General features: G+C 41.4%; 2 protein-coding genes across 7 annotated transcripts; one reads left to right on the forward strand and one right to left on the reverse strand.

Moving 5' to 3' along the window:
- The first annotated feature begins 20223 nt into the window (after positions 1–20223).
- On the forward strand, positions 20224–73083 carry LOC136147976 (conserved oligomeric Golgi complex subunit 2-like). 5 transcript variants are annotated; one of them, XM_065907389.1, is made up of 7 exons: positions 20224–20402; positions 29619–29780; positions 30895–30960; positions 42522–42600; positions 61985–63819; positions 64734–67537; positions 72603–73083. In XM_065907389.1, exons 1-4 carry the CDS (start codon positions 20346–20348, stop codon positions 42561–42563), a joined length of 327 nt encoding a protein of 108 aa, XP_065763461.1. In that variant the 5' UTR covers positions 20224–20345; the 3' UTR covers positions 42564–42600; positions 61985–63819; positions 64734–67537; positions 72603–73083. The 5 variants fall into 5 exon arrangements, with proteins under 5 accessions (XP_065763461.1, XP_065763462.1, XP_065763464.1 ...); XM_065907392.1 differs by having other exon boundaries at positions 20260–20532; XM_065907391.1 differs by lacking the exons at positions 20224–20402; positions 29619–29780; positions 30895–30960; positions 42522–42600; positions 72603–73083 and adding exons at positions 55025–55246; positions 59057–59196; positions 69949–70742 and having other exon boundaries at positions 61985–63000; positions 63688–63819; positions 64734–64885; positions 67465–67537.
- Positions 73084–91424: 18341 nt separating this feature from the next.
- APELA (apelin receptor early endogenous ligand) lies at positions 91425–116941 on the reverse strand. Of its 2 annotated transcripts, none has more exons than XM_065907432.1 (3): positions 116665–116941; positions 115290–115379; positions 91425–93383 (listed from the first exon to the last, which is right to left on the reverse strand). In XM_065907432.1, the coding sequence occupies exons 1-2, from the start codon at positions 116738–116740 to the stop codon at positions 115291–115293; spliced, it is 165 nt and encodes a 54-aa protein (XP_065763504.1). In that variant the 5' UTR covers positions 116741–116941; the 3' UTR covers positions 91425–93383; position 115290. The 2 variants fall into 2 exon arrangements, with proteins under 2 accessions (XP_065763504.1, XP_065763503.1); XM_065907431.1 differs by having other exon boundaries at positions 91425–93378; positions 116665–116940.
- Between the last annotated feature and the right edge of the window lie 27238 nt (positions 116942–144179).

The following is a 144179-nucleotide window of genomic DNA, read 5'->3' on the forward strand; positions in this document are numbered from 1 at the left end:
TACTTGGATTCCTGTCAATTTTCAAGAGGAGTCAGTCATCGTCTCCTTTTGGAGCATTGAACTCCGCGTTCCATTTTGCTGTCAAAGGGATGTGAGGCGTCCTGTCTAGATGAGGCAGGGAATGATGGCTTTCTCTAGGGTCTTCACAGGGGATTCAGACATCCCTTCATCTTGTGAGATGAAAGACGAGCCTGCATTCAAGTCACTGCAGGGAAATCCGGCCTTACTTCGAGTCAGGGCATCTTGGTGTCCATTCCACTTGAGGCAGCAAACTCAGGGTCCCTCTCACATACCTAGAGCTGAGAAAAGCCTCTGCTTAAGCTGCTTGTGGGAAGTTGGCATTCCTCTTGAGTTGAAGCCAGGGAATCAGCTCTCATTTCCAAATGATTTTGGGTACATGGAGCTTTTCTCGAGTTGCTATGTTGAACTTCGTGTTCCTTTAGACTTGGGACGGTGTTCTCGGGGAATCACTGAAGTTGTCTAAATGAAGTCAAGCCACTTGTCCTGTTATATGAGGAATGCAAGATTGCTCTGGAACCAATGCAGGGGAATCAGGCCTCATCTCGAGTTAATTTGTGGTACACGGGGCTCTTTCGTGTTGCTGCATTGACCTCAGAGTCCCTCTAGACTTGTGACAGAGTTCTTGGGGACTATGTGGAGTTTCATCTAGGAAGTCAAGGCTCCTGTCGTGTTTGATGGGGAACACGGACTTGCTCTGCATGCAATGCCAGAGAATCGGGCCTCATCACGCGGCGATGGGGAGTTCTCATAGTTTTCTCGAGTTGTGGCTGGATCCTGGGGTATGTTCTCGAGTTACGGCGGGTTGGCCCTTCAAAACTCGTGTTGTTTCAGCGACGTCAGTACTCCTGTCTAGTTGCGAGGGACACATTGGCATTCTCCTCGAGGCTTGGCAGGACAATAGGAATACCTCTCGAGATGATGGGGGAGACCCAGGGTCCTTTCCAGTTGCCACAGGAATTTTGAGATTTGCGGGGAGCCGGCCTGACTGCTCAGGCCCCTCTCGGCCCTGGCAGAGATCAAAGGGTCCCTCTCTGTCCCGCCACCCCTGATTTATTAAAGTGCAAATTGGCCTTTCTCATCTCCCTCAAGGAAATTGCTGCAGCTGCCATTTGCCCATTCTCCTGACTCTGACAAGATTATCAAGCTCCTGTGAATCTTTAACTGATTGTAAGACGCCAGTGCCATCCTCTGCTAGTCTTAAAGAGTTGAGATAAAATTCATGAGCTAAAACTAGTGTCTGCAGTTCTGCACGTATGCATGTCTTTGATCTAAAATTTGATGAGTCCTGTTAGCATATGTAAGTATGTTACCCCTCAATAAAGTCGTCGGAATCAGTCACAATCTGACTCCGTCCCTCTCAACCCCATCTTTCCTAGTCTTTCATTTCTCAGGTGCTCTGGTGATTGTGTCTTTGACCTGTTCCTTAGCTGGCAAGCCTGGCAGAGATTCCTATCAATTTTCAAGAGGTGGCAGCCATCCTCTCCTTTGTAGCATTTAACTCCGCATGCCTCTCGAGGTTTCAGAAGAATGTGAGGCCTCCTGTCGAGAAAAGGCAGGGAACTAGGGCTTTCTCTAGGGTCTCCACAGGGGATTCAGACATCCCTTCATCTTGTGTCATGAAAGACGAGTCTGCATTCAAGTCACTGCAGGGAATCTGGCCTTATTTCGAGTCACGGAATCTCGGTGACCATTCCACTTGAAGCAGCAAACTCAGGGTCCTTCTCACATACTTATAGCTGAGAGAAGCCTCCTCTAGAGAGGCTTGTGGAAAGTTGGCATTCCTCTTGAGTCGAAGCCAGGGAATCAGCTCTCATCTCCAAATGATTTGGGGTACACGGAGCCTTTCTCGAGGTTCTGTGCTGAACTTCGTGTTCCTCTAGACTTGGGACAGTGTTCTCGGGGAATCAGTGGAGTTGCCTAAATGAAATCAAGCCCCTTGTCCTGTTTGATGAGGAATGCAAGATTGCTCTGGAGCCAATGCAGGGAAATCAGTATTCAGACACTAGGCAAAGAAAATTATCAACTTCTACCTTCCCCCAAGTCACTCTGGTTTGGAGGCAGCAAAGAGGGTCTCTCCCCAGTAGGGGAGCAAGGCAACCAGGGATGTATAAGAAGGGTTGGGTTCCTTGCAATTTTCCCACCTTACAATGGAGGGGCTTAGTAAAATTCCGGCTTTGGGGTTTTCCATCTACCGCATCACCATTTTAGTCTGGGAGTCTAAAGGTCCTAATCGGAAAGGAAGAACGGAGAAGGCAGCCCCTGTGTCTAAAAGAAAGTTCACATCCTTACCTTCTATTTGTCGAGTTACCCAAGGGTCGAGAGGAGTGATCTGGATCTCACCATTCGCGGGGGTTTCTTGAGCCGCTGGGCACCCTCAGTCTCGGTCGCCCAGGACTAACACAGAGGGACCAGGTGTAGGGGTCACCATACGCCTTCCCTTAGGGTGATATGGACACTCCCTTTTCCAATGCCCATCCTCTCTGCAGTAGGCACACTGGGTGTGGCTCAGCCGCGGTGGATTGTTAAGATCTTTTTTTCTTCCTTGCTCTCCCCGGGACTCTCACATAGTGGCAGGATGAATCAAGGGCAGGATTTTAGCCTGTTGTTGGGCCAAGGCCTGGGTCTGCCTCTCTATTCTCTCTTTTTGGACTTCTTTTTGCTCCCTTCTTGCTTCCTCCTCCCGGTCCCTGTTCAAAAACACCCTATTTGTCTCCTCCACCAAATCAGAAATTGGGGTCTCTGATCCTTTTCCTAGTTTTTTGTAATTTTCTCCTTATGTCTGGGGCTGCCTGGGTTATGAAGGAATGGGCCAACAGGACTCGTCCTTCCATACTTTTTAAATCTGTCTTGGTAAAGTTTTTAAAAGCTTCTGTGATTCTGCCCAAAGAAAGAGCTGGATTTTCATTCTCTTCCTGTGTAACCTCTTTTATCTTATTATAATTAACAACTTTTGCACACCCTGGGTCATTCCCTGTAGTAGGCAGGTAATCAGGTGTCTTAAGGATTCCTTTCCTGCCCTTGTATTAGGATCCCAGTCTGGCTCTGTCGAGGGAATTGCCTCTTCGGCAGAGCCCAGACTGACATCTACCCGCTGCCTTTCATCAGCCACTTTTCTAGCCTCATCTAGGATTCGAGCTTTTTCCTCATCATTACAACACCGGGTGAGGATGACCATTATATCTCTCCAGGTGAGGGAGAAGTTAAGGCTAAGATGCTCAAATTCATCCTTAAATTTTTGGGGGTTCTCAGAATATGAGCCCAATTGCTCCTTGCATTGGGTAATGTCTTGCATAAAGAACAGAACATGAACGTGCATAGTTCCCCCCTCCCCATCTGGTACCTCTCTTAGGGGACAGATTTCGTCTGAGGATGACCTTTCCTTCTGTGGAGGACAAAGCTTACTTCCTGATTGTAACCCCATGGGGGAGGGGACATATGGAGAAGGAGCCGAGGCGATTGGGAGTGACTCCCCTTCGGATCCCATGACTTCCGGCCCAGCCTCGTGACTTCTGGGCCTAGCCTCCTAACTTCCGTGCCCCGGGCTCATGACTTCCGGGCGTGTCTGACCCTCCTTTCCTCGTGGCCTCTCTGCTGAAGCAGAGGAGGTCAAGAGAAGGTCAAGGGGATCTTCTGTTTCAGACCTTGCTAAAAGGATTTTGGAAGAGCATTTATCAAAGTCCTCAAGCTTATATTTTCCCTTTTTTTCAGAATCCTGGTAGAGGGCCATAAAGGCCTGGACATAGGGAACTTCCTTGTATTTATCCTCACGTCTGCAGTATAGACTGAGCTGTAAAATGGTGTTGTGTCCAAGTGATCCTGACTGGGGCCATTTTTCCCCTCCTCCCAGGGAGTAAGTAGGCCAGTATTGCGTACAGTATTTGATAAGTTTTTTCTTTTTTAGCCCTCCCAGTTGGTATCCCTCCCAGTTGGCCAAAAGACAACCGAGTGGGGTGTCTAGAGGGAAGCTAGGCTTATTTCCCATTTTAGCGACGGTATAGCTTATATCTCGTTCCCAAGGGACCAGTATTGGAGCGGATGCCTCTATATCTGACTCTAGAGAGATTGTAAGCTCTCTCCTGGTCCCAAAGGGCCTGATTGTATATGCGCCAAAGGAAATGTTCAGTAGTAAGCACAATCAACGGGACTGTAGGGCTGGTCCCAAAAGGTAAACTAACCCCTAAGGATGTATCTAGGGTGTTAATTTTCACCCAAGGCCAGGTGCGACTATACTGAACCCCGTCAATCACTTCCACGTGGAAGCATTCAGCCAAATGCTCAATTAAATGGCTGAATTTATAGAAACAGGGCACCCGATGGAGGGCTTCTAACGCCCAATTGTCTCCCCAAGAACAGAAAGCACAGTTGATGGGGAGCAGAGGGCGTAGCCTCTCTGAAAATCTCTTACAAAGACCCAGAACTTCAGGTCCAAGTATTGACAGACAGTAAGCGGAAATAACTTGGGTCTTCAAAGAGAGGGGAAAGGGCCAGGTTGAGAGTAAAGGAGTGGGAAGAAACAGAAGGTCTAGGAGTGGGGGGAGAGGAAGAGAAAAAAAAGGGGGTGGCCTTACAGACGTCTCCTGCTACCTGCAGACACCCAGGCATTATGGGACTTTTCCCTGGGCTTCCAGAGAAGGGAGGACTGGAACTCGGCCCTACCAGAACCAGAATTCGAGTTCTCTGCCAAGAGGAGGTGATCAGTCTCCAAACCTCAGCTCAAGCTGAGGCCCTTCGACCAGATTCCTGCGTCCAAGACCAGGGGACTAGAAAAATAGGATAGGTTGAAAAGAGGGGTGAGAAAAAAGGGGTCAACAAAATCTCTTGTTCCTTACCCAGTCGGGGCACCCTGGCCAATTGTCCGTGTCAGGAGGAGACCAGGGAAAAACGAGTCCCAGTTGCAGCCACTGGGTCAGATACGTCAGCAGGCGAGCTGGTCCTGGAGTACCATAAGCGGTCTGGATGTCAGCCCCAGTAGACATGGGGGCGTCCCTTCGTGGTCGCCAGTTGTTGTAGGAAGGGGGACCACTTCCAGGGCCCAAAGTTGGGCTCTTGTCTAATTCTCGGAAAAGAATTGTCCGAGGAGACACGTGCTGACAAAGCAAGAGATTTTATTGGGAAGGGCACCCAGGTGGAGAGCAGGAGGGTAAGGGAACCCAGGAGAACTGCTCTGCCTCGTGGCTGGAAGTCTTGGGTTTTATGGTGATGGGATTAGTTTCCAGGTGTTCTTTGGCCATTATTCTAATTCAGAGTCTTTCCTGGTGGTGCACGCATTGCTCAGCCAAGATGGATGCTAGCGAGAGGGATTCTGGGAAGAGGACGGACAGGCAGGGTCTCCTCTCGACCTTTCCAAACTCTTCCGGCTGGTGGTGGCTTATTAGATCCCGTATTCAGGATCTCCTGTCATAAAACAGCTCATGCAAATGGTTACTATGGTGCCTGGCCAGGGTGGGCGGTTTCAATCAGTGTGCTTTCCCTAACACTTTGGTCTGGTGATGAGTTCTAACACACAACAAAAAAAGCCAACTTTTCCAAATTGTGAATATAAGTTATTTCACACATTGACTTTTACAATTTTAGGCATTTACTCTGCGAAGGACCTTATTCAAGAGAAGCAAAGGACAAACTGGTAAATGAACCACTGACCACCCACCCTGGCCAGGCAGCAGAGAAGGGAAGTCATCTTGCAACAGGAGGTCCTGGTCAGAATCAAGAAACTCACAAGCTACCAGCAACCAGGATTCTGGAGAGGTCGAAAAGAGATGGGAGACTCCAATGCAGAGGTCCTACTGACTTCCCAGGATCCTCCTCGCTGGAATCCATCTCGGCTGAGTGGTGCGTGTGCCCCCAGGAAGGATGCCAATTCAGAATGACTGGCAAGAGACAAGCCAGAAAGGAACCCAATGACCATAAACCCTGAGACTGTGAGCTTCCCTCCGTTTCCCTCTGGCAAGAGCAGTTTCTTTCCCATTTCCCTCACGCTCCTGCGCCCCCGGACAAATGCGCTCCCGCTGCTGCTTCTGGCTCTGCCCCGCCCCAGGCCACTCCCGCCGCTTCTGACTGCACCCCACCCCCGGCCGGCAGAGCTCACAGGTGAGGCGCCTAGGCCTGGGAGCGGCCCGCCCCTCAGGCGCTCTCGGCGCGCCCCGCCCACCCACACACCCACTTCCAGCATGGACCCGCGAGCCTTGTTCTTGCCGAGACTGCCGAAACAGTCTGGATCTGCTGACTGCTGAACAGACGGCTGAAACACCAGCAGATCCATCCCACAGAGACAATCCAAGCTGTTTATCCGCTGATCTGTCTATAATTCGGCAATCAAACTAAGTCTACAGAAAGGAAAGTTGACCTGACCTAGGACGTCCTTGATATTCTACAGAACCAGAGACAACTGGTTACAGTGAAAACTGTTTTCCTCCTGGAAATGGTAAAGCTGGTTCTTTTGCATATGCAATTATTCAAAACAATTGCTTCTTACAAAGGCCTGCCTAGGGCCACGCATGAAGGGAACCCTTTCCAGGGCCTTGGGAGAAGTCCCTCGCAGCTCACGTGGTAAAGCTTCCCACCTACAGTGCAGGAGATCTGGGTTCGATCTTTGGCTCAGGAAGATCTCCTTCAGAAGGGAATGGCAACCCAATCTGGTATTCTTGCCCAACCCAACCCCCTCCAAAAAAAGGGGCTCAATGGTACATTTTAAATCTCAGGTAGAAAACTAGAAGATCTCTGTCTGTCTGCATTTACGTATGTCTCCGTGTGAGTCTTCTATTTCCCATAATTGCTGAAGTTGTGAGTTCTTATCGAAATGGTCTAAAGAAAAGGAAGCCCTTACAAATCAAACAGCTCTAACTACAAGAAAAAATTGGCCTAAATGATTTTCAGAGTCACGGGAACTGGAGAATATTCAATATTAAGTATCTAGTATTTTTTTCCTGCTACTCTTCTATAGACATATTTAAGAGCCATTAACATGAAGCCCAAAATTGTCATTGTGCCTAGGTTTATTATAAGTTAAAAATTGCTATATTTTTATATCTGTCACAAGCTTGTCAACAAAGAAAGTACCTCTAAAATAATAACAAAGAAAACTCCTAAAAATGGAAATGTGATGTCAGCATTTAGATAAACTCTTAACAATAATTATACTATAAAATCCCTGTCTATAATAGTCTCGGTTGAAGGCAGAGGAGAAGGGGACGACAGAGGATAAGATGGCTGGATGGCATCGCTGACTCGATGGACATGAGTTTGAGCAAGCCCCTGGAGTGGTTGATGGACAGGGAAGCCTGGCGTCCTGCAGTTCACTGGGTCACAAATAGTCAGACACAACTGAGCAACTGAACTGAACTGAACTGACAATAGTCTTTCCAGATTTTGGTCACCTGAGTTTCTATCATTTTTCTAAACTAAGTGATGACAGTGTATTGAATAACTAGGTCATTTCCACATAAATTAAGGTTCTGAAACATTCACTACTTTACAGGACCTTCCTCTTACACAGAAATGAGAGATTTTTGACTATCCATGAATAGCGTCTGGTGTCATCCTGAAACTAAACAATTTTATGGAATCACATTGCTGTGCTCCCCTACAGTCCAATGGACTTTCACAAGGACATGATTTCCTGAATGTTTATTTCAAAAAGTTAGAATTGGATGACTGCAAACAATAAAACTAATAATATTTTAATACATAATATTAATAATACAGAGTTGGTCATTCTTTTTCCTATTCTACCACAGCCTACTGACTGGAAGTCAGTTTTAGTAACTACTAGTATAATAAGACCCTCATCAGTAAGTGAAGATATATAGGAAAACCCATAATATATCTTAAAAAAATCAAAGATACAATGATGATTTAAAAAAAAAATACAGTGACATCTTAGTTGGTATAGATACAGGATGATTATGAAAGCACAGCCCATGATCAAGTATTGGCCATGGAAGCCTGTGACTGTCACAAGTGCTGACTTCTCCTTCATCTGAGGTTGTCAGAAGTGCTTTGTAAAATCCTCAGGTTTGCAGCACTTGTAACCTCCTGAAGAGACTGCAATCAAAAGGGTTTCTAGAATACCCTGACGATTTGAATCTACCAGGCTGTGGTGAGCTCAAGTAATACATTCTCCAGAGGACAGAAGACAGACATGTTGGGAAGTGGGAATGACTTCTACTGCACTTAGGGAGGAAGGGCATGTTGCTACTTGCCGGGAGCCAACACATGGGACCCCGCCCTTGGAAAGGCCATAGGGGAGAAAAACCTTACGGGCAAGGCGAAAACCTTAACGGCAAGGCGAATCAGGTTGTCAGGGGTTTTTCGAAAAGGCCAGCTCACGAGATCCCACCCATGACAAGGTCATGAGGAGAAAGCCTGATAGGCAAGGCAGATCAGGTTTTCAGGGGTTTTGGAAAGCTGCCCCCGGCTCTCACCTTAAAGATGATATCTGTCTTTCTGATGCCTGCCTCAATGGACTACTCCCTAATTTCTCTGACACAGGCAGGAAGGCCTTCCCCGATCTCTTCCCAAATAAGAATCAATTTAGAATTTTAATCAATAAGTTTCCCAGGTGGTGGTATTTTATGAAATTATTTAGGGTGAAAGGAGTGTTTTAATTCAAACTCCTTTGCTGGTAGTTTTGTTAGCCAAATGCCTTTATGCCCTTGGTACTAATATGCATGATTGCTTATAATATCCTAATTATAAAACAGCATAAAGAACCTGATCACCTAAAGTCTTTAGTAGGCACAGAGCCCTTCGGGGGTGAGGAAGCCCTATGAGAGAACATAAAAATATTATTCTAAAAGTGGTTATAGTTAAAGATTTAGAAAAATAAGAGTTTAAATTTGTTAATTTTAACCAGGAATGCTAAACAGGGGCTGCCTCACTGGAGCTGCAGAGTCTTTGTGTGGTAAACCTTTTAGATAAATTTAACTGATAACTTCTGCAAAAGGACTGACCTTTGTGTTCATTAAAGAATAGATTACGGAAAACAGCTTTGCATTCACCTAGGTCATAAAATGTCAATAGGCCCCAAGGCCAGAAGATAATGTACAAGACCCTCATTAGCAAAGAAGTATGCAGAAAACACCCTGGTTTCCTGAAGGACAAGCTGACGTAATGTTAAACTATCTTCCCCTTAGAAATGTACTAACTTAGGATATATAAGCTATGGTAAAAAAAAAATAAAGCATTGCCAGACTCTTCCAGACCCTCTGCACCCCCGTCTGGTCATTCTCTCTCTCTCTCTCTCTCTCTTTCTCTCTCTCCCTCGCAGACTTGGCCCTATCAAGGCTAGTCTCACGTCTCTCTCTCTCGCCGACGCCGTTCATCCTGAGGGTACCCCCTGGATCCTGCCGAGGCTGGACCCCGGCAGCTACTCAGCCTCGTTCAAGTATAGAAGCATCACCTCAGTGATGAAACCTTTAAAGGCTCGATAAAAATGACAATGACTGGTAGGAATAAACCTTCAGAAGTGCCTTCTCAGACCTCCCATCATAAGCACAAGCGTAATAAAGACACTGAGTTTTCATGGTCTCACACAAAATTAGACTCACTTATGACAATGGCCAGAGAGGCTCCTATAAGACATCGGGCCTGGGCTTTACTGGAGGGTGCACATCGGTTGAGTGCATTGCTATGTGTTATGGAAATATGTGTTACTGGCAGGGTGAAGGCCTATTCTTGAATAACACAGTAAATAACACTACAAATTCAAGGAACTTGAATGACAATAGCTGATTTCATGATGGCTACTGCTTGGTAGAGCTAGGATTGCCTCTCCCATTAAGTACCTCAATGGCCAGCTGTGATAGTAGCCATTAGTTTCTCACTGCAACTCTCACTTAGAAACTGAACCTAATACTTGTTATGTTGACTAGCTCAAGAACAGTGAAAGCTCCTTGGAGAAGCAAGTCAGACAGACATGCTTCTGTTTTCTCACAGAAGCTGCTTCTGGCCGGTCCTGCTCACAGACAGATTGCTAATTCCAAATTTATAGACAGTGATGCAGATATTCTTTACCAACTGAGCCACCAGGGAAGCCCTAATAGCTCAGCTGGTAAAGAAACTATAAATAGAGAAGAGTGGGAAGGAAAAATGGGAACCTGTCATGAGGCCCCTGAAAATAGGGAACTAAAAACTTTCCAGAGATTTGAAGTCAAAGGGGGCTAATATGATTTAGAAATGGAGCAGCAGGCACAAGCTCTAAAATGAAATGAAGGGCAGAAGAATGAAATTAGGGAATATAAGATAGAGACTTGAAGATCGAACAATGTCAAAGTGAAGTCCAACTCTTGGAGAGGGAATTCACAGGGCCTGGACCCCGTCTCAGGTCTGTCCATGCTGGTCGTGCATGACTGCCTCTCCAGTGGATGCAGAGCTCTGTGCTTAGTGCCTGTGGGAACGACAAGGGAAGGATAGGACCCCCTCTGCACAGGGGGACCTTGAAGAGCGTGTCCAGGTTACTCATTGCCTAAGAGAAAACAGACACTCATCACCCCTGTCTCTGGACCTGTCTCTGGACAGGTCATAAATTTTTCTGTATCTATCAGAGTGTAACATCGGGCTTATTGATTATTGGCCAATTGTTTAACTTTTTGAACACATAACACATGAATGATGGGATTATTGTGACTGTATTTACCCTTCCTTTGTTTATGTAAGTCTCAAGGAATTTGGAGTAGTGAGTTCAGACACAGATACATAGGGTATAAAAGATTTTCACAAATGCTGGTCGGGATCCTTGGCTAAGAGAAGGCCCTGCCTTGGGCCTGCCACTGTAATAAACTGCACTCCACTATCTGCATTGTCCTTCTGAGCGAATTTGTTTCCCAGAACTCATGGCTACAACACTCTTACAAAAAGTATAGATCAAAGAATTAGGGAAGAAAATTAAGATATACTGACTGCTTATTTTGCCTTGCACTGATTAGGAACTTTATAACTACTTTTAATTTAATCTTCCAGGCTCCCCTGGTGGCTCAGTGGTAAAGAATCCACCTGCCAATGCAGGGAACATAGATTAAGTCCCTGATCCAAGAAGATCCTACACGGCAGGAAACAACTAAGCCTGTGTGCCACAACTATGGAGCCCAGAAGCTACAACTATTGAGCGCATGTGCTGCAGCTGCTGAACCCCTGGAGCCTGTGCTCCACAAGAGAAGACACGACAACGGGACGTCCACACACTGCACTTAAAGAGTAGCCCTCACTATCCACAACTAGAGAAAAGCCCGTGCAGGAACAAAGACTCAGCACAGCGAAAAATAGATAAATAAAATGACTTTATAGTTTAATCTTCCAGTTTCTATTTTCTATGAAATAGCTATCTCACTAACGGTGATATTCAAATATTTAACAATAGACAAATATTTAACAGCATAGACAATGAACCAGTCAGAAGCTGGCCAGAGCACCCCTGCTGAGCCAGGTATTAATCTCTAATGACTGGCTCCCAAGGCCACAGTAGGGATCTTGGGAGGGGTCAGGGCAGGCCAGCAAGCACACAGAAAACAGGCTCTAGACAAAGGCCATGCACTGTTCTTAAGAGTGAAATGATATGTACCAACAGAATATCAGCTCTCAGTGGAAATGTCCTCTGGGCAGGTTTAGACTTAATCTCCATCTTTATCGTCTCCTTGATGCTTCACTAGCAACTGGGGTCTTCCCTGCTGCTCTTGCCTTCGAGGGGCAGTACCACTGCTACAGACGGCGGCTCCAAGGAGAGCAGGCAGCAGAGACTCTTGTTATCATTTGCCTCCTAATCCCTTCAGCATCCCCAAGATTAGCACACTAGCCTGTATAAATTTAGGTACATTTCTTTACTAAAGGCCTGGGAGCAATTACAGAAGAAAATTATAATGAAGGAAAGAAAGAGTTCAAGTTCTAGTTCATTTAGAGTTCTAGAGAAGACAGGGTTTCCTAGACATTTTTACTTGGTCTGCCCAGGTGCCTTGGTTAAAGGTGTAGATGTGCAACCTGTGCTGTGGGGTTTGCAGCTATCACTCAGTAACACTGTAGCATTTGGCTACACCTCTCAGAATCACACCTCTCAGAGCCAATATGGATTGGTTATTAAGGCTGCTAGTTTTATTAGGTGGGACATTGGCAATTTCTAAGAAAAAAATTCTTCTTTTTTTTTTTTTTTTTTGCTTTGACTTGTAAATGGAGGTATTTGGGGGGCAGGAAATGATGTGGTGCTTGGAATTTGTCTTTAAACACACTCCAGGCCAAAAAAGGGAGTGTTAGTGCAGTGGTAGGAGAGGACAGATGATTGCTGAAGCAAGGCGAGGGCTACATAGAGTGGGGTGGGGTTTCTGTGCTCTCCAGAGTTGTGTGTATGTTTGAAACTTTTCACTAAGAGTGAATGAACCAAAAACAAGAGCAGGATGTACATTTCATAGTTGCAATTTATTTGATTTTCCAGATAGATTCCAGCTCTCATCCTATCCGTTAGCTTCCCTAGACATTAGCAGGGATATTCCCTTTGACAAGACTTGCCAGGTCCAATGCTAGTGAGCACACTGGTTTGGATTCTATCAGTTCACTTCAGTCGCTCAGTTGTGTCTGACTGTTTGTGGCCCCATGGATAGCAGCAAGCCAGGCTTCCCTGTCAATCACCAACTACCAGAGCTTGCTCCAATTCAAGTCCATTGAGTCAGTGATGCCATCCAACCATCTTATATTCTGAGATCAACTTCTCCTCCTGCCTTCAATCTTTCCCAACATCAGGGTCTTTTCAATTGAGTCAGTTCTTTGCATCAGGTGGCCAAAGGATTGAAGTTTCAGCTTCAGCGTCAGTCCTTCCAGTGAATATTCAGGATGCTTTCCTTTAGGATGGACTGCTTTGATCTCCTTGCAGTCTAAGGGACTCTCAAGAACCTTCTTCAACACCACAGTTCAAAAGTATCAATTCTTCAGCGCTCAGCCTTCTTTACAGGCCAACTCTCACATCCATACATGACTACTGGAAAAATCACAGCTTTGACTATATCAATCTTTGTTGGTAAAGTAAAGTCTCTATTTTTTAGTATGCTGTCTATGTTGGTAAAGCTTTTCTTCCAAGGAGCAAGCATCTTTTTTTTTTTTTTTAGGAGCAAGCATCTTTACATTTCATGACTGCAGTCATCATTTGCAGTGATTTTGGAGCCAAAAATAATAAAGCCTGTCACTGTTTGCATTGTTTCCCCATCTATTTGGGGACCAGATGCCATGATCTTAGTTTTTTGAATGTTGAGTTTTAAGCCAGCTTTTTCATTCTCCTCTCTCAGTTTCATCAAGAGGCTCTTTAGTTCTTCTTCACTTCCTGCCATAAGGGTGGTGTCATCTGCATATCTGAGGTTGTTGATATTTCTCCCGGCAATCTTGATTCCATCTTGCACTTCATCCAGCCCAGCATTTCACATGATGTATTCTGCATATAAGTTAAATAAGCAAGGTGACAAGATACAGCCTTGACATACTCCTTTCCCAATTTGGAACCAGTCCATTGTTCCATGTCCGGTTCTAACTGTTGCTTCTTGACCTGCATACGGATTTCTCAGGAGGCAGATCAGGTGGTCTGGTATTCTCATTTCATGAAGAATTTTTCAGTTTGTTGTGATCCACACAAAGGCTTTAGTGTAGTCAATGAAGCAGAATTCTCTTGCTTTCCCTATGGTCCAGCAGATGTTGGCAATTTGATCTCTTGTCCCTCTGCCTTTTCTAAATCAGCTTGAACATCTGGAAATTCTTGGTGCATGTACTGTTGAAGCTTGGCTTGGAGAATTTTGAGCATTACTTTGTTAATGTGAGATGAGGGCAATTGTATGGTAGTTTGAACATATTTTAGCATTGCCTTTCTTTGGGATTAGAATGAAGAGTGACCTTTCCCAGCCCTGTGTGGCCACTGCTGAGTTTTCCAAATTTTCTGGAATATTGAGTGCAGCACTTTCACAGCATTATCTCTAAGGATTTGAGATAGCTCAGCTGGAATTCCATCACCTCCAATAGCTTTGTTTGCAGTGATGTTTCATAAAACCGTTTGATTCACACTCCAGGTTGTCTGACTCTAGGCGAGTGATCACACCATTATGTCTATCTGGGTCATTAAGATCTCTTTTGTATAGTTCTTCTGTGTATTCTTGCCACTTCTTATTGTCTTCTGCTTCTGTTAGGTCTATACTGTTTCTGTTCTTTGTTGTGCCCATTTTTGCATGAAATATTCCCTTGGCATCTCTAATTTTCTTGAAGGGATCTCTAGTCTTTCCTGTTGTATTGTTTTCCTCTGTTCATTTTCACTGGAAAGGATTCCAATGATTCCAATTCCTTTCCTGAGGAAGGCTTTCTTCTCTCTCCTTGCTATTCTTTGGAACTCTGCATTCAGATGGGCATAGCTTTCCTTTTTTCCTTTGCCTTTCACTTCTCTCCTTTTCTCAACTCTTTGTAAGGCCTCCTCAGACAACTATTTTTCCTTTTTGCATTTCTTCTTCTTGGGGACGGTCTTGCTCCCTGTCTCCTGTACCATGTTACAAACCTCCGTCCATACTTTCTCAGGCACTCTGTCTATCAGGTCTAATTCCTTGAATCTATTTGTCACTTACACTGTATAATCCTCCCTGGAGAGGGGAAAGGCTACCCACTCCAATATTCTGGCCTGGAGAATTCCATGGACTGTATAGTCTAGAGGGTTGCAAAGAGTTGGACATGACTGAGCAGCATTCACTTTCACTTTTCATTGTATAATTGAGAGGGATTTGATTTAGGTCATACCTGAATGGTCTAGTGGTTTTCCCTCTTTCTTCAATTTAAGTCTGAATTTTGCAAAGAGGAGTTGACAATCTGAGCCATAGTCAGCTACAGGTCTTGTTTTGCTGACTGTATAGAGCTTCTTCATCTTCGGCTGCAAAAAATATAATCAGTCTGATTTCAGTATTGACCATCTCGTGATGTTCATGTGTAGAGTCATCCCTTGTGCTGTGGGAAGAGGATGTTTACTATGACCGGTGCATTCTCATGGGAAAGGCTAACTCTGTTAGCCTTTGCCCTGCTTCATTTTATAGTCCAAGGCCCAAACTTGCCTGTTACTCTATGTATCTCTTACTTCTTACTTTTTCATTCCAGTCCCTGAGAATGAAAAGACACCTTTTTTGTTGTTGTGAGTTCTGAAGGTCTTGGAGGTCTTCATAGAACGATTCAGTTCAGCTTCTTCAGCATTAGTGTTTGGGCATAGACTTGGATTACTGTGATAGTGAATGGTTTGCTTGAAAATGACCAGAAATCACTTTGTCATTGCTGAGATTGCACCCAAGTACTGCACTTTGCACTCTTTTGTTGACTATGAGGGCCACTCCATTTCTTCTAAGGTATTCTTGCCCATAGTAGTAGATATAATGGTCCTCTGAATTAAATTTGCCCATTCCAGTCCATTTTAGTTCACTGATTCCTAAAATGTTGATGTTCACTCTTGCCATATCCTGTTTGACCACTTCCAATTTACCTTGATTCATGGACCTAACATTCCAGTTTTCTATGCAATATTATTCTTTTCAGTATCAGAATTTACTTCCATCACCAGTCACATCCATGATTGGGCATTGTTTTTGCTTTGGCTCAGCCTCTTCATTCTTTCTGGAACTACTTCTCCACCCTTCTCCAGTAGCATATTGGGCACTTACCGACCTGGGGAATTCATCTTTCAAGGTCATATCTTTTTGCCTTTTTTTTTTTTAAATGTTTATGGGATTCTTAAGGCAAGAATACTGAAGTGGTTTGCCATTCCCTACTACAGTGAACCACGTTTTGTCAGAAATCTCTACCATGACCCATCCATCATATGTGGCCCTACATGGCATGTTCATAGTCTAACTGAGTTAGATAGGGTTGTGATCTAAGTGATCAGTTTGGTTAATTTTCTGTAATTTTGGTTTTCATTCTGTCTGCACTCTGATGGATGAGGAAAAGAGACTTGTGGAAGCTTCCTGATTGGAGGGATTGGCTGTGAGAGAATCTGGGTCTTGCTCTGACATGCTTAGTAAATCTGTAATCTAATTTTCTATTGATGGGTATGGCTGTGTTCCCTCCCTATAGTTGGCTTGAGGCCAAGCTATGGTAGGGGTAATGGAACCTCTTTCCAAATGGTTTATGCCAGGACTGTTGTATTCAGTGAGACCAAGCTATGGTAGGGGTATTGGCAACCTCCTTCCAAATGGTTTATGCCAGGACTGTTGTATTCAGTGTCCCTGACCCCACAATAGCCATGTTGACCCATGCCTCCCCTGGGGACTCTTGGACACTCACAGGCAAGTCTGCCTCAGTCTCTTGTGAGGGTCACTGTTCCTTTCTCCTGGTTCCTAGTAGGCACAAGGTTTTGTTTGTGCCCTCTAAGAGTCTCTTTCACCAGTCCCATCGAAGTTCTGTAATCAAATCCCACTGGCCTTCAAGGTCAAATTCCCTGAGGGTTCTCAGTCCCTTTGCTGGACCCCACGTTGGGAAATCTATTGTGGGCCTTAGAACTTTCATAAAAGTGTGAGAGCTTCTTTGGTATAATTGGTCTTCAGTTTGTGGGTTGTCTACTCGGTGGCTCTATGATGGGGCTCACACACGTGCTTCCTCAGTCTGCTGAAGTCACAGCCCCTGTCCCCACAGCAGGCCACTGCTGACCCATGCATCTGCAGGAGACACTCAAACACTGAAAAGCAGGTCTGACCCAGACCTGTAACCATGTTTTTAAAATGTGACCAGTTTGCTGTTTGCACTAACTTGAATGCAAGAATCTCATTTTGAGGTGTTATCGTCCTCTGTCCCACTCTTTCTTAAGGACTGTTAAGGGTTAATGTTATCTCCAAGGTGAAAACAGCCTTGGGAGGAGCAGACTACACCTGATGCATAAAGGCAAAGTCTGCAGGAAGAAGAGTTTCAGGGTGAAGAGGGTCAAGAGAGGTTTGTAGTTTGAGTTATCAGTCTCAAGGAGAAAAAAAGAAAAGTGAATCCTCATCATTTGATCATGGTATTCGGAGCCAGAGGCAGGGACCTTGGGAAAGTGAAGAAGAGAAAAAGAAAGAAAAATGTCAAAATAAAATAGGGATGTATGGGGGCAAGAGGAGGGAGAAAGTCTGAGAAAATCAGGTTGGGTGTATGATCACATTGATTTGCTGTTGTTGTTTCGTCTCTAAGGCGTGTCCAACTCTTTTGCAACCCCATGGACTCTAGCCCACCAGGCTCCTCTGTTCATGTGATGACCCAGGTGAGAATACTGGAGTGGGTTGCCATTTCCTTCTCCAGGGGAATCTTTCCAACCCAAGGATCAAATCTACCTCTCCTTCATTAGCAGGTGGATTCTTTATTACTGAGCCACCAGGGAAGCCCAATGACCTGGATACTGGCCTCAAACACAAAAATTTGCTATTCCTAGTGAAAAATGGAATCAGCTCAGTTCAGTCACTCAGTCATGCCTGACTCTTTGCGACCCCATGGACTGCAGCATGCCAGGCCTCCCTGTCCATCACCAACCCCTGGAGTTTATTCAAACTCATGTCCATTGAGTGGGTGATGCCATCCAACCATCTCATCCTCTATCGTCCCCTTCTCCTCCTGCCTTCAATCTTTTCCAGCATCAGGGTCTTTTCCAATGAGTCAGTTCTTTGCATCAGGTGGCCAAAGTATTGGAGTTTCAGTTTCAGCATCAGTCCTTCCAATGAGTAATCAGGACTGATTTCCTTTAGGATGGATTGGTTTGATCGTGCTGTCCAAGGGACTCTCCAGAGTCTTCTCCAACACCATAGTTCAAAAGCATAAACTCTTTGGCTCTCAACTTTCATCATAGTCCAATTCTCACATCCATACCTGACTACTAGAAAAACCATAGCTTTGACTAGATGGACATTCGTTGGCAAAGTAATGTCTCTGCTTTTTAATATGCTGTCTTATTTGGTCATAACTTTTCTTCCAAGGAGCAAGCATCTTCTAATTTCATGGCTGCAATCACCATATGTAGTGATTTTGGAGCCCCCCAAAATAAAGTCTGTCACTGTTTCCATTGCTTCCCCATCTATTTGCCATGAAGTCATGGGACCAGATGCCATGATGTTAGTTTTCTGATTGTTGAGTTTTAAGCCAAGTTTTTCACTCTCCTCTTTCACTTTCATCAATAGGCTCTTTAATTCTTCACTTTCCACCATAAGGCTGGTGTCATCTGCATATCTGAGGTTATTGATATTTCTCCCGGCAATCTTGATTCCAGCTTGTGCTTCTTCCAGCCAGCGTTTCTCATGATGTACTCTGCATATTAGTTAAATAAACTGGATGACAATATACAGCCTTGACATACTCCTTTGCTGATTTGGAACCAGTCTGTTGTTCCATGTCCAGTTCTAACTGTTGTTTCCTGACCTGCATACAGATTTCTCAAGAGGCAGGTCAGGTGGTCTGGCATTCCCATCTCTTTCAAAATTTTCCACAGTTTATTGTGACCCACACAGTCAAAGGCTTTGGCATAGTCAATATGCAGAAATAGATGTTTTTCTGGAACTCTCTTGCTTTTTCGATGATCCAGCGGATGTCGGCAATTTGATCTCTGGTTCCTCTGCCTCTTCTAACACCAGCTTGAACATCTGGAACTTCACAGTTCATGCATCGCTGAAGCCTGGCTTGGAGAATTTTGAGCATTAATTTACTAGCGTGTGAGATTAGTGCAATTGTGCGGTAGTTTGAGCATTCTTTGGGATTGCCTTTCTTAGTGGTTGGAATGAAAATGAAATTTTCCAGTCCTGTGGCCACTGCTAAGTTTTCCAAATTTGCTGGCGTATTGAGTGCAGCACTTTCATAGCATCATCTTTCAGGATTTGAAATAGCTCAACTGGAATCCCATCACCTCCACTAGCTTTGTTTGTAGTGATGCTTCCTAACGCCCACTTGACTTTGCATTCCAGGATGTCTGGCTCTAGGTGAGTGATCACACACACCATCGTGATTATCTGGGTCGTGAAGATCTTTTTTGTATAGTTCTGTGTATTCTTGCCACCTCTTCTTAATATCTTCTGCATCTGTTAGGTCCATACTATTTCTGTCCTTTGTTGTGCCCATCGTTGCATGAAATATTCCCTTGGTATCTCTAATTTTTTTCAAGAGATCTCTAGTCTTTCCCATTGTATTGTTTCCCTCTATTTCTTTGCATTGATCACTAAGGAAGGCTTTCTTTTCTTTGAACTGATCACTGAGGAAGGAGATATGGAATAGTTTCTGCCATATCAATAAACAAAGGATATCACAGTTGTCAGCAATTGCAGACACCATGTAAGGTGAGCTAGTGAGCCCTGAGGGTATTTTTCAGGATGGAAATAGTGCCTGCCATCTAGTAGCCATCAAACTGCAGCCATTCCCTATGGTGAGCCCTGAGGAAGCTCAGGATGTTAAAACAGATTACTAACCCCATATAGTTGAGGGGCATATCAAAGGAATAATTTCAGTAAGCCTAGTCTCTCGCATCTTTCTTTACCTAGAAAAGCACTAAATTTCTCAACTTGGGATATCTGGTTTTCTTTCAGTTACAAAACATTTTTTACATTCAGACTACCTACACTTTGTTGCAAAACTTCTATATAACCTGTCCCCCTGCTCCCTGCCTTCTCAGGACAGTTCTCTCAGGGTTACTTGAGCTGCTGTCTCCCGGACTTGAAGTCCCAAAAATTCTCACCAAATAAAACATAACTCTCAACTTCTAGGTTGTGAATGGTTTTTAAGGAGATTACAAATAAATATGTATGCACATGTATTTGTGTGTGCTATGTTCTGACTAGCTGGGTGATGAGGTGCTCTTTAAGAAGAGTGAAGACCAGAATTACTCAAAGGTGCTCCGTTAAGAAGAGTGAAGACCCAAGGTTATTCCGAACTCCCACCTGGATCTGAGCCAGAACCTGGAGCAAGATCAGGGAGGAGATCCTGGAAGAATGCTGCAGGTAGATTTTTCCCAGTGGAAACGGTGGCTGGAGAGGAAGCCCCAGACTCCTCCAGCCCCTGCTCTTCAGCCTCAGACCTACCTCACTGGGAGCAAGACTGCCCCGCTCAGCTTGCCTGAGCTGCAGTGCCGCCCTCCGCCGCGTGGAGGCAGCATGACCTACAGCGCGGTGTCAGTTGCTATCCCCACGCCCCTCTTGGCGGCCGCGGGCGGAGGCCTGCCGGCAGAGGCCGGCTCGCGGAGCCCTCGCTGATTGGCCGCGGTGCGGCTGCTGCCATGTTAGCCGAAGTGGCTGCTCCCTGCGGGGGCAACTGGCTCTGGCTGCGGCTGCCGGGTCTGTACGCACAGGGTCATCTTTATTCCCCTCGCCCGTGGTTGGCGCTGAGAGGCGGCGTCCGGCGGGATGGAGAAAAGTAGGATGAACCTGCCCAAGGGGCCGGACACGCTGTGCTTCGACCAGGTACGCCCGGGGGGCTGTGCTCCCCGAGCCGAGGCGGGTAGCCTGTCTTCCTTTCCCTCCGGCGCCTCCTCGGGCTGCTGGGCCGCGCATGCCCCGGATCTGCCCCCTGCTGGACCTCGCTGCCTTCACAGTGAGTCTTTTGGCCTCAGGTTGGGCCGGGGCAGCATGCTGTGAGAAGGCACTTCTGTGAAATGGTGCATAGTGACGAAAAGGCCTGAAGTTGTGGGCAAGTGGTTTTGAGCTAGGTGTAAAAGCTCGTGTTACTCCCGAGCCCATTCCCATGCAATGCAGTCGGAATTGCCAGATCCTGGGCAGACAGAAGTTTGTCGATCGCCGCCTTGCACCTAGAAGCTCAGTACGAATGTATTGACCAAATCTCTGGACCCACGTCTCTACCCAATCGAAAGTTTTTCCTTAACGTTTGCCTAAAGTTTCTGAATGGGATGTTTAAAAGATCAGAATCTTATTACTGATTTTGTTGCAGTACAACAAAGCAAACCATTGTGCTTCTCTAAAGTTACTCTACTTTTTATAAGGTGAACTTGAGGTTGGTCTGAAGGTAGAGAGTTGAAATATGATGGATATTAAAGGTTTATCCGGCACAGCCTTGAAAGTGTCCAAGATTTGAATCGGAGCTGGGAGAAATTTTGCATGTTCTTTTGGGGGTAATGTTCTGGAACTGTATACATACACCATCAAGAAATACAGTGATGCTTTATTTCTAAAGATTGGGGTTTTTGATACCACTTAGTGGCTGTTTTCAGTGTTAAAAAGTTAAATCTTTTGGCTCAGTAGACACTTAAACTTTTGAGCAACTGAATTTAAGTCTTTTTTTTTTTTTTTTTTGATGACTTCAAGTCTTAGTATGTCTTTTGCTTTTTAGCTTCATTAGTTTATCTTTTTGATGCTTGCGTTTCAGTTCACAGTCTCTGGTTTTAAACAGTATTTACATCTGTTCTTTTTTATAGCTGAGTAGTATGTACCACATGGACTTGAACTTGGGCAAACTTGGGGAGGTGGTGAGGACCGGGGAAGCTGGGTGTGCTGCAGTCCACGGGGTCGCAAAGAGACTGAACAACACCACATCTTCTTTATCCATTCCTGTGAACTTTTAGATTGTTTCCATGTCTTGGCCATTGCAGATAGTTATGCAGTGAATACTAGGGTGCGTGCATCTTTTCACAGGATGATTTTCTTCAGATATATGCCCAGGAGTGGGACTGCTGAATGATATGGTAGTTCTATATTTAGTTTTTAAAGGAACTTCCATATTGCTCATCAAAAAGAGCCAAATAATGCCATTTGCAGCTACATGGATGGACCTGAAGATTATCATACTAAGTGAAGTAAGTCAGACAGAGAAAGACAAATATATCATTCACATGTGGACTCTAACAAAAATGATACATGCATGCATGTATGCTCAGTCTTAAGCAACTCTTTGAAACCTCATGGACTGTAGCCTGCCAGCCTCCTCTGTCCATGGGATTCTCCAGGAAAGAATCCTGGAGTAGTTTGCCATTTCCTTATCCAGGGGATATTCTTAACCCAGGGGTGAAACTCACATCTCCCATGTTTCTTTAAATTGGCAGGTAGGTTGTTTACCACAGAGCCACCTGGGAAGCCTGAAAAGTGATAACAGATGAACTTATTTACAAAACAGACTCACAGATCTCAAAATTAAATTTATGGTTCAATTGATTAGCCGTGTCTGACTCTTTGCAACCCCACGGACTGCAGCACGCCAGGCCTCCCTGTCCCATCGCCAACTCCCAGAGTTTACTCAAACTCATGTCCATTGAGTTGGTGATGCCATCCAACCATTTCATCCTTTGTCGTCCCCTTCTCCTCCCACCTGCAGTCTTTCCCAGCATCAGGGTGTTTTCCAATGAGTTAGTTCCTTGCAACAGGTGGTCAAAGTATTGGAGTTTCAGTTTCAGCATCAGTCCTTCCAGTGAATACTAAGGACCAGTCTCCTTTAGGATGGACTGGTTGGATCTTCTTGCAGTTCAAGGGACTCTCTAGAGTCTTCTCCAACACCACAGTTCAAAGGCATCAATTCTTCGGTGCTCAGCTTTACTTATGGTCCAACTCTCACATCCGTACATGACTACTGGAGAAACCATAGTCTTGACTAGCCGGACCTGTATGGTTACCGAAGGGGAGGCATGGGGAGAGGTGATAAGTTAGGAGACTGGGCTTAACATAGACACACTACCATATGTAAAACAGATCAGCAGAGGTTCACCGTGCAGCACAGGGAGCTCTGCCCAGCACTTCAGTGACCCACGTGGGAGAGGAGCCCAGGGCAGCGTGGGTCCCCACGTGCACACAGACGGGCTGCTCTGCAGCACACCCGGGACTGGCACGGCAGTGCATGTCAGCTGTAGCAAAAAAGTTAAGTGGTGCAGTTTCAGAAAAAAGCAGGTACATCTGGATCTTCTCCAGTGTGGCCATTCATTTTTATTATGCAGGCCATCTAGACCCAGGAATAATGCACTCTTGTCCTTGTACAGTGATGTTTCTGCTAAACCTTTGTGATGAAGGGCGTCATTTGAAAGGGAGTACCACGTGAGCTTGCCGATCCAGAAACGCTTTGTTCCATCCACTGGCTGAGACCTGTCCTGGAGCAAGGGTAGAAAGAAAGAGCGTGATGAGGCGAGGTGTGCTGAAGGAAGCCAAGGCACAAGCAGAGATGAGAGGCTTTGTTCTGTTCAAGAATCTCAGAATACAGAGAGCTTAGCTTGACCAACTTTGCCTTCTTCAAGGCTTCCTTCAGGCTCAACACCAGCATTCTTTGTGACTTGCTAGCCCCACCATATTTCTTGCTCTGAACTGATAGAAAACCTTTGGGAAAAGAGGCTTCAGAAAGTAGAAACCTCAAAATAAGTTCTAAAGTAGAACTTGATGAAGGGGAGAGCAAACTGGGGAGGTGGCTGAAATGGCAGCAGTTTCATATTCTTTCATGCCTCCTAAGCCTCTGAATGTGCTCTGTAATTTGTAGTGCTAATAAATGTGATGACTTCACATGTAAAAGCAAAATACATAGGACAGCCACCCTGTGTTAAATGTTGCTTTTCTGAGACTTGGAGATAAAGGTTACTTGCAATTTATGTTTCCTTCAGAGAGACATTTTAAAAGTTTTGGTCTCATGGCAGAAATGATAGGTAGAGAGTTTGCCTTTGGGGTTCTATTTCTTAAGTCTGTCTGATTCGATGCATATTGTAATTTGTGTAATTAGAGAATGTCTGGTTTGCATTAGGAGAGTGAAGTTTACTCAAAAAATCCAGTCATTAGCAAATTTGTTTCCAGTCAAAGGAAACTGTGTCACACACATGATGAGGCCCTATTAGGACAATGGTGACAATCATTCATTTAATAAACAGGCAGTCATTGATCACCTTGGAGGAGGAAATGGCAACCCACTCCAGTATTCTTGCTTGCAGAATCCCATGGACTGAGAAGCCTGGTGGGCTACAGTCCATGGGGTTGCAGAGAGTTGGACATGACTTGAGTGTCTATCACTTCACTTCACTGATCACCTGCTTTGTGTCCACCAGCCGTCTAGACTGGTTAGTACAAGGTAGATAAGATTTAGGTTTTTGAGTATGGTTACAGAAAGACCACAGTGTGTGCTGAGAAACTGGACTTAGTCCAGAGAGGCTGGGAGGATGACCAGAATGGAAACTAGAAAAGTAGAAAGACAGCTGGGTGTGACTGCAAGTTGTTCTCCTGTACTGCACTGAGGGGTTTGCGCTTGATGAGTTACAGTCAGGTGGAAAGCAGGAAATGACCTAGTCATGTCTGTTGCATTGAACCGGTGTTAGAGCATGCTGTGCCACTGGTTACTTCAAGTTAATATAGGGTTCTGTTTCAAGGGGAAATTATGTTGCATTTGAACTGATGAGCTAATATTTTGATTTGGGCCATTCTTGCACGTGTATTTCAGTCCTAACTCAATGTCGTAGTGGTATTTCATACTTTTAGGAAGTTATTTAATAAATGCTTAAGAAACAACCAACTACCTTTCTGAACATAGAGAAAAAAATGCTTCAGTGGTTCTTGTAAAATCTAATGAGAAATACAGAGCAGAGGACAGATTTGTGAAGGATGTAGATGATCAGAAGACAAGAGTGGCAGATGGCAGTAGAGGTATCATCACTTGGGGACCTCTGTCACTTGGTAGTAGAGGTGGTGATGACATCATATCGTTAGTTTTGTCAGCTTAAAAAATACAAAAGTCCTTAGCGAGGGTTGATGGTCAACTAATACATGAAATAGGACATGAGATACTAGTAGTATGGGAGAGAAGAGGCCGCTAACAAAGATAACTTAGACCAATTCACCTAGGTGTGCTGTTGAAATCTGTCCTTCTATCTCAGCATATGACTTCTATTTTATAGAAAAAATAGTGCCATCAGATGGGAACTTCTTCATCTTGACTGATGACAGCTCCATTCTTGTATATGTACCCATCCCCTTTCTCCACCTCGCCTGCTTGGAAAAGGGGTTTTCCTTCCTGAGGTTGGTCCTTCCTACCCCACTCCTCCCTGTGCTTGGAGCCCAGACCCCCTGGTACTCTTCCCACCCTCTGATTCCTCTCTCCTCTGACCTCATCCCCAGTGGCTTTCAAACACGCTCCTGCTTTGGTCTCTTCCTCTTGACCCTCCTGCCTGTAGTCATTTTCATATCATTCTCTTCCACATTCTAGCCAAGCTCTTGAGTTGTTTTTACTTTCTTATATGCTGATTGGCTATTTGTATATCTTCTTTGGAGAAATGTCTATTCAGATCCTTTGCTAATTTTTTACTTGGTTTATTTGTCTTTTAACTGTTGAGTTGTGAGAGTTTTTATACTCTGGATGTTAGACCCTTGTCAGATACATGATTTGCAAATATTTTCTCCCATTCACTGGGTTGTCTTCTCACTTTGTAAATAATGTGTTTTAACACACAAGTTTTAATTTTGATTGAGTTCAGTCTATCTGTTATCTTGATGCTTTTTGTGTCAATGACTGCTAATTCAAAGGCACACAGATTTTCACCTGTTTTCTTCTTAGAGTTTGATTGTTTTAGATCTTCTATTTGTCTTTTAATCTATCTTGAGTTAAATTTCTGTGTATAGTGTGAGGTTGGTATCTAAATTCATTCTCTTCCATGTGGATATTTTCTAGATAATAATATCAATTGCTGGATGTTTAGTAAATCTACAGTGTAAAGTGAAACCCTCTGGGAAGTGAAATGTGGCAGTTATTACATCCCACTGTGAGTCTGAAGTCGTTTGCTGTCAGAGCAAAAGCTCTGATATTCACAGGTGTTCTCAGTCATCTTCTCTTGTGTGGGGCAACATTTGTTTATCCAAGAGCAAATATATAAATGGCAAACTGAGCACTAATATTGCCTAATAGCATTTGTTAGAGCTCAAGTTGTATGATTTAGAATGCCATCATGAAGTTCAGCTCTGAACTTCATCCACTTGAAGTTCATACTTTCAAAGTAACCAGCCGAGTGCTCTGCATAGAGTCGTAGGGCTGGTCAGTACCAAGGCCAAGATGTCAGGCTGAGTCCTGCCCCCACATTCTTTCTGTGATTGTTGTGTAACTGTGAGTCTAAGGTGTTATCTTAGGTAGTCTCAAGAAGTAAAATAAACATGGTTTTTCACTAGGTGGCTGTGAAATTATAGTTGGGTAAGAAATCTCTTATCTGACAGTATTATAGCAAGTGTTTGGATGATTAATTAAGAAAGTCAGTTTTTATAATACTCTTATGGAATGGTGCATGTTGTCCTTAACATATGTGTACATTTGTTCTACATTGATGTGGCTTGAAACTCTTTTCTCTGAAAATCTGTCTGTGAATTCGATTTTGTTGTTGTTGTTGTACTTTAAGTTGAATGAGAACCCCAAGGCATTTGCAGAGAATCTGGTATAGAATCCTTCAAGATTTGTATGATCCTCCTTCCCACAGCACTACCTGGTTCATGGTCATCTCATACATTTAATATAATTCAGCAAAATCTGTCTTATCGGTTTCTCAGTATCAGGTCTTTGCAAAGCATCTGCCTTAGTTTTCATGAAAAGAGTTATCACTGTGTACTTATATTTTGTTGGTTTATACAATGTTTAATAAAATTATGTAATTTTGGTGGCAAGTATAAGTGGCCTTAACAAGTTTGGGAATCATTGTACCTGATGCTTGATAACTAAATAGCTCAGTTAGTGCTGAAGTCATAAGTAGACAGTAATTTGCTATCTGTATGCCTGTGTGCCTACCAGGGGCATCAGAATGTTATAAAGGGAAACAGGGCATAATGATTCTGTGAACAATGCTTGGAAGTTGGTTTTGAAAGATTTTGAACGTCTATTCAGTTGAATACTCAACATCCATATAAAATGTCAATACCAATTAATATGTATTATGAAAACACATTGAAGCTATATGTAAAAGGAGGAAAAGAGCTTAGAAAAGGTTTATTAAGATTTTGTGTATGTGTATGTGTTTGTGCATGTGTGTGTGAACATAGAAAAAGGTCAAGGGTTTCATTCAAGGAGGATCCTACAACACTTAGCTCCTCCCATGGACACATGAAATCAGTAGCTACTCATGGAATAGTTTCCTCCTCTGAGCAACTCCTGCACATCTGGCCAACAACCCACATCAAGGTGGATAGGAGAGGCTGAGACATGGTCTCACCATCCAGCCCACTCCCAGCATGGTGACCCACAATTGGAAGGAAGCTACCATCCCCAGCTGCTCCCTGAGAAGTGAAGGGTCTGAACCCTAAACTTGACACCCCTCCTTTAAAGACTTGCACCTGGGAGATGAGCCCCCCAAACATCTACCTTTGAAAGTCAGTGGAATTGGCATCTGCAAGACCCACCAGGCTCATGATGTGAGAAACAGCTTTTGAAGGGCAGCATGAACTTGGTCACCCTCCTGGGGCCTGGCACAGGGACAGTGGCTGAAAAGGGCCCAGACTTTCTGTGAAAGAGGATTGTTTATCTTAAAGCATCAGCCTGAGGGGCCAGCCTCTCATTTAACACTCTCTGGGGGCTTGGAGGCTGGCAGGAGCCGTCTTTGCCCTCTCTGCCTCATTCCAGCTGGACAATATCTCCTAGAAAGGAACTTGGGTACTTGTCATGTGCCCCAATGTTTGCAGTTGCTGCCCAGAGACAACTCTAGGTCACTTGGCTTTGGTGGCCAGTGAGGCTTACACCTGTAGGTCCCCAGTGTTCACTGCAGTATTATTTGCAATAGTCAAGACATGGAAGCAGGCTTAGTATCCATTGATAGATGAATAGATAAAGAAACCATGATATACACATACCACACACAGAGAGAAGAATATTATTCATCCATGAAAAGGAACTAAATCTGAACTCCCCTGCTGGTACTGAAAAGAAAAAGTTAAAATTTGACATAACCTCCTGCCCGTTCTGCCTGTGTAACTCAGCTTGCTCCTTGCAAAGTCTGGATCAGGTAGGTCACATAGTCTCAGAAAGTGGGGATTTAAGAAATGAGGAACTGGAGCTTATCTCACCACCCTTGTCCTGCTCTTTGCAATTCCCCAGCCCCTATAAACTTGCTTAATCATGCTTTCCATATAAAGGTCAGGCATTCCCCTCCCCATCTTGACTGCTGTTCCCGTGCACACGGAACTGCTTCGTTTAAACCAGCCTATTAGCAGCTAGTGTTGCCCACCCTAGTCTGTCTGTGAAAACTCTGTAACCCCTCTGTTTGGGGCTCAGAGCTTAGAGTGTTAACTGCTCTGGGCCTGCTGGCGTAGTAAACGTGAGTTCTCCAACTCTCCGAGTGTGGTGCTTGGTTTCTCGAGTACTGGTTTCTACAACAGTACAGTGGCTAAGAATCTGCTTGCCAACTCAGGGGACACAGATTTGATCCCTGGTCCTGGCAGATTCAACATGCCACAGACAAGCTAAACCTCTGAGCCACAGCTACTCTGCCTGTGCTCTAGATTCCATAGCCCACAACAAGAGAAACCAGCACAATGAGAAGTCTGAAAACTGCAACACAGAGTAGCCCCTGCTTGCCACAACTAGAGAAAGCCCGCATTCAGCAATGAAGATGCAGCACAACCAAAAATAATAAATCAAAATTTTTTTAAAAAGAAATCTCGCCATTTGTGGCAACGTGGATGGACCTTGAGGGCATTAATGCACATGACATAAGTTAGAGAAAGATGCTCATGATCTCATTTTTATGTGAAATCTAAAAACCAAACAAAAATTAATTCAAAGGTACTGAGAACAGTTTGGTGGTTGCCAGAGCAGGGGGTGGGGAATGGATGAAATGAGTGAAGGGATCAAATGGTACAGACTTATAGTTAATCAGTTAAATAAGTCATTGGGATGTGATGTATAGCATGGTGACTATAGTTAATAATACTGTACTGTATATTTGAAAGTTTAAGAGAGTAAATCTTAAAATTTGCCATAGCAAGAAAAGGAAATTTGTAACTGTGTGATGGATGTTACCTCATCCATCCTCACAGTGAAAATATTTGGGAACAAATTCCAGAAAGTTTCAAAACACAAAATTTGAATTTGCTGCGATAAATAGTTGGCAACTCTTTACATAGTATTTCCAATGATCTATGTAACATTTACATTTTATTAGGTGTTATGTAATCTAGAGATGACTTAAAGTGTATGTAAGTACTGTGCCATTTTATTTTACAGACTAGGACATACCTAGATTTTGGTGTCCTTGGGGGTCCTGAAAACAGGCCCCTATGGATGCTGAGGGATGGCTTTATTTATAGATTGAATTTGTCACAGTGAATATTTGTTACTTTTAAAACTTAAGGGAAAAGGAACTACTTCTGTTCTAAGAAGAGCGTATTGAATGTGTGTAGTGTGTAACTCTATGGCTGATTCATATCAATGTATGACAAAACCCACTGAAAAAAAAATAACTAAATAAAAAAAAAAAAAAAAAAAAAAACAAAAAACAAGTGAAATCCCTTTTGGGACTTAGGCAGCGGGAGAAAATGCTCTTGGTCAGGGGCCTCCCTCTTGGCACCTTGATAGTGTGCAAGCACCTTTCTGTCCTGTGTGTTTTAAAGTGCTTTATCCTGACAGCAGTTAACCTTTCAAATGAATAGAATGGCATTTCTCTGTGGTTCTCTCTCCTTTTATTTGTATATGTAAAATGTTATATTGTTGCAATAATTCTTTTTTTCTGGTTTTATTTTCAGGAAGACTTTGATGTCGATCACTTTGTATCTGACTGTTGGAAGCGAGTCCAGCTGGAAGCACTTAGAGATGACCTGGAGCTCTACTATAAGCTGCTTAAAACAGCCATGGTTGAGCTCATCAACAAGGACTACGCAGACTTTGTCAACCTGTCAACAAACCTGGTAAACTTGAAATCCACAGTTCCTACCTGTCAGTGTATTTACACATGTACTGCACACTTTTTTTTCTCACTCATGTTTATTCTTAATAGCTCTGAGTCTTTTTAGAAACCTTTTAGTTATTTTTTCCCCAGAAACTTGAAAGGATTGCTAATCTTGATTAATAAAGGAACTAAACTTTCTTGATACACATGTTTTGTGTTTAGTTTGATTATTTTTTGAATGACTTATTAAGAAGTGGTGATAAGTAAGGGTAGCAATACCAAGAGTGTTTTTGTTAGTTGCTAATTGATTCCCATGAAATCTCACCAGCTTAGACTAATTTCCAAGAGCAGATATCAACTCTTCCTAAGGAAATGTTTCATTTACTTTCAGGTACATGTGCTAGCCAGAGATAGATTGAGAAAACATTGGCCAATATTGATCATTAAGAAGTCTATTTTTATACATTTTTATAAAAATGTAGGAATTGTTTATAAGAAGCATATCAATTACCTGGAAAAGTTGTTTAGAAATACTTGAGTTTTCATACTTGCAAAAGTCTTGTTCATATTTTGTTTTTAAGTCTGTTTGTCAAAAGAGGTATGGAAAATAGACATCTCTTTGGGAATTTCAAGAAGCATTGAGAATAATGAGCCATATTTGCTTTTGGGAAATACACCACTAAGATACATGTTCCAGTAGGATTAGAGACCCTGAAAATTTTATTTCCATCCTATTTAATTTGGATTTTTCTGAAGGGTTGTAATAATGCTTAGGAGAGATGTAGTCCATCAGACCTTCATATCAGCTGGTTGAATATCATAAACAATAGAGATAGCTATTTTTCCTGTTAGTTTTTTAAGTCATTTAAAATTTTACCCAAAGGCAAATTGTGCATAGGAATTTTTCATTTATTATGACTTTCCTTACTTTTATAGTTCTTGTATATCAACAGGTTTTTCACATTGAGTGAGCAGTATTTATGGCCAAATAACATTTTTGATACATAGTTACTAGCAGCATATAATTGTACAGAAAGAATAACCTAAGTCTAATACTGCTTTGATCATTAAGCATAGGCTTCACTGTTAATCCTGGCTCTGATGTGTCTGTGCCAACATGATTTTGCCTTTAGGTTGGTATGGACAAGGCCCTCAATCAGCTTTCCATGCCTTTGAGACAGCTACGAGAAGAGGTTCTGGTACGTCCCCAAATAACAGCCAGCAATCTACAATAAAGCATATTACACTTGTTTGCCTTCTCCAAGAATTCTTTTATTAATCTGTTAGATTGTTGTGATTGTTGTGGTTGGTGTTTTTCAATGTTCCATGATTATAGTATAATACTTTCAAAATGTAAATGATTTTCATGTGGTATTACAACCTAAGAAACATGCTTGGTTTGAAGATGGCAAATTCTCAAAAGTAGACACTTTTAAATGTTGGGGAGGAGGAGAAGGGTATTTCAAAATTTAAATTTGTTAATACCACCTCACCCATGTATAAATGGTCTCCAGCTTAGAACTGGCTTACTTATATTTTAAAATTTGTCATTTTACACATATTTTCCCAGACAGTATTTTATATGTAGTTAGATTCGTGGACCAGTTTATACCAGCTATTTAACCTCTGATGTAACTGAAGGGTTATATAAATGTCATGTAATACCTAGTTTCTCTGAGAAAATCTCTCCCTTGGGAATGGAACTGTCTGCCCCTAAGCTATGAGAACAGGGACTTCATCCGGGTGAACAGTGGAGAGGGAGTTTTGGTATCACCTCCAACGGAAAACTGCCGCCCTTTCCTCCCCTCACCCTCTAGGTTGTGCTAGGCACCTTGACCTCCATCCTCCCTTCATTGTGAAGCACCGCACTGTCACTTCCTGTGTGTGTCAGCACTGGACCACGCCAGACCACGTGGCCTTATGCTCCTTGCCTCGAGACAGTACCTGGAACATGCAGGGTTCTCAGTAGATAATGTAGTAAAGAGGTTCTGCTTGGATAAAGCTGTAGGAAATGCAGGACAATGGGAACGTCAGGGCTGAGAAGTCCCGAGGACGGTAGGCAAGAAAAAATTCGTAAAAAAGTTAAGTTGTGGGGGAGGAGCCAAGATGGCGGAGGAATAGCACGGGGAGACCACTTTCTCCCCTACAAATTCTTTGAAAGAACATTAGAACGCTGAGCAGACTTCACAAAACAACATCTGACCGCTAGCAGAAGACATCAGGTACCCAGAAAAGCAGCCCATCATCTTCGAAAGGAGGTAGGACAAAATATACAAGATAAAAAGAGAGACAAAAGAGCTAGGGACGGAGACCTGTCCCAGAAAGGGAGTCATAATTGAGGAAGTTTCCAAACACCAGGAAACCCTCCCACGGGCAGGTCTGGGGGAAGTTTTTGAATCTCGGAGGGCAACCTGTTGGGAGGAAAGATAAATAAAACCCACAGATTACATGCCTAAAAGCAACTCCCAGCAGAGAAGTACCCCAGACGCCCGCATCAACCACCAGCAAGTGGGGGCGTAATAGAGAGGAACAGGCAGCATTGCTTAGGGTAAGGACCGGGCCCGAATGCCCTGACGGCAATTGGAGGGAGCTAACATGAGATAGCAACTTAAACTATGGGATAGCAAGAGAGAGAGAGAAAATTAACCAGCCTGAACACACTGCCGGCCATTCCCAGAACAAAGGGACTGAGCACTTCCAGAGAAGAGCTAGCTGGCTGCGGACTGGCCCATCCCTGCCAGAGGCAGGAGGCAGTGTGGAGGGGAAAGGGGCAAACTCGGCCCCAGAGATGGCACCCCTTACCAAACTGCAAACAGGCCTCCAGTTTCTAACCAAAGACTTCCTGAGATTCTGTATGGTCGACATCCGCCAGGAGGGTCGCAGCTAGAGGCCAGCTCCCAAGAATAGACACAAGGCACATGCACCTGACTGGCACGTGGAAACTGAGGCTGGGACCGTGGAGGGGAGAAGGCGCACCACACCCAGGGAGAGTGCGCCCGTCAAGCTCCTGCCTGCCTGAGCTGCTCGGGCGGAGAAGGCACAAAACCCAGGCCCAACCAAGTCCACGCTTTTGTGGAATACCCGAAAACTGGAACCGCACTAAACGCAGGGCCCACTCCATATAGAGCAGCCGGGAGCCTGAGAAGTGTAGACAGGGAGAGCACACACCCGTGAGCGGGGCAAACCCAGTGTGGCGGGAACACTGCGAGTGCTCCCCACACACAACTCCCCACACACAGCGCTGCCTACAGCGCCCCACCCTCCCCGCAGCAGGACTGAACCAGCGAACCTAAACAGGAGACCACCTCTGCCTGCCTGTGTCAGTGAGGAAATTAGACACTGAAGAGACTGGCAAGCAGAACCCAAATAAAGGGAACCGCTTCAGAAGGGACCAGTGCAACAGATTAAAATCCATGTAAATAACACCGGAAGGTGCTTATAGATATCGAGAAGTGTAAGCTGGAACGAGCTATCTGAAACTGAATCGAACCCACACTGACAGCAACAGCTCCAGAGAAATTCCTAGATGTATTTTCACTTCTTTTTTTAATTAAATTTTTTTTTCCTTTCTTTCTTATTTTCTTTTTTCTCTTTTGTTTTCTATTAAAATTCCCATTACTCCCCCATTACTCCTTAACTTTCATTTTCTTATACTTTTACTATTTTTTTTAATTAGAAAAAAAAATTTTTTTTCTGTTTTATTTTTTCTCTTATTTTCTTTTAAAGTCCTCTATTACTCCTTAATTTTCATTTTCATTTCACTATAACCTTGCAAAAAAAAAGAGAAGCCATATTTTAAACCAAACTTCATATATATTTCTAAAATTGTGTGTGTTTTTGTTTTTCATATTGTATTTTTAAGAGTCTAACCTCTTCTCTAGATTTTTAATCTTTGTTTTTCAGTATTTGATATCAATTTTGGACATTTAAGAATCCAATATTCAGTACCCATTATTACTCAGGAGTGTGCTGATTACTGTCTCCCACTTTTGACTCTCTGTTTTCTGCCTCAGAACACCTCTATTTCCTCCCTTCCCCTTCTCTTCCCAATCCAATTCTGTGAATCTTTGTGGGTATCTGGGCTACGGAGAACACTGGGAACAGATAACTGCATAGATCTGTCTCTTGCCTCTTGAGTGCCCCTTTTTCTCCTCCTGCTCATCTCTATCTCCCTCCTCCCTCTCCTCTTCTTCATGTAACTCTGTGAACCTTTCTGGGTGTCCCTCATGGTGGAGAATCTTTTCACCATTAACCTAGAAGTTTTATTATCAGTGCTGTTTAGTTGGAGAAGTCTTGAGACTACTGGAAGAATAAAACTGAAATCCAGAGGCAGGAGACTTAAGCCCAAAACCTGAGAACACCAGAAAACTCCTGACTACATGGAACATTAAGTAATAAGAGACCATCCAAAAGCCTCCATACCTACACTGAAACCAACCACCACCCAAGAACCAATAAGTTCCAGAGCAAGACATACCATGCAAATTCTCCAGCAATGCAGGAACATAGCCCTGAGTGTCAACTTACAGGCTTCCCAAAGTCACACATAACACATAGACCCATCTCAAAACTCATTACTGGACACTCCATTGCACTCCAGAGAGAAGAAATCCAATTCCACGCACCAGAACACTGACGCAAGCTTCCCTAACCAGGAGACCTTGACAAGCCTATCATCCAACCCCACCCACTGGGTGAAACCTCCACATTAAAAAGGAACCACAGACCACCAGAATACAGAAAGGCCACTCCAGACACAGCAATCTAAACAAGATGAAGAGGCAGAGAAATACCCAACAGGTAAAGGAACATGAAAAAATGCCCACCGAGTCAAACAAAAGAGGAGGAGATAGGGAATGTACCTGAAAAAGAATTTAGAATAATGATAGTAAAAATGATCCAAAATCTTGAAAGCAGAATGGAGTTACAGATAAATAGCCTGGGGGCAAAGATTGAGAAGATGCAAGAAATGTTTAATAAGGACCTAGAAGAAATAAAAATGTCAATTAAAAATGAATAATGCAATAAATGAGATCAAAAACACTCTGGAGGGAACCAACAGTAGAATAATGGAGACGGAAGATAGGATAAGTGAGGTAGAAGATAAAATGGTGGAAATAAATGAAGAAGAGAGGAAAAAAGAAAAAAGAATCAAAAGAAATGAGGACAACCTCAGGGACCTCTGGGACAATGTGAAACGCCCCAACATTCGAATCATAGGAGTCCCAGCAGAAGAAGACAAAAAGAAAGGCCATGAGAAAATACTCGAGGAGATAATAGCTGAAAACTTCCCTAAAATGGGGAAGGAAATAGCCACCCAAGTCCAAGAAACCCAGAGAGTCCCAAACAGGATAAACCCAAGGCAAAACACCCCAAGACACATATTAATCAAATTAACAAAGATCAAACATGAAGAACACATATTAAAAGCAACAAGGGAGAAACAACAAATAACACACAAGGGGATAGCCATAAGGATAACAGCTGATCTATCAATAGAAACCCTTCAGGCCAGAAGGGAATGGCAGGACATACTTCAAGTAATGAAAGAGAATAACCTACAACCTAGATTACTGTACCCAGCAAGAATCTCATTCAGATATGAAGGAGAATTGAAAAGCTTTACAGACAAGCAAAAGCTGAGAGAATTCAGCACCACCAAACCAGCTCTTTAACAAATGCTAAAGGATCTTCTCTAGACAGGAAACACAGAAAGGTTGTATAAACGCAAATCCAGAACAACAAAACAAATGGCAACGGGACCATACCCATCAGTAATTACCTTAAATGTAAGTGGGTTTAATGCCTGAACCAAAAGACAAAGACTGGCTGAATGGATACAAAAACAAGACCCCTATATATGCTGTCTACAAGAGACCCACCTCAAAACAGGGGAGACATACAGACTAAAAGTGAAGGGATTGAAAATAATATTTCACGCAAACGGAGACTAAAACAAAGCAGGAGTCGCAATAATCATATCAGATAAAATAGACTTTAAAATAAAGGCTGTGAAAAGAGACAAAGAAGGACACTACATAATGATCAAAGGATCAATCCAAGAAGAAGATATAACAATTATATATGCACCCAACATAGGAGCACCACAATATGTAAGGCAAATGCTAACGAGTATGAAAGAGGAAATTAGTAGTAACACAATAATAGTGGGAGACTTTAATACCCCACTCACAACTTTGGATAGATCAACTAAACAGGAAATTAACAAAAACACAAACTTTAAATGACACAATGGAACAGCTAGACCTAATTGATATCTATAGGACATTTCACCCCAAAACAATCAACTTCACCTTTTTCTCAAGTGCACACGGAACCTTCTCCAGAATAGATCACATCTTTGGCCATAAATCTAGCCTTAGTAAATTCAAAAAAATTGAAATCATTCCAGTCATCTTTTCTGACCACAGTACAGTCAGATTAGATCTCAATTACAGGAAAAAAAAGTTTTAAAAATTCCAACATATGGAGGCTAAAGAACACGCTTCTGAATAACCAACAAATCATAAAAGAAATCAAAAAAGAAATCAAAATATGCATAGAAACGAATGAAATTCAAAGCACAACAACCCAAAACCTATGGGACACTGTAAAAGCAGTGCTCAGGGGAAGGTTCATAGCATTACAGGCTTACCTCAAGAAACAAGTCAAATAACCTAATTCTACACCTAAAGCAACTAGAGAAGGGAGAAATGAAGAACCCCAGGGTTAGTAGAAGGAAAGAAATCCTAAAAATTAGTGCAGAAATAAATGCAAAAGAAACTAAAGAGACCATCGCACAAATAAACAAAGCTAAAAGCTGGTTTTTTGAAAAAATAAACAAAATTGACAAACCGTTAGCAAGACTCATCAAGAAACAAAGGGAGAAGAACCAAATTAACAAAACTAGAATTGAAAATGGAGAGATCACAACAGACAACACTGAAATGCCAAGGATCATAAGAGACTACTACCAGCAGCTCTATGCCAATAAAATGCACAACTTGGATGAAATGGACAAATTCTTAGAAAAGTATAACTTTCCAAAACTGAACCAGGAAGAAATAGAAGATCTTAACAGAACCATCACAAGCAAGGAAATCGAAACTGTAATCAAAAATCTTCCAGCAAACAAAAGCTCAGGACCAGATGGCTTCTCAGCTGAATTCTACCAAAAATTTAGAGAAGAGCTAACACCTCTCTTACTCAAACTCTTCCAGAAAATTGCAGAAGGTAAAGTTCCAAACTCATTCTATGAGGCCACCATCACCCTAGTTCCAAAACCAGACAAAGATGCCACAAAAAAAAGAAAACTACATGCCAATATCACTGATGAACATAGATGCAAAAATCCTTAACAAAATTCTAGCAAACAGAACCCAACAACATATTTAAAAAATTGTACATCTTGACCAAGCGGGCTTTATCCCAGGAATGCACGGATTCTTTAATATCCACAAATCAATCAGTGTAATACACCACATTAACAAATTGAAAGATAAAAATTATATGATTATCTCAATAGATGCAGAGAAACCTTTAACAAAATTCAACATCAATTTATAATTAAAACTCTCCAGAAAGCAGGACTAGAAAGAACATACCTCAACATAATAAAAGCTATATATGACAAACCCACAGCAAGCATCACCCTCAATGGTGAAAAATTGAAAGCATTTCCCCTGAAATCAGGAACAAGACAAGGGTGACCACTCTCACCACTACTATTCAACATAGTTTTGGAAGTTTTGGCCACATCAATCAGAGCAGAAAAAGAAGTTAAAGGAATCCAGATAGGAAAAGAAGAAGTGAAACTCTCGCTGTTTGAAGATGACATGATCCTCTATATAGAAAACGCTAAAAACTCTACCAGAAAATTACTAGAGCTAATCAATGAATATAGTAAAGTTTCAGGATGTAAAATTAACACACAGAAATCCCTTGCATTCCTATATACTAACAATGAGAAAACCGAAAGAGAAATTAAGGAAACAATACCATTCACCATTGAAACAAAAAGAATAAAATACTTAGGAGTATATCTACCTAAAGAAACAAAAGACCTATACATAGAAAACTATAAAACACTGATGAAAGAAATCAAAGAGGACACAAACAGATGGAGAAATATACCGTGTTCATGGATTGGAAGAATCAATATTGTCAAAATGGCTATACTACCCAAAGCAATCTATACATTCAATGCAATCCCTATCAAGCTACCAACGGTATTTTTCACAGATCTAGAACAAATAATTTCACAATTTGTATGGATATGGAAATGCAAAAAAACCTCGAAAAACCAAAGTAATCTTGAGAAAGAAGAATGGAACTGCAGGAATCAACTTGCCTGACTTCAGACTCTACTACAAAGCCACAGTCATCAAGAGAGTATGGTACTGGCACAAAGACAGAAATATAGATCAATGGAACAGAATAGAAAGCCCAGAGATAAATCCACGAACCTATGGACACCTTATCTTCGACAAAGGAGGCAAAATATACAATATCTTCTCTTTAACAAGTGGTGCTGGGAAAACTGGTCAACCACTTGTAAAAGAATGAAACTAGAACACTTTCTAACACCATACACAAAAATAAATTCAAAATGGATTAAAGATCTAAATGAAAGACCAGAAACTATAAAACTCCTAGAGGAGAACATAGGCAAAACACTCTCCGACATAAATCACAGCAGGATCCTCCATAACCCACCTCCCAGAATATTGGAAATAAAAGCAAAAATAAACAAATGGGACCTAATGAAACTTAAAAGCTTTTGCACAACAAAGGAAACTATAAGCAAGGTGAAAAGACAGCCCTCAGATTGGGAGAAATTAATAGCCAAGGAAGCAACAGACAAAGGATTAATCTCAAAAATATACAAGCAACTCCTGCAACTCAGTTCCAGAAAAATAAATGACCCAATCAAAAAATGGGCCAAAGAACTAAGCAGACATTTCTACAAAGAAGACATGCAGATGGCTAACAAACACATGAAAAGATGCTCAACATCACTCATTATCAGAGAAATGCAAATCAAAACCACAATGAGATACCATTACACGCCAGTCAGGATGGCTGCTATCCAAAAGTCTACAAGCAATAAATGCTGGAGAGGGTGTGGAGAAAAGGGAACCTTCTTACACTGTTGGTGGGAATGCAAACTAGTACAGCCACTATGGAAAACAGTGTGGAGATTTCTTAAAAAACTGGAAATAGAATTGCCATATGACCCAGCAATCCCACTCCTGGGCATACACACCCAGGAAACCGGATCTGAAAGAGACACGTGCACCCCAATGATCATGGCAGCACTATTTATAATAGTCAAGACATGGAAGCAACCTAGATGCCCATCAGCAGACGAATGGATAAGGAAGCTGTGGTACATATACACCATGGAATATTACTCAGTTGTTAAAAAGAATTCATTTGAATCAGTTCTAATGAGATGGATGAAACTGGAGCCCATTATACAGAGTGAAGTAAGCCAGAAAGCTAAAGACCAATACAGTATACTCATGCATATATATGGAATTTAGAAAGATGGTAACAATAACCCTATATGCAAAACAGAAAAAAAGACACAGATGTACAGAACAGACTTTTGGACTCTGTGGGAGAAGGTGAGGGTGGGATATTTTGAGAGAACAGCATGGAAACATGTGTATTATCTAGGGAGAAACAGATCACTAGCCCAGGCTGGATACATGAGACAAGTGCTCGGGCCTGGTGCACCGGGAAGACCCAGAGGAATTGGTTGGAGAGGAAGGTGGGAGGGGGGATCGGGATGGGGAATACATGTAAATCCATGCCTGATTCATGTCAATGTATGACAAAAATCACTACAATATTGTAAAGTAATTAGCCTCCAACTAATAAAAATAAATGAGAAAAAAATATAAAATAAACAAACAAAAAAGTTAAGTTGGGAGCTGTGCCTTGAACTAGTAGATTGTTTGAAAATTTGTGTCTTGTTTGAATTTTACAAAGCTTATTAAAGTGCCTTTTTTTGAAATGGAAGAGAAAGAAGGTTTTGGTCTGCTGCTGGATTCCACACCAGCCTCTGTGTGGCCTTCCTGCCTCTTTTTCAGGACTCCTCTTCCTTCTCCCAACCTGTAGCCATGACATTTCCCGAACCCTATCCTTTGTTAACCTTCCACTCCTCTCTGAACTCTCTCCACTCTGCTCACCTGTGCTTGAACTTCCTCGACTGCCCTCATGCCTTCAGGCTCTTGTCCTACACTGCCAGCTGCCAGTACCACCTACTGTCCCTTACTCTGCAGCTGTCTTTATCACCACCCTTCTCCTCATCAACCAAGACCTCACCTGCCTTTTTAATCTCAACTCAAGAAACTTCTCTGAGATTCTAAGATCATGGAGGGATAAGACTGTTTCTATCTAATCCATCATTGTATCCTCATTGGCTGACTGTTAGTAGACATTTCATGTTTATTGAATGAATGAATTCACTTTTCTATAAAATTTTTGTGATTTGTCTAGTGGTGGTGCTTTAGTCGCTAAGTCGTGTCTGACTCTTGTGGCCCCATGGCCTGTAGCCTGCCAGGCTCCTCCATCCATGGAATTCTCCAGTCAAGAGTACTGGAGTGGGTTGCAATGTCTAGTTTATTCTAATCGTTTATTTTACCTTTGTTTTGGCCTGATTCTTCATATTTTGTTTAACTTATTAGCTTCTGGACATGTTTCTCCACCTATGACCTGCCTTTTCCTGGCCATTCTTTTCCTTACTCCTTGATTCATAGTATCCTTAGAACAAAATGGCATCATGAAGTATCAGTGCTTAAGGATTGTTTAGTTCCTGATAGAATCTAGTCTAAAATTCTCCTAAGTCTCCTCCACCCCCCGTTTATTTCTACTTCTCTCCAAAATGAAGGCTGCCGTGCACCCGGGTGCACCCTGCAACCCTGAGTGCGCCTTGTCAGTTGTACCTTTCCACCCTCTGTCTTCCAGTGACTGCTCTCCTCCACCGTTGGCCTCCACAGGCTCTCCAAGTCAGACTCGAGTTCCATCCCCTGCGCCAGATTTTCCTAGTGTTTGATTCAGATGGTTCTTTCTGTACTCTGACCACGTATGACGGTGATTGTATATGTATTGGGTTGGCCAGCAAGTTCCACTGGTTTTTAAGTAAAAATAAGAAATACAGTTTTCATTTTCACAAAGAACTTTATTGAACAGTGTATTCACAGTTTTGATCCAGTACCTTCTGCTATTTCAGGCAGCTTCATAATTCCATCTTCCCATAACTTTTTATATTTTTGAGCAAAGAACTGTTGCAGGTGTCTTTTATGGTCTTCCAGGAAATTGAAATTTTTCCATTAAGAGAATTTTGTAAAGACCAAAATAAGTGAAAATCTGAAGGTGCAACATCTGGTGTCTCTGGTGGGTGAATCAGAACTTCCCAGCCAAATTGTAACAGTTTTTGCCTGGTCATCAAAGAAGCGTGGTCTTCAGTTATCCTGATGCAAGATTATGCGTTTTCTCTTGACTAATTCCAGATGCTTTTCGTCTAGTGCTGCCTTCAGTTTGTCTAATTGGGAGCAAGTACTTGTTAGAATTAGTCATTTGGTTTCCCAGAAAGAGCTTATTATAGAGAATCACCTTCCAATCGCACCGTATACATAGCATCACTTGTGGATGAATAGCAGCCTTATGTATTATTGTGGTACTTGCCCCACGAGCTCTTCCATTGCACATAATTGCACAGTACCCACAGAGGATGAGATGGTTGGATGGCATCATCAACTCAATGGACATGAGTTTGAGCAAACTCTGGGAGATAGTGAAGGACAGGGAAGCCTGGTGTGCTGCAGTCCACAGGGACAACTGAGCAACTGAACAACAACAGCATTCCACTTTTCTCTCTCCTGTCACAATTTGCTTTAAAAATTAAACATTTTTGTTACGTTTCAGTAGAAAATTACCTGTGGAAATATGGTCAAGAAGGTTCTTTTTTCGCTTCACTTATGTGGAACCCAAACATCAAAACGATTCACATAACCAGGCTGGTGCAAATGGTGTTCAACAGTCGATTTGGATATTTTGAGTATGTTGGGCATGTCCTGCATGGTATAACATTGGAAGGGATTGTTCTCAGTTAAGGTCTCAGTTTAATTGCTATCAATTTCAACTGCTCTTTTCAACCGTGACAAAATCTATCCAGTGAGAAGTCTCCAGCACAGAACTTTACAAGCCATTTTGACACTTCAGTCAGTCACAGCACCTTCTCCATACACTGCACAAATCTTACTTTACATTTCAGTTGTATTTTTACCTTTCTTGAAATAATAAAGCATAATACACAGAAAATGTTGCTTTTTTTCTTTTTTTTCTCCTTTAATATTAAAATGACTACACAAAAATTCAATAGTCTTGATTTTTTTTAATGCATGCTGATATGACAGCTGTCACAATACAGTCTTACAAAATTATTTCTAATGAAATTAAAGACAGCCAAGCACTACTAGAGCCATCTTATGGTAAAAAAGTAAACTAACTTTTTTGCCAACCCAATATTATTATTCTTTTGGCCATTAATCCTCTGTGATCTTGGCTTTATATGTCATTTTGCCCTTGAATCATGAGTACACTCAACAGCAGTTGTATTTGATATTATGTATTTTTGTCAATATCTACATAATACTGGCCCAAACATAATTAAGTTATGTGGAATTTAATGTACAAGTTTTGTAATGCCACAAAACAATTTCTGCAATACATTTTCTTTATTCTTTTACAGAGTCTTCGGTCATCTGTCAGTGAAGGAATGGACAGTAGGTGAACGAATGTCTAAATAAGAGGACATTAGGGAAAAAAAGGTATCCTTGAGTGTCATACTGTTAAACACGGGTTTATGGTAGCACCTTGGAGCTAACGGCACTTTCATGGATGCAGTGTGATACACTTCTCTTGGCATCTCTGCAGAGAGGAGTGTGGGATCTTCCTTTCTCTTTAGGCGTCAGCATTCAGCCAGGCTCCTGAGGGGTTCAGCCAGAGCTGGAGCCCAGGTTTTCTCACTCCTTGGCTGATTAAAGTCCTATTAATAAGAAGGGTGTAGTACATGAAAAGATGCTCAACATCACTCATTATCAGAGAAATGCAAATCAAAACCACAATGAGTTACCATTACATGCCAGTCAGAATGGCTGCTATCCAAAAGTCTACAAGCAATAAATGCTGGAGAGGGTGTGGAGAAAAGGGAACCTTCTTACACTGTTGGTGGGAATGCAAACTAGTAGAGTCACTATGGAGAACAGTGTGGAGATTTCTTAAAAAACTGGAAATAGAACTGCCATATGACCCAGCAATACCACTCCTGGGCATACACACCCAGGAAACCAGATCTGAAAGAGACACGTGCACCCCAATGTTCATCGCAGCACTGGTTATAATAGTCAGGACATGGAAGCAACCTAGATGCCCATCAGCAGACGAATGGATAAGGAAGCTGTGGTACATATACACCATGGAATATTACTCAGCCATTAAAAAGAATTCATTTGAATCAGTTCTAATGAGATGGATGAAACTGGAGCCCATTATACAGAGTGAAGTAAGCCAGAAAGCTAAAGACCAATACAGTATACTAACAAATTTAGAAAGATGGTAACAATAACCCTATATGCAAAACAGAAAGAGACACAGATGTACAGAACAGACTTTGGGACTCTGTGGGAGAAGGTGAGGGTGGGATGTTCAGAGAGAACAGCATTGAAACAAGAATACTATCAAGAGTGAAACAGATCACCAGCCCAGGTTGGATGCATGAGACAAGTGCTCAGGCCTGGTGCACTGGGAAGACCCAGAGGGATGGGATGGGGAGGGAGGCAGGAGGGGGGATCAGGATGGGGAACACATGTAAATCCATGGCTGATTCATGTCAATGTATGGCAAAAGCCACTACAATATTGTAAAGTAATTAGCCTCCAACTAATAAAAATAAATGAAAAAAAGAGAGAAGGGTGTGGTAAAGTAACTAATTGAAGAAAAAGACAAAGAATATTGCATATACTTCTTGTGCTTTATTAATGATAGCATTAAAAAATTTTAATGTAGATTTGTTATGCTACATGCCAGCTCAAAGCCTCATGTCTTCTCAACTTCTCACCATATGAAGCTTTTTTTTTCCCTCCCAAAACTGTTTCTATGCTTATAATGTCATGTTAACTATTTGAAATAAAGGAGAATTTTAGAGGTACCCAAATGAATACAAAATTAACATTCCTCAATTTTTCCAGAATAAGACACAGTAATAACGGGTATCAGTGAAGCATTTTACAGTTTAACAGGCATAAAACTAATTTCTCAGCACCCTTGTAAAGAAGATTTTCAAATTTTAGTGATTCGGGAGCAAGTAGGCCTTCTAAGGCCAACTCTTCCAGTGTTCTGCTGCAGGTGGTAAAACTAGTGTGCTGCTCTCTCATTCTGCCAGATTTACTTCTTTTGTTTCCACTTCTTAACTGTACCTCTGCATGCACTGCTTTTAATTTTTAGCAGTCTCATGTTTTGATTTTATTTTCTGACTTTAATGGATATAATATTACATTATCATATAATATTATATATCCATTGTATATATTATAGTAATGTAATATATAATATGTTTTATACATATATATATATATATATATATATATATTATTGGATATAATGGGACTAGAATTTGAGACAGTTATCAGCTTTTGTCCAGAGATTTCAAGAATGTAGTGCCTTTCTAGGAAAGATTGTAAGCCTTGTGAGAGCAGGGACTTTGTGCCTGTTCTATTCTCTCGTGTCCTCCCTGCCTGGATCAATGTCTGGTGCACAGTGGGTGCTCAGTAACTGTTTACATATTTTATTTTGTCTTTTTTTAGAGTGATTTTTATTGGACTCCAGTTGCTTTACCGCTCTTTAGTCTCTGCTGTACAGCAAAGTGAATCTGTCACACACACAGACGTGTCCCCTCGTGTTTAGATTCCTTCCCATTCAGGTCACCACAGAGCACTGGATAGAATTCCCTGTGCTATACTACTGTATAATTCTGGGAACTGTTTGTTTAATGAGTGCTTTATGTCTTTCTGTTCTTTCAAGGGTGGATTTTTTTATAATGCTCAACTTCTTTGATAAGGTTGTATAATAATGGCTTTAATGAACTGATGCTTAAGCATATAATTGTGTCATATACATGTAAATAGGATAAAGATGATCAGAAGCTACAGTTATAACATGAAAAAGGGTCATAAGAAAATAAATGTAATACCTATAGAGAGGTTCATTTAAGATAGGAAAAGAAAGGAATAAAAGTGTGCTAAATGAGAAAACAAAAAGTCTAGTTTTCTCTTTTTTTAACTATAAACTTGCAGTAGAATATTGAAAATGTGCTTCTTCTTGACACCTAAAATTAAGATTTGCATTCTTGGGAATTCAGTTTTATGTCGAAGTATTCCAAATATAGAATGCCCTACATACTCTAAGTTGACTTTTTGCTTTGTATGTCCCTGTATTTAGAATGGGGAAAAAAGATGACTAAGATGAAATATCGTGATAACTTTGTTTTTTGCTTAATTATTATTTTATAGATATGTGTGTTGTGGCTTATACAGGTTATTCCATCAATTGAGAAAATGAAAAAATCTTAAATTGTCAACATTCTAGAGAAACATCTGCACTAGAAGCAAGCAGGTATTTTCTTTACTAAATATTACATAAATTAATACTTTACATCTAGCCTAAATGTTTTATTTTTTATTTTTTTTAGTTAAAATTCGTTTCTGAAAAAGAAGAAAAGCCAAGTTTATGGTTCAGTGTTTTTGAATGTAGCTTGTGGAAAGTGGAGGGTGTGAGATGGTAAAGTTTATAACACATCCTTATAAAGGCTTTATGGTTATGGGCCACAGTTCCAATACACCACTTCACAGGGAATCAGAGTGTGCTTTTATTGGAAGAATTTTAGTCTTTGGAATTGCCTTAGAGAAGCACTGGCAAAATTTTGTTAATCTTCAAGATATGAAATAGCTTTCATCTTTCCTAAATTCATTTAGACCAGAGTAATGGCCAGAGTATTGCCACTTATGTATCTTACCCTAGCATTACATCATTAAGAGACAGGATAGGCACATTTAGTTAACATTTGTCAACAAGAAAAAAAAAATAACTTGCGAAATTAGAAAAAGATGACCATTTTCTTTGTTACATACTGCAGCTGTCTTCTTATCTTTCTACTCTGAATTTTAAATCAGCCAGGTAAGTGAGTGACTCAGAAAATGAGTAGTTCTTACCAGCACCATGGGAAGCACCACGGTGCCGTGGACAGATTTGTGCTGTATATTCCACTGTGCAGCCTGAGCCATGGAACTCAACTCCTGGTGTCATTGGCAGTGGAAGGCTAACGGGAACTCCTCTGGCAGGGTTGTCTGACACTAAGGTGCCGTCAGCCCATACCTGGCATGTAGTAGGCCCTCAGTTCAGTTGAGTTGCTCAGTCATGTTTGACTGTTTGTGACCCCATTTGATGGGTCATCCCTTCTGACCCATCTAGGGGAGCTGTTTGTCTCAAACTGTTCCAAGTCTCTTGCCCTCAGCTGCCTTGGCAGCCCCTGCCAGCTTATCCTCACTCGACAACCACCATACCTGCCTTCCTGTTTTCTTTCCATTTTTGTCCATTCCTCCTCTTCCTTTGATAGAAATGCATCACAATGTCTTTTTCTATAATACTGTTGCCTTGTGATATTCCATCTTTAATGTAATAGATATTATGCTGTTTCTTGCTCAGAATCACCTTCAAGGACTTTTTAAAAATTCAGATCAACAACTTTGAGTTGTAGAGGAAGGAAAGCCAGGGCAATGTAATGTAAGTAACCAGGTAGAGCTAGAGAGAGGGAAGGGAAGTTAACAATGAAGAAAGCCCTGAGTGGGAGAGACTGGGGGAGGAAATGGAAACACCCACAATGGCCTGGGCCAGCTCTTGCTTCTCAGCTGGACCCTGTGGTCAGAGCCTGGCAGTGTCAGGGGCTTATACTTAACTATTCTAGTTTTCCACTGTCCTAGAACATACTGTAAAAGCTCATGGCACAAAGGATGCTATAGCTTCTACCTTATAACAAGGGGGCTATGGAAAAGCACAAAGAAAACATCAGGATTGCTGATCATGTGATATATTCTTGGAAATTAAAAACCTTTAGGAATTAACTCTTTTTAATTGTCTCCACTAGCCAGACACTTTTGACTGGACAAATGTCGGAGAGAACTGCCACAGAATTTAATCAGTTACAGTTTAATGCTGTTCAAAGGCTTGTCTCTTTTGGACAAAATAAGACTAGTAACTGTTGTTTTTGATTTTTCACACTTTAGTATTTAGGAATTTGCTGAATAATTTTGATTTTACCTGGTACAGGCAGACCTTGTTTTATTGCCCTTAGATTTATTGTGTTTCACAGATATTGCACTTTTTTTTTTAAATTGAAGGTTTATTGCAGCTCTGCATCAAGCAGGTCTATCACCATGCTAGTAACCCTTTTAACAGTACTTGCTCACTTCAAGTGATGTTATCTGTATATCTCATTCTGGTAGTTTTCACAGTATTTCAAACCTCTACCAGCAAAATGATGATAGCTTACTGAAGGTTCACATGATGGTTGCATTTTTTAGCAATAAAGCATGTTTTAATTAAAGTAATTAAGGTCTATATCTTGGTTTTTTTTACACATAATGCTTTTGCAAAGTCAATATACTGTATCTAGTACAGTATAAACATACCCTTTATATCTGCTGAGAATCCAAGAAACCCCGTAACTGGCTTTATTGTGCTAGTAGTCAATTTATTGTGGTGGCCTAGAACCACACCTGCAGTATCGCCAAGATATGCCTGTATTGTTCTGACAGTGGTTGATCTGCAGGATTTTGAAACTAGCCTTGAATTTTCTCTTTCAGTTTTTGTTTTTTAGGCCCCTGCCTCCTAAGTGTCGCACATTATAGATTTTGTGTAAAGACACAGGCATATTCTCTGAGTTATAAGGGTAAAATTAATTCTAAATTTCATGTAACTTGACACACTATGATTTAGTCAGAAGTAATTTATCCAAAACTCTTGACTGGACTTTAGAAGAACCTCATTTTGAAGTGATATCTAAATCCTCCTTTGATATAGCAAAGATTAACTTACAAAGAGATGTGAGGAGGAGGAGAGATTCATTGTTCATCTCCAGAAAATGTTAACGTTTAATTTTACATATCTTCTGTTGGAATAAGAAATTTGTTATGACTTTAGAAATGATTACAACTGGAGCTGTTTAACCTGTCTTTCTTGCAGCATATAGCTGGTATTACAGCCATGTTACAACAGTCACTGGAAGGCCTCCTATTAGAAGTCTTCAGACTTCCAGTGTCGATATTATTTGGCACTGCTTATGGACTTAACGCCACAATTGACAAGACATGGGATGCAGGGGTGTTAGTTGGTCAAGTCCTCGTGAAACCATACGTAGATGAGGTTTGTGTACTGTTCAATAAGGCCTTCATTCAGCAGATGTTCATAGAGCATCTGCTCTGTCTTGGATGCTTTACTGGGTGTAAGGGGGTAGTTTAGAGGGCTTTCTGTAAAGATTGTAAAGATTCTCAGTTACTGTAGTACCATCAGTTGGAAGAAAAGGTTGGTCCCTGGTGGTGACAACCAACATGCAGGAGTCAAGCACCTTCTCAGTGTTTTTTAGTGATGCTGTAGCCCAGGGATCATGTTAATTTTGTGGGAGGAGGGTCTTGCCTAGGGAGAAGGAATGTATCAAAACATTTTTAGGTCAGTTTTATGGTATGTAAATTATTTGCCACTAAATTCTTTAAATGATTTTTTAACTATCAGTCTAGTGGGTAAAATGGAACAAGTAAGCAGATACCAAAACTGCAGTGTAAGTTCCTGGTGAGGGAGCCTGCTGAATCCCTGACCATGGAAAGTCTGTGCTGAAGGTTGTCTTCACAGAGATGTGGCCTAAGTCTTGAATACTGAGGAGTCTCTTAGCCAGGAAGGTGGGAGGGAGGAAATAGTCACTGATGCAGGACTTTCATAGGCAAATTAGCAGCGTAATACCCTAAGTCCAGAACTTGACTATCCAGTGTCCTTCATCTCCAAGGATGCAGTTAAACTTTGGAAAATAAGCATATTCTGCCTTTGAGCAGCCAGGATGTAGACTGTACCATATGAAGTTGCCAATACTCAACGTTTTCTGACACACAAAAGCGGTAGCTTCATCTGGTTCAAACTGATAAAAGTCACAAGCCCATTCTCAGTGTTTGCAGACTCTCTTCAGTCCTCTGCCAGTGTGGATGCTCTTTCTGTCCAGTAAGTACAAAGCCCTGTTCACCATGACTTTGGGATGAAAGCCTCCCATTTATAAATGGGGGAAATGGAATCCCATTGATAAAAATGAAATGTAAGGATTAACTTCAGTAATCCTTTCAGCTTTTATTAGAGTTACTAAAAATAAATGATCTGTCAGTTTCCTCTCTTCCTATCCTGTTATATTTCTTATCTAACTTGATAAGAATGAAAAAGACAAATTACCTACATAATTTCTTTCTCAGTAAGTGAAAATCGTTACTAACTTATGCCTTTGTTTTTCATTGAACTGAACCTAATGTGCTAAATGAGAGAAACATTTGATGTTTCAGTGGCATATTAAATAAACCAAGGCCACATTTTAATTTTTTTTAAATTCATATGCTTATCTTGTCATTAACCTCTTGAATCTCAACCTTAACACCAAAGACAAAATAATAAAGCAAAATAAAATATATATTTTCATTTTTCTCTGTCTCATGCCTTCCCCTGATCTCAATAATGGTAGAAGAAAAGGCTGAGGTCAGTACAGGGAGGGGCTGTTGTTATGGGAAATTGTCATTTTATTTTGTTTTCAATCTCGGGAGGGGAGGAGGCAAATGTGTTTGGCTTTCCAACTTCGGGCCAGTCTCTGTCACCCAGCCTGTGTCTCTCCTGGGTCAGAGCTGTGCTTCCAAATCCTTAAATTAGTTCTGAGTATAGCTGTTATTATTAGAAAACATGTTAGCTGAGGAGGAGGGGGAATGAGGAAGCATACTTTTGAGGTTTTCTCTATTTTTCCTGTAGTGTGTAATTCATACCTCTCTTTGAGACGCTTTTTAAAAATACTATTCGTTTAATAGGTAATTCTAGAGCATATTGTTGATAGTCATCTGAGTGATCTCCAGCTCATGTATGATAAACTCTTGGAGTTCGTTCCCCATCACTGCCGCCTTCTTCGAGAGGTCACAGGAGGAGCCATCTCAAGGTAGTTTAAGCAGCTGTACTCAGAACTTGTGCCTGCTGGTTATTGCTGCCTCATTTGGGTCGGGTTCATATGCGCTCCCCTGGTGAATTGTTTGCATGGCGCTATGAGGTGGGTTGTGGGTCATCGCCTCAGAAGGAAACTGTAATGAGTAGGGCAGAGGTAAAGGGTACATCTTTGTGAATTCACAACCCATACTTTCCCCTTTTGTGTACTTTTTCCTCAATTACATGTGAAATAAAAGTTGGTTTCCTTCCATTACTTTAATGTTATAATCTGTTTATAAATATGAATTCAGTGTAACTCAACAAGTTTTATATTAATTGTGGTTAAAGTCATCTTCAGTTTTCCCTCCTCTTGCCTGATTTCCATACTTTTCGCTTTGTTTCATAAATACCCGGCTGCCTTTCACCATCACAACTGGCCTGATCCGGGACTTTATCATAGTTTTATCCAGAATAATAGGATCTGCCCACCTCCTCTCCATGCCTCCACCCTCTCCCTTCTCACCCTTCCCCTCTGCCCTTTGACTGTTACACTGACCCACGATTCTGATGTTTAGGCACTGCCTTCTTCCTAAGTCTTCAGTGGCTTCTTGTTGCGTGTGGAGTAAAGTCTAGGCGTCTTGATGCGGCGTACGAGGCCCTGCGCACTCCGGCCTCAGTGGTCCTTGTGTGTGGCACTCTGTGGGCTTCCCTCGCTCCGCTGGCCCCCGGCACACATTTGGTGGGTCTGTGTTTTTCCTCAGAGTCCTCTGCCTTTCCCTTTCTTTTGGTTGATCTGTCACCCCGTGTGAAGCCCAACGCAGATGCTTCGAGAGACCTCCCACCTCCATCCTGAAGTCTGGCTTTCGTCCTGTTCTCTGCAGGCGATTGTGTGTTGCTCTCACTTCTGTTGAGGACTAGTTTCCATCTTAACAGCTTGCTCCCATCCTGCACAACCCATACTCCCCACCCCTGGCACAGTGTCCTAAGACAGCAACTATCCAATGTTTGTGAAATGGAAGACTCAGTCAATTTGCAGCACTAGAAAGGCAAATCAAGTCCCTTTCTTCATGGAGTGAAATTATTTTTAGTCTTGAAATTTTTTTCTTTGGAAAGAGAAACCTAGGGAAACCTAGGTTTCTAGTAGAAACCGAGAGGGTACTTCGGAAGTACCCTCTCGGTTTCTACTAGATGATTTCAGATGAAGCTTTGTTTTGCCACTTTTGTGTAATAATAGTCAAGATCTAGTTGGATTTGGATTTGGGGTAAGAATTTAGTAGAAGTCATCATGTGAAATTAAAGAGGCCACAGTAATGAAACAACCGATCCTTAGATTTGACAAGCCTAGTCTTGGTCCTGAAATGTCACGTTTTATGCCTCACATGTTTGTTCTTTTCCACAGTTTTCAGAGTGGCAGAGCTCATGTAGAAAGCTCAGAAATTTGAGTATCTAGACTGTACCTTGGTAGATCATCTGCCTTTGCTTCACGCTGCATCGTTTTGTTGCCCTGGACACTCCCTGGCTCAGCATCTGCCTTTGGGTGCTCTGTATACCCAGCAATAGCAATGATGTTCAGGAGTTATTTTCCAGAGGACGTAAATTAGCTTTTCTAACTGTTGATCTTGCAGAGTTAAATTTTCCTTTTCAGGCTTTAATTGTATATTTAGTTTGGAAATGAGGTGATCTTGTCATTCATTTGCTCATATTGTGTGCATTTGTATTCTAAAATCTTCAATTTTGTTCTCTCTTCCTATATCTTATTAGAGCTAGTTCTTATTGGGATTAAAAGTATATGATATGATACGTGGAATTGGGTATGTGGGACATAGGCATCTCCTTTCCCTCATCGAATATAAAAAAAAAAAAAAATTACCTTAACATAGAGCATGTTAACAATGCAGCAAAGTGGGTAGGTCAGTGAGATGCTATTGCCTAAAGATATTTACAGATTTTTAAGTAGAGAGAAACTTAAGGAACCCACCTTTTTTATTTATGTACTGTGTATTTAACACTATTAACATAGCACTTACTATGTGCCAGTAAGTGCTAAATGCTTTACAAAGCGTACACCATCCTAAATGCTTTACAAACCTTATTCCATATAATGATCCTATGATTTTAAAGATGAGGAAACCAAAACACAGAGAAGTTAAATGACCCGAGATTTGAACTCAGGTTCTGTGGCTCCTGAGAGCTTGATTTTATCTCAGTGTTCTCTCTCACCTAAGTGTGTGAATTAGAAACTCAGAATTTGGCCTTTTTGCTTACAATGCAAAATAAAGCATGTGCATGTGAAAACCATGAATGTTACCAGTTTTTTTGTTTTAAGATTTGTAACCCAGATTTTACATGAAATAGTCATAGAACATGAGATGTGAAGGTAATCAGAGATAGCTGAGTCACAAAGCTGTTAGTAATTGGTAAATTAGAGTGTTTTAGAGTTGACTGGTGTTAAGGTTGAATACAAAGATTGTTTTTCTTGTGGTATTAGATTGCTGCTTTTTCAAGATAGTGTATAAACATGGTAGCCCATTTTAGGGGAGACAGCTGCCACAGCAAGTTGGCCATAGTTGTCCATTATCCTTGACCCCAGCTGTCTGCTATGTGATAATTGTAGGAGTCAGGACACAGAGGATGTGTCAGGTTCTAGGTGAGAATGAGATCAAGGAGTGAAATAGAAGTTTGGGCCTAAAAACAAAATAATTGATAGACATAATTGTTTTTAAAAGTTTGAAGTAAATTTTAGGCTAAGGAACTTTTATTTTAATAAAACATCACAATGGAATTTTGCTTTTTGTAAGTAGATGTTTCTGGTGTATTTGACTGAAATTTTTCTCTTATCTTACAGTGAAAAGGGCAATACTGTTCCTGGCTGTGATTTTTTGGTGAATTCTGTCTGGCCAGAAATAGTATGAGGATTAGAAGAAAAGTTACCCTTGCTTTTTAATCCTGGGAATCCTGATGGACTTCACTAGGTACCTTTCCCTCTGTTGTCTTGATTCTTGCAGTTGTTAACCTGAGATAGTCATGTCTTTTTTGCACAGTCTTGGTTCTGTGGTTTATTAGAAAATCACAATCTGAGTTGCAGAGCCAGCATTTACCTTAAAAATACACATATTATTTTATTCAAGTAATAGTCTCTGATACTTTGGGGACTAAGAATATTTTTTAGAATGTAAGGTAGAATTCAGTCGAGAAGCAATTATGACTAGATATGGATGTTTTTATCTAAGTTTTAAAAAAGATTTTAAGGACCGCTGAAAACAAATCTCTTTACAGTTGTTTTCGATGAAAAATTAAGGTTGCAGATCTCTGCCATATCGCTTTGAAGGAAAACAAGAAATAGTAATTAGATTGTAGTATATATTATATAACTAATATTATAATTATTAATGTAGTATAAAAATGTCCTATATAATTTGAAAGATTAGGAGGCCTTGATATTTCTTTTTTAAAAAAAAATCATGTTTTTTATTTAAAGGACTTCGTGGTTGATATATCAGAAGTAAACCCATATGTTAATTGTCCATTTTTTAAAGATATTATGTAGTGTCCTGGAGAAGAACGAAGACTCTAGGCCAAATGGCCTGAGTCTGCACCCCGCTCTCCTGCTCAGTACCCTGTTGCTCAGCCTCTTGGTGCCTCTCCTCCTCTTCCTGCTCTGGATTTTGATTTTTGTTTTTTTATTTTTTTATTCAATATGACAATCTTTGTCTTATAATTAGATAATTTATTAAATTTACAATGATCATAGTGATTGATATATTTGCGGTTTTTTTAGTTCTTCCTATTTGTCCCATTTTTCTTCTTTTCCTTTCTCTCGTCTTTTTTTTTTTTTTTTTTCTTTCCCCTTCTTTGTATTGTGCACTTTCAGGAATTTGTTTTTCTCATTTATTCTCTTTTACCACTCTACTAATTTGGAAGTTCTGCCCTCTGTTTATTTGTGTATTAAGTAACCTTAGTGTTTACTTAACAGAATTTAAAGTTACTGGTGTTCTTCAGCCACCCATACAGCACAAGGATCTTAGATGCCAATCATGCCATTCCATAGTATATTATTAGTTACCAGGGTCTTATTTCTATTTTGATTTTTTTATGCCCCCCAATTGGGCATTATTTTTATTGCTTTAACATGGCCATCCTCCTCCTCTCAAAAATATTCCACATTTTATCATTTCCTTAGCTTATTGTTCCTTCTTGGATGTTATACCTTTTCTCTTAGGTCATTTTCCTTCCTCCAAAAATTCATCTGTTATGAATTTCTGTTGATAATAAATTTCACTTTTTTATGATAAACCCTCAGTCAATATTTGTTTGAAAATAACTTTATACCTTTTATGTTTGAAAGGTAGTTTTGCTGGACGTAGAATTCTGTGCACTTTGAACTTTGTCACTTGAAAGTAGTTGTTGCTGTTGTTGCTTGGTAGTTATAATGGCTTTTTCCCCTGGCTCCTTTTAAAATTTTCCCAGTGACTTTGGTGTGCTATTTCATTATGATATATCTAGTGTGGACTTCTTTTTATTTGCTGAATTTAAGATTTGTTGGGTTTTCTGAATCTGAGAATTGGTGGTTTTTTTAAATCATTTCTGTATCATTTTTATTCATTAACTCAATTGTGCTTCTGTCTCATTCCTTTATTATTTGCTTTTAGAACTCTTAATTAATTATCCTCACTTTATCTTTCATGTTTCCTTAATTTACTTTTTTTATTTTTCATCTCTTTGTGCTACATTCTGGGTAATTTCTTGGGACTTTTCTTCTAGTTCAAGAATTCCTTCTTCAGTTGTGTCTAAATTCCTTTTCACCTGTTTCAAATTTATCATTATTTTCATTTCTAGAAGCTCTATTTGCCTCTTTTTCTAATTGTGCTTGGTCGCTTTGCTTACTAATTTATAAAGTGTAGAGAGGCACATGGAGAAGGCAATGGCACCCCACTCCAGTGCTCTTGCCTGGAAAACCCCATGGATGGAGGAGCCTGGTGGACTGCAGTCCATGGGGTCACGAAGAGTCGGACATGACTGAGCGACTTCACTCTCACTTTTCACTTTTATGCATTGGAGAAGGAAATGGCAATCCACTCCAGTGTTCTTGCCTGGAGAATCCCAGGGATGGGATCGCACAGAGTCAGACACGACTGAAGTGACTTAGCAGTAGCAGTAGAGAGGCGCAAATTGAGTGTGGTGAGCCTGGGCCGAATAACTTCACAACAGGTAAGACACCAAATTTGAAACTTTATTATCCCAGAAATACCACTTATCTGTTCTCTTGGTCCTCGGTACAGTATGTTGAACCATATAATAAAGTAATATGATTTTCAACAAGTTGTGTGACACTGAGTTTTGTGACTTTATAAAATAGATCTCTGTAAATAAATAACGTAGGGCTTTTAAAAATAGGTACCATAAGCAGAATGAGGTAATGGTCTTAAGCATTAGCAATTTAGACTCTTTACATCCCTCTTTAGAGAATCATATTGATCATGTTAGGCTCAGGAGATTTTTCAGCTCAGAAATGAAGCTTTCTGATGAAATATTGACTTTAGAATTCTAAATCAATACTTAATGGCTGTGGTTACATTTCTTGCAAGAAATGCTTTCAGTTTTCAGTGTTAATGGGACTTACTTTTGAGAAGAGAGAAGTATTTTTGCATTCCTTTAACATCCATTATGTGCAGGGGTGTAGTTTTATCCCAAAGGGGATGAGTAATACTTTTCTTTCTCTCAGCTCCTCACATCTAGACCACACTTAGGGAATTCAGTAAGTGTAGCTAAGAGTCGGATGCGACCGAGCGACTTCGCTTTCACTTTTCACTTTCATGCACTGGGAAAGGAAATGGCAACCCACTCCAGTTCTCACCTGGAGAATCCCAGGGAAGGGGGAACCTGCTGGGCTGCTGTCTGTGGGATCGCACAGAGTCGGACATGCCTGAAGTGACTTAGCAACAGCAGCAGCAGCTCAAAACCAGCTGAAAGTATATTGATTTACAATATTGTGTTAATTTCTGCTGTGAAGTTACATACACACACACACACACACGTATACGTTCTTTTTAATATTCTTTCCCATTATGGTTTATCCCAGAACATTGAATATAGTTTCCTGTGCTATACACCAGGACCTTGTTGTCCATCCATTCTGTATGCAATAGTTTGTGTCTGCTAACCCCAAATCCCCAGTCCATCCCCCCTACCTCCCCTTGACAGCCACAAGTCTGTTCTCTATGTCTGTGAGCTTGTTTCAGCTTCATAGATAGGTTTATTTGTGTCATGTTTTAGATTCCACGTCTAAGTAATATCATATTGTATCATATTGTATCTCTTGCTTTTTGACATACTTCACTTAGTATGATAATCTCTAGTTGCATCCATATTGCTGCCAGTGGCATTATTTTGTTCTTTTTTATGGCTCAGTAGTATTTCATTATATGTATGTACCACATCTTCTTTATTCATTTATCTGTGAAAGACATTTGCATTGTTTCCGTGTCTTGACTATTGTGAATAGTGCTGCTCTGACCATAGGGGTGCATGAGTATTTTCGAGTTATAGTTTTGCTCAGACATATGCCCAGGAGTAGAATTGCTGGGTCATATGGCAACTCTATTTTTAGCCTTTTGAGGAACTTCCATACTGTTTTCTGTAGTGGCTTGTACCTACTTACGTTTCAACCAACAATGTAGCAGGGTTTCCTTTTCTCCACATCCTCTCAAATTGTTTGTAGAATTTTTTAGTGATGGCCATTCGGACTGGTGTGAAGTAATACCTCATTGTAGCTTTGATTTGCATTTCTTTAATAACTAGTGATGTTGAGCATTTTTTCATGTGCCCCTTGATAGCCTCTAATTTTTTTTTCCTTTAGATTCCTCTTCTCTCTGTACCATATCCATTTGCAGTCAGTCTCCACTTCCCCACTCCCATTTTCTTAATATATCTTTTGAAGTAGAGTTTAAAAAAAAAAAAAAAAAAAATATATATATATATATATATATATATAATATTAGGTCATTGTGGTTATCTTTTAATTTTGATGTACAATTTATACTTTTTTTTTAATGGCTTGTGTTTTTGGTGTCAATACTTAAGAAGTCCTTACCTAACCAAAGGCCAGTCTGTTTTCTCTTTAGAGTTACAATTTTAAGCCTTATGTTGAGACCAATTATCCGTTAATATACTTAAAAGTTTTAAAAATAAATAAAAATTAGAGGCCATAAAACCGAAACAAAGATGAAAAAACACCATTAACCTGAAAATAATCTTTCAAACAGACTAAAGGAGAATAAAAGGAGGAAATTATGAAATGGGTAGTTTGACTTTAGGTAATTTAAGCAGTTTAGAAACCCTTCCTTCTAAATGAACCAAGTCAATGAACAAATGAGAAACAGAATTACCCTAACACATTGCTCAGTTTTATGTTTAAATATAAATACTTAAAATTTTGGGAGACCGGGATGGGGAATTTGTGTAACTCTATGGCTGATTCACATCAATGTATGACAAAACCCACTGAAAAAAAAATAAAAATTAAAAAAAAAATAAATAAATAAAGTGAACATGTTTGTCACCCAAAAAAAATATATATATATATATAAATACTTAAAATTTAATAAAGACACGGAGAATAATATAAACAATCTGTCAAATAGCAGAAGGTTTCTGGATGAAAACCTGAAAGGATCCATCTGGTATATTCTGGTATTCTGGCTAGTATTCAACATAAAAGCATTCCTTAAAATACCTGAGAGCCATGGATTTAGTAAAAAGAAATGGTATTTGTCTAAAAAAAAATCATTCCCTGAAATACATTGTTCTACTTCAACAATGTAGTCCTGTGTAAATACTCAGAAAAAGGAAACAAACAAATAAAACAACAACAACAACAAAAAAAACCTGGCACTCTTTTTATAAATAGTAATACCCAATGGAAAAAGTGTCCCAGCATTCAGTTCTGGCAGATTAGCAGAGTAATTTTCAGAGTAAGGCGGTCATAAGGACATCCAAGATTTGCAAAACCAACTAGGTAATTCTAGATTATGGAGGCTAACAGAGTAAGAGGAAACCTAATGTTCACTAAGTATCAGCTTTTAAAAGAAAGTTATTTTATATTAAAAAAAAAAAACAGCTGAAAGGAATTTAACACTGTATGGTGTTTACTGTACTACACTTCCCATGTAATCACAGACATCGTATTTAGGCGATTGGTTTGGTGACCCAGAATGGAGTTTCTCTTCAGTGAGAAGTACGTGGGAAATCCTGCAGTGTTCTCCCGAGAGCCTGGGGAGGAGAGCCCTTGCCAAAGGACGTGCAGCTGCAGTTTTGCACTGCTGACTGTCTGGGCTTCTGGTTCCTCCCTTTCCTTGCTTTGTTTCTGAGTCAGTTCTCTCTAAGCCTGAGCAGAAGAGGAAGTGTCATCTCTATGGGAGATGATGATAAAAGCAGTTAACCTAGTAGTGTAGTTTTCTGGGTTAAATTAAATAGCACAATTGTAAACACTGTGTCCAGATGATATATGTTCAGTAAGTGTTACCTGCTGCTCTTAGTGAGGTTGCTAGATTCCCCTTGTCAGTCTTCATGCTGTCCCATCTATAAAAATGATGTAATTACTCACATGGTTTGAGTAATTGCTTTCCTTTTCTTCCCTCCTCTCTTCCCTTTCCTTAAATTTTGTACTTCTTCTCGAAAGGCAGTGAAAATTATACCACTTAATCTGTGATCTCTCATGGTTCCAGTGGACAGTTAGGCGTGCCCTAGAAGATGAGTGAGAGCTGTCACTTAAAGACCACTGGACTTAGAATACCTGGGTCTCTTGATGGGCTTGCCACGTAAGACTTTGAGCAAGTCATAGAGCCACTTTGGGCATTACTCAGTGTGGGGATCTTCAGAGGAAGATCCTGTAAGGGCATAATGAGATCTTAAACCTGTGATTATGTGTGTTGATCTTTATCTTGATTTCCATTTTTCAGTATATGATCCCGATTCTGGTTAGTTTCCTTAAAATGAAAATTCCACCTGTTCTTATTTTAGAAATATACCACAAGTATGGATTTTGTAAGAACATTTGAATGGCAGTGTGGATCACAGTCCAGTGTAAAAAGATTAGGAGCACATCCTGCCTATCACAGCTTCAATAATAAGTGGAACTTGCCTGTTTATTTTCAAATAAGGTCAGTAATTTATTCCCATCACCTCCACCCTTCTGAAATAGGATTTGAACACCAGTTCATATGGACTGAACTCCATCTGACAGCCCCTTCTTGAAGACCATCATATTATTCCTTGGGAAACAGTTTAGAGCAGAAATGCACAAGAAGTATCATGATTGCCAAAGTTCTGCCCTGTATGACAAAAGGATTAAGTTTTACTTTCTTGTCATTAGCAAGCTGAGAATGCTGGACTCCAAAGGAGCTAGACCAGGCCCAGCTTCATTCCCAGGTGCTATGCCTTCATTCACCATGAAGAGACAGAGAGAGCTGGTCACCTAGCAGCTTTTCCTCTCCATTTTCCTCTTTCATCACTTGCTTCAAATAGCAGACCTATCCTTCATCTGTAGTTTTGCTCACCTGTAACATTTTTATCCTCAGAGGTAATCAGGAAAAGTATTCTTTCTTGAAATATTCTTTGTAGCTGATTCCATCCATCAATTTATAAGAATTGTAGTTATTCTTTTGGCTTCCTTTGTAATCTTGGTGAGTGTTCTGGAAAATGGTGACACTTCCCTTCCAGATAGCATAATGATATCACCAGTGTCAGTAAGTGGTCCTGTAGACAATTTGGGGACAATTTAGGATAAATTCTTAACAATGTATGTTCCCCTAGAAAAAGAGATGATAATATAGCCATTTTTGTAGATTCTCTTGAGTGAGATCACAGTAAGTTCCTCCATAGAATAATGTTAACTCGAGCATTTTAGTTAGAATGGTTTTTAAAGACTTGCAAGCTTTTTGTTTAAATTGCTGGATGCTTTCCTTAATTATGATGCAGTCCTTCCCTGGAGGTCTGAGGAATAATTACAGAGAGGGAAATACATTAAATCCCTTGACTTGTAATTACTTGCCATGATTCAGAATGTATATAATCATCTTTTGATGATGAAATCTAAGCTGTCAGACCATTAGTATGGTGCTCTTTTATATACAATACTGAGCTTTAATTTTTCAAGGTTATATTATAATGTAGGTAAGAAATTAAGGATCTGTTTGTCTGAGATACTCATGGACTGCATGGGACCTAATCGTTACGTGATGATCAAGATGTAGCCAGGGCAAGAAGCCCTTTTGGTTTGTGAGAAAATTTTAAAATGGTGAAGCATCATTTTATAGTTTAAGAGTTTAGTAGAAAAATAAAATGTAAACTTTCCGTGTCTCCTGTAGTCTATGTTTTGGCTTAGATTGCTTTAGATATCTAAAAACCATCACAGCCCATACTCCTGTTTACTGCCTCCAGACACATTTTATCTAGTCATTTCCCCAGACCCCAGACCCCACACTTGGGAATCTTGCACTGTCATGTCCTTCTGCCTTCTGGAGTGCTGGGCCCTGCAGGATAGCACAGCCTGGCCTCAGCCCGTTCTCTTCTCCTCATAGGTTCTCTCAAAGCTGGTAATTGAGTCTTAAACTATGCTGAAACTCAGCTCGTCCCATGAAAGACATTTTTCATCTTCACCAGAGTTTAGTCATAAGCATTCAAAGGAATTGCTTAACTTTTCTTTGTGAATAGTTTTATTTAAAATTGATGAAATTTAAAAAGTTACGTTTGAGTTATGACGTGTGGAACCTGTTCTCAGTGGATTTGCTCTTCCACTTAAAAAGAAATTCAGGTACTACTTTATAGAACACCATTCTGTTGATTTTTGTCAGTGGTTGGATTATTTATTCTCTGGGATAACAGAATGTTCTGCAGACATGGCTGGTGTCAAAGCTGTATTGCTATCTGATTCACTTCAGGGTCATTTAAAGTAAGCCTAAACACCAGTAGGGTGGTGATGTTTCAACAAATTTCTAGGAAGGAATATCGGTACTAATATTGCACTCTCAGTAGCAATCAGATAGTCCCGGGTCTGACTCTGTGCCGACATCCCCGTCATCTTCAGGAAAAAATGCACCCCTCCCACCACCTCCATTCTGTGAGCACACAGGCACTCCTTCTGTCTCTGGTCCCCTATTGTGTCAACACTTCATTTGTTCTTCCAGGAGTTTTGGAAAGTAGGGTTAGGCATTAGTTTTCATAGAAAGAGATTAAATACACATGGGCCCCCAACAGTCTCAAATGGTAGTAAATCAGTGGCTGCCTGGCAGCTGGGTTTTAGCGCCTTAAATGCTACAGGTAGTGGCATGTCTTTTTTAATTGAACTCTTGGTAGAATGGTGTATGCCCCCAGGATGGTCACATGTGTATTCTCTGTCTGCTCCATTCAGCACATGCTTAGCATGGTAGCTCCTCTACAGCATGAAATCTGTGTGGTACTGATGTGCCTTCCTTCCCCTCCACCCTCCTCAAGTTGTGTCCATGCGTCAGTAGAGCCGTGCGTGGGGTAGGGGGTGTGTGTCTCTAGATCATCCCCATACCCAAATGGAAGAGTTTAGGAGTGTTTGTATTTGGGGTTGCCTTTCTTTACAAATCCTCTATCAAGAGTAGAATGGCATCCCATATACCTGAAAACTACAGCATAACTTTTCAAATTTCACCAAAGTAACATCTCACTTTGTTTATCTTCTAAGAAGTACGACCTAACACCTCAATCCTGGAAGTTACTGGCCAGCAAAGCTACTTGAGGGGCTGGTGCTGGACTCCTGGAGGGTAGGGAGAGGGGACAGCTGGGTCACACGACATAGACAGTTCTAGTCTTAGGGATCTCACACTGGCCACACATCATCTGCACGTCTGTTTAAAAGGCATTAATGTTAGGGGTCTGCTGCATTTGTGTCTTGCACTTTCTCGTTTGTATGTTTTTCAGATTGTTGTGGCATACATACAGTTTTATCCTGTGTCCTTACTTACACTGAATGACACCTGTTCCTCTGATGGCCGCAGAACTTCCAGCTGACCTCTCTTCACGCTGCATTCAGTAGGAACTGTGCCGCATGTTACGGAAACCTTCCCTTCCTTGGGTTTGTGAAGGTTGTTTCTGGTTCTCTGCGTTCTGAACAATGCTGTGTTGGTGTCAGGTCTTTTCTGTGCTGAAGCTTCCCTCCTGTGTTTCATGTGTTAACAGATGTGGGCAAATGGTGGGATTCGGGGTCTGAGGCGAATGCAGGAGCTGGTCTGCTCTCTTCACTGCAGGGCAGCCCCTGCCCTCTCCTCCCCAGTGTGCTCAGGAGCACTGCCTTCTTTGCGGTTCTCCAGTGCTCCCTTCTCTTCCTCCACTGTGCTTCTGCCACTTGTTCCCTCCGTGCCTCTCCCTGCTGCTTGGAGAGACGCCTTCCGCAGGCTTCACGGGGCAGTCGCTGAGCTCTTTCCTCCCTGTGGCACAGGGAAGCTGTGGGGAGAGGCCAGCTCCAGCAGGCAGGGTGGGCCAGAGTCCTCTGCTCTCAGCCACTCGTGCCTTTGAGGGCAGGGCTGCTGCTCTTTCTATGAAGTGCTGCTGCGTTTACTCTCCAGTTTCCTGAAGATCAGTCTCTGAACTGCTTTTTAAAAGCATATAAATGCTATCCAAAAAACCAAGATTGTGGATTAGGTAAACTGATGTTAAGTATGTGTCAGAATTTATTGGTAGCAAGGGAACTAGTGGGTGACAGAAGAATGTATGGTAAAGAAAGTATGAACATGGAAGGGTTATATAGGTGGGAAGGAGCATGCTACATAGGCAGCTAATTAAGGAAATGAATACACACATGGTTTCATTTCACAGTCATAAAAATGTGTCCACATCAGGTATTAAAACAGAAGGCTGTGAGAAGACGGTATGAAATGACAAATGGTGCATCAGAGAAAACAGAAAACCCATCCAGAAAGCAGATCCTGAGCCTCAAGGTGGGCATGCAGTTACCAATAGCAGCACAGGAGACAGGCAGCAGACATTTGATGAGCGCCTGGCAGAGACTTGTTCTAGTTTAACTGCCTACTTTCAGTGATACGTCTCACAGAATATAGCTTCTCCATTTCTTAGTTTGAGGGACATTTGCTTTCTTCTGATAATGTGGAGGTAAGAGGACTGGAAAAACCAGTCTTAATAGCCCTGAAGTGATTACATGATTATAGGTGGTGGGACTTGCCAGAAATGGCTTCTTGGTCAAGTAATTCAGATAAGTTTATTTCCTGCTCAGTAAGAGAAAAAGTCTGGAGGCCAGCCATCAGGGCTGCTGGGGCATCTCTGAGGCACTGGCCCTACGAGCAAGCAGGAAAATGGTCCTATTGCCTGGGGAGGGAGAGGTTGGGGGGACAGGTACCTGAAGCAGAGAAAACAGCCATTTACACTCTTGTATTTCTCTCAGATTTAGAGAAATAGCAGGATCCATAGAAGCAGCAATTATAGATGTCCTGGAAGATGAACCAGGTAGCATCTTCAGAGTGACACATGCTATCATTAAGTGGGTTAATTCCATTCACCAAGTCTTCTTGATGGCCTTAGCGACCTGGGAGCACTTTGACCTTTTGCTGTCTTTCAGTAATGTTACTTGCTCAGTCGTGTCCAACTCTTTGCAACCCCATGGATTGTAGCCTACCAGGCTCCTCTGTCCATGAAATTCTCCAAGCAAGATTACTGGAGTGGGTAGCCATTCCTGACCCAGGGATCAAACCCAGTTCTCCTGCATTGCATGCAGATGATTTACCATCAGAGCCACCAGGGAAGTAAGTTAGACCCTGAAGATATAGTTTAAGTTCTTTTTTTAAAAAAGGTTTCTAGAGCTTCTGGCTATATAGAGATAATGTAAAGGATGCTTTAAGAACACGGGACGGAGACCACATTTTTTGTTTCTGAATATCATGTGTCAAGGGGATATAACCCCTGCTGTGCTTAAGTGACAGCCTTTTTTTGTAGCGTTGTGGCTACCCTCCACTTCTCTCTCAAGCTGAGGGAAAGGATCAGAATGTCCCTTCCCTCCAGAGGATGACTCTCAGCTCGGACTGCTGCCTCAGGCCTCCAGAGCCCTTGGCCCAGTCCTGGGACAGTGGGCGGGTGGCTGGGGTCAGCCTACGCTTTCCAGACGTATTTGCATCTCGTCATGCTTTAGGCGTCCCTGGTGTCTGCTCACCTAGGTGGCTGTTCCTGTAGCCACAAAGCCCCACTCCACTGTGCTCCCCTTTGTGCGGCCAAGTTCCATCTAAACCGCACTCTTCTAGCCTCAAAAGTTCATTTTCAACTGTCTTTGCAAAAGTAGCCATGTGTAATTGACTTCCTATATTTAAATAGCATTTTCAGGAGTGGAAGAGAAGACAGGACAAATTCAAAACCAAAGGTTAAACCCTTGCAAGTGACTGCCACTCCAATTCGCATGTGTTGCTTTATTATAAAGTACCTGTTAACTGATTATTTCTGATTGTTATATATGTTTAATATGTTTCAAATACCTGGGAGAAGGAGTCATGTAAAATTAGAAAACAGCGTTACAGGCCTCTTGGCTGTCCCTGCCGCCTCCCTAAAGCTTCACTGACCTCATAAGATTCTTCAGAATGTCATTGGCTTCACTCTTGGCTTGTCCATTGAAAATTTTAGCCATTAGCCCTTCTGCTGCGACTCCTTAACTGCGTGTTTTTACCTATAGCTGGGAGCTCTCATCGCCTTTTGGCCTCTCATAGGACGTGGAGCAGACTTCAGAGGTGCTGGTCTGACAAGATGTTCTTGCCGCTGCTGGCACATCGTCTGTGGAGACTGACGCTGCAGATTCTGGCACGGTACTCCATATTTGTCAAGGAGGTAAGGGCTGGCTGGTGCTCATCCCTGATCAAGACTGAAATGAATTAAAGATAGGTTAAGTTAAACGTGCCAAGATTTTTAAAGCCCATGTGGTCATGAGAGGTTGATACAAGGGCTATAGCCCAACTTCCCAAGTTTCTATCCTTTTCACTGGATTTCCTTTTCACTCTTGTTTATATGACCTTTAGGGGCATCAGATGTCACATATTCATTGCTTTGTCTTTTTGAAAAGCACCACATTGTCCTCATTTTCCCTTAGGAAAAGCAGAATCTTTGGATGGTGCCTCCAATACAGAGACACCATAAAACAGATGATCATTTTAATGAAGATGATAAAAATATGCATATTTTTTCCTTAATACTTGGAAATTGAAAAACACCAAATGGCTGAGATTAGAAGGTGGTAAAATTGATTAACCTTCCCTTCATTTCAGAAACCCTTTTCAGCTTGGCTGTATTAGGTATTCACATGCCTATGATGATTGATTAGTTTTTGTGCATAAAGCCACAGTGGTCCAGTGCTGAGCACCTGGCCCTACCAGGTCCGCTTCAGGTCTCAGAGATGCCTGCTGCACAGACAGCTCAGTGATAGACACACACCCCGGCCAGTGCAAGGTGATAAGTATAAGGGAGCATGAGCGGAAGTGTAGGAAAGATGACATGGAGAAGCCATCATCCACGGACATGGAAGCACTCTGTCAACTGGAGGAGAGTGTTTCAGTGGAAAAAGCACAGACTTCAAGTCAAAGTCAGACCTTGGCCCTGCTGCTCTTTAATTTTGTGGTCTTAAGGAAATTGGCTGAATCTCAGACTCTTCATCTGTAAAATAGGAACACAGCTTCTCCAGGTGCTTGTTGTGAGGAGTAAAGAGATTTCTTGCCCGACAAGCTGATAACGAAGGTGCCCAGCAGATAATGGTGCTCCATCCAAGTTCCTCTCCTCTTCCTCCTTTGCCTCCCTCTACTCAGAGGAGTCTCAGTAGAGCACCATGCCTTATGAAACTGTTCATGAATAGTGTGCAGTTCTTGGGACACCATGGACTTGATATGATTCTGTGAGGCCTGGGCTTGCTTCATCATCCCCAGCAAGATGCCAGCCAGTGATTTTCTTACACCTAGAATATTTCCATTCTTTTCTCAATGCAAGTGCTCTTCTCTTAGGGTTTTTCCCTTGTAGCAATCCATTATGCAGAGAACACTTATGTCGTTTGTATGATTTGAAGCATAATTGAGGTTGAGACTTTTATTTTTTACCCTTATGATAATAATTTATTAAGTAAATACAGTAAATTGTTTACCTTAAGCAGTTAATTAACTTTTTAAAACCTATGATGTTCCGGATCTTAATTTTCCTTTAGTTTCGGGAAATCTTGCTTTCTTTCTGACTGTTACTTAAGTCAAGGAGAGGAAATGCACATAGGGTCAAAGTTTGTCCTGTTTCTGTTTTTCACACCTACCTGGAGAGACAGGATGTGGTATCCTTTCTTGAGTTAACTTCACTTAATACTTTGTAGACAGCTGGCATTTTGTGTTGAGTTACATGCTCATGTATCTTGCAGGTGGAAACATTTTATCACTGAAATCCTTTTTCAGCTTTTACTGGGGCCCATCTCTAATGAAAGTGCTAAGGATATTAAAAAGCCTTTGGTAAACTGGCAGCAAAGATCTTTCTATCACCCAAGGAAATTGCAAAGACCAAGCAAGTGGCCCTTCTAAAACAAAGTCCATTGTCTCCATTTCCAGCACTAAGCTTGTCTGTGTGGTCACAGACCTGGACAGGCTTCAGGAGCAGGCGAGCCTGTGTCGCAGAGGATTCTAAGTGTGGGGTTCAGTGTTCTCACTGTCTGGCCTCGTGGGGTTTAGACTTGTGGGCCCAGGGCCCCTGAGAGAGAGCATCCTTTTCCCTCCCTCTGGTGTTGCCTCCACCCCCTGACTGGCACGCTCTCCTCCTTGGGCAGCAGCCTGTCTATCGCGTGCCTGCCTGGAGCCCTGGCTTCCCCTGAGCAGTGACGCCACAGGCCATGGCAAGCCAGGCCCTCATTAGCTCAGCTCACCCTGTGGAGCCACCGTCTTTAATGGGTTGGATTCTAATTACCTCTAGTCTACTTACCCAGTACTTATATTTTAAAAGTGCTGAACTATTAAAACGTCTTCCTGTGTCCTCCACGTAGGTTTCATGTTCTTGCTTTTACCATTAACAGAACTTTAAGAACAGAATGTGTTTAAATGCTGTGATACATAATTCTGCTTTTTTCAGGTTTAATTGTTTTGTGGTGCTTGGACAAATACTGTATGTGTTGAGCAAAAACATGGTCTTTATCATAAGGTTTTTTTGGTATTGAGGGGAGCTACAGAATAGTGTTAATAGCCATGAAAATATGATTTTCCATGTTGTTGAATTATTTTCTACTGAAAGCATTAATGAAGAATTTTGTTTTCTTGTGATGAAAGTTACTGAAAGTTCTGAGTTTAGTTTTATCATTAATTAATAACAGTCTAGAGTTGTAGATCCATATAGAATTGTCTCTTCCTTTGATTAATAAAAAGTAACTGAATATATAAAGTGCATATTTATTTCAGCTTCCAGACCTCTTAGAAACAATCAAGCCAAAACTTGAAGTGATGGGCTTTAAGAATTTTTCTTCCATCTCAGGTAAAAATGAATCTTTAAGTTTCAACAAATCTTTGAATAAGAAATAACTTAAAATAGAATTTTAAAGACTAGGATATATATAATTAACAGTTTTTTCTAGTTGTAAATCCTTGGTTGTTTCTGTATTCTGTTCTGTGATTTTTAACTTCTCTGAATGAGATATTTTAATTCTAATAATTTGATTTGGTTTGGTTTATTATATATATTGAGCCTGTGCCCCACAATGAGAGGAGCCACTACAGTGAGAAGCCCACACACCACTAGTTATGGCCCACGCTCACCCAGCGTGGGAAAAGCCAAACTAGGGAAAAGCACACACATGAACCCAACAGAGCCAAAAATAAATACAATCGTTTTCCAGAAAATGCATATCGGACAAAGAATTTTTACTCAAATTGTTCAAGAACACTAGAGCAAACAAGCCCACTCATAACTGGTAAAGGTTGAAATAGACACCTGGCCACGGAGGGTATACTGATAGTAAACTCTCCTACAGAAACATACTCAAGATACTGGTGGGATGCATGCACAGCCCCCTTTGGAAGACAGTCTGACAGTTTTTTCAGTAACCACATGGGGCAGGCACTGAATTCTATACATCACAAGTGGTGGAAGCCAGGTATCTTACCACTGGTGTGGGAAGTTATGGATAAACAAAAGGAAAGGTTACAAGATCCATGGAGACAGCATCACAAATTATCTTTAACTGAATATGTTCAAAGGTAAGGTAGAATACATGTATGTATCTCCAAGTATTGTCAGGTGAGCATATTTAGCTCCTACATGTATGTTTTAAATATGATTCTCTAGTGAAAGGGAACAGGAAATGTCCCTGGTGGTCCGGTGGTAAAGGATCTGCCTACCAATGTAGGGAACACGCGTTCAGTCCCTGGTCCTAGAAGATTCTACATGCCCAGGGGCAACAAAGCCCCCATACAACTACTGAAGTACTTGCATGCTCCAGAGCCCAAGTTCTGCAACCAGAGGAAGTGCTGCAATGAGAAGCTGGGCTCCTCTGTCCATGGGAATTTTCCAGGAAAGAGCATTGGAGTGGGTTGCCGTGCCCTCCTCCAGGGGATCTTCCCAACCCAGGGATAGGATTCCTGCATTGGCAGGTAAGTTCCTTACCACTAGCACCACCTGGGGCAAAAGTGCCTAAGTGGAGATCAGGGAAACCCAGTTAGGAGAAGGGACTCAGAGGGAAGGAGACTCTTAGTCACACTCAGAGAAGCCTGGCAGGTAATTCAGCAGGTGGAAGAGGAGGAGGAAGCAGACTGGAGCTGTGTAGAAGATGAAAGAGGGAACTAAAGCAGGGGCCCCCAACCTCTAGGATCTAATGCCTGATGATCAGAGGTGGAACTGATGAAATAATACTAGAAATAAGTGTTCAGTCACTGAGCTGTGTCCAACCCTTTATAGCCCACCAGGCTGCTCAGTTCATTGAATTCTTCAGGCAAGAATACTGGAGTGGGCTGTCATTTCCTTCTCCAGGAGATCTTGCCAACCCAGGGATTGAACCCGGGTCTCCTGCGTTGCAGGCAGACTCTTTACCAACTGAGCCATCAGGGAACAGAAAGGAAATAGAGTGCACAATAAATGGCCTGCACTTGACACATCCCAAAACCTACCCCAACCACTGTCTGTCAAAAAATTGTCTTCCAAAAAAAACTCCCGAGATCAAGGAAGGAACTTCAAGTGTACTCAGCTGTCCCAGATTGCTGGCTTAGGGAGATGCTGAAGCAGGGGTGTCCCAAGAGATAGAACCTCCCTTGCGTGGGGTCCTCAACAGACCTCCTTGGTGATGAGCAGAGAGATTTGTGTCATTTTAAAAAAAATATCCTTGTGGGATACACTTAAAACTTAGCAATTCTCTTACAGTCTTCCTAATAAAAAGTTTTCTTTCTTCACTGATCTGTGAAGTACCAACTGTGACAACCACTGTTCTAATATACCTCATAGTGTTGCTGACACTACAGATATAATTATGTGTAATTGAACTTATTCAATAAAAACTATGAAGCATCTACCCTGTGCCCAGCACTTTCCAAGGGTTGGGGAGTACAATGAAAATACTCCATAAGATGCACAGCTGGTAGGCACATTCTTTAAAAAAGCCTTTTACATTTCCACAAATAGTTTATTCTCAATGTCAACACTTGCCAGTTAATGACCATGCTGGGTAGGAAGCTGATTAAAAACCCAAGAGCCAGGGTTCCTGGAAGGATATCCCATTCTCCCTTGGACAGCCCTCCACCCTCTCTGGCTCTCAGTTTCCTCATCTGCAAAATTATGGACAACTGACTATAATTCATCCCTGGAACCCAAGCCTATTGAGGGGGAGGGGAAATATTACTCCAAGGCCTGGATGATAGACCAGATTGAAAGAAAAATATGTCATTGCTGGTTTTCAGTCAAACAGACAAATACAATGAAGGAAGGAGCCCCTGGCCCTGCGGGATTTGCCTAGGGATACAGTCTGGGGGATTCTTACACATCAGGAGATGGCTCTGAGCTGGATTTCCACAAACAAGAACAGCCATGCAAAGGACAAGCCTGCAGAGCTCTGTGCCCATCGGTCACAAGAGACTGCCTCCCGATGGCCAGCAGCATTTACAAGTGACCTCCTAAGGCCTTCACCAAACTACAGGGGCACCTCTGGCTTTTCTGCTTCCCTCACATTTCTGCCTCTTTAAAAAACAACAACAACAACAACAAAAAACCGCACATTTCTTCATAGAATGCCACAGTGGAAGGAAAATAGGCCTTCAAGTTTGAGACCTCAATTTGCAAAAGACTTGGAGCTTGTTTGTTTTTTTGTTTTGTTTTGTTTTTGGTTTTTTTTAATTAAATCACCACATAATTAAAAATTTTTACATGTTCTAATTATTCAGTTCCAAAACACCAAACTTATCGCACAGGGTCCCCATGGAAAGGCCCTCTCTCAGCAGTACAGCCACAGATTCCCCCCAAAAAGGGCAGCAGGGTGCCCTCCTCCCCTCTTTTCCACCTGGGTAGCTGCCAGGTTTTTTAAATCCATGCGCCTTACTAAGTTTCTAGGGTGCAGTTCGTGGACCCTTCCCTTTCCCATCCCAGCATGTGATCAACAGCCCGCTGGCCTACAAAGTGCTGGAAGCAGGGCTGGGCCAGACGGCCAGACTAAGGGTTGTGGAGTCTCAGCAGGTGAAATCACCAGGCAGGATAAATCACGTGGACTTCCAGCAGGCACTAGGCTGCTTGGGAAAAGCGCCAGGGTCTGAGCTTTATGCGTAGGGGTAAAGCGGTAAAGGCCTTGACTCCAAGGCGAGGCCTTTCTGCCAAGGCCAGGTTAGGGGGCTCCAAGACTGTGCCAACAGAGAGGGCGGAATATGAGGTTCCCTGCTCCACTGAGCCCCAGTTCCCTCACCTGTGGTCCACACCCCTGCCCTCCGCTCACAGGCTGCCCATCTATGGGGACCCAGGAGCCCACGAAATGGGCGTTCCCAGCTGCAATGGTGAACCCTGAGAGCACAACTGGGACTCCCCCCGCCCAGCCCAGCTCCCGGGTGGCGACCTGCCCCCACGCCCACTTCCAGGAGAGGCCCGCGGGGGGTACTGCTGCCAGGTGAAACACAATGAGGAGCAAATCCACCCCACAGAGACAATTCAAGCTTTTTATCAGCTGATCTGTCTATAATTTAGGGACAAAACTATGACTACGGAAAGCTAAGATGACCTGACCTAGGAACCTTTTTTTCTCCCCCTTGGAAACCCTAAAGCTGGTTCTTTTGCATATCCAATTAAAAGCAATTAACTTGTTACAAAGGTCTGCCTAGGGCAAAGCTTGAAGTTAACCTTTTCCATGGATGGCCCTGCAGGACTTCCCTGGTGGCTCAGGTAGTAAAGCGTCTGCTTACAATGTGCGAGACGTAGGTCCGATTCCTAGGTCGGGAAGATCTCCTGGAGAAGGGAATGGCAACTCACTCCAGTATTCTTGCCCCACGCCAAAGAAAAAAATGGGCTCAAAGAAATATTTTTTTAATTTCTTTCTTTATTTTACTGTACAACATTGTGTTGGTTTTGCCATACATTGGCTTGAATTCACCATGGGTGTACATGTGTTCCCCATCCTGAACCCCCCTCGCACCTCCCTCCCCATCCCATCCCCCTGGGTCGTCCCAGTGCACCAGCCCTGAGCGGCCTGTATCATGCATCGAGCCTGGACTGGCGATTCGTTTCACACATGATAATTTACATGTTTCAATGCCTTTCTTTCATATCATCCCGCCCTCGCCCTCTCCCAGAGTCCAAAAGACTGTTCAATACATCTGTGTCTCTTTTTTGGGGGAGGGGGGGCTTTTTACTTTTCATTTATTTATATTAGTTGGAGGCTAATTACTTTATAATATTGTAGTGGCTTTTGCCATACATTGATATGAATCAGCCATGGATTTACATGCGTTCCCCATCCTGAACCCCCCTCCCACCTCCCTCTCCATCCCATCCCTCTGGGTCATCCTAGTGCACCAGCCCTGAGCACTTGTCTCATGCATCAAACCTGGACTGGTGATCTGTTTCACAATTGATAATATACTCAAAGAAATATTTTAAATCTCAGGCAGAAAACTAGAAGATCTCTGTCTGTCTGGATTTATGTATGTCTCAGTGTGAGTCTTCTGTTATTTGATAATATTGCTGAAGTCGTGAGTTCTTATTGAAATGGTCTAAAGAAAAGGAAGCCCTTACAAATCAAGCAGTTGTAAATACAAAAAAAAAAAAAAAAAAAAAAAAAATGACCTAAAGGAATTTCAGATTCATGTGAACTGGGAAATAGTCAACATTAAAAATCTAGTACTTTTTTTCCCGCTACTCTACTATGGGCATGTCTAAGAGTCATTAACATTAAGCACAAAATTTTCATAGTGTCTAGGTTTATTATAAGTTAAAAATTGCTATATTGTTATATCTTGTCAACAAAGACAGTACCTCTAAAAACAACAAAGAAAACTCCTTAAAAATGCAAATGTGATATGAGCTTTTAAATAAACTATTAACAATAATTATACTCTAAAATATCTGTCTATAATAGTCTCGATTGAAGGCAGAGGAGAAGGGGACGATAGAGGATAAGATGGCTGGATGGCATCACTGACTCCACGGACATGAGTTTGAGCAAGCCCCTGGAGGTAGTGATGGACAGGAAAGCCTGGCGTCCTGCAGTCCACGGAGTCACAAAGAGTCAGACGCGACTGAGCAACTGAACTGAACTGAACTAACAATAGTTCCTCCAGATTTTGGTTACCTGAGTTTCCATTGTTGTGCTAAACTAAGTGATCACATTGTATTGAATAGTTAGGTCACTGCCAAATAAAGTAAGGTTCTGAAACATTCACTACTTGCCAGGACCTTCCTCTTACACAGAAACTAAAGAGAGTTTTGACTATCCATGAATAGTGTCTGGTGCCATCCTGAGATATTCAGTGTAAGAAAGCAATTTTTTTTTTTAAAGATATTATCACTGATACGTATGGTCACCAATCTATAGAATGCCAATATAAAAGTCAGTTCTTTTTTTTTTTTTTTTTTTTTACATTTTGCTTTTACCTCTTTTTTTTTTTTTTATTTTATTTATTTATTTATTTTTTTAAATATTATTTTATTAGTTGGAGGCCAATCACTTTACAACATTTCAGTGGGTTTTGTCATACATTGACATGAATCAGCCATATAGTTACACGTATTCCCCATCCCGATCAGTTCTTAAAAAAAAAAAAAAAAAAAAAAGCCAGTTCTTGGTTGCTTAAGGAAAATGTATGACTTGTTATTAAAGAAGGTATGAGGAATGAAATCGCATTTGATGAAGGAAAACAAAGTAGTTCTGACTTACAGGTGGCAGTTTCAGGATGGGAGAAGCAAAGGAATGGGTACAGAACGGGATAAGGAGGTTTTATGGAAAGTGGACCCCCCAAAAAGAGTTTTGTACCTAGTGCAAGTTTTCTTGAGATGTTGAACTGCCTTTGCTAATGGATTTTAAATTTCTTTCTCTCTTAAGTGATCTGTTCTAGGTTTACCTTTGAAATCTTTTGTTAACTTTGGCTAAGTGGATAAGTATTGTTTTACAATGACTTCTGTGATCCTACCTGACTGTTATAAACCCTTTTGATATTTATGAACACACCTTCCTAAATAATTGACTTCTAGTTAACTTTGGGATGCTTCAGAGGGCCCCTGAGACCCCCCCCCCAAAAGAGAGATATTAAACAACCTGAGTTCATTTGTCATGTTAAACTACATGGGAAATGCTGTCAGAAGGAGTGATGGATCTTCCCAAGTTACATTATATGGTAGATGTTACTGTAAGGTATAGTTAGGGTCGAGGCAGAAGAGAAGGAGAGAGAGATGGCATTTGTAGTTGAGCAGGGGGTGATAAGTCCTAGAGAGATACAAGCGGCCTGGAGCCTCAGGGCGGGACCTAAAGTTCGGTTTTGTTTTCTCTGAAGTTAGATGATTCAGCAAGGGCCTTTGAGACTGTTGTTTTCTTTTCTAGGCCCAAAGACTCCTTCAGTTACTAATATAGGTATCCTCGAAATTATGCGACATCCGTAAAAATCTGCTATGTCCTGGTCAAATGCTGTCAGTTCTAATTCTAGTTATCATATTAAAGTGTTTCAAGTCAGAGCAGTGACCAGACTACTTTGTCAATTTCTATCTAATCAGGTTTTAAACATGTCTTCTATGGTTTCACATAGATGCCTTTGCAAAAATGCTGCTAATTCAAATTATATGTAGAAAAGACTTTTCTAAGCTTACCCGTAAACAATTTTTTGTTTGTTTGTTTGTTTTCTGGTAAGCTGGTACCAAGCTGGAATTTAGTCTCCTCTCTACATTAAGAGAACAAAGTTTTCTGAGAATGCAGCTTTCGATCACAGATGATGAATTTCTTTACCTTTCAGTGACTTATATTTGTTTTTGTCATCTATTTTTTACTTCAGTAGCATAAATAAATTTTTTTAATAAAGGAAAAATAAAAGTAAAGTTTTTCCAGAAAAACATCTATCTGCTTTATTGACTATGCCAAAGCCTTTGACTGTGTGGCTCACAATAAACTGTGGAAAATTCTGAAAGATATGGGAATACCAGACCACCTGACCCACCTCTTGAGAAACCTATATGCAGGTCAGGAAACAACAGTTAGAACTGGACATGGAACAACAGACTGATTCCAAATAGGAAAAGGAGTATGTCAAGGCTGTATATTGTCACCCTGCTTATTTAACTTAGGCTCAGAGTACATCACGAGAAACGCTGGGCTGGAAGAAGCACAAGCTGGAATCTAGATTGCCGGGATAAATATCAATAACCTCAGATATGCAGATGACACGACCGTTATGGCAGAAAGTGAAGAGGAACTAAAAAGTCTCTTGATGAAAGTGAAAGAGGAGAGTGAAAAAGTTGACTTAAACCTCAACATTCAGAAAACTAAGATCATGGTGCCTGGTCCCATCACTTCATGGGAAATAGATGGGGAGACAGTGGAAGGAGTGCCAGACTTTATTTTTTGGGGCTCCAAGATCACTATGGATGGTGATTGCAGCCATGATATTAAAGGATGCTCACTCCTTGGAAGGAAAGTAATGACCAACCTAGACAGCATATTAAAAAGCAGAGACATTACTTTGCCAACAAAGGTCCATCTAGTTAAGGCTATCGTTTTTCCAAGGGTCATGTATGGATGTGAGAGTTGGACTGTGAAGAAAGCTAAGCATGGAAAAATTGATGCTTTTGAACTGTGGTGTTGGAGAAGACTCTTGAGAGTCCCTTGGACGGCAAGGAGATCCAACCAGTCCATCCTAAAGGAGATCAGTCCTGGGTGTTCATTGGAAGGACTGATGCTGAGGTTGAAACTCCAATACTTCGGTCACCTCATGCGAAGAGTTGACTTATTGGAAAAGACCCTGATGCTGGGAGGGATTGGGGGCAGGAGGAGAAGGAAATGACGGAGGATGAGGTGGCTGGATGACATCACCGACTTGATGGACATGAGTTTGAGTAAACTCCGGGGGTTGGTGATGGACAGGGAGGCCTGGCGTGCTGCAATTCATGGGGTTGAAAAGAGTCGGACACTACTGAGTGACTGAATTGAACTGAACTGAAAGTAAATAAGCTTTATTTAAGATTACGGTACATGTAGGATGGACCAAGCTTTCCCCACTCCTTCAAATTCCCTTAAGCCCTCAGATTCTTCTCATGGAACCAAGGTTTCACTTCCTTCCAGAGGGACAATCCAAAGTTTTTATAAGCTGATCTGCCCCTGATATAAGAGTCAATTTGTGCACGAGTTGGTCTATAATTTAGGCATGAAACTATGACTACATAAAGGAAAGATGATTTTTTGATGCAGGATGGCCATGATATTCCTTGAACTTCAGAGAAAATTGGTTAAAATGAAACTTTTTTTTTTTTCTTGGAAACTGCAAAGCAGATTCTTTTAGCATATGCAATTGAAAACATCTAGGTTTGTTAGGTCAGTTTTCATTCCACTCCCGAAGAAAGGCAATGACAAAGAACGTTCAAACTGGTGCACAGTTGGACTCATCTCACACGCTAGTAAAGTAATGCTCAAAATTCTCCAAGCCAGGCTTCAGCAATATGTGAACTGTGAACTTCCAGATGTTCAAGCTGGATTTAGAAAAGGCAGAGGAACCAGAGATCAAATTGCCAACATCCACTGGGTCATCAAAAAAGCAAGAGAGTTCCAGAAAAACATCTATTTCTGATTTATTGACTATGCCAAAGCCTTCGACTGTGTGGAGCACAATAAACTGTGGAAAATTCTGAAAGAGATGGGAATACCAAACCACCTGACCTGCCTCTTAAGAAATCTGTATGCAGGTCAGGAAGAAACAGAACTGGACATGGAACAACAGACTGGTTCCAAATAGGAAAAGGAGTATGTCAAGGCTGTATATTGTCACCCTGCTTATTTAACTTATATGCAGAGTACATCGTGAGAAATGCTGGGCTGGATGAAGCACGAGCTGGAATCAAGATTGCCAGGAGAAATATCAATAACCTCAGATATGCAGATGACACCACCCTTATGGCAGAAAGTGAAGAAGAGCTAAAGAGCCTGTTGATGAAAGTGAAAGAGGAGAGTGTAAAAGGTGGCTTAAAGCTCAGCATTCAGAAAAACTAAGATCATTGCATCCAGTCTCATCACTTTATGAAAAACAGATGGAAAAACAGTGGAAACAGTGGCAGACTTTATTTGGGGAGGCTCAGAAATCACTGCAGATGGTGACTGCAGCCGTGAAACTAAAAGATGCTTATGACTTGGAGGGAAAATGATGACCAAACTAGACAGCATATTAAAAAGCTGAGTCGTAGGTCCGTCTAGTCAAGGCTATGGCTTTTCCATATGTCATGTATGGATGTGAAACATGGACTATAAAGAAAGTTGACAGCTGAAGATTTTATACTTTGAACTATGATATTGGAGAAGGTGCTCAAAGGTCACTTGGACTACAAGGAGACCCAACCACTGCATCCTAAAGGAAATCAGGTCTGAATATACATTGGAAAGACTAATATTGAACCTGAAACTCCAATGCTTGGCCACTTGATGCGAAAAGCTGACTCATTTGGAAGTTGCTTTGATTTGCCTGTGAGTGTGGGAGCCCTACCTGGGCACAGGGCCTCAGGGGCCATTGCCACTGAATCATGACCTTCAAGCAAACGCATTCCAGTTGTGTGACAGCACATAGGAGACTGGGAAAGCTATCTTCCTTGGAGGAAGGAAAGGCATCCATAGACAGTGTGTTGTCAGGCGTCTATCTTGCAGCAAGTGTTTTGCTTCTCAGACGTCAGACCTGCAGGCCTGCTCTGAGGGCCTCAATTCCCGAGTCAGGGCCTTGTGTCTGCCTGCACTCTGCGAGCCTTGCACATTCTTCGGTCAGCGCAGTCCTGCCCACGGGAAAGGAGACTGCAGGAATGCATTTGAGGGGCCCGGGTGCCATGCTGGGTTCACCTGGCCTAGGGCACCTGTCACCTCCCATGGGCCCCTGGCAAGGAGTGGCGGGCCGGCTTGCCAAATGCCGAAGTGGGGAGCAAAGCTAGCTCTGGCAGAAGGAAGCAAAGAGGAATGGGAAGCCTTTGCAAGCAGTTGCTGGGCTGCCCCGTGTAAGGGCTCCCCATGAGAAAAATGCCAGTTCAGGGCCCTAGGCCCGGGATCCAGGTGGGCGCCCAGCGTGTTCTCCCCACGGGATCCGAGCACGGTGCACACAGGCCTAGGCTTGCGAGCTTTCTCCTGAAGAGCAAACGTGATGGAACAGCCATGTGGAGGTTGCCTTGACATTTCCTGGGAGTGTGGGAGCCCTCCCTGGGCGTAGGGCCCCAGAGGCCATTGCCACTGCAAAATAACCTCCCAGCCAGCGCTTCCCACCCAGGGGTGACTCTTAGCCTGCAGGCGGCTGGGGGTGATATCGTCCTTGGAGGCAGGAAAGGCAGCCCCAGAGAGTGTGTTTTCAGGCCTCTATCACGCAGCAAGTGTGTGGCTCCTCAGGTGCCAGAACTCCAGGCCTGCTACCAGACTTCAATTCCCGAGTCAGGGCCTTGTGTCTGCCTGCACTCTGCGAGCCTTGCAAACATATTCCTAGGTCAGCGCAGTCCTACCCATGGGGAAGGAGGCTGCGGGAGTGCTTCTGAGGGGGCCGGGTGCCATGCTGGGGTCACCTGGCCGAGGGCACCTGGCACCGCCCAAGGGCCTCCGGCGAGGGGTGGTGGGCTGGTCCCTGACTTGCCAAAGACCCAAGAGGGGAGCAAAGCTAGCTCTGGCAGTAGGAAGCAAACAGCAACGGGAGGCCCTTGCATGCATTGGTGGGCCGTCCCCAGGGGTATCACAGTAGACATTGTGGAAATGTGACCCCAGGTCCTGGGTCTAGAGGGTGTCACACTGAATACTGTAGACATGTGACTCCAGGTGCAGGGTCTGGGAGGTGGGGTCACCCTAGAGACGGTGGACATGTGACTAAAAGTGAAGGATTAGGTGAGGCAGCTCTCCCTGGAGACTGACGTGTGATCCAAGGTGAATGGTGTGGGAGGGGTCACCATGGAGACTGTGGACCTGTGGCTCCAGGTATAGGGTCTAGGAGTTGGGGTTACCCTAAGACTGTGAACATGTGACCCTGGTACAAGGTCTGAAGGTGGGCTTGTAAGGCATAGTTCTGGCGAGGCAGAAAAGGCAAGATGACCTCAATAGAAGTAGGTTACCTTTATTCAGGCAAGGAGGGGCGGCAGTCAGCCTAATGACCAGACTGAGCGCCGAGAGGGATCAGGGAGGCTTCATATTTATAGGGAGGTTTGTGGAAGTGATAAGGGAAACATTAGTCAGGCGGGATATTTTGAGTATTCTTTTGTTGAGATGACATTTGTAGTTGGGCAGGGGGTGATAAGTCTTCTGGGCAGGTGTAGGAGGTGGAAGGTTTCTGGACAGGGGGTGATAAGTCCCAGATAGATGCAACCGGCCTGGAGCATCAGGGTGGAACTAAAATTCTGTTTTGTTTTCTCTGAAGTTAGATGATTCAGCAAGGGGCCTTTGAGACTGTTGTTTTCTTTTCTAGGCCCCAAAAGACTCCTTCAGGGCTCATACTAGAAACTGGAGGTGTCACCCCATGTTTATGGTCTGGGGAGGTTACCCTGGATACTGCAGATATTAGACCCCAGGGACAGGATCTTCAAGGGGGGTCACCATGGAGACTATGCACATGTGACCCCAGGTACAAGACCTGGAAGAGGAATCACCCAGGGGACTGTAGAAATGTGACCCCAAGTGCAGGATCAGGAGCAGTCACCCTAGAGACTGTTTAAGTGTGACTGTGGGTACAGGGTTGGGAGGTGGGATCACCCTTCAGACTGTAGACATGTGACCCTGGTCCGGAGTCTGGGAGGGTGTCACCCTGGAGCTTGTGGACATGCGACCCAGGTGCAGGGTCGGGAGGGTTTCACCGTGGAGACTGTGGACATGTGACTGTAGGTGCAGGATCTAGGAGGTGGGTCACCCTGGAGGTTTTGGATGTGTGATCCCAGGTGCAGGGTGTGTGGAGGGGTTCACCTTGGAGACTGGAAATTTTATCCCAGGTACAGGGTCTGGGGAGGGGAGGTTACCCAGGAGACTGTGGATGTACCCCAGGGTAGGTTCACCATGAAAACTATGGACAGGTGACCCCAGGTGTAGGGTCTGGGAGGCGGGTTTACTCTGGAAACTGGAAATGTAATGCCAGGTACATGGTCTGGGAGGTGGGTTCTCCCTGGAGACTGGACAAGTGACGCCAGGGTCAGGGTCTTGGAGGTGGGGTCACCCTGGAGACTGTGGACCTTTGACCCCAGATGTGGATTATGGGAGGTGGAATCACTCTGTGGAGTGTGGACATGTGCAGGGACTTAAGAGTAGATGTGTCACCCCTGGTATTGGGTATTGGAGGTGGGGTCACACAGTAGTACCTGGGGACATGTGACCCCAGGAACAGTCTGTGAGGTGGAGTCACTGTGGACATGTGACTAAAAGTGCCAAATTTGGTGAGGGGGCTCTCCTTGAAGACTCTGATGTGTGATCCAAGATGCATGGTCTGAAAGGGGGCCACCATGGAGACTGTGGACTTGTGACTTCAGATATAGGGCCTAGGAGTTGGGGTTACCCTGCAGACTGTGGACATGTGACCCCTGGTAGAGGGTCTGGAGGTGGGCTCATCCTGGAAACTGTGGAGGTGTGACCCAATGTTTATGGTCTGGGGGGAGTATCTACTGGATACTGCAGATATTTGACCCCAGGGACAGGGTCTGGGGGGGGGGAGTCACCATGGAGATTATGCACATGTGACCCCAGGTACAGGACCTGAGAGAGGTGTCATCCAGGGGACTGTACAAATGTGACCCCAAGTGCAGGATCAGGAGCAGTCACATTGGAAACTATTTAAGTGTGAGACAGGTGCAGAGTCTGGAAGGTGGGGTCACCCTTCAGACTGTAGACATGTGACCCCAGTCCAGGGTCTGGGAGGATGTCACCCTGAAGTTTGTGGACGTGTGACCCAGGTGCAGGGTGGGGAGGGTTTCATCGTGGAGACTGTGGATATGTGACCCCAAGTATATGATCTGGGAGGTGGGTTCACCCTGGAGACTGTGAGTGAGTGACACCAGGGTCAGGGTCTTGGAGGTGGGGTCACCCTGGAGATTGTGGATATTTGAACCCAGGTGTAGGGTCTGGGAGGTGGGGTCACTCTGAGGAGTGTGGAAGTGTTACCCCAGGTGCAGGGACTTGAGAGGTTATTCACCCTGGAGTCAGTGACATCTGACTCCAGGTACATCATCTGGAAAGTGAGGTCCCTCGAGATGGTGTACACATTACACTAGGTGCAGGGTCTGTGAGGTAGGTCACACTGGAGACCGTGGACCTGTGACATCAGGTGAAGTATCTGGGTAGGAAATCACCCTGGATATTGCGGAAGTATGACAACAGGTCTGGGAGTGTTGTCACCCTGGAGACTGTGGATGTGTGACCCATGTACAGTGTCTGGGAAAGGGTATCACCCTAGAGACTGTGGACATGTGACCCCAGGTACAGCATATGCGAGGAAGGTCACAGAAGAGACTGTGGACCTGTGAACCCAAAGATAGTGCTTGGGAGGGGTCACCTTGGGGACTGAAGACATGTGATCTCAGGTACAAGGTCTGAGAAGTTGTCACCCTGAAAAACTGTGGGCATGTGACATTAGGTGTAGAGTTTGTGAGGGCAGGTTACCCTGAAGACTGTGGACAGGTGACCCCAGGTGCTCAAACAGGTGTAGTGAGTCACCCTAAAGACTGTGGATGTGTGGCCACAGGTACAGGGTCTCAAGAGCTGTCACCCTGAAGACTGTGGACATGTGACCAGAACTAAAAGTTCTGATGAGATGGGGTCACTCTATAGACTGTGATTATGTGACTCAAAGTAAAAATTCTGGTGAGGTGGGGTCACCCTGCAGACTGTGTACATGTGACCCCACATGTAGGTTCTGGGAGGGGAGGTTACCCTGGAAACTGGAAATGTGATCCCAGGTACAGGGTCTGGGAGGGGTGTCATCAAGGAGACTGTGGACATGTGACCCAGGTGCAGGTACTTCTAAAGGTTCAACCTGGAGCCCGTGGATATGTGGCCCCAGGTGAAGGGTCTGGGAAGGGTTTACCCTGGAGACCGTGGACATGAGAAGCCAGTTGCAGGGTCTGGGAGGATGGTCATCCTGAAGACTGTGGTTGTGATACCCTGTACAGAGTCAGAGAGGTTGGGTCACCCTAGAGAATGTGGATGTGTGAACACATTCGTGTGGATGTATCGTCACCCTGGAGACTGTGGTTAGGTGACCACAGGTGCAGAGTCTGGTAAGTAAGTGGGTGTCACAATGGAGACTGTGGAAGTATAGCCCCAGGAGCAAGGTCTGGAAGGGTTGTCACCCTGGAGAGTGTGCAGGCTTGACCCCAGGTGCTGGGTATATGGAGATGGGTCACCTTGGAGACTGTCGGCATGTGACCCTGGGTGCAGGTTCTGGGGAGGGAGCTCACCTGGGAGACTATTAGACATATGGCCCCAGGTACATGGTCTGGGATGTGGGGTCATCCTGGAGATAATGGACATGTGACCTCAGGTATATGGTCTGGGAAGGGAGGTTCCCTGTAGACTGTGGTTGTAAGACCCCAGTACAGGGACAGGGAGGTTGGGTCACCCTGGAGAATGTGGATGTGACACCATGTACAAAATATGGGGAGTATTGTCACCCTGCAGACTGTGGACATGTAACCCCAGGTACAGGGTCTGGGATGGAAGTCATGCTGGAGACTCTGGACATGTGACACCAGGTTCAGGATCTAGGCAGGGCTGTCACATAGGACATTGTGGAAGTGTGACCCCAGGTACAGGGTCTGGGAGGGTGTCACTCAGGAGACTGAAGATATTTCTTCCCAGGTACAGGGTCTGGGAGGAGGGTCACCCTAAAGACTGTGGGCATGTGACCCAGGTACAGGGTCTAGGAAGTGGGTTCACACTGGACACTGTGGACATGTGACCTGGGTACAGGGTCTGGGAGGGGGAGTTCACCCTAGAGGCTGTGGACATGTGACCTCAGGTGCAGGGTCTGGGAGGGGGGTCACCCTAGAGACTGTGGACATGTATCATAAGAACAGGGCCTGGGAGGGGGGTTCACACTGGACACTGTGGACATGTGAACCCAAGTGTAGGTTCTGTGAGGTGGTGTCCCCCTGGAGACTGTACATGTGACCTTAGGTACAGGGTCTGGGAGGTGTGGTCCCCCTGACGACTGTGGATGTATGATTCAAAGTGTACAGTTTGGGGAGGGGGCTCTCCCTGCAGACTGTGGACGTGTGATCCAAGGTGCATGGTATGGGATGGGGTCACCATAGAGACTGTGGACCTGCGAATCCAAATATAGTGTGTAGCACTTGGGGTTACACTGCCGATTGTGGACTTGTGACCCCAGGTGCAGGGTCTGGGATGTTGGGTCACTCTGGAGATTGTGCAGGGGTGAGCCTAGGTGTAGGATCTGGGAAGAAGTGTCACCCTACAGCTTTTGGAAATGTGACCCCAGATGCAGGGTTGGGTGGAAGTCACCCTGCAGACAGTGGTCGTATGATCCCGGGTGCATGGTCTATGAGGGAGTCACCATGGAGACTGTGGACGTGCGACTCCAGGTTTAGGCTCTGGGAGGTGGGGTAACCCTGTAATGTGGATATGTGATCTTCGTTGCTCTGTCTAGCAGGTGGGATCACCCTGGAGACTGTGGACGTGTGACCCCATGTACAGTGTCTGCAGAGGGGTGTCATCTAGGCACTATGGAAATGTGACCCCAGGTCCAGGGTCGAAAAGAGGTCACCCTGGATACTGTGGACATGTGACCCCAGGTGCAGGGTATAGGAGGTGCCATCACCCTGGAGACTTTGGGTGTGGGACCCCAGGTGCTGGGTCTGTGAGGTGGGGTCTCCCTGGAGACTGAGTACACATGTCCCCCATTACAGGTTCTGGGAGGTGGGTTCATTTTGGGGACTATGGACATGTGACCCAAAGTGCAGTGTCTGAGGAAGAGGCTGACCCAGGAGACTGTGGACTTGTGACAACATGTATATGGTCTGGGAGGGGGTAACCCAGGAGACTATACATGTGACTCCAGTTGCAGGGTCTAGGAGGTGGGGTCACCCTGGCGACTGTGGACGTGTGACCCCAATTACTAGATCTTAGAGGTGAGGTCACCCTGGGGACTGTGGACATGTGGCTAAAAGTACAGGGTTTGGGAATAGGGCTCTCCCTGGATAAGGTGACTGTATAATCCCAGGTGAATGGTCTGGGAAGGGGTCACCATGGAGACTGCAGACGTGTGATGCCAGGTATACAGTCTGGGAGATGGAGTTTCCCTAGACTGTGGGACATGTGATCCTAGTTGCTTGGTCTGGGGGTCGGGATCACCTTAGAGACTGTGGACGTGTGACCCCATGTACAGTGTCTGTGAAGGGGTGTCACCCAGGACACTGTGGAAATGTGTCCCCAGGTCCAGGGTCAAGAGAAAGTCACCCTGGATACTGTGGACATAAGACCCCAGGTGCAGGGTCTAGAAAGTGAGGTCACCCTGGTGTCTTTGGATGTGCAACCCCAGATGCAGGGTCCGTGAGGTGGGATGTCCCTGGAGACTGCGCATGCTTGTCCCCCAGTACAGGTTCTGGGATGTGGGGTCATCCTGAGGACTGTGCATGTGAGACACAAAGTGCAGTGTCTGGGGAAGAGGCTGACCCTGGAAATGTGGACATGTGTCCCAGTGCATATGGTCTGGGAGGGGGTCACCATGGAGACTGTGGAGTTGTGACCTCAGGTGCAGGATTTGAAAAGTGGGGTCACTCTTGGGATTGTTGACAGGTTACCCCAGGTGCATGGTCTGGGATAGAGTCACTGTGGAGACTGTGGACATGTGACCCTGGTGCAGGGTGTGGGAGGTGCCGTCATCTCACACACTGTGGTCATGTGACCCAAGGTACAGTGCCTGGAGGTGGGCTCATCCAGGAGACTGGGACATGTGACCCCAGGTAAAGTGTCTGAGGTGGTTTGTACCCCTGTAGACTCTGGACATGTAATCAATGTGCAGGATATGGGAGGGGATCACCTGTAGGAGACAGGACTACTTAAAGGCCTGACAAAAGAGTTAAGCAATCTTGCTGAGAGGACATGATTCAGCATGTCACTCCTGAAGGAATCTAAGAAGGAACAAAAAAAACATCTTGAAAGCAGGATGTACGCCTGGGAGTGGAAAGCCATCAACAGACTGTTCCTATCTTTGTCACCTGGGAGGCACATAAAGATTAACTAGGCCTTTGTCCTTGAAGCAGAAAAACAGGGATACAAAAATGCTAAATATTAATTGCACAGGATTATCATTGAAGGCCATCCGGCCTGCTATGCTCCTGTAAGCACGTACAAGTTAGTCTCAAAAAGTATAATAAAGCAGACATGAGATCAGTTTGGGCACCTTGACCTCATGGTGGTGTTGGTCCCCTGATACCCTCTGTAACTTTCTTGAATGTTTCTCATTCTTTTGCCATGCTGTGCTTTCAGGAACCTGTGCTGTTGAGCTGGACTCGACCGTAACCATGGAGACTATGGACGTGTAAGCCCAAGTACAGGGACTGGGAGGGGTAAACCTGGGGACTATGAACCCCAGGTGTAGGGTGTTGGAGGTGGGGTCACCCTGAGACTGTGGACATGTGATCCCAGGTACAGGGTCTGGGATTTGGGGTCACTCGGGGACTGTGGACATGTGACCCCATGTGCAGATTCTGGGGAGGGTTCTCACCCGGGAGACTGTGGACAAATGACCCCAGGTACATGACTGGGAGGTAGGGTCACCCTGGAGATTGTGGACATGTTCCCACAGGTGCAAGTCATGGGAGGGTTTCACCCTGGAGACCGTGGATGTGAGAACCTAGGTACAGGGTTGGGAAGTTTGGTGACCCTGTAGACTGTGGTGTGATACCCCAGTACTTGGTCAGGGAAGCTGGCTCACAGTGGAGAATGTGGACTCCAAGTACAGGATCTGGAGATAATTGTCATGCTGGCATGTGACACCAGATGTAGGATCTTGGAGGGGTTAAGAGGAGACTGGACATGTGACCCTACGTGCAGGGTCTGGGGGGAGTTACCCTGGAAACTGTGGACATGTGACCCCAAGTACCAGGTCTTGGAGGCAGGATCACCCTGGAGCCTGTGGACATGTGACACCAGGTACAGGGGCTGGGAGATGGGGTCACCCTGAGGACTGTGGATGAGTGATTCAAAGTACAGGGTTTGGGGAGGGGGCTCTCCCTGCAGACTATGGATGTGTGATCCAAGGTGCATGGTATGGGAGGGGGGTCACCATAGAGACTGTGGACCTGTGAATGCAGATGTAGTGTGTAGGACTTGGGGTTACCCTGCTAATTGTGGACATGTGACCCCAGGTGCAGGGTCTGGGATGTGGGGTTACCCCACAGACTATGAAGATGTGACCCCAGGTGAACGGTCAGGACGGGGAACCCTGGGGAGAGTGGTCAGTGATCCCAGATGGATGGTCTGGGAGGGGTTCACCATGGAGACTATGGGTGTGCAACTCCAGTTATAGGGTCTGGGAGGTGGAGTTACCCTGGAGACTATGGACACATGATCCTAGTTGTTCGGTCTGGTGGATGGGGTCACCCTGGAAACTGTGTACATGTGACCACATGTACAGTGTTTGCAGAGGGGTGTCTCTCTAGACATTGGGAAAGTGTGACCCCAGGCCCTGGGTCTGGGAGGTAAGTTACGCTGAACACTATGGCTATGTGACACCAGGTGGAGAATCTGGGCAGGTGAGTCAACCTGGATATTGTAGAACTCTGTCTCCAGGTACATGGTCTGGGAGCGTGTCACTCTGAAGACTGAATAAATTTGACCACAAGTACAAGGTCTGGGTGGGGGCTCACCCTGAAGTCAGTGGACATGTGACCCAGCTAAAGGGTCTTGGAAAGGGTGTCACTCTGGAAACTATGGCCATGTGACCACAGGTAATGGTCTGGGAAGATGATCACAGCAGAGGCTGTGGATATGTGACCCCAAATACAGTGCCTGAGAGAGGTCACCCTGGGAACTGAAGACATGTGACCTCAGGTACAGAGTCTAGGAGGGTGTCACCCTGTAAGGTGTGGATATGTAACTTCCTGTGTAGGGTCTGAAAAGTGAGTTTACCATGGATACTGTGGACTTGTGACCACAGGTACAGGGTGTAGCAATGGCGATCACCCTGGTGACTATTGACGTGTCATGCCAGGTGAAGGGTCTGGGATGTTTGTTGCCATGGAGACTGTGGACAAGTAACCCCAGGTACAGGTTCTGGGCAGAGGTCTCTCACTGAAGACTGTGGATGTGTGACACCCTGTGCAGAAACTGGGGAGGGTGCTCACAAGAAAGACTGTGGACATGTGACCCCAGGTACAGAGTCTGCGAGGTGGGGTCACTCTGGGACTGTGGGTGTTTAATAAAAGTGCAGGGTTTGGGGAGGGGGCTCTTCTTGGAGACAGTGGTGGCGTGATCCCAGGTGACTGGTCAGGGAAGGGATCACGAAGGAGACTGTGGCCGTGCGACTCCAGGTATAGGGTCTGGGAGGTGGAGTTACCCTAGATTGTGGACATGTGATCCTAGTTGCTCGGTCTGGGGGGGTCAAATCACCCTGGAGACTGTGGATGTGTGACGCCATGTATAGTGTCTGCAGAGGGGTGTCACCCAGGACACTGTGGAAATGTGACCCCAGGTCCAGGGTCGAGAGGGGTTCGCTCTGGATACTGGGACCCAGGTACAGGGTCCACAAGGTGGGTTCACCCTGGAGACTTTGGCTGTGAAACCCCAGATGCAGGGTCTGTGAGGTGGGGTCTCCCTGGAGACTGTGTACACAGGGCCTACAGTACAGGTACAGTTTCTGGAATGTGGGTCACCCTGGGGACTTTGGGCGCGAGGCACAAAATACAGTGTCTGGAGAAGAGGCTGACCCTGCAAAGTGTGAACGTGTGTCCCAATGTATATGGCCTGGGAGGGGGTCATGATGGAGACTGTGGACATGTGGCTGCTGGTGCAGGGTATTGGAAGTGGGGTCACTCTTGGGATTGTTGACAGGTTCATGGTCTGGCAAAGAGACACCTTGGAGTGTGTGGACGTGCAACCCTAGATGCAGGGTCTGGGAGGTGGTGTCAGCCTGTACACTGTGGTCATGTGACACCAGTTACATTGTCTGGAGCTAGGCTCATCCAGGAGACTGTGGACATGTGACCCCAAATAAAGTGCCTGGGAAGGTTTGTCACCCTGTAGACACTGAACATGATGCCAAGGTGCAGGGTCTGGGAGGGGGTCACCCTGCATAGAGTGGTCATGTAACCCTAGGTACAGGATCTGGGAGGGGGATCACCATGAGGACTATGCACATATGTCCCCAGGTACAGGACGATGAAGAAGTGTCACCCAGAGGACTGTAGAAATGTGACACCAAGTGCAGGGTCAGGAGGGGGTCACCCTGAAAACTGCTTGAGTGTGACCCCAGGTGCAGGGTCTGGGAGATGGGGTCACCCTTCAGCCTGTAGACATGTGGCCTCCATCTAGGGTCTGGGATGCTGTCACCCTGGAGCTAGTGGACATCCAACCCCAAGTACAGAGTTGGGAGAGGTTCACCGTGGAGACTATGGACACATGACCCATGTGCAGGGTCTGGGAAGTGGGCCACCCTGGAGATTTTGGACGTGTGTCCCTAGGTGTAGGTTCTGGGAGGGGTTCACCATGGATACTGAACATGTGACCCCAGGTGTAGGATCTGGGAGGGGGGTTACTCTGGAAACTGGAAATGTGACCCCAGATACATGGTCTGGGAGGTGAGGTCATCTTGAAGACTGTGACATCTGACCCCAGGTACATCATCTGGGAGGTAGGGTCACTTGGAGAATGGATATGTTACCCCACATTCAGGGTCTGTGAGGGAGGTTACACTGAAGACTGTGGACATGTGACACCAGGGCATCACCCTGGAGATTCTGTACCTGTGGTTCCAGGTACACAGTCAAGGGGGACTGAGCCACTCTATACACTGTGAAAATGTGGCCGCAGGTGCAGGTTCGGGGACATCTCCCTGGAGATTCTGTACCTGTGATTCCAGGTACACGATCAAGGGGGACTGAACCACTCTATACACTGTAGAAATGTGGCCGCAGGTGCAGGTTTGGGGGGCATCTCCCTCGAGAAAGTGGACAGGTGACCCAAAGTGCAGTGCCTGGGGTAGAGGCTGACACTGGAGCCTGTGGACATGTGACCCCATGTCTATGGTCTGGGAGGGGGTCACCGTGGATACTGCAGACCTTTAACCCCAGGTACAGGGTTTGTGGGTGGTCACTGTGAAGACTGTGCATGTGTGACCCCAGGTAAAGGGTCTGGGGAGAAGTGTCACCCAGGGTACTGTGGAAATGTGACCCCAAGTGCAGGGTCTGGTGGGGGTCACCCTGCATATTGTGGTACTGTGACCCAGATGCAGTGCCTGGGAGAGGTCACCCTGGGGACTCTATAGACATGTGACTGTAGGTAGAGGGTCTGGGAGGGTGTCAACATGGAGATTGTGGACTTATGACTCCAGTTGCATGGTCTGGTTTGGTGGGGTCACCGTGAAGACTGTAGATGTGTGACCCCATTTACAGGGTCTGGGAGTGTCACCATGGAAACTGTGGACCTGTGACCCCAGATTCAGGGTCTGGGAGTAGTGGGCACCCTGGAGACTATGGACGTGTGACCACATTTAAAAGGTCTAGTGAGATGTGGTAACCTAGACGTTGTGGACCAGTGACACCAGGTACAAGTTCTTGTGAGGTGGGCACTGGACACTGCGGACATGTGAGACCAGGTGCAGTGTCTGGGACGTTAGTTACCTTGGAGACTTTGAAGATGAAACTCCAGGTGAAGGGTCTGTGAGGGGGTGGTCACCTGAGGACAGAGGATGTGTGACATCAGGTACAGTGCTTGGGAGAGGTCACACTGGGGACTGTAGACATGTGACCTCAGAACATGGTCTGGGAAGATGTCACCCTGGAGATGGTGGATATGTGACCCCAGATACCTGATCTTGGGGAGGGTGTCACACTTGAGATTCTGGACGGGATCCCAGGTTCAGGGTTTAGGAGGGGTGGTCACCCTGGAAAATATACACGTAACCAGAGTTAAAAGGTCTGGTGAGGTGGACTCAGCCTAGAGCCTATGGACATGTGACCCCAGGTCTAGGGTGGGAGAGGGGGGTTACCCTGGAAACTGTGGACATGTGACCCCAGAAACATTTTCTGTGAGGGGTGCCACCTAGGATACGGTGGACATGTGACCTCGGGAAAGGTCTGGGAGGAGTTCATCCTGGAGCCTGTGGAAATGTGATCCCAGGTGTAAGGCCTGGGAGGGGTGTCACCTTGGAGACTGTGGACAGGGCCTGGGGAGAGGGCTCTCCCCAGAGACTGTGGATGTGTGACACCAGGTTCAGGGTCTAGGGAGAGGGTTCACCCTGGAGACTATTGACATGTGACTCCAGGTGCACAGTTTGGTGATATGGGGCACCCTGCCAACTGTGGACACGTGAGCCCAGGTGCAGGGACAGAAAAGGGGCATCACCCTGGAGACTCTGAATGTGTGACCCTATGTACGGGACTGGATGTGGGTCACATAGGAAACGTTGGATATGTAAACCAGGTCCTCACCCTGGAGACATGAATGTGTGACACCATGTAGTGTTTGGGATGGGGTCACCATGGAGACTGTGGACTTGTAACCACAGGTACAGGTCTGGGAGAGCTTCAGCCTGGGGTCTGTGGACCTGTGTCCCCAGGTGTAGGGTTTGGGAAGAGGAGTCACCTTGCAGACTGGATGTGAGAACACAAGTGCAGTGTCTGAGAACTGGGGTCACCTTAGGAATTGTGGATGTTTGACCACAGGTATAGGGTTGGGAGATGGGTTCACCTTGGAACCTGGACAAATGACCCCAAGGCCATGGTCTGGAATGTGGGACATCCTGGAGATTTTGGATGTGTGACCCCAGGTGTAGTGTCTGGGAGGTGTGGTCTCCCTGGAGAGTGTACTCATATCCCCAGGTACAGGTTCTGGGAGGGGGCAGTCACCGTGGAGACTATGGACTTGTGACCCAAAGTGCAGTGTCTGGGAAGAGGTTGGCCCTGGAGACTCTGGACGTGTGATCTCATGTATATGGTCTTGGGGGTCACCCTGGATATTGCAGACTTTAGAATCCAGTACAGTGTCTGGGTGGGGTGTCACCAAGGAGAATGTGGCCATGTGACCAATATACAGGGTCTGGGGTGGGGAGACACCCTGGAGGCTGTGGACATGTGACCCTAGGTGCAAGGTCTGGGAGGGGGTAACCCTGGAGACTTGACGTGTGAGCCCAGGTACTGAGTCTCGAGGTGGGGTCACCCTGGACACTGTGGACATATGACATGTGATCACTGGCTCTGTGACGGAGAATGAAAATGATGAAGGGACGAAAACCTTCACTAATTTCACAGAGTTTAAAGAGGACTGAACCAAGAAAGAAGAGATTAACATTTACAACTCTTCTTTCATATAGTACTCTCTATCTGCTCCACTTCACTGACTCACCCATGACCCTAAATTGAGGTGGCACAGTTACTTCTGATCTCCTTAGCCATCTTAATTAAATTGTATAAATTTTCTTTTTGTCTTCTGAAAATGTTAGAAATTGCAAAGAACTTTTAAGAGAAAAATAAAACAAACACCAAATCACAGGGAAGGTAGAGTTTAAAGTAAATGTATTTGACACTCCTATGGTTCCCCCTTCATCTTGCCAGTAAAGAGTAAAATATATGGCTCTATTGTCACGGACTTGTTCTAGTATGCCACCTTCAACATAAATACCACTAGTTGAGATTTTTATAAATTTTGAGAGGAAATTTGCCTTTCCTCTGATAATCTTGAATTAAGTAAAAGATCTCCATTGGCAGGGTATGATCAGACAAAAATGTCCCAGTGAAAAGGAACAATGAAAAAAGAGACAAGTATCAAGAACCTTTCTACCATGCTATGTTCAACACTTGGAACTTATACAAGTAAGGACAACTAGACACTCAAATCACTGAGCGTTTTATTAAACAATTACTGAAGTTGTGAATGTAGAAATCTATAACCATTTAATTATGGCTGGTTTTCAACTTTTTCTGTGAATGTGAGAATTTGTACTTGCAGAAGCGTGGCTTATATTCCATGACATATATCTGAACTGTATGAATCTTTTCTTTTTTTTTTTTTACAAATTACATAAACAAGTACATTATGTTTTAAACATAAATATCATGGTTAATAGCTTATGTTTCTACTTAAATGAACTTGTGTGAAGGAATTATAATTCATTGGATAATCACTTATAGAGTTTCCCCCAAATATACAATTTAAATAATGAAATAACACATTTCATAAAAAATCTTTTGTGTGTAAATTTAATAACAGTAATATCAATAAGCACCTTCTAGCCCCCAAAGCACTATGAATAAGCTATGAAAGGGAGACAGATTTTCATATCAGAACTTCTATTTCAAAATCTTCATGTATAAATTCCAATCTTCTATTTTGGAAAAATAGGAGTTAAGGGTTAATGGATTCTCCCATTCTAGAATGTTTACAAAGTAAAATTTATAGTCAAGACATGAATAGGTAAGCTTCATACCTGGAATTAACTTATTGTAAAATATGTCACTGAGCTAACAGTCTTTGAATAAATACAAGTTAAAAGCATACTTAACAACTTGAGAACAACTAATTACCAATACAATTCAGACCTAGGATAGTGCCTTTCTTGGGGTGTCATATTATTGAATTCCTTCTGATATTTTATTTACATGTCTCACCACTACAAGTTGAATAATACCAATATAAAGCCCAGCAGAGTGATGTGCACTCATAAATATTGCTCTGCTTGAGATTTCACTGGTATAAGTGTACTTAAATGTTACATCTAAGTTGGCCTTTCTAAGAAGCTAGCTATAAAAATGAAGAAAAAGGGCATTAAACAGAATTTCAAAAGAAATCAAACACTGGCTTCTTATGATGACATGTTGAAGAACAGGTTCAGAAATGAACACTTTGGTTGTAATATGAAATGAATTACAATTAATGTTTTAGACTTTCTTTTGCAAATTTAAATGGATATTATATTCAAAGTAAAAAAATACATTCATAAACATTAAAACCTATTATATAAAACTGGCAGCAATTAACAGTTTATTTCTTAGTGTTTCTATATAAATAATGAACTAATTATTTTCTCCTTATTCTGCAAAACCAGGTAGTCAATGCAATTGATCTCAAATTTAGGATTTAAAAAAAAAAAACACATTCATACATATACAAAGTAATTTTAATACCTTTGGAAAATTATAAGAATAGGAAAGAACAATTTTAAACTCGTGTATATTTTCCTATTGTAAAGTTCTAAAACATTAAATGGCTTTTCTTCTTAAACCAAGTAAGAATAACAATGTGCAGAAAAAGACAAAAAAATTTTGCTATGCAAGCAAGTAATTATACTTCAGACTGGAATTGCATTTGAATTTGCTATTTTCTCCCTACAAGAGAACCAGGCAGAAGAGAATCCAGGTGAAACTAATAAACTATGCCAGGTGCTTTCAAACAACTCCTTTCCATACAGGAACTTCCAAACAATCACAGTATCATGTGGGTGGGTATCTTTTTCTTCAGTCTTCTTCTGACAGACTCAGTGAAGTTACATAGAGAAGATCTATACTTGGAAGCAAAGGAGAAAGAAACATATAATAAAAAATGTTATCCAGCAAACCAATATACTCATTCTTACTTTCTTCCTATAGCCAATTAATTATGAAAAGTTACTAGGGTTTTTCAGTGCTGAAAGTAACTTCATATTTACTTACCTTTCAATATAAATACAGCACTGTATTTCTTTAAAAGTCTGAATTTATGCTATTAAAGAGGGTTTTATGTTAAACTATTTTTCATCTAATAAACTTTCTTTACTCAAGGACCCACACTGATAGTCTTAATTATTTTTTAAGAAATTTTGAATATTGATCCTGATACTTACACCCACTAAGAAAGTTACTGGGATCAAATCAAAGATATCAGGACCCAAATCTTAATTTGGTGTATATTATCTAACTAATAAAATTGTCCCAGAGAAAGACAAACACTTTGTCTTTTCTTTGTATGATATCACTTATATGTAGAACCTAAAAAATACAACAAACTAGTGACTATAACAACAGCAACAAAACAAACTCATGGATAAAGAGACCAAACTAGTGATTACCAGTGAGGACAGGGAAGCAGAGAAGGGCAAGGTAGGGATAAGGAGTCAAGAGGTACAAACTATCATGTATAAAACAAACTACAAAGATATATGGTACAACACAGAAAAATATAGCTAATATTTTATAATAACTATACATGGGGCATAAAATTCCAAAATTGTGAATCAGTATATTGTATACCTGTAACTAACATACAATAACTATAATTTAGTTTTTTTTAATTTAATTTAATTTTTATTTATTTATTTTAATTGGAGGCTAATTACTTGACAATATTGTGAAGGTTTTTGCCATACATTCACATGAATCAGCCATGGGTGTACATATGTTTCCCATCCTGAACCTCCCTCCCATCTCCCTCCTCATCCCATCCCTCTGGATCCTCCCAGCGCACCAGCCCTGAGCACCCTGTCTCATGCATCGAACCTGGACAGGTGATTTATTTCACATATGATAATATACATGTTTCAATGCTATTCTCTCAAATCATCACACCCTCTCCTTCTCCCACAGACTCCAAAAGTCTTCTTTACATCTGTGTCTCTTTTGCTGTCTCGAATATAGGGTCATTGTTACCATCTTTCTAAATTCCATATATATGCGTTAATATACTGTATTGGTGTTTTTCTTTCTGACTTACTTCGCTCTGAGTAATAGGCTCCATTTTCATCCACCTCATTAGAACTGATTCAAATACAGTCTTTTTAATAGCTGAGAAATATTCCATTGTGTATATTTCTTATCCATTTGTCTGCCGATGGACATCTAGGTTGCTTCCATGTCCTGGCTCTTGTAAACAGTGCTGCGATAAACACTGGGGTACATGTCTCTTTCAATTCTGGTTTCCTCGGTGTGTATGCCCAGAAGTGGGATTGCTGGGTCATATGGCAGTTCTATTTCCAGTTTTGTAAGGAATCTCCACACTGTTCTCCATAGTGATTGTACTAGTTTACATTCCCACCAACAGTGTAAGAGGGTTCCCTTTTCTCCACACCCTCTCCAGCATTCATTGCTTGTAGACTTTTGGATAGCAGCCATTCTGACCAGCGTGAGATGGAACCTCATTGTGGTTTTGATTTGCATTTCTCTGATAACGAGTGATGTTGAGCATCTTTTCATGTGTTTGTTAGCCATCTGTGTGTCTTCTTTGGAGAAATGTCTGTTTAGTTCTTTAGCCCATTTTTTGATTGGGTCATTTATTTTTCTGGAATTGAGCTGCAGGAGCTGCTTGTATATTTTTGAGATGAATCCTTTTTCTGTTGCTTCGTTTGCTATTATTTTCTACCATTCTAAAGGCTGTCTTTTCACCTTGCTTATAGTTTCCTTCATTGTGCAAAAGCTTTTAAGTTTAAGTAGGTCCCATTTGTTTATTTTTGCTTTTATTTCCATTACTCTGAGAGGTGGGTCATCAAGGATCCTTCTATGATTTATGTCAGAGAGTATTTTGCCTATGTTTTCCTCTAGGAGTTTTATAGTTTCTGGTCTTACATTTAGATCTTTAATGCATTTTGAATTTATTTTTGTGTATCATGTTAGAAAGTGTTCTAGTTTCATTCTTTTACAAGTGGTTGGCCAGTTTCCCCAGCACCACTTGTTAAAGAGATTGTCTTTTCTCCATTGTATATTCTTGCCTCCTTTGTCAAAGATAAGGTATCCATAGGTGTGTGGATTTATCTCTGGGCTTTCTATTTTTATAGTTCAATTTTTTAAAAAATGGTCCTGAGGAATCTTAGTACCATAAGACAATTTAGTACTAGAATAGTACTAATCTTAGTACTATTAGACTATTGCTAAGTACTTAGCAATGCATTAGACTTAGAATGCAATGGATTTAGAAAAGGCAGAGGAACCAGAGATCAAATTGCTAGCATCCATTGGTTCATAGAAAAAGCAAGAGATTTTCAGAAAAACATCTACTTCTGCTTCATTGACTATAAAAAAGCCTTTGATTGTGTGGATCACAAAAAACTATGAAAAATTCTTAAAGAGATGGGAATACCAGGCCACCTTACCTGCCTCCTAGGAAACCTATATGCAGGTCAAAAGTGATTTCAAATCCTAAAAGATGATGCTGTTAAAGTGCTGCACTCAATATGCCAGCAAATTTGGAAAACTCAGCAATGGCCACAGGACTGGAAAAGGTGTTTTCATTCCAATTCAGAGAAGGACAATGACAAAGAATGTTCAAACTACTGTAAAATTGCACTCATTTCACATGCTAGCCATGCTCAAAATCCTTCAAGCCAGGTTTCAACACTATGTGAATTGAGAACTTCCAGATGGACAAGCTAGATTTAGAAAAGGCAGAGGAACCAGAAATCAAATTGCCAACATCTGTTGGATCATAGAGAAAGCTAGAGAATACCAGGAAAAAAAAAAAAAAAAAAAACACAAAACATCTACTTCTGCTTCATTGAATACACTAAAGCCTTTGACCGTGTAGACCACAACAAACTGTGGAAAATTCTTCAAGAGATGGGAATACCAGATGATCTTATCTGCCTCTTGAGAAATCTGTATCAGGTCAAGAAGCAGCAGTTAGAACTGGACATTGAACAATGAACTGGTTCCAAATTGGGAAAGAAGTATATCAAGACTGTATATTGTCACCCTGCTTATTAAATGTACATGCAGAGTACATTATGAGAAGAGTCAAACTGGATGAAGCACAAGCTGGAATCAAGATTGCCAGGAGAAATACCAGTAACCTCGGATATGCAGATGATCCCACCCTTAATGGCAGAACATGAAGAGGAACTAAAGAGCATCTTGATGAGGTGAAAGAGGAGGGTGAAAAAGCTGGCTTAAAAGTTGACATTCATGGTATCCAGTCCTATCACTTCATGCCAATAGATGCAAAAACAATGGAAACAGTGACAGATTTTATTTTCTGGTGCTCCAAAATAACTGTGGATGGTGTTTGCAGCCAGTAAATAAAAAGATGCTTGTTCCTTGGAAGAAAAGCAATGACAAATCTAGATGGTGTGTTGAAAAGGAGATAAATTACTTTGTCTACAAAATCCATATAGTCAAAGCTATGGTTTTTTCAGTAGTCATGTACAGATGTGAGAGTGAAAGTCGCTCAGTTGTGTCTGACTCTTTGCGACCCCATGGTCTAGACAGTCCACGGAATTCTCCAAGCCAGAGTACTGGAGCAGATAGCCATTCCCTTCTTCAGGGGATCTTCCCAACCCAGGGATTGAACCCAACAGATGTGAGAGCTGGACAATAAAAAAAGGCTGAGGACCAAAGAATTGATGTTTTTGAACTGTGGTTCTGGAGAAGACTCTTCAGAGTCCCTTGGACAGCAAGGAGATCAAACCAGTCAACCCTAAAGGAAATCAACCCTGAATATTCATTGGCATAACTGATGCTGAGGCTGAAGCTTCAATACTTTGGCCATATGATGCAAAAAGCTGACTCATTTGAAAATACCCTGATGCCAGGAAAGATTGAGGGCAGGAGGAGAAGGGGCAATAGAGGATGAAATGGTTTGATGGCATCATCAACTCAATGAATTTGCTAGGAGATAGTAGCCTGGAGTTCTATAGTCCATTGAGTCACAAAGAGTCAAACACAACTGAGTGACTGGATGACAACAACAAAAGCAATGCATTTTAAATATATGGTAGGGCAAACTATAACTAATTTTCACTTAATAAAATTTCATCGTGGTTTAGATTTGCATTTCCCTGATGATTGGAGATTGTTGAGAATAATCTCATATGTATGTGGCTAAATGTATGTCTTCTGAAAAATGTGTATTCGGGTCCTCTGCCTATTTTTTAATCAGGTTATTTATTTTTCTTTGTTTTTAATGTTGAGTTGTATGTTCAGTTCAGTTCAATTCAGTTGCTCAGTCGTGTCTGATTCTTTGCGACCCCATGAACTGCAGCATGTGAGGACTCCTTGTCAATCACCAACTCCCAGAGTTTACCCAAACTCATGTCCATTGAGTCAGTGATGCCATTTAACCATCTCATCCTCTGTCGTCCCCTTCTCCTCCTGCTTTCAATCTTTCCCAACATCAAGGTCTTTTCAAATGAGTCAGCTCTTCGCATCAGGTGGCCAAAGTATTGGAGTTTCAGCTTCAACATCAGTCCTTCCAATGAACACCCAGGACTGATTTCCTTTAGGATGGACTGGCTGAATCTCCTTGAAGTCCAAGGGACTCTCAAGAGTCTTCTCCAACACCACAGTTCAAAAGCATCAATTCTTTGGTACTCAGGTTTCTTCACAGTCCAACTCTCATATCCATACATGACTACTGGAAAATCCATAGCCTTGATTAGACAGACCTTTGTTGGCAAAGTAATGTCTCTGCTTTTTAATATGCTGTCTAGGTTGGTCATAACTTTCCTTCCAAGGAGTAAGCATCTTTTAATTTCATGACTGCTTTGGAACCCCAAAAAATAAAGTCAGCCACGGTATCCACTGTTTCCCCATCTATTTCCCATGAAGTGATGGGACCAGATGCCATGATCTTAGTTTTCTGAATGTTGAGCTTTAAGCCAACTTTTTCACTCTTCTTTTTCACTTTCATCAAGAGGCTCTTTAGGTCTTCTTCACTTTCTGCCATAAGCGTGGTGTCATCAGCATATCTGAGGCTATTGATATGTCTCCTGGCAATCTTGATTCCAACTTGTGCTTCCTCCAGCCCAGCGTTTCTCATGATGTACTCTGCATATAAGCTAAATAAGCAGGGTGACAATATACAGCCTTGACATACTCCTTTTCCTGTTTGGAACCAGTCTGTTGTGAGTTGTATGACTTCTTTGTATATTTTGAATATTACCCCTTATTGCATTATCCTTTGAAAAATATCTTCTCCCATTGACTAGGCTATATTTTCAGTTTGCTGATAGTTTCCTACAATGTGCAAAATCTTTTTAGTTTGATATGGTCCCATTTGTTTATTTTTCATTTTGTTGCATTTGCCTGAGGGGACAGATCCAAAAAAATATTGCAAAGACTGATGTCAAAGAGCATACCATCTATTTTTTCTTCTAGGAGTTTTATGGTTTCAGGCTTTACACTTAAGTTTTTAATGCATTTGAGTTAATTTTTTATATATGTCAAAAGTAGGGTTTTTTTTTTTTTTGAGAGTAGTATATTCTCTTTTTTTGACTGTAGTATATTTAAAAAGTAGTATATTCTTTTGCACATAGCTGTCCAGTTCTCCTAAATTGTTGAAGTGACTCTCTTTACCCCATTGTAGGTCCTTGCCTCCTTTGTTGTAGATTAACTGGTCATACGTGCATCAGTTTATTTATGGCCTCACTATTTAGTTCCATTGGTCTATGTGTCTGTTTTTGTGCCAGTACTATACTGTTTTGATTATTGTATCTTTATAATACAGTTTGAAATCAGGGACCATGATACTGCAAGCTTTTTCTTCTTTCTCAAGATTGTTTTGGCTATTTAGGATTTCTCATGTTTCCATAGAACTTTTAGAATTATTTGTGAGAAAAATGTCATTGGTATTTTGATGGGAATTGCATTGACTCTGTAGATTCCCTTGGGTAATGTGGTAACTTTAATAATGTTAATTCTTCCAGTTCATGAACATAGTATATCTATAATTTGTATTAATCTTTACTTTTTTAATCCATGTCTTGCAGTTTTCTGAATATAGATTTTACCTCCTTACTTGCATTTATTCCTAGGTATTTTATTCTTGATGGAATTGTAAATAGGATTGTATCCTTAATTTCTCTTTCTACTAGCCCATATAAATGCAATAGATTTCTGTGTAATTTGTATCCTGCTACCTTATTGAATTCATTGATGAGTTCTAGTAGCTTTTATGATATCCTTAGAATTCTGCATATAGCATGGGTCCCCAACCTCTGGGACCTAATTCCTGATGATCTGAGGTGGAACTTTATTTTTATACATAATAATAATAGAAATAAAGCACACAATAAATGTAATGCACTTGAATCATTTTGAAACCTCCCACCCAAGTCCATGGAAAAATTGTCTTCCACGAAACCCATCCCATGTGCAACAGTGGCTGGGGGCTACTGATATATAGCATCATCTCATCCACAAGAAGTAACAGTTTGATCTATTTCTTTCCAAATTAGAATCCTTTTATTTCCTTTTCTTGCCTGAGTGTTATGGCAAGGACTTTTAATACTATGTTGAATTACATTAGCAAGAGTGGGCAATTTTTTCTTGTTCTTGATTTTAAAAGAAATGCTTTCAGCTTTTCACTGTTAAGGATGATGTTGGCTCTACTTTTGTCATATATGATCTTCATTATGCTTAGGTATATTCTCCCTATTCCCACTATTTTGGAACTTTTAATAAAAAATAGACACTGCACTTTGTCAAAAACTCTTGCTCCACCTATTGAGAAGAGCATACAATTTTTTATTCAATATGTTAATGCAGTTTTATCATATTGATTTATTTGTGGATATGGAACCATCTCTGTGATAAATCCTGCTTGATCATGGTGTATGATACTTTTAATAGATTGTTGGATTTGGTTTGCTAATATTATGTTGAGAATTTTTGCATCTATATTTATCAGTGATATGGCCTATAGTTATTTTATTTTTGGTGTCTTTTTCTGATTTTAGCATCAGGGTATGATACTATGGCTTCATAGAAGGATTTTCAGTGTTCCTTCTTCAGTTTTTTAGATTACTATGAGAAGAAAGGTGTTAACTCTTCTTCAACTGTTGGGTAGAAGTCACCTGTGAAGGCCTCTGGTCCTAGACTTTTGTTTGTTAGGAGTTTTTTTGATTACTGATAATTAGTTTGTTCATATTTTCTATTTTTCTTTATTTAGTTAGCCTTAGGAGACTGTACATTTCTAGGTATTTATACATTTCTTCCACGTTGTCCATTTTATTGGAGTATCATTGGACATAGTAATTTCTTATGAGTCTTTGTATTTCTGTCTGTGGTGTTGGTTGTATCTGCTCCCTTTTCATTTTGAATTTTATTTATTTGGACCCTCTTTAATTTTTTTTTCCTTCATGAGTCTGGCTAAATGTTTATTAATTTTTTAAAAATCTGTTTCACTTATCTTTTTTATTTAAAAATTTTTGTCTCTACTTCATTTATTTCTGCCCCAATCTTTATTCTATTTTTGTTCTTCATTTTTTTCAACTAATTTTGGGTTTTGATTTTCTTCTAGTTCCTTCAGGTATAATGTTAGATTGTTTACTTCAGATTTTCCTTGGTTCTGAAGTAGAATTGTATCACTATAAACTTCCCTCTTTGAACTGCTTTTGCTATGTCCCACAGATTTTGGATAATTACATTTCCATCTTCTCTTTCTCAAGGTATTTTTCAATTTCCTCTTTGATTTCAACAGTGACTAAACAGTGGTTGCTTAGTCATATATTGTTTAGCCTACTTATGCTTATGGTTTCTTGCATTTTTTTTTTCCTTCTTGTAGTTTATTTCTTATCTCATTCCATTGTGGTTGGAAAAGTTGCTTGATGATTTCAGTCCTTTTAAATTATTGATATTTTTGTGTGTGACTTAGCTTATGATAGGTACAACAAAGCCCTGTGCCACAACAACTGAGCCTGCAAGCCATATCTACTGAAGCCTGTGTACCTCCACAAGAGAAGTCACTGCAATGAGAAGTTCACTCATCACAACTAGAGGAAGCTCACCTGAAGCAACAAAGAGCCAATGCAGTCCAAAAACTAATTCATTAATTAAAAAAAAAATGGCAACACTTTTCACATTGATCTCCAGATTAAACATACTGCTATCCAAGTCACAGCTGACTTTCTGCAGAAACTGACAAGCTAATGTTAAAATCTGTATGGGAATTCAAGGGAAATAGAATAACCAGAACAACCTTGAAGAACTACAAAATTGGAGGACTCACACATTCTGATTTAAAAACATGCTACAATATTACAATAATCAATAGGACTATTATAGGATTAATTCAAGGAGTGACATACAGATCAATGAAAGAGAACTGAAAGTCCAGAAATAAATTCTTGTATTTGTGGTCTAATTTTTGACAGTAGTGCCAGTAGTGCTAAGGTAATTCAGTGGGTGAAAAATAATAATTTCAACAAATGGTGTTAGAGAATTTGGATAGCCTCATGCAAAAGTTGAACCCCTTCCTCACACCATACACAATATTTAACTCTAAATATTACAGGCATAAATATAAAAGACAACACTATAAAACTCTTGGAAGGAAATATAAATGTAAATATAAAGTAAATATTTGTGACCTTGGATTAGTCAATGGTATTTTAATGCAACATATAAAGCACAAGCAACCAAAGGAAAAAAACAGGCAAATTGAACTTTACCAAAACTAAAAACTTTTGTGCTCAAAAGACAACACTGAGAAAATGAAAGGACAACTAATAGGATGGAAGAAACTAATTTTCAAATCATATATGTGATGAGGGCTATGTATTCAAATACATAAAAGTATGGATGTGAGAGCTGGACCATAAAGAAAGCTGAGTGCCGAAGAATTGATGCTTTTGAACTATGGTATTGAAGAAGACTCTTGAGAGTCTCTTGGACTGTAAGGAGATCAAGCCATTCAATCCTAAAGGAAATCAGTCCTGAATATTCACTGGAAGGACTGATGCTGAAGCTACTTTGGCCACATGATGCGAAGTACTGACTCATTGGAAAAGACCCTGATGCTGGGAAAGATTGAAGGCAGGAGGAGAAGAGGACGACAGACGATGAGATGGTTGGATAGCATCACTGACTCGATGGACATGAGTTTGAGCAAGCTCCAGGAGATGGTGATGGACAGGGAGGCCTGGCATGCTGCAGCCCATGGGGCTGAATTGAATTGGACACAACTGAGCAACTGAACTGAACTGAACTTTACATCTTAACTATTAAACGACAAGTAAGTTAATTGAAAAAACATGTGCAAAGAATTTGGATAGACAGCTCTCTAAAGAAGATACACACATGGTCAATGAGTACATGAAAAGATGCTCAGCATGGTTAATCATTAGAGAAATGTAATCAAAATCACTGTAAGATACAATTTAGCATCCACTACTATGGCTATAATAGCAAGTATTGGTAAGAATGTAGAAAAATTGGAACCCTTATATAATGCTGTTAGGAATATAAATTGCTGCAACCATTGTGGCAGTTCCTCTATAAGTTAAACGTAGAAAAACTATATAATCCAACAATTTCACTCTTGGATATATACCCAAAAGACCTGAAAACACATGTACAAACAAAAACTTGTACACTAATGTCCAGAACAGAATTATTCATAATAGACAAAAAGTGACAGTAGCTGACTCCCTTGCTATAGCAAGTTCTATAAACTTTGCTTATTCTCATTGAGATGATCTGGCAGTTTGAGGTTCCTGAGAAAGTCAGAAGGAAAGGGATCCATGCATAGGTGGAGGTCATACCTTCCATGACACATAGAGGAAAAGGAAGGTTGGTGTGGGTACAGGGGGAACTGGATTAGGTGGAAGTCTTGTTTTATACTTGGAAGCTGAGGGATATACCATGTGCTAACTTCTCTTTTCTCTATGATGTGAGACAAGGCCATCTTCTTTAAAATAATGGTCTAAAACTTAAAGTGAGTAGAAAAAGTTAGAAGCAGTTATTGTGGAGTGCATGGCAGCAAGCTGACCACAGAAATGCAGGCTTTTCCAGACAATTTGGGACTGGATGAAGAATTTGAAGCATTTCCAATCTGACTGCTTGTGTATTCTCCAACAGCAATAATATGCCTGTCTGAAGATTTCAGAATTCTTCCAAAACCATGAGATGAAGACAGAGTATCAGGAAAATCTGTAATACTGGCAGCAATTATGGAAATAATGAATTATACAATCTTAGCCAAAGAAAGGGACCAGTCAGTGATCAATGCTTCATTGGAATGAGGGTGGAATAGTGGCAGTGTCTGACCTAGTTCTGGATATGACAACAGGTGTCCAGGGCTGAAATCAGTAGAGGAACCCTTGGGAAAGACTGTATATTCTGCTTATTTCTCTTCTCTAATAGAATTTTAACAAAGCAAAGCAGAAGATATGTGGTTTGCATTGCTATTTTGTTTTGAGTGGTAACAAGATTTAATTTATAATTAAAACCTTACCAGGGATTTTAATTATAAATTAGCAATATTCCGAGGAACTGTAGATACACTGACAAGATTTGGAACGTTTCTTTTGACCTGTCAGTCAGTTCAGTCGCTCAGTCATGTCCGACTCTTTGTAACCCCAAGGACTGCAGCAAGCCAGGCTGCAGTTTCTGTTGATAACTGCTTATAATTTTAAGATCAGGAAAGTTTAGAATTCATCTAACATTTTGATATTAATGCTAATGTGAAGAGAACTGTGTCATTTAATACCATACATCACTATTAAAAAGAAAAAAATACATCCAAGAGTGAAATATGTTGAAGTTAATAAAAAGTGATTTTGTTTTTCTCAAGTCACTTAAACATTATTTTGCTATTAAGAACAACATATTTTTCAAATATATTACTGCTATGTAATAATTGAGCTTAACTGATATCACTAATTCACTAATTGAATAACAGAACAAAAAACTTATGCTACAAACATATTTTAGATTCCTGAACATGATAGAAAACAGGTACTCTATTTATTTATTTATTTATTTTCATTTTAATTTTTTGGCTGCACCATGAGACATGTGGAATCCTTGTTCTTGACCAGGGATGCAACCCTCACCCTCTGCATTAAAAGTGCAGTCTTAACCACTAGGGAAGTCCCTAGAATAGCTACTTTAACTAAATATCTGCAAAAAGAATTATTATACACTTTTTAATGAGGAATCAGTTTCCAAAGTGAAGAAAACTCTGAAATTAGGCTTTAGTCTAACATATATACATATATATATTTTTTTTTGTATAGGGGAATAAACATTTATTATAATAATAAATATATATATAACTACTATATTTTATATATTTATAAATTAAATACATTGTATGCATTATCATAAGGCATCAGGGTCTTTGTAAAAGAGCTTGATATCATCAGTAAATTAGGAACTTTAAAGACTTTCTCTGACATGGTCTTTGGACACTGTGAAACAGGAGGGAAAGGGACAGGCCCAAGTTTTGGAAGAATGACATAGTCCAAGGACACAACACAAAGAGATTAGAATCAAGGAGTCCAAGATGGCAGACAATTCAACTTTGACTAGACTTTGATCCCCAATCAGCAAGCTAAACGACACATCCAGAGGTACCATGACAGATCCAAGGCACTGTCAAAAGACCAAGGAATGGGTGATGGCCCAATTTCTGGAAATCTCCACCTCTTCCCCAAAACAGTTGGAATAATCCTCCTGTTCATTAGCATATTAAATTATTCAGCCCATACAAACTAACCATGCCACATTTTGCAGCTGCACTTACCCCCTACAACGGCAGAGGTCTGTGGAGTTTGCATATATCTGAATCTGAATAAATCTTCTTATGTATCACTTTTTCTCTCACTGAATTCTTTCTGTGATAAGACATCAAGAACTTGAGCTTCCTAATAAAGGAAACCAGGTACTGTGGGTTTTGGCTAAGTTCAAGTCATGGCCACATGGGTTCGAGTCTCAAGCTGGGTTTTGGCTGGATTCGAATCCCAGCACATGGGTTCAAGCCCCAATCTGAGGTAAACAGTTTCAACTGGGCTATGATTAAGAAAACAGTAATTTTCTATATTATATTTAGTTTTGAGAAAGACATTCTACAGATATTATACTCCATGCAAGAATTCCCTATACTTAAAGCTACTTTCAGGCTGTTCCCACACGATAGAAGTTTATAGTCTAAACGTTAGGGCCCAAGTCTTATCGTCAAGGAGCTTATATTCTGATATTAATGATTTGATGAAATAAAGTAGAATATGATAAATTCCTTTAAATAACTACTGGTAAAAATATAGTGATTGTTGAGAGTGGAAAATTATTTCAAACTATTTGGATCAGGGTGGGCCTCATACAGAAAGTAGAGTTGGAAGAGAATCCTGTGGGCGAGAGGCAGAGTTTGAACCTGGTAAGATGAGGCAGCAATACCTGGAAGTGCAGACACTTCCAACATAGATGTAGGGAAGCAAAAGTTCAGCTTGGCATTTCATGCAAAAATGGGAACAATAAAGGACAGAAACAGTATGGAATTAGCAGAAGCAGAAGATATTAAGAAGAAGTATCAAGGAAACACAGAAGAACTATAAAAAAAGATCTTCATGGCCCAGATAATCACAATGGTGTGATCACACATAGAGCCAGACATCCTGGAATGTGAAGTCAAGTGGGCCTTAGGAAGCATTGCTACAAACAAAGCTAGTGGAGGTGACGGAATTCCAGTTGAGCTATCTCCAATCCTAAAAGATGATGCTGTTAAAGTAATGCACTCAATATGCAAATTTGGAAAACTCCACAGTGCCCAGAGGACTGGAAAAGGTCAGTTTTCATTCCAATCCCAAAGAAAGGCAATGTCAAAGAATGCTCAAACTACCGCACAATTGCACTTATCTCACAAGCTAGCAAAGTAAAGCTCAAAATTCTCCAAGCCAGGCTTCAACAGTATGTGAACCGTGAGCTTCCAGATGTTCAAGCTGGTTTTAGAAAAGGCAGAGGAACCAGAGATCAAATTGCCAACATCTGTTGGATCATAGAAAAAGTAAGCGGATTCCAGAAAAACGTCTACTTCTGCTTTATTGATTATGCCAAAGCCTTTGACTGTGTGGACCACAACAAACTGGAAAATTCTTCAAGAGATGGGAATACCAGACCACCTTACCTGCCTCCTGAGAAATCTGTATGCAGGTCAAGAAGCAACAGTTAGAACTGGACATGGAATAACAGACTGGTTCCAAATAGGGAAAGGAGTATGTCAAGGCTGTATATTGTCACTCTGCTTATTTAACTTATATGCAGAGTACATCATGTGAAAGGCCAAGTGGGACGAAGCACAGGCTGGAATCAAGATTGCCGGGAGAAATATCAATAACCTCAGATATGCAGATGATACCACCATTATGGCAGAAAATGAAGAGAAACTAAAAAGCATCATGATGAAAGTGAAAGAGGAGAGTGAAAAAGTTGACTTAAAACTCAATATTCAAAAAACTATGATCATGGCATCTGGTCCCATCACTTCATGGCAAATAGATGGGGAAACAAAGAAAACAGTGACAGACTTTATTCTCTCAGGCTCCAAAATCACTGCAGATGGTGACTGCAGCTGTGGAATTAAATGACACTTGCTCCTTGGAAGAAAAGCTATGACAAACCTAGACAGCATATTAAAAAGCAGAGACCCAATAGCCCTTTTGACCAACACCCTCCCTGCCCCTAGGATCTGTTTACCTATGTGCCTCTTAGATAAGATTCCCTGTGGCTGACCAAAACCCCACTCTTGTTCTGAACTGATCAGTCAATTTGACCGATAGCCTAGGAATCCAAAGCAAACCACCACATGCACTCATGATGGCCCTTCTCTCTGTCTGCGCTCTGCCAATTACCTTCCCATGTGGCCCCTTAAGGCCTGATGGGTGCTTCCTTCAGACTTGTGAGTAATAAACTTCTCTATTTCAACATATCTGTGGTCAGCTATTTAAATAAGGCTCACTATTCTGTACTGTGCCCCACTTAACAGATGTTAATTTAACAAAGTCAGAACACCCACACTCTGCCTTCAGAGCATTTCCACCATGGGGTGGGGGGGAGGAAAGGAGTCCAGTCAGTTAACACATTATTACAGTGCAGTGAGTCCAGTAATTTGACAAAAGTATACAAATGGTGCTGAGAGCAAAAAATGGGCCCTTAATAAAATCAGTAGGAGGTATCAAAACCAGGGAAGGTGTCTCAAAGGATGACTTGATAGTATGGAAAAGAATAAATGAGCAGAAGTATGGCTATAAGGCAAGATGTGAAGAATGGACTGACTTTAAAGTAATGGTAATAATTCTAGATACTATCTGTTTAACACTTACTATGTAGTAGGTATGGTTATGATAAGGTACATTCCATTATTAGCTCAATTTTACAGGCCTGAAAGAGAAGGCAAGCTGACAAGGAATGAGCTGCGTGGCCAGAGCTAGAATTCAGGCAGTCCCTTCTTAACTCTTACCCACTCTGAGAGAGGACAAGGGAGAAGAGGTGCTCCTGGAGAGGTACCTTTTGTAAAGTGATGCTTGCTAAATTATGGAAGTTCTCACTGTCCTGAAGGCTACAGACAGTTAAGGATTTTAATCAAGGTATGACACTTTAATCAAGCCCATTTAATCAAGGTGTGACATTACAGTTTAAAAAGACCATATGTTCTAGTTTCATTCTTTTACAAGTAGTTGACCAGTTTTCCCAGCACTACTTGTTAAAGAGGTTGTCTTTCTTCTATTGTATAACCTTGCCTCCTTTGTCAAGGATAAGGTGTCCATAGGTTCGTGGATTTATCTCTGGGCTTTCAATTCTATTCAATTGACCTATATTTCTGTCTTTGTGCCAGACTCAAAATGGATTAAAGATCTAAATGTAAGACCAGAAACTATAAAACTCCTAGAGGAGAACATAGGCAAAACACTCTCCAACATAAATCACAGCAGGATCCTCTATGACCCACCTCCCAGAATATTGGAAATAAAAGCAAAAATAAACAAATGGGACTTAATTAAACTTAAAAGCTTTTGCACAACAAAGGAAACTATAAGCAAGGTGAAAAGACAGCCCTCAGAATGGGAGAAAATAATAGCAAACAAAGCAACAGAAAAAGGATTCATCTCAAAAATATACAAGCAACTCCTGAAGCTCAATTCCAGAAAAATTAATGACCCAATCAAAAAATGGGCCAAAGAACTAAACAGACATTTCTCCAAAGAAGACATACAGATGGCTAACAAACACATGAAAAGATGCTCTACATCACTCATTATCAGAGAAATGCAAATCAAAACCACAATGAGGTACCATTAAACGCCAGTTAAGATGGCTGCTATCCAAAAGTCTACAAGCAATAAATGCTGGAGAGGGTGTGGAGAAAAGGGAACCCTCTTACACTGTTGGTGGGAATGCAAACTAGTACAGCCACTATGGAGAACAGTGTGGAGATTCCTTACAAAACTGGAAATAGAACTGCCATATGACCCAGCAATCCCACTCCTGGGCATACACACCAAGGAAACCAGATCTGAAAGAGACACATGCACCCCAGTGTTCATCGCAGCACTGTTTATAATAGCCAGGACATGGAAGCAACCTAGATGCCCATTAGCAGATGAATGGATAAGGAAGTTATGGTACATATACACAATGGAATATCACTCAGCCATTAAAAAGAACTCATTAGAATCAGTTCTAATGAGATGGATGAAACTGGAGCCCATTATACAGAGTGAAGCAAGCCAGAAAGCTAAAGGCCAATACAGTATACTAATGCATATATATGGAATTTAAAAAGATGGTAACGATAACCCAATATGCAAAACAGAAAAAGAGACACAGATGTACAGAACAGACTTTGGGACTCTGTGGGAGAAGGCGAGGGTGGGATGTTCTGAGAGAATAGCATTTAAATAAGTATACTATCAAGGGTGAAACAGACCACCAGCCCAGGTTGGATGCATGAGACAAGTGCTGAGGACTGGTGCACTGGGATGACCCAGAGGGATGGGAATGGGGAGGGAGGCAGGAGGGAGGATCAGGATGGGGAACACATGTAAATCCATGACTGATTCATGTCAATGTATGGCAAAAACCATTACAATATTGTAAAGTAATTAGCTCCAACTAATAAAAATAAATGAAAAAAATAATAAATAAAAAGACCATATTATAAAACAAAAAATGGACTTTCCAGAAAGAGACCTGGAGGCTGGAGTGAGTAGTTAAGGTGTGGAGGTCATGCTGGAGAGCTACAAGAGGCACTGGGATAGTCATAGAGATGAAAAGGAGGAAGCAGGTTGTCAAGCAGAAATGAAAGGCTGAGCAATCACATACAACTGAACACTGGGGCACTGTGCTCAGAATTTTAGGCTGGGGCAGTTACATGTATATCTCACAGCACAGTGCCTAATACATGGTAATTTGGAGAACACAGGAGAAATATTTGAGTAAGAATATTTTTAGCTATTCATTCAATAACTCATCAAATATTTCTGAAGAGTTGCTGACAGTTACCAGGTATATAGCTATGACCAGAGCAAATTCCTTTTGTCATGAAACTTGCATTCCAACAAGGGAGGAAGATACTAATCAAACAAAACAGTGAACATATGTTATGCATGTCACAGGGCATTAGGTTTCACGGAGAAAAACAATCCAATAAAAGGAAAACAGAAGTATCTTAGGTAGGGTGAAGAACTGTTTTAAGATTTTATTTTGGTACTTCTTTTTTGCATAAAAGATCATCAGGGAAATCCTTCCTGATGACATGAATGGTATTGGAACAGAGAACTGAGTTATAGGAATAGCTGTGTAGCAGCCATGACTTTTATCTGTATATCTACTATGGCCATTGGCTTCAAGTTTCTGCAGGGCAGCTGAGGTGACTCCAGGTAGGCAGTTGGATACCCTGTACAGGTCCTGAAAAGAATAGTGATTTATTCCAGAGATGGTCAAAAAGGAGCATGGTATCATTGAAACCAAGGAAAGTTCATCCTACTATTTGACCCACAGAGACAGCTGATGTATTCATTGGATTCAAGAAGAAGGACGTCACTAGACACCTTTCCCAGAATGCTACAGGAGCAGTGCATTGAAACTAAATGGGAAGAAAGGAAGTACCACTTTTTCAAGAAATCTAACTGTGCAGAAAAGAACCTGGGTTGGTCACTAAAGAGCACCACAGGATAAATGACACACCTTTTTTTTCTTTTCTTTTTTTTTTTAAGATGAAATCGATCAGTCTTAACATGTTGAATATGCTGGGGAAGAAAGGGAGTAATTGTTGCATCAAGTTTCCTGAGATGTGGAGAGATTAACCATAACCAAGTGAGGTATCTCTTAATGAAAGACCAGGAAGGGAAAACAGAGGACATTACGCAGACGTAGATGCATGTAGCTCGAGGGCAGGGTACAGTTTTGAAACTTGATTGTCCTCATTTTCTCTGGGAAGAGGCATTATCTCCTGCTGTGAGTTGGATAAGGATGTCAAAAACTTTAAGGGAACTAGAAGTCATTAAAGGTTTGAAATATAATTGAATGGAAATGAGAGATACCCAAAAGTAGGAAGAGTTATTTCCAGACAGCCCTGCTAATGCAGGAGGTGAAATGCTCCACTGAAGTGGAGATTCTGCGCTGAAGGCAGAAGTTGGCTTTTGTGGGCCACAATAAGACAGAAAGAGTTTGGAGGCAGAGCAGAGATTTGGTAGAGCTGGATGGGGGATCAGAAGCCCATGACTTTAAGTGATTAAGAATAAGGCAGACAGAAGCAAAGTTGATCACACACAAGAGTGTTTGGGTGTGGAGAAAGCATACAAAGCCCCACTGTGGGAGTGGAAAGAAATAATACAAATGAGCCTATATATATATATAAGACAGACTCACAGACAGAGAAAACAAATTTATGGTTACAAATGAGGGACAAAATGAGGAGAATGAGGATTAACAGAAACAACTACTATACATAAAATACATAAGCAACAAGGAACTATATTCAGTAGCTTGTAATAATCTATAATGGAAAAGAATCTGAAAAAATTTATAACTGAATCACTTGGCTATATACCTGAAACAAACTGTATACATAATATATATATATATATATATATATATATAATAGATTAGATTATATAATAATATATAATATAATAATATAACAATAACTTTATATATTATACATATTATATATTATAGTTAATATTGTAAATCAAGTATAATTCAATAAAATTGTTTTATTAAAAAGCAGAAAATACAGAACTATAAACACTTGTATTGGGATGGCAATCAAGGGTCTCAGTTTAAATTAATGTGTTAATTTACCTTTAGTGTGTTAATTTAGCTTTACCAAAACTATTTTCATAGCCATTACCTCTGAGAAAAGAGCATGGACAACAGGGGAGTGTGAAAGAATTTTACTTTTGACTTGATATTCTTCCAGACCGTTAGAAAAAAATATTATACCATGAACATGTATTATAACTATTATTAAAAAGATAGAAAAAGTATGTGTTAACAGGATGTGTAGTTACCTTAACACGTACTAAGAATAAAATCAGGCCTATAGCAAGATTGATATCTACTGTTGGAAGTAGATATCAAGAGAGTCCAAAGCCCCTACCTCATTTCCACTTTGTAGCTCTCACTTCGACCTTTGAATTTGGATTTCCTGACATCCTTCTTTTGCTTCCCTTCACTCTAATTCATTTATGGCTGAAAGTGTTGCCAAAGTATTTTTGAGAAAAAAAGAGTATCAAGAAAATAAATTTTATATTTAACTATTTTAATTGACTATTTATTCACATTTAATTAACTATCTTAATTATTTTTAATTTAATTAACTCAACTATTAGGAAATATCACTGGTGATCTTTGAAAAAGACTGGGAGAAGGAAAAATAGAGTGAAGATAACATGGCTTTTCCATCAAGTGAGCTGAAAGTCTAAACCACTCTAAAGGGTTAATTTGTAAAAATTCACAGTCAACTGTTTACTTGACCTGTTCTTTTACAGTCTTCCTTGACCCTAACCGAATCAAGTCATGACAGGTGATTTTATCTAAAGCATTGAGAAAACAAAGTGGACAAATGAAGGAAGGTTCAGCCTCAGAGTTCCACAATCAACATTTATAGCATTTTTATCCAGTTGTCAAAGTATCTTTGTTGCAAGATGTATGAAAAATATGCAAATATTTAGGATAGTGAGAATCAGGTTATGAAACCTGAAGACAACACTTAGAGCACTGGTTTGGCAAGATCTTGGGAAAGTATCTTTTTTCCTTTTTTACAAAAAAATTATTGAAGTATAGTTGATTTATAATGTTTTAATTTCTGCTGTACAGCAAAGTGACTCAGGAATATATATACATATCATATATATATGTGTAATGTATATATTCCTTTTCACATTATTTTTCATTATGGTTCACTGGATGTTGAATATAGTTTCCCACGGGGAAATTATCTTAATGTTTCTCTTTCATTGGCTCTTATGCTATCACTGGATTCCAAATTTACACATTCTTCAAAGAACTATTGCTGGAATGCAGGACTAGCCTAAACACTGAGAAAATGGATGCTGTAACCTGAGCAGTTCTTTAAAAGGATTACCTACCTTTTGTAAAGTATTGCCATTATTAAATGCTTTATATGACTTTTGACTTAGGTTTCCCTTTGGTTTACAAATTTGGTTTACAGGTCAAAATCTTCCTTAACTTTAACCATTCAAATTTCTCTACTCTATCTTGTTTACTTACAGCCCTAGTTTTTAGGGCAGGTGGTTTGTGGAGAAAGCCAATACAGCCTGTGACTGACTAAAGGGCTTTTGTTTGCATTTGTGAGGCATCTTTTCCTGAACATGCAGGAATTTCCTGGCTACTGTGAGATGCCTCTTGTTACTTTCGGAGAGACATGGAAAAATCTTGAACTTCCTTCTAAGCACAGATTTTACCATTACTTATTTGAGACTGAAGTTCATTATTGACACACACCAAAGGATTTTTTAATATATAAAAAACTTTTAAAGCATGTTTTAGTCTCTAATAATTGGCTGATCAAGAACTTCCTCTTGTATTTTTATGAATTTCTCCACCAAATTTATTTTTCATATTTTGATAGTAAAGAGTAACTTGTTACAGATGCAGGTGTAGAGAATTTGGCTTTTTATGTCAGCCCTCTTCATAAATGCTTATTATTGAATTGCTCTTCCTTTATGTAATGCTCTACTACAGTCTTCACTGGTTTGAAAAGCATGTATTAAACATCAGCTATAGCAACCATTTATTTATTTATTTGTGGCTCCAAAATCACTGCAGATGGTGATGGCAGGCATGAAAATAAAAGACGCTTACTGCTTGGAAGGAAAGTTATGACCAACCTAGATAGCAGAGACATTACTTTGCCAACAAAGATCCATCTAGTCAAGGCTATGGTTTTTCCAGTAGTCACGTATGGATGTGAGAGTTGGACCATAAAGAAAGCTGAGTAGCAAAGAATTGATGCTTTTGAACTGTGGTGTTGGAGAAGACTCTTGAGAGTCCCTGGGACTGCAAGGAGATCCAACCAGTCCATCCTAAAGGAAATCAGTCCTGAATATTCATTGGAAGGACTGATGTTGAAGTTGAAACTCCAATATTTTGTCCACCTGATGTGAAGAGCTGACTCATTTGAAAAGAGTCTAATGCTAGAAAGATTGAAGGCGGGAGATGGGGACGACAGAGAATGAGAGGGTTGGATGGCATCACCCACTCAACAGACATGGGTTTGAGTGAGCTTCGGGAGTTGGTGATGGACAGGGAGGCCTGGCGTGCTGCAGTCCATGGGGTTGCAAAGAGTCGGACACGACTGAGCAACTGAACTGAACAGCAACCATTATTCCCCTGAATTAATAGTGCCATAAATACTCCAGTCCACAGGCCAAATGAATAGACTAATTTAGCAATTGCCTGTGTTATGTTAACCAGGCTAAGGGATATGTCTATGATTATTTTTTAAAGGAAAATATACTTCATTAGAATTGAAGAGCTTAAAATAATTACAGTGGAATGTCAATTTCTTATTTTTGTATGAAGTTTAAACTTGGGTGATGTCTGAAGTTAATTGATTCAAGCAACACTACTGGTGATGGTGGTGGTGTAAAATCAGGAACAAAATTCTCTTCAGAGTACATCCTTAAAGATGCAACCATCAATATTAATTCTATTACTGAAGCTGGAACACTGCTATGTCATTAGGTTGATTTTATATATGAAAATATTTTCAGGAAGAATATACTACTAAATATTGAGGTTAATATATCATCCACTTGGTGGAGCTGGGAACATTTGTCTGAATGTTTTCAAGCCTAGAATGGTGCTCATGGGAAATGTGCTTGTTCTGAGTAACATAGGGAGATATTCAGATTTTTTCAAAACACTAGTTCTATATTAATTAAATTCTCCTGGTGCCTGATTTTTAATTATGAAAATTTTCAAACACACAAAATAGTATTAATCCCCATATAACTATCACTCAGATTCAACAGTTATCAAGATTTTCCTACATTTTCCTCATCTATCCCATCAAATTATTAGAGCAATTCCAAAATATCATTTCATTTTTTGTTAGCATGCAAACCATAGTATGCATTCCTTCAAGGGACGTCACAGTAAAGTCATTATCACATATTCAAAATATGAACAAACATTCTCAGGTATAGCTGATCTGGAACATTGCCAAAATGTAAACATTGCCAAAAGCATTTTCCATCAGAAATACCTCAGGGGAAGGGCACTCGGGAATGGAGAGGCATACATCTCCTCTGAAGGCAGTTGTGTCTGTGCAATTTTCTTCTCATTGCCAAATTAGCTGGGGGTGGGGGAGGGGAAGGAAAATATTAGAGCATTTACAGAAAATTAGTTGCTGTTTAATCTGAAGATTGTAAGGGAATATTCTGGATCCAAATTATACTGTGGTTATCTGCTATCTGTTCAGATATGATTGTGATATAAAAAATTAATGGGATGTAAATGCATGGCAAGTATTCCTAACAGTTCATGTTGATGCTGGAGTCTAATAGTAAAATTCTCCTCCTACATGACTTCTTTCTAGATACTCCTAGACCTTTTAGTTTATGTCATGAATTAAGCACAAATATTTCACAAGAATATTTTCCAAGTTCTGTAATTTTAGAAGAGAAACAGTTTGAATAGCAATTCAATTCCTATAAACAATAAGAAGGAATCATCTGCTTTCAGAGTTGCTGATTTGAAACGTTTTTCTTATTTATGTAAAAAGGGCAGATCAGGAGACCTCATTTGAACTAATCTCAGTGATCAAACTTCTGGTTAACTAAAAGGCAGAAACTGAATGTCTAATCAGTTGGCACCATTTTCTGTTGTAAATGGAGAAGTATATTATCAAGGAAATAATCTAACATATTTGGATAGAAATGTTATCATCTCTCTAAATTAGGCTTGGCTTTTTTCCTTAGAAAAGTTTCTATCTTTTTTTTTTTTTTTACTTGCCAGTGCTTTGAAATCCTAGATGTTTAGTTTTGAAGTAAAAGCACTTTAAAATAACTTTGTTTACTAAGTCCCTATTAAGAACAACACAACAGATATGATCCTTGAAAAATGTGTCAAGTAATTTAATATTATCCTGACCATACACAGTTTTGACACTTTTTTTTGCTCTATAACACCGCCCCCCCAAAAAAAACCTACAAATGGCACTTTTTAAAGCGACACATCTAACTATATATCTAGAAATAACAACTCTTTTTACTTATAAGGACAATGTAACTATGATAGTTTTGGGATCCATTTTCTTTGAATTTAGGAAAACAGTGGTAGAATATTTATCATCATTTTAAAAGCCAGCTATCTTTTAAAATAGCCAAATAACAGACCTAACAGGATAGAAAACATACTCCTGAACTCCTACACACTCTCTCCCAACCCCCGTTAACCACCCACCTCAACCCCACCGCACCCCCTACCCCAACAAGCACACATCTAAGAAACACAGTCTAAAAACATCTAAGTCTGAAAACATCTAAGAAACATCTAGAAACACAGTCAGGCTCAGAAGCCCATTCACACAAACAGATATGAAATCAAGTTACTCCGTGACAAATGTGTCAAAGTCCTACCTTGTCTTTGTCCGTGGATAAGTAGAAGACTCATCATAAAAATAACAAATAGAAGAAAGAACTGGTGAAATCTCATTTTTCTGCCACTCTACAGTGGAGCTAAAGCTCACAAGGTAACCCCTCTTTGAATAGTCTGTGCGGTATCTGTGTGGCTCTCCTCACATTCTAAAGCAGACCTCAAAGCAGAGCTAGCTGCGTTTTCCAGAAAGGTTAATGATCACAGAAGACAAGGTTTCTGGTGCTGTAAGGCGGTCAGAGCCCCTAGGCCCCAGACCCCTCCTCCACTCGCCTCTCCCGCCGAGGCCACGCCCCTTTATTTCCATAAGTAAATATTGGTGACGCCAAGAGTCCAAGATTCGGGTGGAAGTGTCAGCTGCCAGCCCCTGGGAGAGGCTGCTTGAGCCTGACACACTTGACTTGGCCTCCTCGCTCACCGTTTACATATGTTTACACTTTGCGTTGTGCACATTGGTGCCACATCCAGAAACCCAGAGGAATGACAGGAAGTCTGTTTTTCTTTTCAGAAGGCATTATGAAGCTCTAATTTAGACCGTCAAATGCTTTGTGGCAAAGCAAGTGCCGAAATACTTTGTGTTTTCCAAACCTATGGCTAAGTGGTGACTGTTTGCATCAAGTCTCAAAATAGCTTAACCTATGTGGGTTTACATCAATAAACATTCCTAGAATCTAGAATGTTCTGAAATAAATTGGAAAAATGTTTTGTTTTTTTTTTTTATTCTAAAAAGTGCAGTTTCTAAAGTAATGTAGATAGTTTTCATCTGCAGTACACCCAGGATTTTAAAAAAGGAAGTTCAGGCAAGCCATAAACTCATGAAATCTGGATTCTGTTAAGATTTACATATGGCAGCTGATATATTGCAGACACAGTAACTATGAATGAGCAAGACAAAAGCATCTCCTGTCATTTTTATCACACAGGCTTCAAGACCGCTTGTAGTTTTATTTATTGCCTGTTGTATATAGCTGTTACAAATGAAAATGACTGTACTTTCAATAAAGCAAACTGAAATGATAGTGAAGATACACTTGAATACAGGTAGATTCCACATGCCAAATTTAAAGCATAAACAAACTGTGAATTGCCAGGAATTTTCTTGCATTTCACTTTTCTAGATTCAGGCACTTGCTACATAACCTTGGACTTCCTGAGGTTTGATATTAATGCATAATATGCTTATCTTCAACATCAGTCTGTAGGAATTCCTGCCTACCTGCTTATGCAAGCACTTCAAAACAAGCATGTTTGTGCTCACTCAGTCGTGTTCGACTCTTTATGATCCCATGGACTGCAGCCTGCTAGGCTCCCTCTGTCCATGGAATTCTCCAAGCAAGGATACTGGAGTGGGTCACCATTTCTTCCCCCAGGGGATCTTCCCAACCCAGGGATTGAAACTGTGTCTCTTGCGCCTCCTGCATTGGCAGGTGGATTTTTTACCACAACAAGCAAGAGCACACAGCAATTCTTAAAATCATTTTCTTAAAATTTTGAGAGTATTTGCCCATCTGGAGACTGAAAGTATGGGGTTAAAGGGCACCATGTACTGTGCTGCATTTGTACATGACTCTATAACATTAGTTGAATACAAGAGTATGGATTCATGATGTAAAACTGCCTCATGAATAGTGAAGATATTGTTTGGATTCTCTACCCCTTCCCCCCAAGCTTCTCAGCATAGCAGACTGGAAAACTGCAAGCTGGCAAAACAGAGTGTTAAATTGAGCAATTATAAATTTAAGTGTTATATTGAGCAACAGATCAATATAGATTTTGACAATATATCTTCAGGTCAAGTCTTAAGTCTACTCAAAGATACAGTAGTCAACCTTCTTTATGGATTTTATAGTGACTACCAAAAACTGTGTATACTGATTAAAATTTTTATGTTTCATTACCAGGTGACCAACAGTTAACTCCTAGAATGTAAACAAGTACTGTGGAAGATATTCCACCAGTCAGGATAGAGCAAACTGCTGTATTTAAGTCATGTAACCAGTTTGAACATCAACATTCTCACTTTTTAAAATTGAGATAAAAATCCTTTTTTCCACCTGAAAAAATTATAAAGCGTTAGCAAGATAATGTGGAGAAGGCAATGGCACCCCACTCCAGTACTCTTGCCTGGAAAATCCCATGGATGGAGGAGCCTGGTAGGCTGCGGTCCATGGGGTCACTAAGAGTCGGACACAATTGAGCGAGTTCACTTTCACTTTTCACTTTCATGCATTGGAGAGGGAAATGGCAACCCAGTCCAGTGTTCTTGCCTGGAGAATCCCAGGGATGGGGGAGCCTGGTGGGCTGCCATCTATGGGGTCGCACAGAGTCGGACATGACTGAAGCGACTTAGCAGCAGCAGCAGCAAGATAATGTGTTACAAATGTATGAAAGTTAAGGCATTACTTATTTAGATAATTACTTATTTACAAAGCCTACTTTAAATTATTCTTTACAAAACTCACTTAGGAAGAGCATGATGATGATGATGATGATGATGAAGCAGTTGATTTTCACAGTATAGAAATATCATGCATAGGCTTCCCTGACAGCTCAGTTGGTAAAGAATCTGCCTGCAATGCAGGAGACCTTTGTTTGATTCCTGGGTTGGGAAGATCAGCTGGTGAAGGGATAGGCTACCCACTCCAGTATTCTTGGGCTTCCCTTGTGACTCAGCTGGTAAAGAATATGCCTGCAATGTGGGAGACCTGGGTTCGATCCCTGGGTTGGGAAGATCCCCTGGCGAAGGGAAAGGCTACCCACTCCAGCATTCTGGCCTGGAGAATTCCATGGACTGTATAGTCCATGGGGTCGCAAAGAGTAGGATACGACTGAACAACTTTCACTTTCACTTCACTATCAAATATAAAACGGATGGGCAAACTAAAATGGTAGACATGGAACAGTGATAAGTGATCCAGCACTTCTGTGGGACATGGGCCAATAGCTGTGCAAATCATTCAGGTTAGTATTGAACAAGTCAGCCTGGGGAAGTCTTAGTGGCAGAGGGGTAAATTGTAAAGGTGCAAGTGGCTCGGCAGGCAGTGCATTTAGCCTGTGGCTGGATAAAATAGTGAGTCATCTCATTCACTTGAGCAGACCAGACCCCTCCCCACGCCCACCTCACCATCCCCACCACAAACACACACATAGCACAAGTTTGTCTTAGAGTGAAGAGGTGAGCACCATCCCTTTGGGCCAGTACTGTGGCAAGTACATTGTACACATAACTGTTCTGAAAGTTAAAGTGAAGTTGCTCAGTTGTGTCTGACTCTTTGCGACCCCATGGACTGTAGCCTACCAGGGTCCTCCAGCCATGGGATTCTTCAGGCAAGAATACTGGAGTGGGTTGCCACTTCCTTCTCCAGGGAATCTTCCCAACCCAGGGATCAAACCCGGGTCTCCCACATTGGAGGCAGACACTTTAACCTCTGAATCACCAGGGAAGCCCCTATCATCCTCCTCAAACACTCAACTCTCTGTTGATCTGATGAGAAGAGCAACTACTAAAGACAGTGCACCCTCTAAGGCTACATAAACAGGAAGAAGAATAGTGAAATTCAAATTCCCTGACCTAGACTGTTAATCATTTGATTCTCTTCCTCTCTAAGAGTCAAATCTTTGTTCTTATAATAATAGCCTATTGAAGCTATTGGAAAAATAAGGGTATGTTAAGAATATACTTTTATGCTGGGTTCAAGAGTGTCCTCCCCAAATTCATTTCAGCCTGGAACCCGAGAAAGTGACCTTTTTTGGAAATGGAGTCTTTGTAGATGTAATAAAAGATGAGGTCATAATAGGGTAGTGTGTGCATGCTAAGTTGCTTCAATCACATCTGATTCTTTGTGACCCTATGGACTGTAGCCCACCAAACTTCTCTGTCCATGGGAATTTTCCAGGCAAGAATACTGGAGTGGGTTGTCATGGCCTCTCTCTTGCTGATCTTGCTCACAGTGCCAATTGTCTCACTGTATCTCACTGTGCACACTCTTCAATGAACCCATGGTAGGCAAAATGCAAGTTAAGAGGCTGGAAGAAAATATCAGGAGCTGTAGGAACTGCAGATGCATTTATTCTCTCCTGACTGGTGCAGCAGCCATAGCAGCAGACATAACATAACCATAACATAGCCATAACAGCCAAAACATAACCTCATATAACATAACCATGATGTTGCTCCAATGTAGCCAGGACTTTCATGATGAAGCTCATACAGGCATATCAGACAAAGTAACCCATGACCGAATGAGTACCTCCTGATACGCCTGCACAGTGCTATAAGTGATCTCAGCTATTACATAACTGTGCAAAGTCATTTTTTACAGTACATGGGGCAAGAGGGTGTGAGAGCATGGGGCTAGAGAGCCTGAGTGGTGCCATCTTATTAACTTTCCCACGTCCTCCTCCAGGGGACCTTCGCAACCATAGTGGGGTGGACTGAGCCCTCAGTCCAAAATTACTGGTGTCCTTATGAGAAAAGGAGAAACATGGGGACACATAGGGACAAACAGGGAGAATGCCACATGACAGCAGAGGTGGAAGCTGGAGTTAGGCAGCTACAAGCACAAGATACCCAAGATCGCCAGCAACCATCAGAAGTTAAGAGAGAGGCAAGGTTCTCCCTGAGCCTCTAAGAAAAAAATCAACCCTGCTAACACTTGATTTTAGCTTTCTGGCCCCTGGATTGATGAGATAGTGCAGTACTTGTTGTTTTAAACTAGCAGTTTGTGGTACTTTGTTACAGCAGCCCTAGGAAATCAATATACTTTTATATATTCATATTTTCTACACATAAATATATTCTGTATATAATTCTATATAAACACACTTATTTTGTATGGTGGTATGCTCTATATGTCAGGTATTTCACAAATGTCAATGAAACTCATCATATTATCATGTTTAGACATGATAATATGATGAGTTTCATCTCCATTTTAGAGATGAGAGAACAAACTCAGAGAAGTGACTTGCTGAAATTAAATAGTTGATGGCGAAGGCAAGGTGAGGCCTGTGTTCACCCAGCTCAGTGCTTTTTCCTCCTGTTTTCAGTCCTGTACCCGCTTGTCTTGCGGTTCTGCCCCATCTGTCTTACCTTCATCTCCACTCACATGTCCCTTTTGCCCCTGTCGCTCTCTCCCTATGGTAGTTCACTCTCCAGCTTGCAGCCTCTCTCCTGGGCTGCTTCTCATTCAGGATCATTTGGTCAGACAGCTTAAAACAGGGTCTGCCTGGCTGTCCTATCTATGCCCCCTGGTCCTCAGTACAGGGCTCACTTTCACCGGAATCCTGAAGCCAAGGTGTTTGGTATAAAGTAACATTAAACTTTCAAATAGGCTTTTTCTGTAAACACTTCTAACTATCCAAATTAGGCTACTCTCAGTGGAAACACTGTCAGACTTTATTTTTTGGCCTCCAAAATCACTGCAGATGGTGATTGCAGCCATGAAATCAAAAGACGCTTACTCCTTGGAAGGAAAGTTATGACCAACCTAGATAGCATATTAAAAAGCAGAGACATTACTTTGCCAACAAAGGTCTGTCTAGTCAAGGCTATAGTTTTTCCAGTGGTCATGTATGGATGTGAGAGTTGGGCCGTGAAGAAAGCTGAGTGCAGAAGATTTGATGCTTTTGAACTGTGGTGTTGGAGAAGACTCTTGAGAGTCCCTGGGACTGCAAGGAGATCCAACCAGTCCATCCTAAAGGAGATCAGTCCTGGGTGTTCATTGGAAGGACTGATGTTGAAGCTGAAACTCCAATACTTTGGCAACCTGATGTGGAGAGTTGACTCATTGGAAAAGACCCTGATGCTGGGAAGGATTGAGGGCAGGAGGAGAAGGGGACGACAGAGGATGAGATGGCTGGATGGCATCACCGACTCGATGGGCATGAGTTTGAGTAAACTCCGGGGGTTGGTGATGGACAAGGCCTGCGTGCTGTGATTCATGGAGTCACCAAGAGTCGGACACGACTGAACGACTGAACTGAACTGAACTGAACAGCTCATATTTTCTCTTGCTTATTTTTGCTAATGCCATTTGTTTCTTTTCTTTGAAAAGACTTGCTCTGTTTATCCCAGTTTTTCTTAACTGAAATCCTACTAGTTGTTCAGGGTTTAATTCAATCACTCAAGGTAAGTTCAATAAATATTTGTTGTGTCCTTAAATTATTGCCATATTCCAGAGTATGGTTCTAGGTACTGCGTATGGATAAAATGAGGAATCAGACATGGTTCTTACTCTTGAATTCAGTGTTTGCTCATTAAACTTTATCTAATTTAATTTCCTTATAAATTCACTAGATTTCCTCTGTAAACATCTCCTGATTCTTGCCAACTAAACGTGATTTCAGCTCTGTTCTAGGCATCTGCAAAGTGTCCTCTGTCACCAGAGCCTTTTCTCAACCACAGCACTTAGTGCCTCCACTGTGTGCCATCAAACATTCATCCTGCTCTGACAGTTTCTTGAGGACACCTGGACTCCTGCAGAGATAAAAACTCCCTGAGTGGAGAGACTTTCCCGTTCTCTTTGTGATGTGTTCTCTGGAGCCTAGAAATATTGAGTTGACTTGAATTTGGAAATCATGAGACATTAAAAAAAAAAAAAAAAATGAATGAGAACTTAAAACAAGAATGACTCTAGAAGTGATTATGTGCTTAGCCACTCAGTCGTGTCTGTGTCTGACTCTTTGTGACCCCATGGACTGTAGCCTGCCAGGCTCCTCTGTCCATGGGGATTCTCTAGGCAAGAATACTCAGGTGGATTGCCATGTCCTTCTCCAGGGCATCTTCCCAACCCAAGGATCAAACCCAGGTCTCTGGCATTGCAGATGGATTCCTTAACATCTGAGCCACTAGGAAAGCCCAAGAATACTGGAGTGGATAGCCTATCCCTTCTCCAGGGTAACTTCCCGACCCAGGAATCAAACTGGGGCCTCCTGCATTGCAGGTGGATTCTTTACCAGCTGAGCTATGAGGGAACAGAAACGATTATAGGAATAAAGAAAATTAATACGTGAAAAAAAATTCTAGAAAAGATATATAGGGGGAAAAAAAAGAGAAAATCAGGAATTAGATCAAATACTAGGATAGCTATTTATGGATTTTGACCTAGACAAAGATAGAAATTAGGTTGCCATTAAAATCTGAAAGATATATTCTGCTAACTATTCCCCAAAACTTGTAGGAAATTTTGTTTGTTATCTTCATTATTATATATTCATTATCTAACTTATGGTTGAATAAAATTCCACTCTATCCTAGGAAAGTAAATGTTAATATTACACAGGATCTGCTTTGATTCCTAGTTAACCATCTGTCTCTCTTTGCAGTGGGATTAGTTCCTGCCCATAGATGGAAACTTTTAAAACTAATCCTGATGGAGACAGAATACTGCTTAATCTAGAGTCTCCCTTCCCACGAGTGTTTCCTCTTTGATTCCTGATTGCTTAGGTGGATGATGTTACTTCCCATTCCCAGTCTTGCTCTGACTTTATTTAACTGCCCGTGGCCTAATTTCCTTCTGTTTCTCTGCTTTCTGACTCTCTGGATTTCACACTAGTACACTGACCTACCTCTGGCTTTTGAGGCTTAATTCCATTTTGACCACTTTTAGGTCTATGCTAACTCCATGCCTTTTAGTTTTCATTTCCTGTATTAGCTCTCCTAGGTCTCCCTTAATTATCTACTGCTATTCTTGGGGCCCAAATTAATGATGAAGAATGGAACTAATAACAGAAATTGTAGAAAACAGAATCCTAGCAAATAAAAATTGATTGATTCTGAAAACATGTGTGACAAAAATATGCATTCTTTCTACTTAGAGGAAATGTTGAATTAGACATGTTAGAGATATCAAATATATAAAATTAAAACATTGTGTGTGCTAAAGCATGTATTCAATACAATACTCACTCAAAAATTTCCCCAGGATCTTCTTGGCTACATGTGGCTACATGTGGCTAGTTGGAAAAAGATCACCAATCATCAACGCTGCATCAACCTAATATCTGAACCAAAACACATGTTTTCACAAGAAACCATAACTCCAGAAAAGGCACACAAAGATATGGCTATCTTTCTAGCTCTCATATGCCCGAGAAACCACGGCGGGGGTTGGGGTGGCAGTGGGGGACAGTTACTTGCTGTAGACTTTCAATTGGGCTTCCCTGGTAGCTCAGCTGGTAAAGAATCCGCCTGCAATGCAGGAGACCCTGGTTCCATTCCTGGGTCAGGAAGAGTAGACAACTGAGTGGCTAAGTACAGCACAGACTCTCATTTCTATTAGTAACAAAAATAATAGAGGTAGCAACGTGCAGAGCATTCAGACACCACTACAATGTGGCGATTATTACTCAAGCTACTGGGTTAAAATTTTTGACCATATGGCATCAAGAAAACTTTTGTCATTGTGGCAGGCTAAAAACGTATATAGATGATCTTTGTATGTTTTTGTAATGAAGAATAAATTAGGTAAAAATCAGTCAATTGCATAGGAAAAATCCAAATTAGTAATATTTTTCTTTAAAAAAAAGAAAGAAGTGAGATATTTTTGGATTTACCTTCTCACCCCTTCTTTTAACCTTGTTTATATGTTTATTTTAGTCAAAAATAGTCTCAAGAATTTTCAAAATAAATCCAAATGACTCCAAGACAACAGTTATTTTTTTAATTGGATGAATTATGTATGATATAAAGCTGCTAGTAAACTTTTTGTTGGAATACTTTGAGGGTGTTTGTAAGACTTAGAGAATCTTGGAATTTTGAATCTCTTTTGAACCACAGAGCTCCAATGGTCTAGATTTTAACATTCAACTGATAGAACAGAAACTTGACATTTGAATCTTGGCTTGTGATGATTTTGTTCATTATCAAAAGTGAAAGTAATTTGGTGTGATGGGGATAGGATTATCTTAGGAGTCAAGCTAAAATAATTGAAATTTTGGTCCTAACTCCTGTCACTAAGTCATGTGGCTTTGATCAAGTTATTTTTTCAGTTCTTTTTATAAATATGAAGTATTTAGTCTTTAAATTTACAAATTATAAGTTCTCTGAAACCCTAATATTTGGCTCTACTTCAATTTCCTTTGGCTGAAAATTTTAGAGGGTTCATTAACTGATTTAATAAAGATGAAGTGAACGGTTGTTATATGCAGGGATTTTGTTGCATTTTATGAGAAAGAAAAATGTAAGCCCAAAGCATCCATGTCTTAAATTGACCTCTCGGAGGTTACACACTAACTGATGTGTAGTTGATGAAGTACAGAAAACTTTGTTGATCAACTTCCAAGCATTTCATCCTTTCAATCCTGACCTTTATTTTGCTTCCTAGTAACACCAATGCAAAGGAATAAAAGAAAACAACAGAACGGGAAAGACTAGAGATCTCTTCAAAAAAATTAGAGATACCAAGGGAACATTTCATGCAAAGATGGGCTCGATAAAGGACAGAAATGTTATGGACCTAACATAAGCAGAAGATATTAAGAAGAGGTGGCAAGAATACATAGAAGAACTGTACAAAAAAGATCTTCATGACCCATATAATCACAATGGTGTGATCACTCACTTAGAGCCAGACATCTGGAATGTGAAGTCAAGTGGGCCTTAGAAAGCATCATTATGAACAAAGCTAGTGGAGATGATGGCATTCCAGTTGAGCTATTTCAAATTCTGAAAGATGATGCTGTGAAAGTGCTGCACTCAATATGCCAGCAAATTTGGAAAACTCAGCAGTGTCCACAGGACTGGAAAATGTCAGTTTTCATTCCAATCCCAAAGAAAGGCAATGATGAAGAATGCTCAAACTACCGCACAATTGCACTCATCTCAAATGCTAGTGAAGTAATGCTCAAAAATCTCCAAGCCAGGCTTCAGCAATATGTGAACCGTGAACTTCCAAATGTTCAAGCTGGTTTTCAAAAAGGCAGAGGAACCAGAGATCAACTTGCCAACATCCACTGGAACATCAAAAAAACAAGAGAGCTCCAGAAAAAACATCTATTTCTGCTTTATTGACTATGCCAAAGCCTTTGACTGTGTGGAGCTCAATAAACTGTGGAAAATTCTGAAAGAGATGGGAATACCAGACCACCTGACCTGCCTCTTGAGAAACCTGTATGCAGGTGAGGAAACAGCAGTTGGAAGTGGATATGGAACAAGATACTGGTTACAAATGTGAAAAGGAATACGTCAAGGTCGCATATTGTCACCGTGCTTATTTAACTTATATGTGGAGTACGTTATGAGAAACGCCGGGCTGGAAGAAGCACAAGCTGGAATCAAGATTGCCTGGAGAAATTTCAATAACCTCATATACGCAGATGACACCACCCTCCTGGCAGAAAGTGAAGAGCCACTAAAAAGCCTCTTGATGAAAGTGAAAGAGGAGAGTGAAAAAGTTGGCTTAAAGCTCAGCATTCAGAAAACTAAGATCATGGTATCTGGTCCCACCACTTCATGGGAAATAGATGGGGAAACATTGGAAGCACTGTCAGACTTTATTTTTTTGGACTCCAAAATCACTGCAGATGGTGACTGCAGCCATGAAATTAAAAGATGCTTACTCCTTGGAAGGAAAGTTACTACCAACCTAGATAGCATATTAAAAAGCTGAGACATTACATTGCCAACAAATGTCTGTATGGTCAAGGCTATGGTTTTTCCAGTGGTCATGTATGGATGTGAAAGTTGGACTGTGAAGAAAGCTAAGTGCAGAAGATTTGATGCTTTTAAACTGTGGTGTTGGAGAAGACTCTTGAGAGTCCCTTGGACTGCAAGGAGATCCAACCAGTCCATCCTAAAGGAGATCAGTCCTGGGTGTTCATTGGAAGGACTGATGCTGAAGCTGGAACTCCAGTACTTTGGCCATCTGATGCAAAGAAATGACTCATTGGAAAAGACCCTGATGCTGGGAAGGATTGAGGGCAGGAGGAGAAGGGGACAACAGAGGATGGGATGGCTGGATGGCATCACCAACTGGATGGACATGAGTTTGGGTGTTGGTGTTGGTGATGGACAGGGAGGCCTGATGTGCTGCAATTCATGGGGTCACAATGAGTTGAACACGACTGAGCAACTGAACTGAACTGAACTGAGTTCAAAATTTCAGTTCTCTTTCCCAGAGAATCCAGTCCATTTAATGTTATCTCAGGGTGGTTGATGAGGTCTCTAGCATTGCTGCATTTTGTCTGACTCTCTTCCCAATACCTAATCAAGGGGAATTTTCAACTCTCTCATTTCTACAGTGAATACCACAGAAGCTATTTGACAATGATCCTGTTTACAGTTGTCTGTCATGTCTCTTGACCCAGCTGGAAGGAGAATTTTATTATTATTTATTATGGTGCTACCTCTGCATTCCCCAAACTTGGCACCTGAACTAGAAATGTTTGTGATTACTCAATTATTGTAACTGTTTCAGATTTGTTGAGCCCATATCACACACAAAAATGTCAAACTAGTTTATATACTATTGATGTCCAATAAAGATCCTAGAAATATAAATATTCTTTGGGTATTGGGGACGACAGGGGATGAGATGGTGCGATGGCATCACTGACTCAATGGACATGAGTTTGAGAAAGCTCTGGGAGTTGGTGATGGACAGGGAAGTCAGGTGTGCTGCAGTCCATAGAGTCACAAAGAGTCAGACATGACTGAGCAACTGAACTGAATTGGAATGTTGGAAATGAAATTCAATCTCTTCCTTCATACAAATGAGAAAACTGGCATATAAAGACTTTCAGAAGGTTAAAGCAAGTTAATGATAGAACATGCATGCACCATAATGGTTCTTGCTAGACACAAGTTTAATGTGTCTGTCCCATTAAGCTTCTCTCTATCACCTTCTATATGCTAAAGATTATTGTAAGAACTTTTTCCTTGAATTAAATAGTTTAATCCTCACAGCAACCCACTTATGTCTGTTTTACAAATTAGGTATAGAGAAACAGTTTTTGAAGCATACATAACTAGAACTCAGACTGGGTTCTCTGGGAAAGAGAAATGATATCTTGCAGGATGTTACTAGGGAGAGAAATAAAGGTCAGGATTGAAACAATAAAATGTTTGAACTCAGACAGTGAGACATCAGAGTCCCTCTTCTGAGTTGCTAGCTATCTCACCACAGCTGCAGGAATAAAACAATCCTTTTATGTGTTTAATTTTGCGGGGCCTTCCTTAATATTTACAGTGAAAACTATTTTATATTTTTAATAAGACTTTATTTGAATTTTAAGTTTTATTCATATCTTGTTCAAATGAACAAGATATTTTGTTCAAATGAACAAATCATATTAGATTTCTGACTGATGAACTCCCAGTCAAATGTTATTTTTCAGAAATAAAATGGTTATAGCAGTAGAACGTATATGCACATATGTATGTGCTCAGATACATTTAATAATTTAAGTTAGAATATTACTTTGTTGTGAACTGCTTTAAGACATCTACTTACCCTGGAATATAAGCACAAATCTCTGCAGAAAATGTAATATTAACTTATCAAGAACTAAACTAGGGGGATAACTGTGTGTCTTTTTACTTCTGTCCCTTTGCTTTCTGAAAACAAAGTCTCACATTAATTTCTTTTTAAAAATTTTGTAAGCCAACACATATGGATCCAATTACTTAATTGCCTGCAGAGTTGTAAGGGCAGTTGCTTCCACCAGTTTTAGCAGTTTTGCCAGATCTCTACTGCAAGCTGAAGGATGGCTCCTCTAACTGATGCTTTGTCCTTTTTGGAGGAAGTCAATTAGTAGCAGACACAACTGGATGAGTGTTGCAGGTGTCTGTGTGTGTGTGGGTGTGTGTGTATGTGTAAAATGTTTATGGTAATCTACTCATTTTGAAAGAAAAAGAAAGAACCAAGTAAAAAGGGAAGCCTAACCAGGAAAAGAGAAAGAAAGAGAGGGAGAAAGACAAAGGGAGGAAACTTGCATATTAAGGAATTTCAATGGAGTCTATTTGTTTACTTCAAGGAAAATATGTTTCACAAATTTAATTACCATACAACATGGTTGCACCTGGTAAAATATAACACTAAATCCACACAGAGTTAAATGCATTTAAGGAAGTTGTAGAGCTGGAATTACAATCTCATGGAAACAACTTTAAATTTTCAAAATAGTTTCCTAGGCATCTAATCACATCTCAGCATGAGAGGTAAAAGGCTGGTAACAGTGGTTCCTCCTGATTATAGCCGAGGACAACAAAAGGTTATTTTCCATAAAAATCTCACCTTAAAAATAAAATTGAAAAATGCGACCAACCTCCACACTTTAAATTTTCTGCTATATTTCTGCTCTGTTTCTCTGATTCCTGTTTAGCCTCATTCTTTGAAAAAATCTAATGCACTGATGTCAGTGAAATAGGGTGGAAGGAAAATTGCAAAACAGAATTATTAAGGAGATGGCTTTCTCCTCCACTATTTTGGAGACTATATTTCTTTTAATAATTTTTTCAGTGCTACCTACAGGCAAGGAATGAGGCACAGATAATCATAAGGTGTTCAGTTCAGTTCAGTTCAGTTGCTCAGTTGTGTCTGATTCTTTATAACTCCATGGACTGCAGCACACCAGGCTTCCCATTCTACCACCAACTCTCGGAGCTTACTCAACCTCAAACCCATTGAGTCAGTGATACCATCCAATCAGTTCGTCCTCTGTCATCCCCTTCCCCTCTCACCTTCAATCTTTCCCAGTATGAGGGTCTTTTTCAATGAGTCAGTTCTCATCAGGTGGCCAAAGTATTGGATTTCAGCTTCAACATCAGTCCTTCCAATGAATATTCAGGACTGATTTCCTTTAGGATGGACTGGCTGGATCTCCTTGCAGTCCAAGGGACTCTACAGAGTCTTCTCCAACACCACAGTTCAAAAGCATCCATTCTTCAGCTCTTTATAGTCCAACTCTCACATCCATGCATGAGGACTGGAAAAACCAGTTTTGACTAAACAGACCTTTGTTGGCAAAGTAATGCCTCTGCTCTTTAATATGCTGTCTAGGTCGGTCATAACTTTTCTTCCAAGGAGCTAGTGTCTTTTAATTTCATGGCTGAAGTCACCATCTACAGTGATTTTGGAGCCCCCCAAAATAAAGTCTCTCACTGTTTCCCTTGTTTCCCCATCTATTTTCCATAAAGTGATGGGACTAGATGCCATGATCCTAATTTTCTGAATGTTGAGTTTTAAGCCAACATTTTCACTCCACTTTCACTTTCATAAAGAGGCTCTTTAGTTCTTCTTCACATTTTGCCATAAGGGTGGTATTATCTACATATTTGAGGTTACTGATATTTCTCCTGGCAATCTTGATTGTGCTTCATCCATCCTGGCATTTTGCATGATGTGGTCTGCAAATAAGTTAAATAAGCAGGATGACAATATACAAACTTGATGTACTCCTTTCCTGATTTGGAACCAGTGTGTTGTTCCATGTCCGTTTCTAACTGTTGTTTCTCGACCTGCATATAGTTTTCTCAGAAGGTAGGTCAGATGGTCTGGTATTCACATCTCTTTCAGAATTTTCCACAGTTTGTTGTGATTCACACAAAGACTTTGGATAGTCAATAAAGCAGAAATTTATGTTTTCCTGGAACTCTCTTGCTCTTTAAATGATCCAGTGGATGTTAGCAATTTGGTCTCTGGCTCCTGTGCCTTTTCTAAATCCAACTTGAACATCTGGAAGTTCACAATTCATGTACTGTTGAAGCCTGGCTTGGAGAATTTTGAGCATTATTTTGCTAACATCTGAGATGAGTGCAATTGTGTGGTAGTTTGAGCATTCTTCAGCAGTGCCTTTTTTGGGGATTGGAATTAAAACTGACCTTTTCCAGTCCTGCGGTCACTGATGAGTTTTCCATATTGCTGGCATGTTGAGTGTAGCACTTTCATAGCTTCATCTTTTAGGATTTGAAATAGCTCAACTGGAATGCCATCACCTCCACTAGCTTTGTTTATAGTGATATTTCCTAAGGCCCACTTGACTTCACATTCCAGGATGCCTGGCTCTAGTTGAGTGATCACACCATCGTGGTTATCTGAGTTATGAAGACATTTTTGTATAATTCTTCTGTGTATTCTTGCTACTTCTTCTTAATATCTTTGCTTCTGTTAGGTCCACACCATTTCTGTCCTTTATGCCCATCTTTGCATGAACACTTCCCTTGGTGTCTCTAATTTTCTTCAAGATATGTCTAGTTTCTCCCATTCTATTATTTTCCTCTATTTTTTTGCATTGATCACTGAGGAAGGCTTTCTTATCTTTCACTGCTATTCTTTGGAACTCTACCTTCAGATGGGTATATCTTTCCTTTTTTCCTTTGCCTTTAGTTTCACTTCTTTTCTCAGCTATTTGCACAGGCTTCTTACAAAAAAGACAACCATTTTGCTTTTTTGCATTTCTTTTTCTTGGGAATGGTCTTGATCACTGCCTCCTGTACAATGTCACAAACCTCCATCCATAGTTCTTCAGGCACTCTGTCCATCAGATCTACTCCCTTGAATCTATTTGTCACTTCCACTGTGTAATCATAAGGGATTTGACTTAGGTCATACCTGGATGGTTTGGTGGCTTCCTTACTTTCTTCAAGTTAAGTGTGTCATTCTGCTGCTACTGCTGCTAAGTCGCTCCAGTCGTGTCCGACTCTGTGCGACCCCATAGACGGCAGCCCACCAGGCTCCCCCCCATCCTTGGGATTCTCCAGGCAAGAACCCTGGAGTGGGTTGCCATTTCCTTCTCCAATGCGTGAAAGTGAAACGTGAAAGTGAAGTCACTCAGTTGTGTCCGACTCTTAGTGACCCCATGGACTGCAGCCTACCAGGCTCCTCCATCCATGGGATTTTCCAGGCAAGAGTTCTGGAGTGGAGTGCCATTGCCTTCCCCTAAATGTTGTCTAAGCTTCCAAAATAGCATGTACTGCGTAGACTCACCTTGACAACAAAAGACAAGAAACACAAAATCCCCATCTTATGTATGCATGTGAAAAAAAAAAAAAAGTAGCATTATCCTGTAGTTATCATTGGTTCTCTCTGTATAGGGCAATTTTAAGTGTTCTTTTCATCATTGAGGGTTTTGTTTTGTTTATAGAGAGTATGCATTGCTTGCATTAAAAAATAGTTGATCATTGTTGACAACTAAGATCTGTTATACTATTCTTTCTTCTTCTATGTTTAAATTTTCCACACTAAAGAGTTTAGAAGCTAAGATAGAAAATGCTAGAAAATAAAAACCACTTGAAAAATAGACTAATAGTTCAAGTGGATATTGGAACTTGTTGGGAGTAAGTGTTGTGTCAGCAAATATAGTCAATAAAAAAATCTAGACATTGTAGGGGAGAATAAGATGGTGGAGGAGTAGGTGGATGTGGAGTACATCTCTCTCCACAGATATATCAGGAATACACCTTCAGACACAGAAGTGCATGCAGAGCACCAGCTTAGAGCAGACAGGAGGACCTAACCAGTGGAAAAGAATATATAGAACCATGCAACACTTGGTAGGACAAAGGAACTAGGGGAAAAAACAGGAGGGTTAGTAGGATGGGACCTGTCCTTGGTGACTGGGGGAACTGAAGCAGGGGTCTGATCTCCACAGTGGGGCAATTGTTTGAGTCAGAGGAAAAAATATTTAAGGCTGAAACAGCAGATCTGTGGCATCCTAAATGGAGTAAGAATCAGACAGTCCTTGCCACAGCCATATATATGCCTGGCAGGAACCTGGGTTTCCTAGAAGGGGCAGTGGCTGGGAGCTGGAGCTTAGGGATTGTCGAGCAATTCCAGTGTGAAGGCTGCTGTTGACTGTGGAGAGATGGGTCAGAGGAATGTGAGTGAGGAGACTGGGGTGGGAAATGCCTGTGGAGGAAAGTCAGGAACCCATGGAAGCAAGGCGAAACTGTTGAGTCTTACATAGAGGGTGGAGCCATCACCATAGCATCTGTCTCTCCACAGGCCAGCATTGGCAGCTGAACAATAGAGAGGCTGGCCCATCAAGCACCTGATTCACTGAACTACAGAGTAGGGCCCCACTCAGGGTGCCCCTTAAAGTGTGTGATGTGCTGATCTGCAGAGTAGGACCCCAGTCAGGGGGGTCCCCTCTATGTGTCTGACGTGCTGAACAAGAGAGAAGGACCCAAGGCAAGGGATCCGTCTAAGTGCCTGAATGAGAGGAGCTTCAGAGAAAGACTGGCCAAAGAGGCTTCTGATCGCCAGCTACATGAGGCTCGAAAAAAGGCTCTGATAGGGCTGTAACTCCTTCCGTGGAGGCAGTCTGTGTCCCTGAACACTTGGCGCCGCCAAGGTCACTGCAAGCCAAGCAGCTGAACCACCTTCATGCTCAGCTCTCGTTGGACCAGAGCTGCCACCAGCAAAAAAAAAAATAATAATAATAATAAATAAAAATAAAAATAATAATAATAATAAATAAATAAATAAAATAAAATAAAATAAAAAGTCCTATGTTTAGGTGTACAGGGTCGCTTCTGTCCTGTCCGACTCTTTGCAACCCTGAAGACTGTGGCCTCCCAGACTTCTCTGTCAGAGAGGGAGTTCTCCAGGGAAGAATACTGGAGTGTATTGGTCAATACTTGCTGCCATACCCTTCTGGAGCACTATTTCCTGCTACCCTAGCCGCCAACCCCCCTGAGAACCTGGTGTTGCCAGAAACCCTGAGACTCAAGCAGCTGCACCATTTCCACCCCTGGCTCTCACAGGAGCAAACCCAAGCCCTCCAGGGAAGCCTCAGGAGCAAACCCCAGTGGACAACCCACATGTAGATGTAGAAATAAAACCATAATTGAAACCCAGGGGCAGTGTGGCTAAGGAAAAAACCCCAAAACCTTCCCACCAGCTGTACAAGCTGCAGATTAAATCCACATGATCAACTAAGCAGGCTGTGTCTATAGAATATATAAAAGGACATTGAGAGCCGCCACAAAAGAAAAGGCACTAGCTCTGATAGCTGTGGACATTGGAGGCAAGAACACACAAGAGTAGGACCAGATTAAAATCTGAGCAGCTCCCACAGCAGCTCCAGAGATCAGTACATGTTGGAGGGCATCCTAGGAAGGTAAGGTGGACTGTGATTCCCAGTGCGGGAAAGTACTTTGACAGCAGTGACTCAAGAAAAACATATATTATTCTTATTTTTTGACTTGTTCTGTAGATTCTTTTGGAGTTTTTTTTCCCCCTTTCCCCCCACCCCCTTGTAGCTGTCAGTTTTATGGCACTAAGAAATACAATTAAGCTTATGAGCTTTTTTTCTTTTTTTTTTTCTTTTTTCTCAGTAACATTTTTTATTGCTGTCATAAACCTATGCTTCTACATTGGGCTTTTGCAGTTCTGTGGAGTTTTCCTCTTCTTTTTTTTTTTTTTTTTTCTCTTATTTTAATTTCAATTTTTAATTTTTAAAATCTATTATTAATTTTTCTACATTTCTTCCTTTGTTTACTTTTCCTACTGTTCTTTTCCCCTTGAAGTTAATCTTTAACATATATAAATCTTTTTTATCTTCCTCTATCTAACTTTGCATATCTATTCTTTCTTTTCTTTCTCTCCTGTCCTCTCAGCATATTTGTTAGTTTTATTTTCACTATTTTATTCCCCAACTGGCACCTTGCTTTAGTTTTCTTTTCCAGTTTGTACTTTAATTAGTTTTGTTCTGGAAGATATACTCTTTGGTTTCTTGTGTTCGCCGGGTAAATCTGTTGTACTTAATTTTTGTTGAACTGTTTGATTTTGCTTATAGGTGTATATGTATATGTGTATATTCAGCCACACTTTTTATTGTTGTTAAAAACCTCTGCCTCTCCATTGGGCTTTTGCAGTTCTATGGAGTTTTCTTTTTTTCCCCTTTTTTCTTTCTTATTCCATTTTATTCTCTTTTCTCTTTTGTATAATGTTAATATCTACTTTTAAAAAAGCTATTACATTTTTTCTGCATTTATTCCTTCATTTGCCTTTCCTACTGTACTTTTCCTCTTGCAGTTAATCTTTAATGTATATAAATCTTCTTCATCTACCTCTATTTAACTTTGTATATCTATTCTTTCTTTCTTTCCTTTCCTCTCAACATATTTATTAGTTTTGTTTTCATTGCTTTATTCCCCACTTGGCACCTTGCTTTAGTTTTGTTTTCCAGTTTGTGCTTAAGTTAGTTTTGTTCTTAACTGGTAAAATAATTTTTTATTTCCTTTGTTCACCAGATCAAATACTGTATTTTTGTTGGACTGTTTTCACTTTGTTCATGGGTGTATATGTATATGTGTATATTCCATGATTTTAATTATTATTTGCCTGATTTTGCAACTGCCATTTGTTTGGGTTTCATCTCTGGTTTCTCGTTTTTGGATATTTGTTTTACTTTCCCTTAATGCCATAACAAACCACTTGTGCAATCTTTGTTCCTGACCAGGGATCAAACCCTGAGCCTTTGGAGTGGGACCACTGACTCCAAGACCCTAGACTACCAGAGAACTAACCCTAGGGAGTATCAGATAGTGAGGAATTGACAGTAACACAATAATAGTAGGAGACTTTAACACTGTACTCACACCAATGGACAGATCATCAAAACAGAAAATTAACAAGGAAACACGTCTTAAATGATATGTTAGATGAGATGGATCTCATTGATATCTTTAGGACATTCCATCCAAATTCAGAAGAACACACTTTCTTCTCAAGTGCACATGGAACATTCTCTAGGACAGACCATATCCTGGGTCACACATCAAGCCTCAGTAAATTTAAGAATATTGAAATTGTATCAAACATCTTCTCTGATCACAATGCTATGAGACTAGATATCAATTATAAGAAGAAGAAAAAAAAACTGTAAGAAACACAAAGATATGGAGATTAAACAACACATTTCTAAATAACAACAGTTTACTGAAGAAATCAAAAGGGAAATAAAAAAAAAATTCTAGAAATAAATGACAATGAAAACATGACAACTCAAAATCTATTGGATGCAGCAAAACCAGTTCTAAGAGGGAAGTTTATAGCAATACAATCTTACTTCAAGAAACAAGAAAAACATCGAAAAGACAACCTAACCTTACACCTAAAGCAAGTTGAAAAAAAAAAAAAGAAGAAGAAAACAAACAAACAAGCAAAAAAAAAAAAAAAAAAACCAAATTAGTAGAAGGAAAGAAATCTTAAGCAGAAATAAATGAAAAAGAAATGAAAGAAGCAATAAGAAACATTAATAAAGCTAAAAGTTGGTTCTTTGAGAAGATAAAATTGACAAACACTTAGTCAGACTCATCAAGAAAAAAAAGAGAGAAGAATTAAATCAATAAAACTAGAAGTGAAAAAGGAGAGCTTACAACAGACAATGCAGAAATACAAAAGATTGTAAAAACAACCATATGGCAATACAATTGATAACCTGATGAAACAGACAGATTTGTAAAAAAGTTTAGTTTTCCAAGACTGAACCAGGAAGAAATAGAAATTATGAACAACCCAATTACAAGCACTGAAATTGAAGTTATGATTTAAAAAAATCTCCCCAAAACAAAAACCCAGGACCAGATGGCTTCACAGGAGAATTCTATCAAACATTCAGTGAAGAGCTAATGCCTATCCTTCTAAAACTCTTTCAAAAATTTGCAGAGGAAGGAACACTTCCAAACTCATTCTACAAGGCCGCCATCACTCTGATACCAAAACGAGACAAAGACAACACACAAAAAAGAAAACTACAGGCCAATATCATAGATGAACATAGATTCAAAAATCCTAAACAAAATTTTAGCAAACAGGATTCAGCAACACATCTAAAAGCTCATATATCATGATCAAGTTGGGTTTATTCCAGGGATGCAAAGATTCTACAATATATGAAAATCAATCAATGTGATACACCATATTAACAAATTGAAGGATAAAAACCACACAATTATCTCCATAGATGTAGAAGAAGCCATTACAAAGTTCAGCACCTATTCATGATTAAAACTCTTCAAAAAAATGGGCATAAAAGGAACCTACCTCAACATAGTAAAAACTGTTTGTGATAAGCCTACAGCAAACATTATTCTCAACGGTGAAAAACTGAAAGCATTTCCCCTAAGATCAGGAACAAGACAAGGGTGTCCACTTTCACCACTATTATTCAACATAGTTCTGGAAGTCCTAGCTACAACAACCAGAGAAGAAAAAGAAATAAAAGGAATCCAGATCAGAAAAAAAGAAGTAAATTGCTCACTGCTTGCAGATGACACGATACTGTACATAGAAAACCTGAAAGAGAGTATCATCAAATTACTAGAGTTAATCAGTGAATTTAGCAAAGTTGCAGGATACCAAATCAATACACAGAAATCATTTGCACTACAAAGGAAACTATAAGTAAGGTGAAAAGACAGCCCTCAGATTGGGAGAAAATAATAGCAAATGAAGAAACAGACAAAGGATTAATCTCAAAAATATACAAGCAACTCCTGAAGCTCAATTCCAGAAAAATAAATGACCCAATCAAAAAATGGGCCAAAGAACTAAACAGACATTTTTCCAAAGAAGACATACAGATGGCTAACAAACACATGAAAAGATGCTCAACATCACTCATTATTAGAGAAATGCAAATCAAAACCACAATGAGGTACCATTACACGCCAGTCAGGATGGCTGCTCTCCAAAAATCTACAAGCAATAAATGCTGGAGAGGGTGTGGAGAAAAGGGAACCCTCTTACACTGTTGGTGGGAATGCAAACTAGTACAGCCACTATGGAAAACAGTGTGGAGATTTCTTAAAAAACTGGAAATAGAACTGCCATATGACCCAGCAATACCACTTCTGGGCATACACACTGAGGAAACCAGATCTGAAAGAGACACGTGCACCCCAGTGTTCATTGCAGCACTGTTTATAATAGCCAGGACATGGAAGCAACCTAGATGCCCATCAGCAGATGAATGGATAAGGAAGCTGTGGTACATATACACCATGGAATATTACTCAGCCATTAAAAAGAATTCATTTGATCAGTTCTAATGAGATGGATGAAACTGGAGCCCATTATACAGAGTGAAGTAAGCCAGAAAGATAAAGAACATTACAGCATACTAACACATATATATGGAATTTAGAAAGATGGTAATGATAACCCTATATGCAAAACAGAAAAAGAGACACAGATGTACAGAACAGACTTTTGGACTCTGTGGGAGAAGGTGGGGGTGGGATGTTTCAAAAGAACAGCATGTTTATTAATCTATGGTGAAACAGATAACTAGCCCAGGTGAGATGCATGAGACAAGTGCTCAGGCCTGGTGCACTGGGAGGACCCAGAGGAGTCAGGTGGAGAGCGAGGTGGGAGGGGGGATCAGGATGGGGAATACGTGTAACTCTATGGCTGATTCGTGTCAATGTATGACAAAACCCACTGAAATGTTGTGAAGTAATTGGCCTCCAACTAATAAAATAAAATTTAAAAAGAAAAAAAAAAGAAATCATTTGCATTTCTACATACAAACAATGAAAAATCAGAAAGAGCAATTAAGGAATCAATCCCACTCACCACTGCAGCAAAAAGAATTAAATATCTAGGAATAAACTTACCTAAGGAGACAAAAGAACTGTACACAGAAAATTATAAGACACTAATGAAGGAAATCAAAGATGACATAAAGAGATGGAGAGATATTCCATGTTCCTGGGTAGGAAGAAGTAATACTGTGAAAATGACTATACTACCAAAATCAATCTACAGGTTTAATGCAGTCCCTATCAAATCACCAATGGCATTTTTCACAGAACTAGAACAAAAAGTTTCAGAATTCATATGGAAACAAAAAAGACCCCAAAGTGCCAAAGCAGTCTTGAGAAAGAAGAATGGAGCTGGAGGAATCAAGCTTCCTGACTTCAGGTTATGTTACAGAGCTGCAGCCATCAAGAAAGAATGGTGCTGGCACAAAAACAGAAATATAGAGCAATGGAACAAGATAGAAAGCCCAGAAACAAGCCCATGCACCTATGGGTACCTTATTTTTGACAAAGGAGGAAGAATATACAATGGGGCAAATACAGGCTCTTCAATAAATGGTGCTGGGAAAACTGGACAGCTACAAGTAAAAGAATGACATTAGAACACTTCCTAACACCGTACACAAAGGTAAACTCAAAATGGATTAAAGACCTTAGTGTAAGACCAGAAACTACAAAACTCTGAGAGGAAGATATAGGCAGAACACTCGATGACATAAATCAAAGCAAGATCCTCTATGACCCACCTCCTAGAGTAATGGAATAAAATCAAAAGTAAACAAGTGAGACCTGATTGAACTTAAAAGCTTTTGCACAGCAAAGGAAACTATAAACAAGGTGAAAAGACAACTTCAGAATGGGAGAAAATAATCGCAAATGCAACAACTGATGAAGGATTGATTTCCAAAATATGCAAGCAGCTCATACAACTCAATACCAGAGAAACAAACAACCCAATCAAAAAGTGGGAAAAAGACTTAAACAGACATTTCTCCAAAGAAGACTTGCAGATGGCTAACAAACGCATGAAAGATGCTCAACATCGCACATTATTAGAGAAATGCAAGTCAAAACTACATGCAGGGCAGAAGAAGAGACGCAGAAGTACAGAACAGACTTTTGAACTCTGTGGGAGAAGGGGAGGGTGGGAAGTTTCGAAAGAACAGCATGTATCAAGTGCTCGGGCCTGTTGGGCTGGGAAGATCCAGAGGAATCGGGTGGAGAGGGAGGTGGGATGGGAGACCGGGATGGGGAATTCGTGTAACTCTATGGCTGATTCACATCAATGTATAACAAAACCCACTGAAAAATAAAAAAATTAAAAAAAAAAAAAAAAAAAAAAAAAAAAAAAAAAACTACAATGCGATATCACCTCACACCGGTCAGAATGGCTCTCACCAAGAAGTTTACAAAGAATAAATGCTGGGAAGATTGTGGAGAAAATGGAACACTCTTGCACAGTTTGTGGGAATGTAAATTGATACAGCCAATATGGAGGATGGTATGGAGATTCCTTGAAAAACTAGGAATAAAACCACCATTTGACCCAGCCATCCCATCCTAGGCATATACACTGAGGAAACCAAAATTGAAAGAGACCCATGTATCCCATTGTTCATTGCAGCATTATTTCCAATAGTTAAAACATGGAAGCAATCTAGATGTGCATCAACAGATGAATTGATAAAGATGTGTGGTAAATATACACAGTGGAATTTTACTCATTCATAAAAAAGAATGCATTTGAGTCAGTTCTAATGAGGTTGATGAACCTAGTATGTTTTATACAGAGGGAAGTGAGTCAGAAAGAGAAAGATTAATACTGTATTCTAACACATATGTATGGAATCTAGAAAAAATGGTACTGAAGAATTTACTTACAGGGTAATAATGGAGAAACAGAAATAGAGAATAGACTTATAGACATGGGCAGAGGGGAGGAGAGGGTGAGATGTATGGAAAGAGTAACATGGAAACTTATATTACCATATGTAAAATAGAGAGCCAAGGGGAATTTGCTGCATGGCTCAGGAAACTCAAACAGGGCTCTGGATCAACCTAGTGGGGTGGGATGGGAGGGAGATGGAGGGAGATCAAGGCGGGGAGGGGGACATCTGTATACTTGTGGCTGGTTCATGTTGAGGTTTGACAGAATAGAGCAAAATAATTCTGTAAAACAATTATCCTTCAATAAATAATAAATTAATTTTAAAACTCTATAATAGGAAAAGCAAAGAGGTCTTTTTTTGTTGTTGTTGTTGTTTTGTTTTTTTAGCCAAACTGAGGACTATAACCTGAAAGACAGCCTTCAAATTTTCAAAAAAAGCCATACCAGCACAAACACAGAGTCAGGATGACCTTGACACCTGGAAAGGGAGTCATCATGGATAACTAGCACTGGTGTCCCATGAAGGGAAACATTTAATCTTTGTTTTTAACATAGACATTCTTTACTTCTGGTCAATGTGCCCTTTTCTCTAATAATTAAAGAAGAAGTGCAATGTATGTTTGATAGGCCACAAACAGGCTGTTCTTGTTAGAATAAAATTCAAGTTAACTCAGGTATATGAAAGGATGACTTCCCCATTTCTCATTTCTCTTTTATCAACGGCCAAAGCGACAACCTAGAATATGTTTTTTAAAAAGAGCCTCCTCTTGAACAAAGATCACTTTGAGTCTCAAAAGCAAAGTCATAAATGGTGAGAGGCATTTGCATAAATTTTTCTCAGAAGAAAATCTAACAGTCTTTCGACATCCTGTGTCCTGCAGTCCATCCTTACTTCATACTCCTCCTCTTCATTACTGGGTTTGATGGCTTATAAATTCCACACATTCTCCTGCTACAGGGCCCTTTCACCTGTCATTTCCCCTTCTTGGAATTCTCTTCCTCAGATCTTCACAAGGCTAGTGATAGAGTTCTGGACATAATACCACAAAATATGGCACCTGGCATATGAATTATTTTAAGTTGAAAGAATTTGAAAAGATGATAGAAGAAAAAGTTCACTGCAACTTCCCCTTTTCCCATCTCCCATGAAACAGGTTATAAAACTCTCATCTGAGAAGTGTCTTCCCTGTATCTGGAGAAAAGGAACATGTTTATCTCCTAAGACAAAGGAACATCAGGAAGAATCCTGAAAAACAGACCTTGACAATTCCCCCAGTTTATTATACTGAGCTCATATGACTAATACTGTGGAAGCCCTGTGAGGCTCCTGGGCAAAAGGACTTTCTGTGTCCTCCATTTGACTATAGGAAACTGCCTTCATTTACCCTTCCCCAAGTTCCAATGGGCAGGTTCATGCAGCTGTTAATTAGAGATGGAAGAGGATGTGAGAAAAGAAGAAACAGCAAGAGCAGACTTGGGGCAAGGTTGTTTTTTCCCATCAAAGGATACATACAACAGTATCTTAAGCTATTTTGCAGATATTTAAATCCCCTTCCAGGTGAGAGAAGTTATGGCATGTGGCCCACAAGCATGTAGATCCCAGCCCAGTTAAACCTGAAAGTTGATGATGTTGACTCCTACTTATCTCACTATCAATCCATCAGAAGAATGAATGCCCACGAGCTGATCATGCCCTCTTTTATTATAAAACTTGTCACTATCTTCTCCAAGTGGGGACACATGATTTTGTCCCCCTTTGCCTGGCAAAGCAATGAAGCTATCTTTTTCTAAGTGAAAGTTGCTCAGTTGTGTCCAACTCTTGGCGACTCCGTGGACTGTTGCCTGCCAAGCTCCTTGGTCCATGGAATTCCCCAGGCAAGAATACTTGAGTGGGGAGCTATTCCCTTCTCCAGGGGATCTTCCCAACCCAGGGATCGAATCCAGGTCTCCTTCATTGCAGGCAGATTCTTTACCATCTGAGCCACCAGTAGGTCCTTTACTACTTCACCCAAAACTCTATCTCTGAGATTTGATTTGACACTGGGGTACAACAGAAACTGAGCTTTCAGCATCACTCTCAAACCTATTGTATTTTTCCACTGGTGCCTGCTCCTCGTCAAACTTAGCACGAAATCCTCAAGTCTGTTTCTTCAAGTCTCTATTTACTTCAGCAGGCTCCTTTGTCATATAAAATAAACGTGAAAGCTTTTCTTCTGAGATTCCATCAGTTTAAGTTGCAAATCCAGCTAGGGACCTTAAGCGGGTGGAGGTTTCCTCCCTACATAACTTTTCCTCTTGATCTTGGCTCTCCCTCTAGTTATACTCTTATACTACCTGTTTTCTTACCTTTGGAACATTCAATGCAGTCTTAAATGTTTTAAATATATGTTTGTTTAGTGGGTCTCTTGCCTCTAGAAAATGAACTTTGTATTCACAGACCCTGGGACAGTGCATGGTACGTGATCATCACTCCATAAATACTTGATGAATAACTGAATAATTGCAAAGAGGTTCTGTCTGAGATCTGCATCTGCACTCTGTATTTACTGTTTCAATCAGATGTGAAAACCCAAGCTTCTCCACAAGAATACCAGGGTGCATCGTGGGTGTGGAGAAGAGGAATTTAAAGATTTTGTTGTTACTGAAGGAAAATCCTCTACTTTGCTATAATATTTCATGAAAATACCTTCACCTGTGTTCATATACACTAACCTTTGTAAGTTCCAAAAGCCTAACTCTAAGTAACAAAATCTTCAAAAGTTTTTAAAGGAACTAATTTAATTTTAATAATCATAAGGCAAAAAAGGATAAAGAACAGCAGAATATAATTTAACATTTCTACAACATATCATAATAATTTAACATTTCTGAGGGCTTTTCCAGGTTAGGAAATTATATTTTCCAGAATAAACTTCATCTTTCTTGTGTATGTTTTTATATTCTGACCACCCAGGCTACAAACCACCTTTTTGACTCAGCTACTTTAAGTTCAGAGGAAAATATTTGTGTTGTAATGTAGTCAGGAAGTTATTTTTCTTACTTCATGAAAGTACCTATTTACACAGCCTGCAGACAAAATTAAGGGTGAAATCCCACAAGAGTACTCTGTCACCGTCTGCATA

This window comes from Muntiacus reevesi, chromosome 16 (assembly GCF_963930625.1).
Source record: "Muntiacus reevesi chromosome 16, mMunRee1.1, whole genome shotgun sequence".
Taxonomy (NCBI): Eukaryota; Metazoa; Chordata; class Mammalia; order Artiodactyla; family Cervidae; genus Muntiacus; species Muntiacus reevesi.

Excerpts from the sequence above, each read along its gene's own strand:
- LOC136147976 (XM_065907389.1), top strand. The coding sequence starts at position 20,346 with ATGGAGAAAAGTAGGATGAACCTGCCCAAGGGGCCGGACACGCTGTGC. Across the intron at positions 20,403-29,618 it reads ACACGCTGTGCTTCGACCAG|GAAGACTTTGATGTCGATCA; the intron begins GTACGCCCGGGG and ends TTTTATTTTCAG. Across the intron at positions 30,961-42,521 it reads AGCTACGAGAAGAGGTTCTG|AGTCTTCGGTCATCTGTCAG; the intron begins GTACGTCCCCAA and ends ATTCTTTTACAG.
- APELA (XM_065907432.1), bottom strand. The coding sequence starts at position 116,740 with ATGAGATTTCACCAGTTCTTTCTTCTATTTGTTATTTTTATGATGAGT. Across the intron at positions 115,380-116,664 it reads TATCCACGGACAAAGACAAG|CTAATTTGGCAATGAGAAGA; the intron begins GTAGGACTTTGA and ends CCCCACCCCCAG.